This window comes from Taudactylus pleione, unplaced genomic scaffold (genome assembly GCF_031769625.1).
Source record: "Taudactylus pleione unplaced genomic scaffold, aTauple2 ptg000041l, whole genome shotgun sequence".
Taxonomy (NCBI): Eukaryota; Metazoa; Chordata; class Amphibia; order Anura; family Myobatrachidae; genus Taudactylus; species Taudactylus pleione.
This window is the reverse complement of record NW_028284443.1, coordinates 72977202-73121380: the sequence shown is the minus strand read 5'-3', so window position 1 is coordinate 73121380 and position 144179 is coordinate 72977202. Positions and strand designations below refer to the sequence as shown.

The 144179-nt window shown below is 45.8% G+C and overlaps 3 protein-coding genes across 4 annotated transcripts in view; 1 reads left to right on the top strand and 2 right to left on the bottom strand.

Annotated features, from left to right (window-relative positions):
- Positions 1–50315: 50315 nt before the first annotated feature.
- MZT1 (mitotic spindle organizing protein 1) lies at positions 50316–60080 on the bottom strand. The gene is made up of 3 exons (XM_088457334.1): positions 59963–60080; positions 54840–54985; positions 50316–51189 (listed from the first exon to the last, which is right to left on the bottom strand). The coding sequence occupies exons 1-3, from the start codon at positions 60012–60014 to the stop codon at positions 51166–51168; spliced, it is 222 nt and encodes a 73-aa protein (XP_088313460.1). The 5' UTR covers positions 60015–60080; the 3' UTR covers positions 50316–51165.
- A 233-nt stretch (positions 60081–60313) lies between these two features.
- On the top strand, positions 60314–120884 carry BORA (BORA aurora kinase A activator). The gene is made up of 13 exons (XM_088459382.1): positions 60314–60526; positions 64515–64677; positions 76336–76442; positions 77737–77782; positions 87080–87161; positions 100802–100867; positions 102092–102148; positions 102959–103188; positions 104513–104666; positions 112624–113198; positions 113970–114101; positions 119031–119196; positions 119345–120884. Exons 2-13 carry the CDS (start codon positions 64531–64533, stop codon positions 119404–119406), a joined length of 1824 nt encoding a protein of 607 aa, XP_088315508.1. The 5' UTR covers positions 60314–60526; positions 64515–64530; the 3' UTR covers positions 119407–120884.
- Positions 120885–132271: 11387 nt separating this feature from the next.
- Positions 132272–144179, bottom strand: part of DIS3 (DIS3 exosome endoribonuclease and 3'-5' exoribonuclease) — a 46914-nt gene continuing 35006 nt past the window's right edge. For both annotated transcript variants that reach the window (XM_088459339.1, XM_088459334.1), the window contains exons 20-22: positions 137648–137806; positions 133790–133912; positions 132272–132634 (exon numbers count right to left, since the gene is read on the bottom strand). In XM_088459339.1, the coding sequence (XP_088315465.1) occupies positions 132557–132634; positions 133790–133912; positions 137648–137806 (360 nt within the window). In that variant the 3' untranslated portion in view covers positions 132272–132556. The remainder of the gene's footprint in view (positions 132635–133789; positions 133913–137647; positions 137807–144179) is intronic.

Sequence of the window (144179 nt, the reverse complement as noted above, 5' to 3'; positions counted from 1 at the left end):
CAATACTTGAGGTTTGAATGTTATACTTCCTTACTTTCTTAATGTTACATATACACAAACCCCATCTTTATCATGCTTTAGCTAATGCAGTTCTAAAAGTATAAATTACTTTTAAAAATAGCAAAATGCCTGCTATAATCAGCCGAACGCCCAATTCAGATCATCTAGCTTTATAGATCCAAAGATGCTTTTTAAAGACCCATTGTAAAGTATTGGTTGGGTATGCAGTCACATTGTTGACACTAGAATGTCGAATGTTATGATGTCAACATGAATAAAATGTTTACATATGACATGTCAACATAGTGATATTGTCGACATTAGCATTAGGTTTGGCACAAAACACCTTGTCTACATCACAACATGTTGGCATTTCATCAGTGTTGATATTGATATTCTCCTGTTGATATTATGAATGTAGTCGAGATATATCGAAACTCTGGTTGTTCTCACACTGAAGCTGGACTATGCTTCTGCAGAAGTCTGCTGTCTGTTTTCCATTAAGGAAAACAATACGCCTAGGGCTTTGGGGAAATTCTTTGGACCTCACTACTTTCTCTTTTAATGGATTTATGTTGCTAACAGAGTAGATCTACACATCTACTGTATGTGAGAGGCTGTAAAACTTCTCTTGCATTCTGGGGTAATAGGAGTTACTTTTAGACACCTCTATTACATTTATGTAGAAATGTGGAAAAGGTTGAAAAGCAATCCGAAGCATACTGTAGCTTTCATACATCTCGGAAATATCTGGAAAATTAACAATTGTGCTGACTGCATTTGGTTTACTTTTTTGTGAATTTATTTAGTGCAACATAGCTATGTCCCTCTGTTACAGTCCTTTATCTGCATGCCTCATACAGTAACTACTTAGCAAGTTTACAGCCCTTAATAACTGAGGACCATAGGCTCCAAAAGAAAATAAAGCTGGGTACACATTAGACAATGTATTGGCCAATTTGGTGATTTCCGATGGATCGGAATTACAAATCGTCCACAAGGGACCACGTTTTCGAAAATGCTTCCCTCTCTCCGTCTACAAATGGCCGCAGACTGATTGTGACTTAGGTGGCACTGCGTGCAATGATCCGGAACCTGTGTGCATGCGCAGTCACCCTGCCATTGGACTTTAACGCAAACCTTCTGGTTTACGTACAAGTCTGAATTAGGCTCTATGTTACTAAGTGGCTGCAAGCAACACATAATATACCTGAACAATTAATGGAGGTGATTGTGATGTAACAGTTTATTTACCTATGTCACCTCGGCTAGAATACTGAACCAAGATTCATTGCACAGAGAAAATGACCATAGCGATCCATTTGGTGTAGAAAGAACAAGGAAGTCAGGGTCTCTTTCAGACCCGCTCGCGAGCGAAGGACGCTAGCAAGCGGGTTGATGGTACCCAAATGCGCATGCGCACGACGGAGGCTGCTCCGTCGTGTGCATGCGCGAAACCCGGCGAGCAATGGGGAAGACGTCGCTCGGGGTCTCGCACCAAAGGGGGCGTGCTGTCGATGGTGAGTGACAGCACGCCCCCTTTGGTGGGCGTGCCGGGGCGTGGCTGCCCAGATGGAGTCGTTCCCTTCTGGGTCCTGCCCCACTGACATCACTAGTGATGTCAGTGGGAGTGATTTTGGCTCTGATAGAGCCAAAATCACTCCAGGGCTTGGGGCAGCGAGACCCTACCGCAGGGTCTCGTCGCAATTCCGATGGTCGCGATGGTCTTGACCATCGCGACCATCATCATGGACGCTCGCATAAGCTGTGGGTGGTAACCCACAGCTATGCAAGCGTCCAGGAGGACGCACCAAAAAAAAATTCAGAGCCGGACGCTCGTTCAGAGCGTCCGGCTCTGAATCAGGCCCTCAGTCCACATCGGGTCTAAAAGATCCTCTATTCGAGCTCTTGTAGGTGAATCAGTTGAGGTCATTAACTGCAGCTGCAGAGTGGACACCTGCCTCTGTGAGTCTGTGAGTGTCTAGATCTGAAGCATTGCGGTTGGTTGTTCCCGAGTCTACTCCACGCTGTAATATCACGTGGTATGGAATCAAGTCTGGTACCAGCTGTCATTGAGCTGTTGGGAGTCCTGCCTGGAGAGGAGGCTGACTGAGGCTGACTGCCTGTCACAAATCCTGCCTTTATATCTTGTGGGCATTGATGGAAATAAAGTACTAAATGGACATGTCTTTCTTAAAACTTGTCCCATTGTCATGCATGTGGAGGTCCTCCACCGACCTTTTCTCAAGTGGGCTGGTAGGCTGGTCATATTCTAGCATGGGGTTCTACATGCCATTTTCAATGCCTGCAAAAAGCATAACTCCACATTATCCTGCATTTGCTTAACTCAACCAGGACCCTCCATTCCTCCTTAATACCAGTCTTTTGTCGTTGTGTTCAGCAAACAAGCTAAAAAGCTTCTGCCCATTAGATTTTGGTATTGTGCAATAGAATAGAGGTGGAAAAAGACCTCCCAGGTATACCCGTTATTCATTCCAGAAACTCAGGCTATGTCTAATTATATTAGGGGAAAACCTGGAACAAGGTTTTATCCAGTAGTCTTCTCTGGGAAAAAGACAGAGGACCTCATTCAGAGTCGGTCGAAGCGGCCGCACGGTCATACGGGAAAAGGGGCCGGATATTCAAATGATTCCCTCGCAAGTTGCGTCCCTAAGTTCGGATCGGTAGTTGGCCGACCAAGGGGAGGAATCGGTCGGAAGACAAAAAAATACGCCCCCTTCTCGTACGCATTGCACGTCATCTCCGGGCATATAAGGATTAATCGAGACCATCGGAACTGGTCATAGAGCTTAAGGTTGACCATACCCTCTCTTAAGCTCTACGATCATGTCAGTGTAAAAACCTCACATGGCACATGTGCCATGACGCTACTTTGTTAATTATGCACTCCCATAATCCGTATGCACTCCCATAAAATGCTGTTTGCATAATGAGGCACGTCTGTGTTTGGATCTCCACTCCCCGTTTTCAAGCACCTTCCCCTGTTACCACCCACAAACGCCTCCATCTGTCACTCGAACTACCGACCTGGCTGTGTTCAAGGAGAGAGAAATTTCTGATCGTTGCGGCTAGTTTGCGCACGTGCATTGCGAACTTTACGCATGCGCAGTATAGCGAACATCGGTAGCATACGACCGTGCGGCCACAACGACCGACTCTGAATGAGGTCCAGAGACCTTTTACTGATTTCCGAGGGGTCAGACCTATTACCTTCAAAAATAGATATCCAAATTATTTGACTGCTCAAAACAAGCTCATATCTTTACCAAACTAGATCTCTGTGAAGCATAAAATTTGATTCATATAAAGTCTAGAGATGATGGAATTCCCCCTTCAATACCATAGACAGGAATTTTGAATATCTGGTCATGCATTTCGGACTTGGTAATGATCCTGAGTCTTCTAAATTTTCATGGGATTTAGTTTTACAAATGTGATTGTATGTGTCCGTAATTTCTTGATTTTCTCTAAAGGTGCATACACACTAAGCGATATATCTGATAATATATCGTTCGGATCAATATATATATAAATAACATTGCTTAGTGTGTACGGGTAATTGCGTGCTCCTGTGCATCGCATATTCTGATCTGCTGTACATGCACTGCAGATCAGAAAATCCAGCTGCCAACACCGTGCATCTGGAAGTGGCTGGGAACGATGTATTGGGTGGTCATACACCAGACCGTGCAGTGTGTACAGACCGCCCGATATATCATGCCATCACATCTGCCGTCAGTGGGTATACACATCGTATCTAGTGTGTACCCAGCATTAGACTTTCTCCTCTCATCAATATCACGGGAAGATCTTTCTTGTCTCAGAAGAAATCATCTTTTCTGTAAATTGGAAAAATGCTCCTTTGAGCAATTTATCATTTCCTTCTTGGGGAATATAGTATCAGCTCAGGGGCTTTAGATGATCCAGAAAAGTAAAGGCTATACTAGATTGGAAACAACCATCTGGGTTAAAAGCTATCCATTGATCCCTAGACTTCATCAATTATTATTATAGTCAGGTCATAAAAGGATATTCCTCTGTAGTAGCACTCATCCCTGCCCTTATCCAGAAGGGAACAAACCCTAAAAATTAAAGGTTTCATCTCTGCCCCCATCTTAAACCAACCAGACACTATTAAACCACCATTATTCTTGATGTTGTCGCATCCTATTTTGGAGTTGTAGCAGTTCTTTTCCAAATGCAGGATTCAAAAAAATTTTACTTAACTTTCAACTAGCACCTTCTGGAAGATAATAGCTAGAATCTGATTGGTTGCTATTGGCAACATCTCAATTTCTAAAAACTCTCACTTTAGTAAATATACTCCTAGGTGTGTGTTGCTAGCTGTACTATTCAAAAAGGTTGTAGACCTCTCCAAGGAAAGTCCTTTGTGCTTCCAAACTTACTTGCAAAACTCTTGTTATGGGTCCACTGTCCCCATTTCTCTGATCATGCAGGAGTCAGCATAACTCTCAAGCTAGTCTCCAGAAATTTTTGGTGGCCATCTCTTAAACACGATGTCAGGGATTTTATGTCTGTATGCACCATGTGTGCACAACATTAATCTCCAACCCATAAGCTGTATGGTATGGTTCACTTTGACTTTTCCAGTAGCAGATAATCTCCATGTATTTAGTCTTCCTTCTGGGGGCTATGATACTATTTGGGTGAATGTGGATCATTTTTCAAAAATGTCTCACTTTGTACCTTTAAAGGTTTTGCCCTCTTCTACCAAACTGGCTTCATTCAGCTTGTTCTCTGACTCCATGGCAGTCATCAATAAATAATTTCTGACCAATGAACTCAATTCACATCTCTTATCTGGCAAACAGTATGCATAAAACTAGGCATTAAGTTGAGTTTTTCCACAGAATACCATCCACAGTCTAATGGTCAGTTTGAAAGAGTAAACCAGGAATTGGAGAAATTCTTCAGAATATACCTTGGCCTTTCAGGATCATTTATTCCATCTTCTACTACTGACAGAATTCTCCCATAATAATCACTATCATGAATCCTCTGATATCACTCCATTCTTCACTGTGTAGGGAACACATCACTTTTTGTGCCTTCCATTTCCCCATTCTGAATACCAGCTGCAAATTCTCATCTTGGCAATTTTATGTGCATATGGAGTCCAGTTAAGAACAACATTCTTAAAGCCTCAAGCTCATACAATGTTTCTGCAGGAAAAAAAAGAGGAGGCTGGTACCTGCTCTCAATCCTGGTGGCCAGGTTTGGCTGCCCACTTGTAACCTCTGTTTAAAAGTTCCCAGTTTGAAATTTCCTCCTCTCTTCAGTAGTCTTTTTAACATTTCTCCAGTAGCCATCGCAGTAGCATTCCAGCTAGAGTTTCCAAAATCATTACGGATTACCAACGCCTTTCATGTTTTCTTTTAAAAACTCTGTAAACCACCTGGTTTTCTTCTTTGACTTGTCCTCCTAATCCTCTTCTGGTACATGAACAGGAAGAGTTCAAAGTCAATGGAATATTGGATTCCTGAATTTCCCATGGCTTGCTATATTTCTAGGTGGATTGGAAGGGTTTCGATCATGAAGATCGTTCATGGGTGAAAATGTCAGATGTACATGCACTTTGTATTCTGGGAAAATTTTCTAATCAAATTCTTGAAAAGTTTTTCCTTGGGGGGTGTTTTGTGGCCTCCACTAAGTGGGGGTGGGGTACTGTTTAAAATTGGTAACCAGTGCTGTGCATAGCCTGTTGGGCCACTTTCATGCATAGCGGGCTGCCAGTGTCCACCTCCCCCATGTCAGCACTTGCATGCACACTTCAGCTCAACCACTTTGGTTGCTGTGTCTTGCATAGGGGTGCACGCGCTGCTCTCTTTTAACCTTTAAGGAATAGGCGCTCATTACTATGACATCATGTTGGTGCCAATTTCAAACCTGCACCCCAGAGTATTAGGTCACTTTACCTGCTCCAGCGTTTATGTGATTCTGATACCGTGTACCAGACCACTTTCTCCTGATGACAAACTTCTGCCTGTGCCCCTTTGTCTCACCATTCTGCTACTTGCTAGTGACCCTGACCTTAGATTCCCTGACCACGCTCCAGTCTACTGATTGTATAAATTATATTGTTGCACTCCAACACCATCACCTCCAGGGGTCAGCTATAGGGCCATGACCTGCAGGCTCCAGGCAGTGAAGAACACCCAAACTTGCTGCAGTTCTGGCAAAGACCAAGAGTCTGTTAGATTTCGCACTTCAATTCTGCCAACACAATTCCTGGACTGACAGCATCCAATCCACACAGAAATATGAGACTGCCCTTAGACTAGAGGTTCCGAAATGCGGTCCTCAAGACACCCCAACAGTCCAGGTTTTAGAGATATCCATGGTTGAGCATAGGTGGTTAAATTAAATTGACTGAGAGACTAATTAAGTAGCCTGTGGTCAAGCATGCATAGCCTTAAAACCTGGACTGTTAGTGTACCTTGAGGATCGAGTTTGGGAACCTCTGCCTTAGACGGATTGATTTTGTTAGGAAGTCTTTACTACTGTGAACATGAGCTCACCAATGACTCAGGTACTGATTCAGCAGCACATAAGGTGGTCAGGGACATAGTGGATTCAAACTCTGCTAATACTTTAATTATGCGTGGTCTGCTCCAGAAGAGAAAGTTTCTTATGACCAACCTATTCATATTGCATGTATACATGGAAATGTCCTTATCTGCAAGCCTCTGTGTTCCTTGATCGAACTGGCAAAAATTCTCCTCGCTTTGTAAAGAAAAGGACAGTCCACTGAGAATACCTTCTGAAACCCTTGAAGACACATTTCCCATTTCTTCTGATCTATTTTCTAACCTGCTAGCTGGAAACAAAGAAAGAAAGATCATAAGGATTGGGCCTCTAGGGAAGTGTTAATGTCAGACACTGATGTGCACAAATCTGAGGATATTTTTCTTTGGATATTAACATTGGTGTGCAGGAATCTATCTGTTATTAATGTACATGAATCTGTCAAAACTGTAATGGATACAAATGAATCTGCTGACAACAGGCCTAGTTTCAGCCTTCCCCTTGTGTATGAGCGTGCACCTGGATGTGCAACACTTTTGCCCACTTTCAGCGGTCCTGATTTAAGACACTCCATCAAGTGCACCATCAACAGTGTCTCCATCTGAACTCCTTTTAAACATGGCCTCTGTAGCTGCGACTCAACGTCTGGGAATACAGCCACTTTCACTAACATGACCATGACACTCACTTAACAAGGCCACGCAATGGAATTTTTTTGCATTTACATCAGGTCACCTCCCAGGAAAGCCCATGGTACTTCCATGCCAGTGTTATTGCAAGCGGTCCAGTATGCCACAGCTCATTTTTTTGTACACACAAGGTAACGCATGTTTCATAGGGGTTTTATTAACTTTTTGGCACATGCGCAGTAGCAAATAATCGTTCAAATACGTAAACATCGGTATTGCGTGCAGTAAGAGTCCACCGCTGAATCAGACCCACTGTTATGGATGCACATGAATCTATCCACATTTTCACTGATATCTGAATCTGCTGTTATGGTCGCTAAAATTGATTTGCATAGTGCATAGGTGTGAATTGATGTTAGGGGAAATTTGCATAATGCTAATGTGAATCTTCCTGGTAACCAAGATGATATGGGGTTAGACAGTTTTAATGAAAAAATATGGACTCTCCCTATTTCACTATTCTGTGAGCTGCTCAACAGGAATATACAGAACTCAGTTTTTGAAAATGTAGAGGCTGTTGATGGTCAATCTTTGGATAGTACAAAATAAATTAAATATCCATTTTTCTTTTACGGAATTATATTTTGTATTTGTACATAAAAGATCAATATAGACAAAAAGGTGTAATCATTTATATTTCCCATCTGTTACCGTAAGCACTTGCTGTCATTATCCCAAACAATTTGGCGCAAGACAAAACGAGAGAGAATTACGCCCAGAATATTTTGGCTGGGATTGTTAGAAGTGGCTAAACGTTATGAAGGTTGTCTTGATTGACAACAGACACGAGAAAATAGTACTTTCTTTTTATTGGGCACCCAAACTACTAATAATAGAAAAAAAAATGTTTAATAGTATAGCACTAAACATTAACCATGATGATCAAATCACATAAAATACTTTCTCCATCATCCATAGGGGACACTGTAGGCATCAAGACAGTGGGGATTAGATGGTGCTGAGTGGAGCTGGCACGTCACATTTTTTTGAAGTGTGACTAGCTCCTCCCCCTCTATACAAGCCCAGTCTAAGTTTGTGCCACGAGGGTGGCTGGATGTGTTTTTGCACTCCTCCTCAGTGGTTTAGATAATTTCATCAAAGCATTGAGGACAGACAGGCAGTAGCTGCACTGCCTGTCTGCACCATGGGAGCTGCCGGGGGGACCCACTCACAAGTGCATGCACTTCGCCTGCGGTCCTCGACTTCAGAGACCTCTGTCTCTATATAGGGGGTGCATGCTGCTGCTTGCAGCGCGCATAGCAGACCCCCAACAGTCATTAGCCGCCACCGGCAGCATAGCAGCTTCAGTAAGTATTGCCTGGCTCCCCGACTAGCGGGGTAGCCAGGCTAACCAATTACACAGGTGGTTTATATAGTAAAAGGACTGCTCTACCGGGCAGCCTTAACGGCTGTTTAGGAAGCTGGACAGTAGACAGAGCTGTCCCATTTACAGGGCAGCCAAACAATATGTGTCGGCCAGGCTGGGAGTACAAGCACGCCTGGAGTGGGGGGTGGAGCTTTGCTCCAGAACCCTGCTTCTTTCTCTCAGCAGCCCCAGCACTTCCTGAAAAGCGCGCTGGCGGCCATTACACAGACAGCGTCTACTGAATCACAGCTGCTGCACAAGACAGAAGCCTGATCCCGATCTGTAAGTAATAGTGGGGTTTAGGCTGGTCAGGAGAGCATCTAAGGCAGGTTAGTAACTACTTATTTGTCAGTGGTTATTCCTCCTATGCCTAGCGTTTTCTGGCACTGCTAGGAGCACTGTTAGGGCTGGTGTGGCTCTCTCCTGCCTCTCTGTATCCTAGTTTATTCTTCTGACCTATTTCACTACACTTTATGTTGTTTGTGTGGGGTCTGTATGTCAAAAGCATCTGAAAAGTTATTTACCTGCAAAAAGTGTGTACCTAAATTTACTCAGGGGCAGTCATCTACCTCCCGGTTGTGTGACAATTGCAATACTGAACAACAGTCTGCAGGGATGTCAGAACCAACGTCTTGGACGCAGGTTACATCCATTATGTCCTCTCTCTCTGCTGAGTTGGAGGCTTTTCACAAAGAAAGAGAGGCTTCCAGATCAGCAGCTCTAGAGGAACCAGCATGGTCCTTAGCTATATCCATGGAGGAGATTTCAAAAGCCATTACCCTTTCCCATACCACTACGGGATCCTCTACTTAGTTCTCAAAAAGAGACCCTCAGTCCTCCAATCAGATGTCTCGGAGGAGGAGGATATGCCAGATTTAGAAGAAGGTGAATATGCTCCTGATTTGCCTAAGGAACTCCAAGAGGAGTCTGAGCCGGTATCTGAGGGGATAGAGGCTTTAATTTCTGCAATAATACAGGTATTGCAAATACAAAGGAGGACACAAGTACTGCTTGACAGTCTTTCTTTCAAAAGAAACAAAGACAGGCTATTGCTTTTCCGGTCTAGGAAGAGCTAGATTCTCTTCTAACATCAGCTTGGGATAAAAAATTTCAGATGTCCCGGTGGTTATCTTTTTACCCTTTTCCGGCAGATAACAGGAAATCTTGTGAGACCCCCCCTACAGTAGATCCATCTGTTTCATGGCTATCTAAAAAGACTACGCTTCCAGTTCCTTGGGCCACATCTTTGAAAGACACATCTGACAGGAGATTGGACTTGAGAATATTTTCCATTTACACAGCTGAAGGGGTGACTGTGCGTCCAGCTATTGTAAGCTGCTGGACTAACAAAGCCATTGAGCTTTGGGCAAAACAAATGGCTGACAGAATGAGAGACCAGCTGCCGGTGGAGGACCTTATTCCGTTGGCAGAACATATCGAAGCTGCAGCTTACCTTGGAGAAGCATCCAAAGACGTTTGCAATATTGTCTCCAGAACATCAGCTCTGGCAATTTCAGCATGAAGGGCACTGTGGCTTAAACATTGGCAAGCAGATGCAGCATCAAAGAGAGCTGTGGAAGCACTTCCATTCACGGGAAGGTATAATTTGGATAAAAACTAGATAAGTGAATTTCTCAGGCTACTAGAGGTAAATCCACTTATAAGCCTTCTGCGGCTCCTCCCCCTAGAAGATCTTATTCGGGACCCACGTTTCGGTCCTTTCGTGTTCCGGGTCATTCATGTGGTTGCTTCAGAGAAGGACCATCATCTTCCCGTGGTTTCAGAGGTCTGGGCAGAGCCGCAGCAACAACAACCTCTGCTCTGCAGGAGGTTAAATCTACTACCGAGCCTAGTGCATGATGGGCTTCCTTCTCACCTGGGGAACCCCAGAGTGGGAGTGTGTCTTTGGGACTTCAGAAAAGTAAGGACGGAAACTTGTACGGACGCTTGGGTCTGGGATCTCATCATTTGGGGATACAGGCTCGACTTTCAGTTTCAACCTACACCTCGATTTTTTACCACAGGCTTATAAGTTTCCAATGACAGGAGTGTCGTTCTACAAGAAGCAATAGACAAGCTTCTATCCACGAGAGTGGTGGTCCCAGTTCCCGTACATCAGACTGGAAAGGGTTTTTACTCCAGTCTTTTCATGGTTCTGAAGCTGGACGGCACAGTCAGACCCATTCTGAACTTGAAGGATCTCAATCCATACCTAAAGATTTTCAAGTTCAAGATGGAGTCCCTTCAGTTGGTGATTGTGGGATTGGAGGAGGGCGAATTCATGGTATCTCTAGATATCAAGGACGCCTACCTTCACATCCCTATCTGGCCTCCTCACCAGGCGTTTCTGAGACTCGCAGTTCGGAATTCACATTTCCAGTTTCCAGCCCTTCCCTTTGGCTTATCATTAGCCCCCAGGGTATTCACAAAGGTCATTGCTGTGATGAAACAAGGATCACTATTATCCATTACCTGGATGAGCTACTGCTGAAGGCACATTCCAGGGACTAATTACTGCAGAACATCAGAGTGACACACAACCTTCTCATTCGTCATGGATGGATCCTGAATTTCCCCAAGTCTCATCTGCAACAGACGCAGAGGTTGCATTTTCTGGGAATGATCATGGACACATTGTCTCAGCGTGTGTTCCTCCCTCAGGAAAAGGTAACTTCCATTCAGGAGACGGTGAGGAGGGTCCTTCGTCGTCGTCAGGTTTCGGTGCATGTGTGCATCTGACTACTGGGGAAGATGGTGGTGGCCTTCGAGGCCATTCCTTACAGTCGTTTTCACTCCAGGACTTTTCAGCTAGATCTCCTCTCACAATGGATAGGATCCCATCTTATCCTTGACCATTGGGTAAGGTTAAGTCCCAGAACTTGGATATCCCTTCTCTGGTAGTTGAACTTGGTTCACCTACTGGAGGGAAAGAGATTCGGAGTGTGGGATTGGACTCTTCTCTCAACAGACACGAGACTGAGAGGCTGGGGAGTTGTGATTCAAGAACATCACTTCCAGAGCCACTGGACAACACAGGAAGCAGGTCTGCCGATAAACATATTGGAACTAAGAGGAGTCTTCTACGCTATCAAGAGAGCAGATCACCTGTTGCGGGGCCGAGCAGTCAGGGTCCAGTTGGACAACGACACGACAGTGGCATACATAAACAGACAAGGCGGCACCAGAAGTTGAGTGGCTATGAAGGAAGTAAGCTGGATTCTAATCTGGGCAGAAAAGTTTGCAAGGGCAATTTCAGCAATCTTCATTCTGGGCGTCGAAAACTGGGAGGCAGACTGCCCCATAACGATACTGGATCAGAACCTCTATACACACCTTCCTATACCTTCTAATGTCCTGCCTATACCTTCTAAGGATGACGCTAGTTTGCGTATGCAGTCACACCATAAATAAAGACTTAGACGTTGAATCTGTGGTTCCAAAGCACAAGTGATATTCAGGTAAAAGTTCAGACAGTTACACGCAATTGATCAAGACACAATTTAGGTGCAAAAGGAAATTATACAGACCGCAAATACAGTATACATACGCAGGCGCTTCCGGACCCAGAGATAGGCATCAGCAAGAGACCCCTCGTCATTCAGCATTCAGCACGAAGACTCAGAACCAGCGTTCGTGCACTCATATTTATACCCCCCAGAATATACAGGACAATAGGGAAGTCTGTTGCTGATATCATTGGTTCTCAGGGGTGAAGCATCTGTTACAGCACATTTAACAGGCTGGTTCAAACAGACTCTCCCTGCCTCTGACAGCTGGGGGTCTTCCTCTTCACGCCTCTCATAGCGTACTAACAGTTGTTTCTAAAATATACATTTTGTTGCTTGTAGGCTCTGCGATCCATAACTCGGGAATGCATGATGCGATCTCCCCACCGATAACACCGGAATACTGTAAAAAGGATACGCATCAGTACAACTCCAAACATGACTTGTTTTGCATGTATAATACCTTAGTTACCAAATATCTTTATTTCTCAGCATTTAAACTAACTGAACCAACTTAAATCATATACTTTAGAGCTTATTGAACCTTATGTGTGAATATGTAATGTGTGGGTATTCAGGGTTTGAAATAAGGACGCTAGTTAACTTGGGGCAGATGCGTGCGCATAAAGCTAATAAAACAGCGGTTTCATACAAAGTCCTATGCATTCGCTATTATGCGACTAGTTAACAGCGCAATTGTGTGTGTTAATGTGTGTATGAGAAATGGTGAAAGATGCAAATGCATGGTGCTATTAGTATTATCGCCACATGTACTAAAATGTGAGTTTATCTAAAATGGCGCTTAGGCGGCCATTCGCAAAATGGCGTCTTGCGATCTCATTTTCAAGATGGCGTCTTGCGGCCAGTCGCAAGATGGCGTCGCTGCGATTAAATTTTAAACTGAACTTGTCTCAGCCAATTATTCAGCTTCGACAGTCCACCCTTTGATAGCAAACAACATGCTATCACAATCTGCTATTAGAATTTAATTTAGGCTTACATTTACATATTATTTGGTGTTATTATGGGATGGCACAAGGTGGTTATTTATCCATCAATAATGTGTCTCTGGGTGGGGACATAAAACTACTATTATACGCACACTGCGGATCTTGGGAGATCATGTGAAAGGTGTGGGAATGCACCAGTCTTATAATATAAAGTCTCAAATTCCCCTTCAAGACTGCTATCATCTGAGGTGTTCTATGAATAACTTTTCAATAATACATTCTATGCATATCTAAATATAATACATCAAACGATTGTATTTCCTAGTTCAGGGTTGTAATGCAGTTCTATGTTTACCTCAGTATACATATTGTCATTGCTGACCACCATCATAGTTTCATTCTTTCGTTTCACTCTGTTTCTACATTTTCCACACTTCATCACAATAGGAACACACCGGACGCATATGTCAATTATTATGATGACAATCAGTATAAGGATTAAGAATTTGCCTATGCTGGCGATCACTTCCTGGACCCATTCCCCTAGACCTGAGAACCATTTTACTGGGTTCAGCCATGACCCCCATCCTTCTATCTGTTCCCCTACTTCAGCCACTGAAGCGTTATGGTTCTTGCGAAATTCCCACTTTAGCTGCAGAATTTCATCCATCTTCCGGTCTATCACCTCCTTAGGGTCGCTGGTATCATTGGTGACATAGGTGCAACATTTTACTCCAAATTGGGTGGCCAGTGTTACGCAATACCCCCCAGTAACAGCAGTTAAATAATTCAACACTAGCCTGTGTTGCACCAGTTCTTTCTTGTACGCTTACAATTCCCTGTAAACCTGAATGTGTCATCGTACATCTCGGTGATATTATCTATTAATTTAGCAAGTTCCTGGATATATCTAAAAGTTAATGTGCCCCGAGCGATCCTGGTGGGGTCCAATGCGACCAGAACTTGAAAGCCAGTTGTCTCACTGATTAACTGAGTGGCTTTATGTATATCACCAGGTACCATATTTCTTTTGCCTCTGTGTTCATATTGTGTGTGAAGATATGGTGATGGTGTGTTTTTATGTATACCCAGCATTTCAACATGTGTGAGGGTCATAACTTCTGGGACTACTCTTCCCAGGTAACGCAAACCTTCGGAACTCGGGGAGAGCCATTTATACGCTTTTCTTCCACAGATGAAATATACATTATAAGGGAGAACATAAGGAATGGTATGCATCATTATAATTAAGCACATTTCCCTTGCAAACAATCCTATTTCTGGTTCTTCCATCTGATACATGCAAGTTTCTGGCTGTATTATTTTAGCACAATAACCATTTGGAACCTAACCAATAATTTCTCTGGTGGAACTCAATGTATACCGATACCTAAAATGTTTCCCACCAGACTTAATGGAGCGAAATAAATCATGGTTTATGGACTCATTATCAGCTCTTTGTGAGAAGGTCATCGTCTGATTATTCCCCGTCACTTCCCAACTCCCGGGTTTATTGGGGTTGGTTATGTTTAAACACAAGTGATCTATCTACTTGGAATTGATAGAGTTTGAAATGAGGTGGTTTGGATGAGAGGAATTTTCCATCTTGTTTTCCCTTTCTGTAATTCTAAAATTTCCGTGATATTCAGTGGAAATGGCACCAACCCTACTTTATGCTGTCCCTGGGGCACATGTGAACACACCCAGCAATCAGTTTGATTTAACACTTTGCCTACCATGCTATGATAATCCTCTAGAGGATACCCACCCCAGTACGGATTATATTTAGGTTGCACCGTTGGATACAGTTCTCATCAACAAGGGACCCACAAAGCTCACAAATACAGGAATCTTCAGACGATAACCCTCCACACCTTCCCCGAGTATCCGGAATGACAGCTCTTTTAACAATAACAGTACTAAGATTGGAAAGACACTCCCCTGATTGGCACTGCACTCCTTCTGATTCCACTCCATCAGCACTGCCATCAGCTCCCGTTTCCTCAATCGGTCCACCATCACAGATACTGGATATCCCCGGACTGACCAGGATGGTGAACACTCTAAAAGAGAATATGAAAATGAACACAGCAGGCCCGTCCATTGTCACAACAAGACCTGCAAATTTCTCTCAGTTCAGGTATCTTACTACAACCTTTTCAATCCTCCCGGAACAAGCTCGCGAGCGACATATCCACGCTATCAGCTTTGTCTCCGACTTGTTTCTCCACCGGTTGATTGACCTTTTTGCAGTGAGTGGAATGGACCCAGGTATCTCTCTCGGCCACCTTCAAAGATGTAGTACTCATCAGCAGCAACTGGTATGGACCTTCCCACCGATCAGTCAAACAACCTGAACGCAAGAAATTTCTGATCATTACATATTCTCCTGGTTCAACATCATGACAGTTCGTTTCAGGCATATCATTAGACAACAATTTCAGTTTCTGCTGCTGTTGCTTTAACTGCTTACTCATTGATATAAGATACTTCACAGTTACCTCGTTGTTACCCTTTAGATCTTCCTGTGGACTTATAATCAAATGAGGTTGTCTACCGAACAATATTTCAAATGGGGACAGATTCAGAGGAGGTCTAGGAGTGGTCCTTATGCTATGTAGGACCAAAGTTAAAGCTTCTGGCCATCCTAGTCCAGTCTCTGCCATGATTTTACTTAGCTTATTTTTAATAGTCCCGTTCATCCTCTCTACCTTGGCACTGGCTTGCGGTCGGTAGGGGGTGTGAAGTCGGCTATTAATACCCATCAGCTTACACATATTTTGAAAAACATCACCTGTGAAATGGGTACCCCTATCACTCTCGATGATTCTAGGGATACCGTACCTGCATACAAATTCCTGAACTATTTTCTTGGCAGTAAATGCAGCAGTATTAGTGGCCACTGGGTAGGCCTCAACCCAGTTAGAAAATACGTCTGTGCACACTAATACATACTTAAGGTTCCTGCAGGGTGGTAATTGGATGAAATGAATTTGTATCACCTGGAAAGGTCCATCAGTCGGTGGAATGTGGGACGGTACGGTAGGGATCGCTTTCCCTATGTTCTTTCTCAAGCAGATCAGACAGGACATTGCTATCTTCTCTGCTTCTGAAGAAAAACCTGGTGCGCACCAGTATGCCCTCACCAACTTGCACATACCCTGTTTACCCAGATGAGTCAGACCGTGTGCTGCCTCAGCCAGGCTGGGGTAATATGCCTTGGGGGCTACTGGCTTACCATGTCCGTCCCTCCAGAGCCCAGAGGACTCTTGCCCACACTCCTTGGACTTCCAAATGGATTTTTCCTGAATTGAATACAAATTTTGCATCTCAATTAATTTCAGCATATCAATAGTTTGAAATGACATAATTGTTTCAGTTGGAGGAAACATTTTTAACCCTGCTGCCCATTTTGCAGCTTCATCAGCTCTGTTGTTGCCCAGTGACACCGGGTCATCCGCACATGTGTGGGCTTTGCATTTAATTACTGCCACTGCTTTGGGCAGTTGGATTGCTTCTAGAAGATGTTTTATGTTCTGGAATGTGCAACTGGTGTGCCTGCTGCTGTCATAAAATTTCTCAGATGCAATAGAGCCCCAAAAACGTGCACCACCCCGAACGCGTACCTCGAGTCATTGTAAATGTTAGCAGATTTGCTTGCTGCCAGTTCACATGCTCTAGTCAGTGCTACTAACTCTGCCACCTGGGCTGAGTGAGGAGGCCCGAGAGGTTTAGCTTCTATGATGTCTGTGTCATTTACGACAGCATAACCTGTACATAATTCACCTGTGTCTGTTTGTCTATGACAACTCCCATCCGTGTAAAAAGTTGCATCCACATTCTCTAAAGGTGTGTCATGTATGTCAGGTCTAGCAGTAAAGGTCTGATTCAGATATGTCATACAATCGTGCGTATCATTATGTCTGCTGAACTCACCTCCTGCCAGCAACTCCTCTCCTTCCACCCTTTGTACATCATGTTGTACATATGGTAGGTATGTTGCTGGATTCAGCGTACTGCAACGTTTAACAGTAATATTTGCAGGAGCGATTAGAGCTAGTTCCCATTTGGTGAACCTAGCCGAGGAGACGTGTCTGGTTTGAGCTGAGTTTAACAGAGCAGATACAGCATGGGGAGTGTAGACAATCATATCATGGCCCAATACTACATCCTCACTTTTACTCACCAATAAAGCGGTAGCTGCTACACTTCTCAAACAGGTGGGGAGTGATCTTGCTACCGTGTCCAATTGGGCACTGTAGTATGCTACGGGCCTACTAGCATCACCATGTTTTTGAGTAAGGACACCTGCAGCACAACCATCGGCTTCCGTACAATACAAATCAAAAGGTTTTTCATAATCAGGTATTCCCAATGCAGGAGCTCTTCTCAGACTATCCTTAAGATTAAGGAAAGCCTGTTCTGATTCCTCTGTGTGTATGACACGATCGGGTTTTGAGGAAGAGAATAATTCCTGTAAAGGTAAGGCCAAAATAGAAAAACCTGGTATCCACATTCTACAGTATCCACACATTCCCAAGAAGGTACGAATTTGCTGTTGATTCTGCGGCAGTGTCATGTTTTGTATGGCCTGGATTCTATCTGTTGTAAGGTGTCGTAACCCCTGGGTTAGGCAGTGTCCCAAATATTTTACTCTGGATTGGCACGGCTGTAGTTTGTCCTTAGCCACCTTGTGTCCGGTTTGTGAGAGATGAAGTAACAAAAGTTTAGTATCATTCAAACATGACATAAACGAGTCAGAACATAGCAATAAATTGTCTACATATTGAATTAGAACAGATCCATTGGCAGGTTGAAAAGATTGTAAACAGTCGTGCAATGCCTGGGAGAAGATACTGGGGCTGTCTATGAAACTTTGGGGTAATCGTGTCCATGTGTATTGTAAACCTCTGTATGTAAATGTGAATAGATACTGACAGTCAGGATGCAGAGGCACAGAGAAGAAAGCTGAACAGAGGTCAATGACAGTGAAATGGGTTGCATTTGGTGGGATTTGCATCAAAATGACAGCTGGATTCGGCACTACGGGGAATTGGCTCTCTACTACCTTATTAACACCTGTAAGGTCTTCTACCAGCCTATAACCCCTCCCACCACTCTTCTTCACTGGAAAGATGGGACTGTTGGCTACACTAGCTGAACGAACTAAAATTCCCTGTTGCAATAATCGCTCAATTATTGGAAAAACCCCTAAATTCTACCTCCTGTTTTAGTGGGTACTGGGGAATTTTTGGAGCTTGCCTTCCGCTTTTTAAATTTACCATTACAGTGCTTATGTTTGCCATTAATCCAGTGTCCTGTCCATCTTTAGTCCAAAGGGAATCTGGAATTAGGGACAACATTTCATCTACCTGTGAAGGAGTTTCATTTAAAACGTAGAGTGATACATTATCTTTTGTGGACTGTCTAGCATATCCCGCACCTCGTATACCATTCTCTCTGGGATATCTAAAAATACACCATCAGGGGTGCAATATATAACACATCCCATCTTACATAACAAGTCTCTGCCCAGTAGGTTAGTAGGAGCCGCAGCAGCCAGGAGAAAAGAATGCCTGGTATGCAACGGCCCAATAGTAACCTCTGTGGACTTTGTTAAAGGATAATGTTCCACTTTACCTGTTACACCCATTGTTGGTACTGTCTCGTTGGTCACCTGCAAATTAACGGGAGATTTTATCACTGACCTGGTCGCCCCTGTGTCTACAAGGAAAGGATATTCAGTACCAGCTACATCAACCATCATGACCGGTTCTTCCCTAGTACTTCCCGTTAACCTGACCATCTGTAGACTACAGGTATGACCTGACCCCTAGCGTTGGCTACCATTCTCCAATAAAGCATTTACGGCTACAATTGGAGCTGGTGCCTGCTGAACATTTGCTGGCCTCTGTGCATATCCCTTATGGGGATATCTAGGTCTTCCCTGATGTGGGATCCCTACTCCTTTTACTGTACAGTTTCTACTTAAGTGTCCTGTTTGTTTACAGTTAAAACAGGTTCGTGTTTCGGGTGAAGACATGTGGTGTTGTGAGGTTTGCGCAGAGGGTAAAGGTGGTGGATATGGGTAAGGATAGGGAGGGTAAGGGTATTGTGGAGGATAAGAAGTTGGTGGATAGCCTGGGACCTGTGGTTGCATCGGGTTAGTGGGATAGAGTTGTGTTTGTTGTTGAGTGGGGTTAGTGAGAGCACATACTTGTTCAGAAGTGAGTGTGTGTGCAAGTGCAAGTGTGTCTGTTGGCTGTGATGTTACCATCATTCCCTCCAGAGCTTGTATACTGACAGCCATTAGTTTCTCGCTCTGGGCTTCTCTCTTTTTGGAGATGTTCTTATCATGTTCAATGGCGGTTTCTATGAGGGTATCTATTGTAAGTCCCCGCCAGTCAGGCTGTGAGGTCTGAACCCGAGTTTTTAAACTCTCTTCCCCCTGTGGTGAGTGCTATCTTTAATATCCTCTATCCCAGTGTACTGGGTGATAGCCTGCAGAGCCCGATCGCAGTAATCTTCTGCAGTCTCACTCTCTTTCTGCTTAATGGTGAAAATTTTGTTCCAGTTAAATACTACTGGAAAATATATACCCAATTGAGTTACAATGCGGGAAATGTTACCTTGGTTTACTTGGTCTGTTAAGGGAACGTCACCATAAAATACACAATCCGTGATAAATTTTGTCACGTCGGTATAGCGTGGCAGACAGGCCCTTAACACCACACGCCAATCTTTATTAGTGGGTTCATGTGAACTACCCAAATTCCTCAAAAATCTTTGACATTTGGCTAATTCCTTTTTGAGATCGGGGAAATCATTTATGATGGAATTTAGTTCTGCTCTTGTCCAAGGACAATGCATTACTACTTCCCTCGTGGGCACTACACCATTCGCATCTGCATTTCCATTCGGAACAGTTATCGTCCGAATGGGATGCAGACCGGTTGCGCTGCTGGTTACCTGGCTAGGGGTTTAGTCTGCTGCTGCTGCGTATGGAATGAACAACTTCCTCTATGGGTGCAGAGGGCATTAGCACTTCCCTTGCTGTTACCGATGGAGATGGCGGCACCACTCGTGATTGTGGTGATGCAGCATCTATCATCTGCACAGCATGGGAAATGGCAGACATTACAATAGGCTCATCATCCGCATCATGAACATTTTCTTTATAATTGCTTAAGAGAGGGTACAAGTTGCTTGTTACATTTTTAAGGGTATTTTTTTTATTGACTGCACCTACACCCCCATCCGCATAGGGCGGTGGTGGTGCGCGTGAACCATCTGTACTACCTTCTGCAACGCTACCTTGCAGTGCATGCGTGCTATCAAGCGATGCGTCACCGGCGCTATTTAGCGTCACCGGCGCATTGCCCGAGACTGTGCCCACGACGCCTGTTTGCATCACGGGTACATTCTTCAGCCACATTTCCCCCTCGTGCTGCCACAGTTTTAAACATTCAAAATATTTAACCTTTTTCTCTCGGGAGCGCATCAAACTGATGTGATCCCGGACATTGTCTAAGACATTTTTATCAAAACTACCAATTCTAGGAAACGGTCTAACACTCTTTCTCGTCATATTAAACCATAAATCACAATACCTTATTGCATAAGTACCGTACTTGGTATGCATGATACGACGGGCCGATCCGATCGGTGCCTCCATTAGCAGCACATCATTGCCTAACATCTCTACTGTTTGCGTGGCTCCCATTCTGAGACAACTCCTACGCTTTTCAATAAAGATTTAAGCCGGTGAAAGACAATCAAGACACTTTCACTTACCTGTGGACGATTTAAGTCGGCGGCGGCCACACACCTGGATAAGATTTAGTAATGCAACTTCCACACCTGGATAAGATTTGAAAAAGGCAAATTCCACACCCGGATAAGATTTAGTAAGGCGACTTCCACACCTATGAGAGTTTATATGTCGGCTACTCTCACGCACCTCTCTACAACAAAGACAACATGTACACCTGCTACTGTGTATAGAATGCTTACCGAGCGGCTAGGCTGACCCTTGCACCTAGCCCTTAAGGATCATACGATATCCTTAACTTTGTTCAACAAGTATTCACTGTTACACACTTTTTTCCTGTGCAGAAAAATACACATTAACCCAGGTATTGGTAATAGAAAAAAAAAAGTAAACCTCAATGGCTTTGTTCAAACACGTGGCAGCACAACCGGAAGTACGTATACGCTATTGTGCGACCAGTCACATAGACAATAATGCGACTACCACACTACCGTATAATGGCTTTTTAACTGCGTACACAAAAGTGCGTCTTTTTTGCTATGCGCAAACCTGCGACACCCCTTTAAACGTAAGGTTCTATCAACAGAGGAAAACAAACTTTTTCCTCTCTTGTCCCTGGATTCTAGTCAGCTTCCTTGATTCACATGGAGATGGATAGCGATTTTTCAGCACAAAGCGGTTGCAGGCAAACCCTGCATGTGGCCACTCCACCCTTTGCTGAAATATCGATGACTGTATGTACCATGTGAGCAGGTAAGTGACTTCACTACGAGCCCCCAACTAACGATACTGGATCAGAACCTCTATACACACCTTCCTATACCTTCTAATGTCCTGCCTATACCTTCTAAGGATGACGCTAGTTTGCGTACGCAGTCACACCATAAATAAAGACTTAGACGTTGAATCTGTGGTTCCAAAGCACAAGTGATATTCAGGTAAAAGTTCAGACAGTTACACGCAATTGATCAAGACACAATTTAGGCGCAAAAGGAAATTATACAGACCGCAAGTACAGTATACATACGCAGGCGCTTCCGGACCCAGAGATAGGCATCAGCAAGAGACCCCTCATCATTCAGCATGAAGACTCAGAACCAGCGTTCGTGCACTCATATTTATACCCCCCCAGAATATACAGGACAATAGGGAAGTCTGTTACTGATATCATTGGTTCTCAGGGGTGAAGCATCTGTTACAGCACATTTAACAGGCTGGTTCAAACAGACTCTCCCTGCCTCTAACAGCTGGGGGTCTTCCTCTTCATGCCTCTCGCAGCATCCTAACAGTTGTTTCTAAAATATACATTTTGTTGCTTGTAGGCTCTGCGATCCATAACTCGGGAATGCATGATGCGATCTCCCCACCGATAACACCGGAATACTGTAAAAAGGATACGCATCAGTACAACTCCAAACATGACTTGTTTAGCATGTATAATACCTTAGTTATCAAATATCTTTATTTCTCAGCATTTAAACTAACTGAACCAACTTAAATCATATACTTTAGAGCTTATTGAACCTTATGTGTGAATATGTAATGTGTGGGTATTCAGGGTTTGAAATAAGGATGCTAGTTAACTTGGGGCAGATGCGTGCACATAAAGTTAATAAAACAGCAGTTTCATACAAAGTCCTATGCATTCGCTAATATGTGACTAGTTAACAGCGCAATTGTGTGTTAATGTGTGTATGAGAAATGGCGAAAGATGCAAACGCATGGTGCTATTAGTATTATTGCCACATGTACTAAAATGTGAGTTTATCTAAAATGGCGCTTAGGCGGCCATTCGCAAAATGGCGTCTTGCGATTTCATTTTTAAGATGGCGTCTTGCGGCCAGTCGCAAGATGGCGTTGCTGCGATAAAATTTTAAACTGAACTTGTCTCAGCCAATTATTCAGCTTCGACACTCAGCCGGCAGGACGTGCATCCAGGGGAATGGGCACTATATCTTCAAGTTTTTCACCAGATGTCCAACAGTGGGGTCTTCCGCAGGTCAACCTCATGGCATCCAGACAAAATCACCAACTGTCTCTCTACTGCTTTCAGATGAGAGACCCACAGGTGGTGGCAGTGGATGCACTGTCAGCACCATGGCAGTTCCATTTTGTCTATCTGTTCCCTCCATTCCCTCTTCTCCCTCGAATTCTTCAACGCATCCAGAGGGAGAAGGCCAAGGTTCTATTGATAGCTCTGGATTGGCCTCACAGAGCTTGTTATTCCAACATTCAAATTCTGCTGATCGACGATCCGTGGCCCTTACCACTGAGAGATGATTTACTACTTCAGGGTCCTTTAGTCTATCCAGACTTAAAGCGGCTACGTTTGATGGCGTGGCTGTTGAAAGGGCCATCTTAAGACGTAAAGGGATCCCATCTAGGGTAATCCCTACTATGCTCAGAGCCCAAAAGGAAGTTACTTCAAAGCATTACCACAGTATTCGCAAGGCTTATGTTTCATGGTGTGAACATAGAGGACCTTCGCCTACAGAATTCAGCCTAGTCAGATTTCTACTTTAGGATAAGACTGCAGCCATATGTAAAATGGACACTCTGTTTTATATGATGCTGCTCATCCTGGTTGGCCAGCTTCCAAACAGTCACTGGCTCGCATGACCATCAGACAGGCGTATATGGCCTTATCTAGAGAGCCTCCACCTTCCATTGCAGCACATTCCACTCACTTAGTGTTTGCCTCATGGGCGCCTGCTCGCGGAGTTTCCATGGAATCTCTTTGCCGGGTGGCCACTTGGTCGGGCCGGCATGCCTTTGTTTATTTCTACAGACTCGACACGTTCGCGGCCACAGCAGCGCAGTTTGGCAGGTCTGTTTTGCAGGGTTCTCAGCACTCTCCCATCCATGATGGCAGCTCTGGGACGTCCCCACTGGCTTGATGCCTCCAGTGTCCCCTATGGATGAAGGAGAAAACAGGATTTTGGTACTTACCGATAAAACCCTTTCTCTGATTCCATAGGGGACACTGGATGCCCACCCTATGCTGTTCCTTCCTGCCAGGCTTGTGGTCATTTTTACGCTATGACTGTTTGAGACCTGTTTGCCATCTCTTGTTGTATTCCTGTCTTTTCAACCTTTTCAATTATTTTGTGTACTTTTGCCTCCTCTTCTTCTGTTCGTCTTTTTTCTCTGCTCCCCTCGGGCACAGTTTCCTTAGACTGGGAGAGGGGGAGGAGCTAGTCACACTTCAAAAAAATATAAAGTGCCAGCTCCACTCAGCACCGTCCATACCCCACTGTCTTGATGCCTCCAGTATCCTCTATGGAATCAGAGAAAGGGATTTATTGGTAAGTACCAAAATCTTGTTTTTGCACAAATCGTAAAGAAAGACAACATATAATCTGGCCTCTATAGGTCCAGTTAGTTAAAACTGACCAGTCTAATTTTGTCGTCTAGATTGTCAGTGTAGTTTTGAAAGGTGACCTAGTCCTGCCCTGTTAGTTCCTTTGGCAATTCTAAATGCATCTTTGATATGGTGGGTCCCGTTGAACTATCTTCATAAGGATGCCAGTTTATATTGGTAGTAGATGATTACGACACTTGTTATCTAGAGGCATTTCCTTTGCATACTGCTGCTGCTGAACAGGTAGCTATGAAGTTAGTAGAGTTATTCTCTGGAGTTGGTCTTCCAAAGGTAATCCTTACAGGTCTAGGAACCAATTTAATATCTTGTTTAAATAAGGGTGTGTTAATACCTCTAAAGATTATGGCCCTCATTCAGAGGCGGTCCGAGGATGCCAAGCGGTCGCTCAGAAACTGGGCGGCCACTTGCATCCTGACCGCCCGCCTCTGTTGCGGTCGTTAGGCTGTGGGTTAACACCCACAGCTCTAACGACCGCTCCGGTGATGGTCGCGATGGTCAGAGACCATTGCGACCATCGGGGCTTACGACAAGACCCTAGGGTAGGGTCTCACTTGTCGTAAGCCCCGGAGAGCTTCTGGCTCTGTCAGAGCCGGAAGCTCTCCACTGACATCACTAGTGATGTCAGTGGGGCCACCCCCAAACGGTAGGCGTTCCCATGGGAACGCCTCCATTTGGGCTGCCACCCCACGGCCTGCCTTCCAAACGGGGCGAGCTGTCAATCAACATCGACAGCTCGCCCCCTTTGGATCGAGACCCGTTACGACCGGCGCTGTCGGTCGTAGCGGGTCTCATCGCCGTCGTGCGCATGCTCTGTGGGGGGCCATCGACCCGGTCCGAGCGCATCGGCGCTAACGACCGGGTCTGAATGACCCCCTATGTCCTTAATGACATCAGTTTATCATCCTCAAATGGATTGGTGGAGCAATTTAATTGCACATTAAAATCAAAATATTGAGATGATATTTGGAGACAGAAAGACATTGGAAAAAATTTCTTCCCTGCTTGTTGTCTGAGAGGTATACCAAGCTTCTTTTTTTAATCATATCATTTTATTGGGGTATCAATAACAGAGAAACAGGGGGAAAAAAGGACAGAAAGTCAGTCCCCGGGGGGAATTAAGGGACAAAAAAACAGTAGATGATCTTCATACAAATACGTAAATAACAACAGGTATAACAATGTAATGACATTGAAATTCAGCTTTTCTTTTTCCCTTTTTTTTTTTCATTCCTTGCCAAAATAGCAAAAAATAGAAACATAACAGATAAGGGGAAAAAATAAACAAAGAAATAAATAAGTAAATAAATAAACAAATACAAAATAAAAATTGGAGAATATGTAAAGAAAAAAATTTAGGGAGTGGAGAGGGAGAGAGCAAGCTGGGGGGGAGAGAATAAAAAAAATAGAAAACTTTATTAATATAGGAAGAGAGACTGAGGAACAGAGGGGTGAAAGGATGAGAACAGAGATCAAATAATTAGGAGAGGCCAGGAGGGGTCACACCCTGGGAACTGTACCAGTGAAACCAGATTACATTAAAATTGTCCACTGTGTTGTGTTGAAGGCTCGTGATATATTCCATTTTGGCCATTAACCAGATGCGTTTGAGAAACTGTGGATGAGTAGGAGGGAGTGGTTGTATCCAAGATCTAGCAATCTGATATTTGGCGGCACAAGAGATGTGTAGGGCCAATTTATTCTCATGGTTGGAAAGTTGACAGGCTGGGCCACACAGGAGCAACGAGGCAACAGTAATAGGGGAAGCATAAGAAATCATTTATGATATAGTAGACTGAACCATGGACCAGTAAGGGACAATGGACCTCATTCAGATCCGGTCGTTGGGGCCGCACGGTCGTACGCCACCGATGTTTGCTAAACTGCGCATGCGTAAAATTCGCAATGCGCGTGCGCAAACTAGCTATTACGATCAGAAATTGCTCTCTCCTTGAACACAGCCAGGTCGTTAGTTTGAGTGGCAGGAAGAGGCATTTGTGGGTGGTAACAGGGGAAGGTGCTTGTGAACGGGGGAGTGGAGAACTATGCAAACGGCGTTTTATGGGAGTGCATAATTAACTAAGTAGTGTCATGGTACATGTGACATGGGAGGTTTTTACACTGACTTGATCGTAGTGCTTAAGAGAGGGCATGGTCAACCTTAAGCTCTATGACCAGCTCCGATGGTTCCCGATGGTCTCGACTAATCCTTATATGCCCGGAGATGACGTGTAATGTGAACGAGAAGGGGGCGTATTTTTTGTCTTACGGCCGCATCCTCCCCTCGCTCGTCCAGCTAATGATCCCATCTTAACGACACAACTTGCGAGCACTTCATTTGCATATCCAGCCCCTTTTACCTTACGACCGTGCGGCCGCAACGACCGACTCTGAATGAGGTCCAATATGTGGACAGGACTACCAAATATGGAAAAAAGAACCGATTTGTCCACACTGTCTCCAGCAAAGGTTGGAAGAATTAGGGTATATATGGTGAAGACGCTCCGGGACAAGGTACCAGTGAGTGTATACCTTATAAGAGTTTTCCTTAATGGAGACACTAATTGAGCATTTTGATATATTAAGGCGAATAGACTCCCAAGTGTCTTCCCCTAGAGAGGTACCTAACTCCATCTCCCAACAACGCTCATGAGTCTCTAGGGGCGGGGTATCCTGATCTAGTATACAATGGTGGATCTGAGAAATTAAGCCCTTTTCCGTGGGTCTATAAATGCAAAGGTGTTCCATAGCCATGGGGTTTTGTAATGCATCTGGAGAAGAAAGGGATGAAGAGATAAAGTGACGGATCTGGAGATACTGGTAGAAACAGGACAGCGGTAAAGAGTGTATCTCCCGTAACTCTATAAAAGAATGGGGGACAAAACCGCCCAGAATGTGATGAAAGCGGGTGATGCCAGCTACCGACTATGTAGAGACCATGTGGGGTGAGTGGCCAGGGAGAAAAGAAGGGTGAAACCAAAGAGGTGTCTGAGGTGAAGGATGTGTAGACATAGTGAACTTGGTATCGAGAGAGTACGACGAGATAGAGAGGGGTCTCAGTTTTCTAGGGAGCCGCGGTAGGTTTGAAACCGAGGGGATTTAGATGAGTGCAGATTCAAGATTAACCCATCATTTGGTTCCCTTGGGAGAGTGCCATATAACTAGTTGACTAAGTCTAGAGGCTTGGTAGTATTTGGATAACGAGGGGAGACCTAGGCCGCCAGCTGAAGTGGTCTTGAAAAGGACAGCTCTACGTATGGGAGGTCTTCTGTGAGTCCAGATACATTTACCATAACTTGCCTGTAAAGAAGAAAGAACACGGGGGAGGGACTACCACAGGAAGAGAAGTTTGGGAGGACATTAATTTTTATCACGGCTATACAGCCTATCCGAAAAATAAACAGAGAGTGCCAATGAGAGAGGTCTTGTTCTATGGCTCTAAAGAGGGGAAGATAGTTTTCCTTGTAGAGACTGTGGTAAGATTTTGTCAGGTTGACACCTAGATATTTAATGGATTCTGAATGCCAGTTAAAACTGAAATTGAGATGCAGGAGATCTAGAGACGATGTCGGGATATGGAGGGGCAAAGCTACTGATTTATCGTTGTTGACTTTATAACCGGAAAATTGTCTGTATAGGGAGATTTCTTGGAACAGGTTTGGAAGGGAAAGCAAGGGGTTGCTAAGAGTAAAGAGGTCATCGTCGGCAAATAGAGAGATTTTATAAGAGGAGTCACCTACTTGAATGCCAGAAATGTCTGGATTCACTTGGATCTTACAGGCCAGGGGTTCAATACTTAGAGCAAAGATCAATGGGGAGAGAGGGCACCCCTGCCTAGTGCCATTAGAAATGGGGAAGGAGTCAGAGGGAAGACCTCCTGCAAGAACTGAGGTGGATGGATTATGATAAAGGACCCTAATGGCTTGGAAAAATCTACCATTAAAACCGAAGCTGAGGAGAGTATTAATCATAAAGGGCCAGGAGACCCTATCAAAGGCCTTTTTGGCATCAAGGGCAAGAAGGAGGGAGGGAAGATTAATAGAGTTTACATGGTGTTTAAGGTCTACTGTATGCCTAGTATTGTCAAGGGCTTGATGGGAGGGGACAAAGCCTACTTCGTTCGGATAGATAAGAGAAGAGAGAATGGGGTTTAGTCTATTTGCCAAAATTTTGGCAAAAAGTTTGAGATCTGTATTTAAAAGGGAAATTGGTCGATAGTTGGCTACCAAATGGGGACCCTTACCTGGTTTCGGAATAACCATTATTTTAGCCCTGGTAGTATCCATGGGAAAAAGTTACCTTCAAAAATTTGATTACAAGAGTTCATGAGATGGGGGATAAGAGAGCTCTGGAACGTTTTTTATAGTAAGAAAAGGGGAGAATGTCCGGACCAGGCACCTTCGAGGGTTTCTGATGTTTAAGAGCACAGGAAACCTCTTCCTCAGTTATGGAAAGGTTAAGTGATTCAGAGGTGGAGGCATCGATGTGAGGTAGATAACAAGAAGTCAGGTAGTCAGTAATGGAGATAGAGAGAGGGGGTGGAGATGGATCATGATCCGCAAGGTTATAAAGATAAGACTAATAATCTTTAAAAATAGAGTTGATTTTGGAGGGGTAGTATTAAAGAGAACCAGAATGGTCCTTAAGCACAGGAATCGCCATAGTAACCTTACGAGCCTTTAAACGGTTGGCAAGAAGAGTGTCCGCCATGTTGCTCTTTTCGTAGAATCGCTGGCTCAGCCATCTAAGAGATTTTCTATTTTTTCAGAGAGAATGGAATTAAGGGCAGATTTTGCAGAAGTGAGTTGTTTATAGAGAGCGTCAGTGGGAGAAGACACTTGTGATGTGCCCACGAAGGATGGATTTATGAGCCTCCCATACCATGGGAGAACATCCGGAGGAGGAAACATTAAGAGCAAAGTAGTCCTTTAAGAAGTCTGTAATTTTAGTTTGGAAATGAGGAAGTTTAAGAATGGTCTCATTTAACCACCAGGTGGGGCTGATGACTGGGATGTCTAAGAGATCGAGGAAGGAGGTAACGATAGAGTGATCAGACCAGGAATCAGGGATGATACTCGCATCTATAAAAGGTGTTTGGAGATGCAGAGACTGCATAAAATTAAATCAGTTCTGGAGTAAGTACGATGGGGATTAGAATTGAATGTGTAATCTTTAAAAGAGGGATTGAGGGAACGCCATGTATCAAAAAGACCAGCTGTTTTCATGTGTTTATTGAGAATTTTAGAAATAGGACAAGAAGAAGGGCGGGTCCGAAAGAGACTTATCCAGGGTCAGATCCAGAACAGAGTTAAAGCCGCCACCGAGAAGTAAGTGGCCAGTACAACGTTTGTGCAATATTTAAAAAAATTAATTATAGAAACAACACTGGCCTACATTAGGGGCATATACTGCGGCGATAGTAACCACTATGTGTCCAAGTCTGCCAGTGAGAATAACGAATCGACCATCCGCATCAATGCATACAGAGTCTTGGGAAAAAGGTAAATTATTTTTAATGAGAATGGCTACACCATTATGTTTAGACGTACTGGAGTTGTAAAACACGGTGGAGAAGTGTCTAGAGAGAAGGGTGGCTTGGTGAGCGAAAGTGAGTTTCCTGCAAAAGGACAATGTCAGCCTTTATTGATCGAACAGTGCAAAACAGGTGGGAACGCTTCTGGGGAGTATTAAGGCCGCGGACATTCTTTGAGGCTATAGTGAGAGGAATGTCAGATTAGTTTTGGGTCGGCTGAGAGATAGCAGTGGATTGGTCCCAGCTTGCGAGGGAAAATGTGGAAAAGAAAGAAAAGTGAGGGAGAGAAAAAAAACACAACAGGGACTGAGGGCCTGATTCAGACTTGGGAATAGAGTGAGATATCTCTCTCAACTGATCATCTTGGTGAAACCATGCTGCACTGCAGGTGGGGCAGATTTAAAATGTGCAGAGAGTATGAAAACGCTACCTACAAAAAAGGAGGAGATTGTAAACAGAAGGTTGGACTTAGAAGTCCAGAGATGAGCAGGCTAAGAAAGCCAAATAAACCTCTAGGGAAATAAGAACACAACAAAAATAAAAAATAATGTTGGCAGCATCACAATTAGAGAAAAGATATGTCTCCTAAAAGAGAGAAGAAGAAAGGAACAGAAAAGGATTTGTATGGGAGCAAAAGCATCCCCTGGATGCAGGAAGAAGCGGGGAGGGGAGAGAAGTAACAGATTAGTAATTATAATCACAAAAAGAGCATAATTTAGAGAGACATACAAAAAAGAAAAAAAACAGATTAATAGACAGTAATAAAGTTGTACGGTCTAATATGGGGCTACAAGGAGAAAGAAAAAAAATGGGCGGAAACATATATATGGTGAAGTTATAAATTGTAATTATAGTAAGGAGAAAAAGGCAAAAAATCGCTACTATCTCTCAATACTTTAAACTTCATAAAAAAGACATAAACAGTATATAGCATAACAGATCAGTATTAGCTAGTACCTAAACGGAGAGAACAGCAGAAAATATATGTATAGAACATAGATACATAACATAATACAGAATTGTCCATATGATAGCAACAATTGGTAACCATATCTAAGAAATAAATGAACAATCTACAGTCAGGTCCATAAATATTGGGACATTGACAGAATTTTCAGATTTTGGCCTCTATTCACCACCACAATGGTTTTGAAATGAAACAAACAAGTTGTGCTTTAACTGCAGACTTTCAGATTTAATTTGAGGGTAATTACATCCAAATCGGGTGAACGGTGTAGGAATTACAACAGTTTCAATATGTGCCTCCCACTTTTTAAAGGGGCCAAAAGTAATGGGACTATCAACTCAAAAGATATTTCATGGACAGGTGTGGACTATTCCCTCATTATTTCATTATCAATTAAGCAGGTAAAAGGTCTGGAGTTGATTCTAGGTGTGACATTTGCATTTGGAATCAGTTGCTGTCAACTCTCAATATGAGATCCAAAGAGCTGTCACTATCAGTGAAGCAAGCCATCATTAGGCTGAAAAATCAAAACACACCCATCAGAGGGATAGCAAAATGGCCAAATCAACTGTTTGGAACATTCTTAAAAAGAAAGAACGCACTGGAGAGCTCAGCAACACCAAAAGACCTGGAAGATCACGGAAAACAACTGTGGTGGATGACAAAAGAATTATTTCCCTGGTGAAGAAAAACCCCTTCACAACAGTTGGCCAAATCAAGAAAAGTCTCCAGGAGGTAGATGTATATGTGTCAAAGTCAACAATCAAGAGAAGACTGAATAGAGAAGGTTCACCACAAGATGTAAACCATTGGTGAGCCACAAAAACAAGAAGACCAGATTAGAGTGTGCCAAACAACATCTAAAAAAGCCAATACAGTTCTGTAACAACATCCTATGGACAGATGAGACAAAGATCAACTTGTACCAGAGTGATGGGAAGAGAAGAGAGGGAAAGGAACTGCTCATGATCCAAAACATACCACCTCATCAGTGAAGCATGGTAGTGGTAGTGTCATGGCGTGGGCATGTATGGCTGCCAATGGAACTGGTTCCCTTGTATTTATTGATGATGTAACTGCTGATAAAAGCAGCAGAATGAATTCTGAAGTGTTTCGGGCAATATTATATGCTCATATTCAGTCAAATGCTTCAGGACTCATTAGACGGCGCTTCACAGTGCAGATGGACAATGACCTGAAGCATACTGCAAAAGCAACTAAAGAGTTTTTTAAGGCTAGAAAGTGCAATGCTATGCAATGGCCAAGTCAATCCCCTGACCTGAATCCGATTGAGCATGCATTTCACTTGATGAAGACAAAACTGAAGGGAAAATGCCCCAAGAACAAGCAGGAACTGAAGACATTTGCAATAGAGGCCTGGCAGAGCATCACCAGGGATGAAACCCAGCGTCTGGTGATGTCTATGCGTTCCAGACTTCAGGCTGTAATTGCCTGCAAAGGATTTGCAATAAAGTATTAAAAAGTGAAAGTTAGATTTAGGATTGTTTAGTTTGTCCCATTACTTTTGGCCCCTTAAAAAGTGGGAGGCACATATAGAAACCGTTGTAATTCCTACACCGTCCACCTCATTTGGATGTAATTACCCTCAAATTAAATCTGAAAGTCTGCAGTTAAATCACATCTTGTTTGTTTCATTTCAAAATCATTGTGGTGGTGAATAGAGGCCAAAATATGAAAATTCTGTCAATGTCCCAATATTTATGGACCTGACTGTACATCTCAGCTATATACTTAAAAGAGAGACGAACGAGGAAGGGGAAAGGTAGGGGGTGGGGTAAATACAGAGAGGACACCATTAATCAGATCATGGTTGTAAACTAGGAAAAAAATCAAGAGACTTAAGTGTGGAGAATAGTAGAGCAGGTACAAGGCACAATCGTTGGTTGGTAAGGCACTCACGAAACATTGGAGTTCCCTTCCCGGGGAGTGGCCCGATTCCTCTAGATAATAGAGCAAGTCTTTACATTCACGAAAATCTCGGATGAGAACAGTCTTGCTGTTCAGGTCTACAATTAGCTTGAAGGGGAACCCTCAGTGATATGATTCTTCTATCACCGAGAGCCTCGGTTAAGTCTCGGAAGTCTCTCCTCTCGTCAGGGGTGAAAGATCCCGGTAGAATTGGAGCTTGGTTAATTCGAATAGGATGTGTGGTTTACACTTTGTAGGGTTGATAATGAGTTCTTTGTTCTTATAACTAAGGAACCTCATGATGACGTTACGGGGTGGGTCGTTATCCCTGGGTTTCGGCCGAAGAGCGCGGTGTGCCCTTCAAGTGGTAGTGAGCCAAGGTCGGGGAGTAGGAAAGAAAAGAGTCTATGTAGATAGGATTGTAGAACATCAGAGGAAACTGATTCTGGAATGTTACGGATGCGGATGTTATTCCTGCATTCCCGATTTTCCAAATCTTCGTTTTTAGAGCGAAGGTCAGAAAGTTCAGTGACAATGTGATCCAGGTCTCTGCTGGTCTCATTTAAGGCTTTCTGGAGACCGCCCTAGTGAAACTCAAATTTAGTGGTTCTTGCAGCTAGAGTTGGTTTCAACTCTAGCTGCAACTGCTTTGTCGAGTTTGGTTTCAAGAGAGTTCTTGAACTTCGTAATGAGGGAGCGAAGAGCTAGGATATCTTCTTTAGTGGACGGAGCGGGTGAGTGAGAACCATCCTTATCCATGGAAATGAGAGGGGGGGAAGAAGATTTCGTGCCACTCGTGAAGTGTTGCGAAATATCACTTCCTCCTTGCTCAGGAGTCTTGGTAGTAGATTTCTGCATATGTGGGCCACCAGTATCGAGGTCGCCGGAGAAAAACAAAAAATCCAGTGGCAATAAATTTGTCAGGGAACAAATGGGTAGAGAGAAAAAACACACACACATATATTATATATATATATATATATATATATATATATATATAAAATCCAGAAAACCCGGCACTCATAACCTGGGGTCAGGGATACTTGCTAGGGTGCCTTTCGGAAGGTGCATAACGCTTCCTCCACATAGCATAGAACAAACGGACGGCACTCCATAGACTTGGTTAAGATGAATAATAAAGGACCATTTTATTCATCTTAACCAAGTCTATGGAGTGCCGTCCGTTTGTTCTATGCTATATATATATATATATATATATATATATGGGGTTAAAGGACCCAGGGGATAGGGAGCATGCCCACTAGTGTGTCATTGTATTCAGGTAGTCAGGATTTAGGGCCTGATAACTGAGAAATGGAGAACTGTAAATAAGTTGTATAGCCCTATTCAAGTGCAGCCTGTTAGTGGATATTAGGAGCTTAGTAGAGAAGTACAGTGGGCAAGGTTATTACAGTGAGAAGCCACAAGATGGAGCCTGAGTCTCAAGAGTGGAATCTTAATTTCTCATAGAACTGTTAATCCCATAGATAGAAAGGGAGCAATATGCACAACAATAGATATTGATAAAAATAATGCCCCCTGACTCCCACACTCAGGGCAAATAATAAAACCAGACAGTTAGATTCAGATTGCGTGGGCAGGTGGAGTAGAGTGGGCTGCAATATGGAGGGAGCACACAGGGACTGGGGATGATCCAGCAGACTAATACTCACTACCTGCATGCAGGGCAGAGAGAGGAGGACAGAAGCCTCTAACAGTGCCTGGGGGCTGAGCTCCACTGAGAGTAGCAGACACGGGCCAGCCAGCAATCAACAAGCCCCAGGAGCAAACCCCGGCAGGTACACTGGAGCTGACCACAGCGGAGGGGACCAAGATGGCGGGTGGACCCCAGCTACGGAGGCCGGCTCTGGCAGTGATTGGGTCCAGGTCCCGGGACAGGAGGCAAGGTACCTAGGGGGGGGGAGATCGTGGGACTCTAATCAGGGCAGTCGCAGAGAGTAGGGCAGTCAGATAGTGCTGCACGCTCCAGCGCCGTCAACTCCGCGGTCATCAGTGGGACTTCCGGAATCGAGGTCCCGGCTTGTGGGAGGGTGGAGGGCCGCTACCCGCAGGGAAAACAGGAGATCCTCTCCCTGCTCCGCGATCACCACCACCCGATATGCACCCGGTGTAGGATACCACGGAGACACTCCAAGGGCCAAACTATGCTTGTGGAGGTACAGTAGGGCTGGCAGGAGTGGATAATTGCCTGGAGCCCTTATGATGTGCGTCCTCTCAAAATGGCTTCCAGGCCACGCCCCCGAGGTATCCCAAGCTTCTATGAGGTTTTCCACCCCTAGAGCTTCTTTATTGGTGAAAACTTCTGGTGATCCTGGATCTTTCATGAGAATCTTGGGAGGAACAGTCAGTAGGACAGAATGTCCTAAGTATGTTATGAACAAGCAAAACTGTTTAGGTTTGGTTGGTCAATTACCCATCTGTAGAGAAAGTTCTATTATTATTATTGACTACTCTACTCTACATAGCAAATTACTAGCAAAATGGCAGGATCCTTTTGTAGTAGACCTTAGAGTAGGAGATGTAAATTATGAAACATCCCAACCAGATATCCCAAGGGGAAAACAGATTTATGATGTGATTATATTGAAAAACCAGGAAACCTCTGGTGGCTGACTTATGGATGCATTTTCAAATACTCCGGGTAGAACAACTTTGATACAACATAATATTATGACCCGTCCTGGGGTGGTGGTTCACCAAAGGCCTTATAAGTTACCAGTAGGCCAGCATGAACAAGTTACTAAAGAAGTGAAAGAAATGTTAATCCAACATTGAATGATGTAGTCCCATTGTGTTGGCTGATGGGAGTATTAATTTCTGCATGAGTTTTAGAAAGGTGATTGCAGTCTCAAAGTTTGATCCGAATCTCATGCCCAGAGTGGATGAACACCATTATTGTTTATGAAATGAAATGGGGAGGGGAAAGGGGGAACGAGTTCACAGCACCGATCCTGAGTAGATCTTCATAAAAAATATGATAGATATGCTAAGGCCACCTCTGATATGAATTACAATGTTGTAATACCATTAATAACACAGGGTGGTGGTGCTACCCAGAGTAAATGTATGGGGTTAAGAAAAATGGGGGGTATCAGTTTGTGAAGAACTTCAACCGAAGAACTCTATAGGAGTGCAGACCATACTAGCAGATCTCTCACTCCATATAATCCACTTGTTTTATGGAGCATACACACGGTCAGATTTGTCAGATCTGTCAGATGACCGATTTGAACGATTTTACCAAAGATTTGAACAATTTTTAACTGCATTAAAATTAATGGAATCGTCCAAGTCTGACTGCAAACACATCAGATGTCAGATATCGTTATCTGACCATCGGGAACGCGCATCATTCAAATCGTTCATCTGACAGATATGTCAGATTTTCCTTCAGATATGAACGATTGAAGGATTTTTTAAATAGTTATCGTTCAGATCTGAAGAAAAATCTGACCGTGTGTATGCTCCATAAGTGTGAAAGGAGCAGCAGAGCCTAGTATTGAATCTGATACCCCTTACCTTTCTATATTTGTTCTGTTATGACCCTAGCTGGGCATTACTATACTAAACTATTACCTCACATTCTTCACCAAATACAAACATCTAACATCTTTTGACCTGGTGTTTTTTATTATTGTTTTACATGTTTCATGTTGTATTGGCCATTATATGTTCTTTCTATATGTCGCCTACCTTATCTGGGTTATTATAACCAAGATTTTTCTACCCACTCTTATCACTTCTTTTGTCAGATCTCTTAATATCTGTGTAAGTCTTTTTATACCTATTTGTTGCAGGTATTATTAAAAGTTATGTTTTATTGATAATTTAAGCTAACAGAGAGCACTCCTATAGAGTTCTTCAGTTGAAGTTCTTCACGAACTGATACCCCTCTTTTTTCTTAACACCATTATTGTTTAGTCAAGTATACTTCAATCCTTGATCTCACAACAGGCTATTGACCGCTGACCAAAGCATCTAAGGAAAAAAACATCATTTTCTACTTACTTAGGTTCGTTTCAATTGGTTACTATGCCTTTTTGCTTCCTGGCGTCCCTGCTTCCTTTCATTGACTTATGGATGAGGTTGTTCAGTTATTATAGTATGTATTGGAGGACACATTTAAACCATAGTTGGGATGTGCTATAGTCATTATGGAAAGCAGGTTATAAACATGAAAAATGTGCCCTTTGAAAAAAAGAGAACAAATATTTCAGTTACATGGTAGGGAATGAATGTCTTAAGCCTTTGATAAATAAGGTGCAGGCCTTGCAGATCACAGTAGTGTCCACCACAAAGAAGCAGTTGCAATGTTTTCTGGGATTGGCAGGATATTATAGGAGGTTTATTGCTAAATCTTTAACGATGACTACACCCTTGGCAGATTTATTAAAGAAATCTGCTGCAAATAATCTGTAGTGGTCTCCGGAATGTGATTTAGCTTTTAATTCTGTCAAACAATTGCTCTGTAACAGCTCACAGTTGAAAGCCCCAGATTTCTCTAAACAATTAATTGTACAAATGGATGCTTCCAAAGATGGTTTAGGGGCTGTTCTATGTCAAGAATTTGATGGGGTAGAGCATCCAAGAGTGGTATACAGAGTCAGACTCAGTCGCACACAGAAATAAAAGTGTCACATATAAAATGAATGAGTGCAGTCTCGTGAAACGGGTTGTCACATCCAAATGAGACTAACACACATTTTCGGGCAAAAAAGACACTTTGCATAAGCCAAGTTGCACAGGACCTGGCACCATGAGGAAGGCTGTTTAGCAAGGCTGAAACAAGTGTATGAGGACACATCTATAGTTTTCATATAGCATCTACTATTGCTTAGTTTGTCTTTAATTTGCTGAAATCACTGTTAATGATCTTCGTGGTCCACGTTGAGCCTGGCATCCATAATCCAGTTTATTCATAAAGTTTAATTCTAATTATATTTTTAGCTACAGTGCTCTGCAGAATTACAGGGACTATCTTAGTAGAGGTGGGTGTTCTAAACCAGTGTTTTGTTTGGAAGAGTGAAAATGGGATTTATCGGTAAGTACAAAATCCTTTTCTCTGATTTCATAGGGGACACTGGAGTGAATACACTGGATGAGAGAGTGGAGCCTGGCACTTTAAATTTCTTTAGAAGTGTAGCTGGCTCCTCCCCCTCTATACCCTGCCCAAGCTCAGTAAAGATTAACCAAGCATGAGTGGAATTGTAGAGCATAGACAGAGGAAACTGGGACAAGGAATAGGAGGAACCAACTAGAAGATCCAAGACTGAGAACAGCGAGCAATAGTGACAACAACCAATATGCCGCAGGCAACCAAGATGCAGTGAAAAACTCTCCAAGGAACACTGCAGCAAGGAACAGCACTGGGAGGGTGTCCAGTGTCCCCGATGGAATCGGAGAAAGGGATTTATCGCGTAGTAGCGAAATCCAATTTTCTCCTTCATCCACTAGATGACACTGGAGGCATCAAGCCAGTGGGGACGTCCCAGAGCTGCCATCATGGGTGGGAGGACATACTAAAGCTGACCACCCGTGCGACTAACATTAAATAGGTGTCACCAGAGAACAAATGGTAGAATAGCCAAAGATATGAACTGTGGACCAAAGAGCCGCATGGCAAAGTTGACAAGCAGAAATTCTTTACCTGACCGCCCCCGAGGACTTCATCAAAAATACAGAGTGCATAAGAGAGCACCCAAAAGAATCCATTGTAGCACGGAAGTAATTTGAACACAAGACACTAGAAAACCATAAACACCGCCGGAGACTGTGAAGATGCAGCTGCAGCTGACCAAGCAAGAACTACAAGGACGATCAACGTGGAAGGCCGATACCACTATTTGCAAAAGAGGCCATCTTTGTGCTAAGCACATCCCGATCGTAATGGGACATAAAGTAAGAAGAATGATTGGACAAAGCCCCAAGCTCAGACTCTGCTGAGCGAAGGCTAGAGCCAATCGTAGAACTGTCATCCAGATCCATACCTGAGGTCCATCTATTCTATGGGCTCAAACCCATCTGACTGTAGGAATTGAATGGGTTTGATTGTAGTAATTACCACCAGGTTGAGATCCCATAGGGCAGGAGGAGGCACACCAGTAACGAAGACGTAGTAGTGTGAGATATATCAACAAAACCTGCTGAAGAAGATCCAGCCAATGTGGTAAGAGCCACGGGCCGCCTGCAAGTACCTATGTAAAGGGCAAGTACCACACTTGGCAAGGTCGATCCAGAGTCACCAGGAGGACTGTCGTGGATTTGCGCTAGGGAGGACTAAGAGCCTGTGCCACCGAACATCTGGGAGAGGACGCAGACTAAGTGGAAGATGCCAGCTATGATCATGTGTACCAACAAAGGGAATAATGACACTTTTCCCCACAGGGAACCAAATAATGGACTAAGGAACCCATCACGGCCAAGAACAACCAGTTCCGGTGGCAATATGACATGCCCCAAGGGTGCCATGTAGAGTATGCAGAGCAGGTCAGAATGCAGCAGGAACCCAGAAGAAGCCATCATTTTAATTTTATATTGTTTATACAGATATCCCTAGACACCAAACCAGAGGGCAACTAAGGCATGGAAAGAAGACAGGATGCATTCAGTAAGTCACTAGGTAATAAACTGAATGATCCATAGAGTAATAAATACAATGTATAGCGACCCAGGAGACGTGAACTAGTATAAAAAACAAAACTCCTCCTATTCCATCCAAATAGACAAAAAAGGAACAGATATCAAAAAAACAACAGCAGCCACCCTGAAGCAGCACTGCGAGCTCACTTCACGCTGAGAAGAGAGTACTACTGCTCTTAACCATGGTTGAGTTGTCTGGACACTTTGACTATAGAATGATCCAAAAAACGCACTGTATATCAGACAATGCGTATCGCTCCAGGAAGGAGGGATAACAGTTGTAGTAGAAATATGGACACATATGTACCTTAGAGAATGTCAATCAGCCGAGAAAGAACTAAGAAGGGATATAGTCAAATAGATATCACTCTACCCGATAATGGATATAACCCCATAAGAAGATATTAGAACAAGTACAGCAACTGAAAAAAAAAAAAAACAGGATTGTCTATCCAAGGGATAGAGAAGTAGCAAAATCACTAACATATAATATCAGATGCAGTAGTTATTGTACGCCAGGTCAGGGTGAAGCATTGATGTATAAGGAAGTACAGTTGAAAATAGAAAGGGCTCTTAGGGTGTAGAGCCAAACTTACATGAAATGAGGAAACCCTATAGGGACAGATGTCTGATAGTACAGCTGTTAAGGTGCTATGGGCCTGATTCAGACCCGGACGCTAAGCTGCAATCGCTCGCTGCCAAAAGGGGCCGGGTATGCAAATTCCGCGATCGCACCGTGTGGCGTGAGGACGCCCTCTATGTTTAAGAGCGACGGCAGTGAGCGAACGCTGGTGTATAAAGACGCCCAGTTTCCTTTCTTAGCACACGTCATCTCCAGGAAGTGTATTATTAATCGGTAACATCGAGAGCCATCGAAGCTGCACGCAGCGCTTGAGATTGACCCTACCCCACCGCAAGCACTGCGATCACTGCAGACTGAAATACAACCATGTGACGTGTACAATGACACCTCCATGCTAATTATGCACGTCCTTTAAACATTATTTTGACGGCAAGACACGCCTGCGTTTGCACCACCACTCCCCCGTTCACAAGCACCTTCCGCTGTTACCACCCACGAACGGCACTATCTTTCACTCAAGGTAGCGCTCAGTCTTTGTGCTACGAGCGCAGCATTCCCGATCGCAGTGACTGGTTCATGCATGCGCACTGCGATGCAACAATTGCTCATAGCGAGCGATCGCGGCTTAGCGTCCAGGTCTGAATCAGGCCCTATGTCAGGTGTGTGTTGTAGCAGTGAACTTGTCACCCTTCTAAAGGGTTCTGAGACAAGAGTACCTGCCTAGGAATGTGGAGTAAGCCCTTTACCTGCGAGCGTCCAGGACCCACCTGGTCCCTTTGTAGATTTTTACTGACACATGGTTAATGTCGTAGTACCTCATGCAGCTAGAGTACCCAGGGCTGCCATCAGAAACGATGGGGCCCGGGACTGACAAAATAGGCAGGGCCCCTCCTCTTAGGTGGGGGGGGCAGTTTGTCAGAGGTGGGCGTTGCTGTGGATAATGTGGGCGAACAGCATGATGGTGAGGGTGTGAGCCGTGGGAGGGTGAAGGTGTGAGAGCAGGGTGAGGATGTGAGAGCAACGCGAGGGTGTGAGAGCAACGTGAGGGTGTGAGAGCAACGCGTTTCTGAGGGTGTAAGCCATGGAAGGGTAAGGGTGTGAGAGCAGGGTGAGGGTATGAGAGCAAGTTGAGGGTGTGGGAGCAGGGTGAGGGTATGAGAGCAAGTTGAGGGTGTGGGTGTGAGAGCAGGGTGAGGGTGTGAGAGCAGGGTGAGGGTGTGAGAGCAGGGTGAGGGTGTGAGAGCAGGGTGAGGGTGTGAGAGCAGGGTGAGGGTGTGAGAGCAGGGTGTGAGTGTGAGAGCAGGGTGTGAGTGTGAGAGCAGGGTGTGGGTGTGAGAGCAGGGTGAGGGTGTGAGAGCAGGGTGAGGGTATGAGAGCAAGTTGAGGGTGTGGGTGTGAGAGCAGGGTGAGGGTGTGAGAGCAGGGTGAGGGTGTGAGAGCAGGGTGAGGGTGTGAGAGCAGGGTGAGGGTGTGAGAGCAGGGTGAGGGTGTGAGAGCAGGGTGAGGGTGTGAGAGCAGGGTGTGAGTGTGAGAGCAGGGTGTGAGTGTGAGAGCAGGGTGTGAGTGTGAGAGCAGGGTGTGAGTGTGAGAGCAGGGTGTGAGTGTGAGAGCAGGGTGTGGGTGTGAGAGCAGGGTGAGGGTGTGAGAGCAGGGTGAGGGTGTGAGAGCAGGGTGAGGGTGTGAGAGCAGGGTGAGGGTGTGAGAGCAGGGTGAGGGTGTGAGAGCAGGGTGAGGGTGTGAGAGCAGGGTGAGGGTGAGGGAGCAGGGTGAGGGTGTGAGAGCAGGGTGAGGGTGTGAGAGCAGGGTGAGGGTGAGGGTGTGAGAGCAGGGTGTGAGTGTGAGAGCAGGGTGAGGGTGTGAGAGCAGGGTGAGGGTGTGAGAGCAGGGTGAGGGTGTGAGAGCAGGGTGAGGGTGTGAGAGCAGGGTGAGGGTGTGAGAGCAGGGTGAGGGTGTGAGAGCAGGGTGAGGGTGTGAGAGCAGGGTGAGGGTGTGAGAGCAGGGTGAGGGTGTGAGAGCAGGGTGAGGGTGTGAGAGCAGGGTGAGGGTGTGAGAGCAGGGTGAGGGTGTGAGAGCAGGGTGAGGGTGAGTGTGTGAGAGCAGGGTGTGGGTGTGAGAGCAGGGTGAGTGTGTGAGAACAGGGTGAGGGTGTGAGAACAGGGTGAGGGTGTGAGAGCAGGGTGAGGGTGTGAGAGCAGGGTGAGGGTGTGAGAGCAGGGTGAGGGTGTGAGAGCAGGGTGAGGGTGTGAGAGCAGGGTGAGTGTGTGAGAACAGGGTGAGTGTGTGAGAACAGGGTGTGGGTGTGAGAGCAGGGTGTGGGTGTGAGAGCAGGGTGTGGGTGTGAGAGCAGGGTGTGGGTGTGAGAGCAGGGTGTGGGTGTGAGAGCAGGGTGTGGGTGTGAGAGCAGGGTGTGGGTGTGAGAGCAGGGTGTGGGTGTGAGAGCAGGGTGAGGGTGTGAGAGCAGGGTGAGGGTGTGAGAGCAGGGTGAGGGTGTGAGAGCAGGGTGAGGGTGTGAGAGCAGGGTGAGGGTGTGAGAGCAGGGTGAGGGTGTGAGAGCAGGGTGAGGGTGTGAGAGCAGGGTGATGGTGTGAGAGCAGGGTGAGGGTGTGAGAGCAGGGTGAGGGTGTGAGAGCAGGGTGAGGGTGTGAGAGCAGGGTGAGGGTGTGAGAGCAGGGTGAGGGTGTGAGAGCAGGGTGAGGGTGTGAGAGCAGGGTGAGGGTGTGAGAGCAGGGTGAGTGTGTGAGAACAGGGTGAGTGTGTGAGAACAGGGTGAGTGTGTGAGAACAGGGTGAGGGTGAGTGTGTGAGAGCACGGTGAGGGTGTGAGGGCAGGGTGAGGGTGTGAGGGCAGGGTGAGGGTGTGAGGGCAGGGTGAGGGTGTGAGAGCAGGGTGAGGGTGTGAGAACAGGGTGAGGGTGAGTGTGTGAGAGCAGGGTGTGAGTGTGAGAGCACGGTGAGGGTGTGAGGGCAGGGTGTGAGAGCAGGGTGTGAGTGTGAGAGCAGGGTGTGAGTGTGAGAGCAGGGTGAGGGTGTGAGAGCAGGGTGAGGGTGTGAGAGCAGGGTGAGGGTGTGAGAGCAGGGTGAGGGTGTGAGAGCAGGGTGAGGGTGTGAGAGCAGGGTGAGGGTGTGAGAGCAGGGTGAGGGTGTGAGAGCAGGGTGAGGGTGTGAGAGCAGGGTGAGGGTGTGAGAGCAGGGTGAGGGTGTGAGAGCAGGGTGAGGGTGTGAGAACAGGGTGAGGGTGTGAGAACAGGGTGAGGGTGAGTGTGTGAGCAGGGTGTGAGTGTGAGAGCACGGTGAGGGTGTGAGGGCAGGGTGAGGGTGTGAGAGCAGGGTGAGGGTGTGAGAGCAGGGTGAGGGTGTGAGAGCAGGGTGAGGGTGTGAGAACAGGGTGAGGGTGAGTGTGTGAGAGCAGGGTGTGAGTGTGAGAGCACGGTGAGGGTGTGAGGGCAGGGTGTGAGTGTGAGAGCAGGGTGTGAGTGTGAGAGCAGGGTGTGAGTGTGAGAGCAGGGTGAGGGTGTGAGAGCAGGGTGAGGGTGTGAGAGCAGGGTGAGGGTGTGAGAGCAGGGTGAGGGTGTGAGAGCAGGGTGAGGGTGTGAGAGCAGGGTGAGGGTGTGAGAGCTGGAGTCTTTGTACCTGATCAGTCTCCAGCCTCTCCTCCTCCTGCCCTCCTTCCTCTGCACCACACGCAGTGGCTGTAAATAGCTTCTCCGCCCACAGCTGCTGCTCCTTCTATCCCCGGCTGCTGTCTTCCTTGCACAGCTTCTCCCTGCTGCTCCTGCTCGGCGCTCACATTTACCCGGACAGAGAAAGGGACCCGGGGGCAGGCAACGCATTTTGAATATAGCACTGGCCGCAAGCCAATCAGAGCTTGCAGACCGGCAGACCAATCAGGAGCCGCAACTGCGGCCGCTCCTGATTGGTTGCCGGTCCACAAGCTCAGATCAGCTTGCGGCCGGCTCCAAAGTGGAAATACCGCCGGCACTTGTCCACTCCGCTGCTACCCGGGCCCCCTTTCTGTCCGGGCCCGGGACTATAGTTTCGGCAGTCCCCCCCCTGATGGCGGCCCTGAGAGTACCAAAAGTTTCCGTAGGTGGTCCGAGACCCTGCACTTTACATCCTGGTCTTTTAGACTACATGTATAGCCACTGTAAGGGACCACAGTCTATGACTAACAGAATGATAATAGCGCAAAAATAACTCTTAGGGGGTAAATTTACTAAAGTGAGAGTTTTTAGAAGTGAGTTTCAAAAGTGATGTTGCCCATAGCAACCAATCAGATTCCACTTAACATTTAACTAGCACCTAGAAGATAATAGCTAGAATCTGATTGGTTGCTATGGGCAACATCACTTTTAAAACTCACTTCTAAAAACTCTCACTTTAGTAAATTTACCCGTAAAGGTGCATACACACGTAACGATTTTTTGAACGATGTCGATAACGATGTCGTTATCGTTAATTAAAATCGTTCAGTTTATGAGTTATAACGAACGATAATCACAAAAGCGCACTCCCGTTTGTAGTTATAGTTCATCGTCCATTTCAGACTGTCCAACATGACGATTTTCATTAAGGGAAGGAACATAGGGCCTGATTCAGACCCACTCGCGAGCGGCTGTACGCTCGCAAGTGGGTCGATGGTCTGCACTGAGCATGCGCACGACGGAGGGAGCTCCGTCGTGCGCATGCGCCAGACACGACGAGCGAAGGACTTTCCTTCGCTCGTTGTGTCCGATCAAAGGGGGCGTGCTGTCAATGTTGATTGACAGCACGCCCCCTTTGGTGGGCGTGCCGGGGGCGTGCCTCCCTGACGGGGGCGTTCCCACGGGAACGCCTCCCGTCAGAAGCCGGCCCACTGACATCACTAGTGATGTCAGTGGGAGTGATTTTGGCTCTGATAGAGCCAAAATCACTCTGGAGCTTGCGGTTGAAAACCTCAACCGCAGGCTCCGGCTCGCAATTTCGATGGTCGCGATGGTCACGACCATCGCGGCCATCAAAATGCACGCTCGTATAGCCTGTGGGTGGTGACCCACAGCTATACGAGCGTCCAGGAGGACGCTCCATGAAAAAGGAGCCCGGCCCTCATGCAGAGCGTGCGCTCTGCTCAGAGCGTACGGCTCTGAATGAGGGCCATTATTCGTTCAAAAAATCGTTCACTTTTTCAAGGGAAAATCTGACAGAAAATCGTTGGTTACAAAATAGTTACATGTGTATGCACCCTTATACCTCTTTTACACCGAAGCTAAAACCCGGGTTATTGCAGGGTTAACCCGGGCAGCTCCCTGGTGTAAAAGGGGTGAGGGTTGGATCGCCAGGTCGAGTGACCCGGCAATCCAACCCAGGTAAATAGCAGGGTTTAACACGGGAGTAACCTGTGAAACCCTGCTGTGTGTACGGCGCACTCCGGCGCACTCTTGATGACCTGCAGTGCGCCGCAAGCCGGCCGATTGGTCCGGCTTCAGTGGCACTTGGAGATGACGTCATCTCCAAGCGTCCACTTTCATGCCGGAAAAGCCGGGTCTATGCAGACCCGACTGCGGTGTGAGCGGCACCGACTCGGGAATATCCCGAGTCGGCGCTGGCTAAATTCCGGGTCTGATCCGGATAGGAACCCTGTATAGATGTGAGTGTGGCCTAACTATGGAGAGATAGATATATACATATATATATTTAAAGATAGATATATATATATATATATATATATATATATATACGTGCTAATGGAGATTCCCCCTCCCCCGAAGGATGGACAGAGACTTGAGCTCATACACATGTAAAGATTTTCTGTCCAACCATCCAACTAGTTGATTGGTTGGAATCTGGTTACGTATGGGAGTAACTAATGATCAGCAATTTGCTCCTAAATGCCAGAAAACAGATGAAAATGGTCGTCAGACAAGTTTGTTAAATGTTTGATCTAAACAATTTGTTCAAACAACAGTTTTTGTCCATTTTCCGGTGTTTGGGAGCAAATTGCTGATCATCATTTACTCCCATACGTTACAGATTTTCATTCCAACCAATCAGCTAGTTGGATGGTTGGACAGAAAATCTTTACGAGTGTATGCAGCATAAGATATACTATAACTAATGGTCATCATACCTTCAAAAGGGATAGGGAGCATGAACTTGTTACTCCGTGCGATAGGCAGCATATGCCTTGTATGGGAGTAGGCGTGCTTTTATAATGGCGATAAAACCTATGTTGCTGAGATAATGGATATTATTAAATTCACCTGCCGAGTAAAACACACAGCAATGCTAATGTGTTTGAATCTTGGACTTCCTATATCTCCAATATGTAGTGTAACCCTTGAATATTAAACACAGGGGTAAAACTGTCAGTTATAAAAATGAACTACTTATTATTTTGAATGTGAGTAAAATGGGAGTCAAACTCATGGAGTTTTGATCATGGGTTTTGGTTGTGCGAACTGTGAGTTGGTCCATCAATGCCTGTTCCAAGAACTTGAAGTGGTCCTGGAGAGGTGGTGGAACTAATCTCCGCCTACCCCCCCCCCCCTCCCACGCAGGGGCAGAGCTACTCCTCTCAGGGGCCAGAACAACTGTGAAAACTGACACACACACCCCCCACCCCCGCCCACCCCTTTAAAGAGCATGGCCGGGGGCTGCCTAGGCGTTAGGGTACTAAGATGTACTAAGCTCTGGAAGTGATAAATTGGTGATAAACTACCAGCCCTCAGCTCCTGTCATCTTAACTGCCCCTGAAGAAACTTTAGGGGCTAACCTTAGCCCCCCTCTAAACAGGTGCATCCGACTCCGAGCCGGGCACCAACGAAACTGAGATGCCTTGGCTCGGGGGCGGGGTATAGGAGGTATAGTGCATCCTGGGAGGCTGAAAACTTTAACTCTATGGTGCCCGATGTCATCACCTATACCCTAAGGTATCCTGTGGATACCCTATGGACCCTGATGTAGAAACAATAATTTTATCCTATCTACATAAAACCGCTTATCAGGGTTACCCCATGCCTCCTCAATAAGCTCAGTGAGCTGTTCAGACACAGGGAACTCCGTTTTGACCACCTTTCAGTGGTGATTAAACAGCGGTCATCTTACTATGAGCAGGATCACCATCCTGAATATCTAGGACTGATTTAACCACCCTCCCCAAAGAAGTAACATCCACAGTAGATAGATAATCCTCCTCCCCAGAAGTAGATCCTGGAGAGGAATCCTGTGCATCATCAGATACCTCTGTTGATACATCTGAATCCATATCTTGGGCAGACTGAGGTCAGGACAACTTGCGCCTTAGTCACTAGAATGACCATCAACATCCCTTATTGCGGAATGCATATGAGGTGAAAACATATGTGGACACCTCATCCAAGGAGGCATCGATGGAGTAGCCAAACGATCCACCTGCATCATAACCTGGGACAAAGAGGCAACCCAAGATGGCTCTTGTCCAACAACAGGTAAACCAGACTGGTAAGGTGGCACTTTATAACAGTCAACACACAAACCCTGCTTTATGTCCTGTGGAGGACACACAAACCTTACATGAAACCAGCACATGTCGCTCCCCGTCCTGTTTCCCTTTATCTTTTGACATATTCAAAGTAAAGGCACAATCGCAAAGTTATGTGACAGCCTTCACAAAATCTCAATGAATGTGAAGTACTTCAGAAAGAAATAACAGTGATATAGTTATAATTGACAGACAGAAATAAAAAAACAGTATCAGTCAGCAGCTAACAAACAGTCACATACAATGCACATGTAATATAATTACAACTGGCTCTAAATCAGCTACAGCAACACAAAGGAATGGTAGGACATAGAGCACCGTATACCTGAACCAAGGGAGAGGTATACAGGGAGACTGACCCAGACCCTCCTGAGACCAGTTACCGGGTGCACTGCGTCTCATACACGTGGAGGGTAGGCGGAGCAACCCAGATGCTTGAAACCCTTCTAGGGACTGTGTATGGGTCGGGGGAACGCCTACCTCTCCTATGATGCATTAACTAGCTGGGTACGCTGGCCTCGTGGCAGCAGATTGCATCTGCTACCGATCCCCGGCATCAAGCAACAGGGCCCCAGCTGGTGTAGTAAGGATGCGGCCAATCCCTGGTCCTTACAGCAGCGGCTTCTGGTGCGTCTCTGACACCAGAAGCAAGGACTGCCGCGCGCGATTCCCCATAAGTGAGGAATCTCTTTACCTGACATCTCTGAGCATCCGCTGCAGTCCAGGTCGTAGCCTCGCTGCTAGCTAAGCTCAGCCACGACCCACCGAAATCCCAGCACAATTACTGATGTTGCGGGCCGGCGGAGGTAGATGGGAGTCGCCGTACAGACGCCTGGTACTGCCAACTCAAAAAAAAATTAAAAAACATAAAATAAAAGCTTAGGACTGCTCTTGCAGTCCTCCTATTACAAATGTGCATCTGAGTCCTGCCGCACCACACAAAAAACTGAAGGCCTATGGCTAGGGTATATATGGAGGGTATGTGGTTATGAGAGCGGCGGACGCGTATTCGCCAGTCTCAATACCGACAGTGTAATCCCAACAATAGATCTAATGTAGGCGTCGAAATCCCGACGCCGGGCCGATCGTCCAACGCAGGGGGTAAGTATCCATGTAGCCAGGAGGAATTATCCACGTAGCTGGGTTAGGTCTAGGGACCCCCCGTGGGGACTTAGGCTAGGGGAAGTGGGGGTTAAGTTTATGCACTAAGGGGGAGGTTAGGGTTAGGCCCCCCCGACCCCCCGGGAGGGTTAGAGTGTGAGGAGCGCTTAGGTTTAGGCACTAACGGGGGGAGGTTAGGGTTAGGCACCCGTAGTGGTGGGTTGGGGGGGGGGGGGGTTTAGAGGGTTAGGAATAGTAAACTTACCTCCGCTGTCAGGATCTCTATCATAGAGCTGCCGGCGTCGGGATTTGAACCGCCGGGCTCACGTCTGACGCTCAAACATACCGATTCCATATGGAGGACCTGTGGCATTCTGGGAGCCAAAGCTTTAACTGTTTGGTGCCTGGTCTTACAACCATAATATCCCCCATGGTATCCTTATGGATCTCGAAGAAGAAATATACAAGTCAGTTACAAAATAATACAAACCCAGATCACTTCTGTTTTCAGCAAAAGTCCTTCGGTGGTGCCGCATCTGTGAATATTTTGCAACGACCATTTTTTTCAGCACGGGAATTTCCTTAGAAAAATCAGGGGTATTTTCTGTATCTTTAGAGGTGCTCACAGCCGAATTTGAAGTTAAAATGCACCTGAAAATACAACTAGAACTGAATACACCATCGTCTGAACACAGCAGTACTTTCCATAGACAAGAATACAATACAGGAATTTACAAAAAAAACGTGATTAGAATCATGGGTGTAATAAAACCAAGCACGGTGTAAAAATAGAACTTACAAATAGACCCCCTCCTGAGCAGCGTCTCTAGCAGAAACATACACAGATCAGTGTGATCCTTGTATGTTTCTGGCTTTCATTGTCAAATACCAGTGCTGGTTCCTAGAATATGGGGGAACCCTGCACGTTTTTTTCCTCTGTATTTTTAGAACCAGGACTAGGTCAGGAGCCCGGGATGGTTATGCTTCTTTTGTTTTTTTGTTTTTTGGGCGGGTGCTCACGTCTTTTTTTTTAACCCTTTATTAAATAACACTGATATGTGCAGACTGCTTGTTCGGGAGAAAACACGGGGATTAAACACGGGTAGGAACGATCACATACACCATCAGGAAACATGATCCTGACAAACACGGGACCTTGGTAAATTCCCGGTGTTATTTAAAAAAAAAAAAAAAAAAGAAAAACTCCCGATTCTGATAGTTCCTACTAGTGTTTAAAAACAGACAGACACAGGCAGGACACGATTCTTAGTAAATTTACCCTTTGGAGTGTGAAGCACAGGGAAAAATTCAAACAGCTGCTAATAGTGAGTGTACAACTCTAGCCACCAGGAACACTGTTGTTAATGCATGAAGTCTAGTTGACATATGTTTAGGTGGCTAATAAGTTAGTCTTGAAGATACATTTCTTACTCAGACTGTTTAATACATAAAGAATTATGCCAGTGCAGATTTACCTATAATATACATAGTACCAGCTTCACAGCAGTCTGCTACCTTTCAGGCCTACAAATGGGCTATATGGGTGTGGTTTACAAGGCAGCCCAAGTCCGCATGTGGCTCTGAATATGAAAGATGAGTGCATTTTCCTGCAATTCAGTGGCGTGTAAAGCAAATATCATAATGTAGAACTTGCAGCAATGAGGAAGGCTTGACGTAACCTGCAAGATTAAAAACTTATCAAAATATTAAACACATACTTTCACTCTGCTAGATACACAGTTTTGCGGTGTGTATAAGCCCTGACAATAATTGTTCTGTTTCAATCTGTTTAATGAAAGAAATATCCAGAGGAAAAAATATCAAGAGTGTCCCTTAAGGCCAGTTTGTTTTATTTGTGATGCCTGAAATCTTAGACAATAACATGTGCAGAAATGGTTAACAACTAAAGGTATAAGACCACCATGATGGCCAGTATCCATAGAAACTAAAGCATAAAAGGCTAATTTTATTCTGTACTTCAAAATAAATATCAGAGAACAATGTTGCAATATATTTACAAATATCAATATGTGATTGGTAAAACGGGGCCCATACATAATATACTGGCATGTCTGAATTTCAGTATATTTGAAATACTTTGCATTTATTGCACACAAGGATTAAATAGGCAGTCATAGTTTTCCATGGTTGTGTTTGTCAAATAATTATTAAAACATATTAGAAAACTCTGTAAATTGTAGCAAATTCAGGATAAAACAGACAAAAAAGCAGATTCAATTAGAGGCAAGGTATTGTTGCACTATAATAATGAGGGTCTTCCGGGCAGGTTAACCTCGCTTATTTTAGCTCACATGCCATTGAGGTGTGAGCAAACAGAAGTGAGGATTTCTCTTCCATAACTACCTGCATTTCTTAAATGAATCTGCCCCATTTATTTCAAAATGTATTCATCTTCATTATCCATAAATAATAAATGCTTATCTAGCAACATATTGCTCGATTCAAAGCTTGCTTCCACAATTAAAATACTTAAAATATCAAAAACAAACATAAAAAAAATATGTCACATAATATCATCATTGAATGCAAATAAACATTTTATGTGGAGTTACAAATACACTAGAGAAACAATTTCCCGAGCTTGATTTGAAAAGATATTACTCTGCATTTGCTGCTGATGATCCACCAATGAAATGTATTTCAACAAAATTAACTTGCCATGTTTTCAGATGTCTGTAAAGAACATAGAAAAATAAAAATGATTAGCTCAAAATAATTAAAAATGAATGGACTATATCGTAAAGAAAGTCTCAAAATAATATAGAAGGTTATAGAACACGTCTAGTAGAGTTTAAAATGTGTGTGCGCATATGTATATAGATATTTTATATATTTATTACACACAGTATATATACACACACCTTTTTATATTTGATGCTGTAGTATGTTCTCATCTATATCGTTAGCAGGGCCCCTGGATTGCAACCTTGGGGATGTGCTTCAAAATTTGAGAACTATAGATGTGTCCTAATTATTGTTGCAGTCGTGCCAAATATCCCCTCTCGGCACGCTAGGTCCTGTGCGACCCTGATTGCACTGTGTGTCGTCTTTGTGTTTTTCACCCAAAAATGCGTCTTGCTCACAATGCGATATGACTAATAAGCACCAGAAGACTGCACGGATTAATTTCATATGCAACACTTGTATATCTGTAAGTAACGGAGTCAGAATCCGTACATGAAGTGCTACGATGCAGCGGCCGCAGCTTTTTTCCACGCCAAGTTTGGTTGTGCCTCACATGCACACTCAGTCGCACACAGATGTGTCACATCTCAAATTAATCAGTGCAGTCTCATGGTGCGTCTTGGTCAAATCACATTGCGACTAAGATTTTTTGGAGATAAAGACTCTTGGCACATGCTCACATCTATGGGGATGGCTCAGGAAATCTCCCACCCCGCACTAGATAGTAAACTACATACACATATATACAATAACACTTTGGTTTGTTATTAAACCACCATTTTATTTCTTATTACAAAAGTGAAATGTTAGCTAGCATTAGAAAAGAATAAGTTAATATATATAATACATATTATACCACTTATTTAGAATATGAATATATTAATAACTAACAAGCTGCAAAGTAACAACATATGGTAAATGCACAGTTATTAGTGCCTATAAAATATACAGAATAACAGAAACTTTTATTATGTCAGTTAAAAACACCTATTAAACTCCAATAATCACACCCGCACATACATCCTGTAAATCCATTACATCAACACAAATATTAAAAACTTAGTTGGGTCGCTGTTGGTGACGCACTTGATGTCTCTTTCAATTAACTTGGATAATAAAAGCAATGTGAAAAAGTACTTCATAAGTAGTCATCTGAGTTGAAGTCTTACTACATATTTGCAAGAGAACGGAGCCCATGAGTATATAGGTTATAATACAGTATTCAAATGGATTCCAATCACAGATGCAGTGCTGAATAGTAGAGGTATAATAGCACTTTATAGCTTTCTTTACTCAGTCTTTGAAGGAATACGTGACTAGACTTCTCTCCTTGGTATGTTTATAAAGCTCTGTTATGAGCATCACTCCACCAAACTGCCCTCTTCACTATACACTTTACTCACAAAAACACTTGTCATGCTATGTGCTTGCTGCTATCCCTGGTAAGCGGTTATACAAATGATCTATCTATATTCATTCCGATTCTTCAAGTGCACCCATGCTAGCAATGCTGCTGATACCCCAGACAATGGCGCACACACACCTCCTACGCTTCTTCTTGTCAGCTGACAACTACTCACCAGCTTTCTCCTCTTCACCCGCCAATTGGTATACAATCGGGAAGCCGGCTGCGGGAATCCCGGAAGCCGGCTTCCCGACTGCTTTATCCTGCCGTGGGATAAATGACCGGCGTCTATATCTAGACGCCGCTCATTTCCCAAATGCCGGGAGACAGGCATCTGGCATCCCGGTGCCGGGCGCCGCGAGCGGACAGCTGCAGGGGGGGGGGGGGGGGGGGAGGGTTAGGTTTAGGGCACCCTGGGGGGACTTAGGGTTAGGCACCCCCCTGGGAGGGTTAGACTAGTTTTAGGCACCCCCCCACCACTTAGGTTTAGGCAGCGGTGAAGGGGGGGTTAGGGTTGGGCACTTAGAGGGGGGATTAGGGTGAGGCACAGGGGGGGGAGGTTAGGGTTAGGCACCCCTAAGGAGGGTTAGGGTGGTTAGGTTAGATTAGTACATACTTACCTTACCACGATCGGGATTTCCAGCGCTGTCGGGATTCGAACTCCCGACCATGCGGCAGCCGGGATATCATACCGATTCCGACCACTTATGTACAATTAGCGATCACTATCAGCTGACTTGGCTCCTGCTCTCTCTCCATATAGCTTCCTGACGGCATCCCATTTAGTAGTCCCGTCGCCTGCACTTCTGCAATGCTGCGCGGGGGGTTACATATACATCTCTAGAGATATTGCTTGCTAAACAGAAGTATTCAAGCACTTTTATGGTAATCTGGCCACTAGCATTGTATGTTTCAGATAAAAGTTACACAATGACCTGTGCATATTGATGAATAATTACAGAGAGAGAGAAGTTAAAGAGATTCCTTATTTCTAAATATTTGTGATTTAAGATATTTACTGTTTCCAGTTTTATACAGATTGGTAAATGTTACAAAGTTTTATATTTTTCAATAAATTAGATAAGGATTCATAAAGTGTGTTACTTTTCTTGCGCATAGCGATCACTGAAAGCAGTTTAAAAAAAATAAATAAAATGATTGTTTTCCTACAGCAACGCTAATGGACTGGTCTGTTATGTCTTAAGCTGCCCACACACATAGCGATCTGCACACGATCAGCCGATGTGTACGATTTCCCTTGAACTCTCCCCGGCAGTTCTGCACACAATTTGGTGTCCAATCTTCATACGATCTCTCCTGCATCCAGACTTTCACAGTGCATCGTGTCCTAGATTGTCATATCTGCCCTACTGCACGGCAGATCTGACGATGCGATGTGCGACCAACGGGGAAGCGCATCGCATCGTGAGTGGGGACTCACGATTTACTCTCAATTTGGTCATATTTTACACGATCTGTCGTTCCAATGTGTCGGAATCAGCCAGATCGGGTAAAATATCGCTGTGTGTGTGGCCAGCATTAGCTTGTTGTGGTCAAACAGGGATATCCTAAAACCAGGCCTAGTGTTACCAAGGTCAGAAAGCAACAGTTTTTAGAAGCTACAGACTAAGGGCCTGATTCAGAAATGTATGCTAATACCACTGCCGCGGCAGCTGCGCAAAAATATTCAAATGTATTTGTTTTGGAATGCCGGCCCTCGGCTTTGCAAATCTAAGCAACTGCGTACAAAAACGCAGCTCCACCGCAGATCAGTCGATTACCTGACTTCTGAGTAACCCTATGGTTGCGCAGAATGGCTGCTAGAAGACGCCAGAGCCATTTTCATATGTATGTGATAGCAAGCACATCCCGAAAACAGTCGCGACACGTCTCCCACAAATGGCCCCTGCCTTTCAGATAGTTTGCAAATAAATCCTCACTGCATGCGCAAACGATTGCTAAAAACACAACTGCGTAATCAGTGGCATTGACTTAATTTCTGCAACACAATACATTCTTTACAAATAGGGGGCGATTCTGTGTCTCTGAATAGATGCAGCGGGCATCTATTCACAGACACAGGCGAGAGGCGTGTCCATAAGTGCCGGGCATGCCCCCAAGAGAGATGAAGAGGGGGCATGTCTTAAAGACAAGCGCCTTTTTATGGCACGCACAGGAGTGCCCCCTATCTAGGTGTCAGGTGTGGACACCAATTATTTATTCTATCACTTACCTTTAACGTCTCTGTGGCTCTGCGCAGCTCTTTTATAACGGAAGACAAAGCCTCTGGATTAATTCCTTGCTCACAAAGTCTCACACATATTGACAGAGTCTCCATATCCAAACCAGTGTTCAAGAGTCTTGAAATTTCAAGTAACACTGCCAGAAAAATGGCATGATCATATTATTGATATACTAGAGAAAGATTAATAGATACTAGAGCTATTAAAATGTATGTCACGTATATAATTAGTTAGAAACAAACGAATCAGTTGCCGAGTTAAGTCATTGTTATCCAAAGACGTAGTGATCGCCAAAACCGCAAGGTGAGACTTTTCACGTTTAGGGTCATTAAATCAGGGTATCACGGGTACTCTTCAAACAATGCAAAGAGAAACTGAAAGGGGTGGCTAAGAAGAGCTATTGTGTATATTTTATTCAATGTTAGTATAAATATATTTGTTTTAACCACATGCAACCAACAGCTTGTCAGCAAGGCAGAGATATGAACACATGATTACAAGGGCTCATTCTCACTATCTATTTAACAGATGTGTCCTGATACATCTAGGGGTAAATTTACTAAGATGGGAGTTCTATTAAGAAGTGATGTTGCCCATAGCAACTAATCAGAATCTACTTCTCATTTATCTAGCACCTTCTAGAACATAATACCTGGAATCTGATTGGTTGCTATGGGCAACATCACTTCTTAATAGAACTCCCATCTTAGTAAATTTGCCCCCTAGCCTCAATACGTTATGCAGCGCGATTTGCCAGACATGAGTGAGCTGCCATGTCCCGATCTACTCTGCTAGCGTTGGGCATATTTTTTGGTGAAAATGCATCTAAGTCACAATGCAATGCAACTAGGACGCACCAGCAGACGCTGCTGATTAATTTGATATGCAACACTTATCTGTGTGCACCAGAGTCTGTATATGAACCAAAATGGAGCTTGGAGTCATAAAAGCTGAGTCCGCAGTGATCGCACCGAGTGAAAAAAAATTGTGGATCTCAGGAACTCCTCACTTTATACATTTGGGGAACTACTCCACTGTTTCTAGGTCCCATAACATATTATGGGGGTTAAGGGCAAGCAGCAGTTGGGGTAAAGCTGGGGGTAAAGGCAGGGAGAAGGTGGAGTAGAGCTGGGGGTAGAGGGGAGTAAGGCTGGGCAGTGCTGGGGGTAGGAATAGGTACGTGCAGACAGCAGTTGCGACAGTGCTGGGGGACATGGAGGGGGTAAGGGCAGGCAGTGCTGGGGTAAGGGGTGGCAAAGGTAGATAGAAGCTGGAGCAGTACTGGAGGGCAAGGAGGGGGTTAGAGGGAGGCAGTACTGGGGGTAGGGAGGAAGCAAAGGTAGATAGCAGCTGGCGCAGTACTTGGGGGCGAGGGTAGATAGCAGCTTGTGCAATACTAGGGGCAAGAAAGGTTAGGGGCAGATAGTACTGGGGTAGGGAGGGGGTAAGTGTAGAAAGCAGATAGGGCAGTACTGGGGGAAAGGAGGGGGATAGGGGCAGGCAATGCTTGGGGTAGTGAGGGGGGCAAAACTAGGCACAAGAAAGAGGTTAGGGCAGGCAGTACTGGGGTAGGGAGGTGGTAAGTGTAGATAGCAGCTAGGGCAGTACTGGGGGTAGGAAGGGGTTACGGACAGGAAATACTTGGGGCAGTGCTGGGGGTAAGGTGGGGGTCAGGATAGCAACTGGGGTAGTACTGTGGGTAGGGAAGGGGGTAAGGGTAGATAGCAGTTGGGAAAGTGGTCACCTCCTGGTGGGAGTCCCCGGCCAGGTTACTGTTGTCCACCTCCAGCTCCCTTCTTTTCCACGCAGTATCCACCTCCCTGGCCTCCTGCATGCAGAGAGCTGGATGAAGGAGTCGGGGATGGAGCGCAGGCTGCTAGAGGGGCCTGGCACCACCACTGCTGCAGCCAAGTAGGATGCCAATGGATGCAAAGTCTGGACGGAGAGCGCACGCTGGTAGGGAGGGAAGGAGGAGGCCTCCGCTGGCAATTGGATGAAATGCTGTCGGCAACGGTTGAGAGACTCTGCCAACTGCGATTGGTTGGGGAGACACTGTTGGCAGTAATTGGATGGGGAGACACAGTACACACAATGCATCCAGCAGGACCAGCTAAGTTTTAAAAACAGGGTCCCCAACTGTCTGTAGTGCGTATTTTGTGATCACTGCGCCACTACATTGTAGCACTTGGTATACAGATTCAGTCTCACACAGATATACAGGTGTCACATATCAAATTAATCAGCAGTGACTGCTGGTGAGCGGCCTAGTCAAATCGCATTTACGACTTAGGTACATACTCAATTAGTTTTGTACCCGCAATCAAGTTTCACATGCTGCACTTTTCGCCTACATCGCGTATTTTAGCGCGCGTCCCCGCTATTCACTGTGTTCAATTCCAAAAGGCGAAAAGTGGTGTCAGAATCGAGGAAATCAGCCTGAACCCCCCCAATAAGCTGCAGAAACATTGGGGATCAATGTAGTAGTGCCAGATTAGCCCTAATACAACTGTTTGGGGTACTTAAGTTCGCACAATCGCCTCTAATTAGTATATTTGCACAAGTGGTGAAGAATGCAATAAACCAGTTATTTTTTTGTGAAAATAAGTTTTCCTGACAAATTTGGGGTACCTGAAAATGGGTGCTAGAATATTTTAATGTCTCTAAAGTGCAGTTTTAATAATTGTGAATTTCCACCATCATAAAAGCACCTGCAAACCCAAAAACACTTGACCCCCTTCTTAGAGCACCTCCAGACCCTTATTTCACTAGTTTGCGAACTTGTCCCCCCACTTTGTGCTTTTTGACCCCCAAATTCTAAGCACTTTTTCAGGTGTTCTTAAGCTTTTTTAGGATTTTTTTTACACAGTTGTCCTTTGGGGGGGGCTGTCCCAAGGGTTCTGAGAGGTTCCCACCTTTGCACCCAAACAAAAATGTCGCACTTCTTTTCTCCTGCTATTCAGAGGCGAATCTTTTTCACCTATTACATTGCATTGACTTTCCGCATACGCGAAAAGCGGATGGAATTAAATACGGTGATACTTTTCCGACAGGCGAAAAGTCGCAATCGGTGATACTTTTTCGCAGATCTCGGCTTTTCATGGCTAAGTGGATACCTGGCATGCCGAGACAGGGTTTTTAGCGCAACTGCAGCAAAGATGTATAAGGACACAAATGTACATCCGTGGTACCTAACAAGACCATAAATATTTGCATTTTAGGTGTATTTAACTTGCACTGGGTCACAGTGCTTTATTATTTTTCATGCAGTTTTGATGCAATGACAGGACATTGTAAACATAAAGAGATAAGAAGGGTTTAAGTGGCTTGAACAAAATAACTACATTTTTTGTCAAAGACACGTGCAAAATATCCACAGGTTAAATGCTTATCAAATGTATAATAAATGCAATTAGGGCCTACATGCAACACAGTATATATGCATTATTACTTGTACTAGAAAACACTCTGCAGATGACTGTGTGCTGTTTGTGTGTAGCATTAGGGTGGCATGGCAAGAAATCGCTGTACACTGCACTTTTTCAGAGAAGTGAAGCATTCATAAGACCCTGTTACTCCCAGACACAGGGCGAAGGGAAGAATGTTCAAAGTATGTGATTTAGGCCATTGGGACAGGAAGCTGGAAAGTCAGGAGGTTGGCGAGACAAAAGGGGCAGGAAGCTGGAGGGGATACAAGGGGCAGGAAGCTGGAGGGGATACAAGGGGCAGGAAGCTGGAGGGGATACAAGGGGCAGGAAGCTGGAGGGGATACAAGGGGCAGGAGGCTGGAGGGGATACAAGGGGCAGGAGGCTGGAGGGGATACAAGGGGCTGGGGGCTGGAGTTGATACAAGGGGCTGGAGGGGATACAAGGGGCAGGAGGCTGGAGGGGATACAAGGAGCAGGAGTGACAAGTCTGGTTGCACCTCTGTTGTATGATGATGACATTGGTTATAGTCTTACACACACGGGTGTCTTCTAGACCAGTGTTTCCCAACCTCAGTCCTCAAGGCACTAACAGTCCAGGTTTTAATGATATCCATGCTTGAGCACAGATGGTTAAATCAAAATAACTGAGGCTCTAATTAAGACACCTGTGTTCAAGTACAGCTATCCTTAAAACGTGAACTGTTATGCTCGGCATACTCTATACAATTATCTGTCTGGTTGAAATGAAAATCTAGTAATGTATGGCAGCAAATGACAATCAATTTGCTCACAAACACTGGAAAACAGACAAAAATGGTCGTTCAGACAAATTGGTTAAAACACACAAATTTATTTGAACAATTGTTTTTTTTGTCCGTTTTCCAGTGTTTGTGTGTTTGACTGACTGTCATTTGCTCCCATACATTACCAGGTTTTCATTCCAACCAGCCAGATTGGACAGATAATTGTATAGTGGATGCCCAGCATTAGTGTGCCTTGAGGACCATGGTTGGGAACCCCTGTTCTAGATCATGTGAGAGCTACATGGATAATAAATACTAACTGCAGACAGGGAGGCTCAGTTTCTTCAGAGGTTCCCCAATGCAGAGAAAGCACCATATTGGTAAGGGGTATGTGGAATAGAATGGAGAGGAATGTGACCAGAAATGGGTGGCATGTCATGCCGTGATGTGATAGTACCGCTAGGAAAGGTTTTCTACTTGGGTATAGTGTGGCCTGGTCCTCTACTCAGGGAAATAAAATTAGATCTACTAAAAGCATGGCTCCATTTGTGCTTCACTTATGTTACAGCAGTGCTGTAAGGGGTGGAAGGTGCTAGTAGACATAGGGGTCTATTTACTAAGCAGTGTTAGGAGACAGAGTGAAAAGTGATGTCTGTGATAAGGTGCCAGCCAATCAGCTCCCAACTGTCATTTTTCAAACACAGCCTGCGAGATGACAGTTGGGAGCTGATTGGCTGGCACCTTATCACTTTTCACTCTGTCTGCTAACACCGCTTAGTAAATAGACCCTATAGTGCGGCCAGAAACGCTTTCAGCTGTAAAAAGCGCCCAGCTCGGCGCAGGTCTATGCTAGTACAGTGGCTGCTGTAGGACATCTAGGCTGTCAGCGTCAGATCCCGCTGCCAGCCTGTGACACGGATATAACAGGAGGCAGAGCGCACTCACCATCCATGGTCTCCCGCATAGCGCTCACACTGACCGGCACGCCGCTCGCCATGGTTACAGAGAGTGACCCGGAAGTGCTGCCGGGAGAGTGATGACAGTGGGAGACGTTGGGGCGGAGACAGTGGAACGTCTTGTAGGTAAAGAGGGGGCGGGAATAGCTCTGAGGACACGCCCATTTTCAAGGAAGTAGACAGAGCCTAAGCGATACTGTTTCTATGGCGACAAGGGCGGGACCGTATTCGAATTTGTGCGGCGGCTGTCTCCTCATTGGTTACTTCCAGTGTAGACGGTGCTCCGCCCCTTTCACGCTCTGTGATTTGCTGGTAGTGCAGCGCTAGGATGCTGATTGGCTGTGTACAGGGAGCTGCAGCAGCAGTATGAAAGCAGCAGCCAGCCCGGCGGTAGAGGTGTGTGGATCGGTCAGCGGCGGGGTGACCAGCGGGAGCAGGGTCTAGGACGCAGGGCTGAGACTAGGTCGCTGCTGTTAGTGAGATGCTCGTCTTTTCGCCTGGCGTCCGCCACGTATAGCAGTAGCTGCAGTACGTCTGTGCAGCGCACAGCAAGGTAATCTACTCCCTCAGCAGCCGCCTGCTGTATCTCTTTGCTGGTTTAGGTCATAGTTAGCCCCAAACAACCCGCGTGACTATTGCTGTGGTGGAACTACATGTCACATCTTAACTGACCAGTAAGTAGACTTTTTGGTGCCCTGTGCCAGAGAGAGCATTGGCGCCCCCTCATATTTTAAATAGGTACATAAGAGAGTGCAACTGAAAAAGGGCCATGGCCTTATGGGGAAGAGATAGGAGCAGTCAGGAGATGCTGGGGATAAAAGAAGAGGAAGCTACAAGTGAGAATGATAATAAACAGGAAAATTGACAGGCCCAAACCGCGCCCCCTGCCCTGTGCCATGGCACTGGTCGCACTACCCTAGTTACGGCCCTGCATCTTAACCCAGTAAAAGTTCAGAGCATACCCACACTTGGTAGGCTCGATTGGTATGATCCCTTCTCATGTTTTCTCACATATATCTTCAAATTCCCGCAAAAGAGGCATATCCTTTTGGTATTTTCTAATACTCACTGCAGAAGAACCTAATAAGATACCAGCTATTATTAAATGGGAACTCCATTTAAATATGTCTTGATCTGCATGTATGGTCCAAACTATATTTAAAATGTCTAGATGTATTTCACATATTGAAATGTATATGAAATTACTCTCGCATTTATTTGACCCCAGATAGACTACACAAAATTTGGCCTTCCCAATGTAGTTTATGTTGGCGTGCATGTGGTCAAATTGGTGAGATTTTCCATATTTTTTGGAATTGCCCTATTATACGCCCCCTCTGGTTGGAAGTAGAGGATCTAATCCGGACAGTTACTGGACTGAGGTTGTCTCTGACCCCACACACTCCTCTTTTACTTATATTCCAGGACGATGTCCCAATTAACCATAGGTATTTTATAGGCCATGTACTTATTGCTGCCAGAGCAGCCATTGCTCAGTTCTGGAAGCGGGATAAACCTCCCCCCTTTCTTTGATAAAGACTAAAATAAATTATAGTTTCCTGATGGAAACTTTAAATTGCCAGTATTCTTCCTCTGCGAACTCGCCAATGACTAAGTGGTTCAGCTGGCACAAATTTATTACAATGGGTCCATGCCTTCCAATAAAAACAAACTGATACCCCAAGGTTCTGATATGTTTTATTTTTTGGTTCATCTGTTGTAGTTGTAGAGCATCCTCTATTATGTGTATATGACGTATACTGACTGATTTGTTTTCTGTTTTCTCGATTTAATGCAATGACTTGTTTTTTCTGAATGATTTCTGCCTGTATCCCCATGTTTTTTTGTTTACCCAGGTTTTTTTGGGGGGGGGGGTTTTCTTTCCTTTTTGCTTTTCTGTTTCCCTACTTTTTTATTTGTAAAAAAACAAAAAATTCAATAAAAATTAATGTTAAAAAAAAAAAAAAGTTCAGTGCATGGGGTACACACCGGTACACAATTGTACAAGCTTACATATGTTAGGGTACCCCATTTTCTGTACTTTTCCCTGCTACAGTCAACTCTTCCTACTAGGGATTACTATATATATATTTTTTCACTATTCTGGGTAGTGCAGTGCCCCTGTGGTTTCTATTTAAACAATGTGGTCTCAAGCTGTGTTGTTGTATTTGTAAGTAATAACATGAGTGCAGACAGGTCTAACATGCTTTTGTTGCTAGCTTTTAATGTGGTAAGTGGAGCTTGCCTATTATGTGTACTTATGATCAATGCAAGAGGATAAATCAAGATGCGTTCAGAGACGCACCATGTATTTGGAGGCTGACACAACCACAAGTGGGTATGGATTTCAGATGCTTTGTACTAGGGTAAAAACATTACTGAAATGCATGTGATTAACCCCAGTGTGAATGATGCCTCAGTGAGAGCAGGGCTGAATGTGGTGCTGGTGGGCTCATATTGTGAGGAGGGAAGTTAAGGTCATCTAGATGCCAGAGACTCTGGATTAAATTTACTATACAGCTGCTAACCTTAAAGGTTTTTTGGTAATTTTGTTAGATACAAGTAGCTTATATTTGTTGCAAATTATATAGTAAAATGTTTCCTCAAAAAAGCTAAAAGGACACAGAAGTTGTCAATTATCCTAATTGACAGGTGTCGTATTTGTTAGATACAAATAGCTTATATTTGTTGTAAGTTATGACAAGAAAAGCTGCATCCACGCAACGATTTTTTGAACTATTATCGTTAAACGATATTGTTTAACGATAATCGTTTGACTCAGAAAGTGAACTATTTTTTCAAACGAACGATTATCGTTCATGCGCGTTCACGTTTGTAGTTCAGTCAGACTTGTCAACTGAACGATTTTCATTAATGGAATATGCAAAAATCGTTTGTAGTTCAAAAAAATCGTTCATTACACCTTACACATTACGTTCATTACAACGATTTTGTTCATAAAATCGTTGGTAACAAAATCGTTTTGTGTGTGTGTGTGTATGCAGCTAAACAGTTCACTTAGGGATTCTTTTCAGTATATGCACATAGTATAGTGCAGTGGTTCCCAAACTTTTTTGAATCACGGCACCCTTGAGTATCAGCATTGTTTTCACGGCAGCCCTAGGCCAAAATTATTATGTTATTGAGAAATTCAGAAAAAAATGTAGTGAAGTAAATTGTGCCTACCTGTCATCCTTAGGTTCAATTATGTGGTGGTGGACAGGTGTGTGCTTCTGTTTGCCCACATTTACATTACATTAATCATAAAGAATTTGATTTGGTGCTGGACCACCAACCTGAGGCACCCCTGCAAGTATCCCGAGGCACCCCAGGGTGCCGCGGCACACAGATTGGGAACCACTGGTATAGTGTATAATTTGGACCAGCTGTTCGTTGTGATAGCTACACAGAAATAGGTGTATAGTCCATCATACTAACCTGTAAGACCGCTTGTTTTGTGTAATCAACAGAGTGACTTAATAAGTTAATTCACCTTAGTCTTCTCTCTGTACAAGTCCAGTGTGCATATGATAGCAGTTAATTTCCTGGCAGCATCTGCCGGCGCAACCCCGAGCGCTATCAGTCGGGCTGTCCAGGCACAGCTTAGTGCAGTGTAGTATCGCGGCAGCTGCCGTCTCCGGTTTCTGTGGCTTTTAGCGGTAAGGGGCCTGTGGCGGTGCAGTACAAGTCGTAGCGGGCAGCTGACAAAACAAAACCCCACTGAAGAGAGCAGCAAGCGTTTCGGCTACCACTGTAGCCTTTTTCAAGCTGAACACATTCGAAACCTGCCAATTAGAACAATTGACAGCAACTTCTGTGTCCTTTTAGGCTTTTTTGAGGAAACGTTTTGCTATATAATTTGCAACAAATATAAGCTACTTGTATCTAACAAAATTAAAGCCTGCCAGTTAGGACAATTGCCAAAAACTCCTGTGTCCTTTCTTGGCTTGTTTGAGGAAATTCCTACTCAATATTAATTTTTCACACACTGTACGATTTTAATGAACGATATTGATCAACGGTTAATCGTTCATTTTTATGCAGCGAACGATCAACTAACGATACGTGTAACATCCCCCCCCTTGGACGATAACGATATCTTTGGTCGTCCGTTTGTATATGTGAGATACTTGGTACAATCTGTAACATCGCTGTGCCTTTATTGTTTATTGATGTAATGTTATGAATAAAATCTTTCCATTTACATTGAGTTCATTTATGTCCCAGCAAGGGTATTTTAAGTGCAGTTTTATCGTGTTTTTGATTTTTCTAGTAAGGGTGGCAAATACCTCCTTTTTGCTGCTGCACTAATACGTGTACAGGTCCCTTTCTCGGGCTAGCGCTGGATGTTTCTTTTTCTGTTTTGATGGTCCCCAATAGCCCACTATTACACTGATGCAATACATTGTGGTGCCAAGCATACCTCCTACTGTATATGAAAAAAGCTACTAAAAGCACCTGCTTTGATGTCTTATTTAATTGTGTAATCCTGTATATTTTGACCTTTCATTTGTAGGTTTTTGTTTGTGCTCAATTTACAGTTGCTCTCCATTTGTCATGGGGGATGTTCGTGCTCACCTATCGCCTGAGACTCCAGGCCGCTCTGCAATTCTGAATCCTTTTGAAAGTCCAAATGACTACAGCAGTTTGCATGAGCCGTTTGTTTCCAGTCCAACTGTGTTCAAGCCAGCAAAGTCTTCAGTGGTAGGTAATCAATGGATTGAAGTAGACAAAATGCCTTCTTTTAGACCAAAATATAAACTCCCTTGTAGAAAATAGATAGATATAACTCTATCTCTCTATCGCTGATGTACCCGTACTTCGTTATTAAGTTAGGCATCCCAGACCAAATGCCACACCTGATGTTTTCATCCAAATCCATCCAGTGGAAGGTTCAGAACAGGCTCCCCGGGTCAAAGTTCTGCCCAGCGTACACCAACGTGAGGTCCGATCGCAACCTAGCCCCATAAAACCTGGCCAGAATCCAACTGGACCACCTTGCCTTGGTTTCATCCCAATCGGTACAGGGGTGTCGAATGCATAACCAGACAGACAGACAAACAGACCAATGAATTATACAGTCGGGTGCATAAATATTGGGACATTGACAGAATTTTCATATTTTGGCCTCTATTCACAACCACAATGGCTTTGAAATGAAACAAACAAGATGTGCTTTAACTGCAGACTTTCATATTTAATTTGAGGGTAATTACATCCAAATCAGGTGAACGGTGTAGGAATTACAATGGTTTCTATATGTGCCTCCCACTTTTTAAGGGGCCAAAAGTAATGGGACTATCAACTCAAAAGCTATTTCTACTTCAGGGTCCATAGGGGTCCACAGGGTGACCTTGGGGTATAGCTGGATCCTGGATCCTCGGGCACCACGGAGTTAAAGCTTTTAGCTGCTCCCAGGATGCACTTGGGTCCAACCTCCCCTATACCCCGCCCCCGAGCCACAGGCACCTCAGTTTAAGATGGTGCCCGGCCGGAGTCGGGTCACCCTGCGGGGGGGGGGCTGCAGGAGCAGCCCCCTAAAGCTTTTTATTTAACTAGGTTAAATTTATTTTTACATTAGTTTTTTTCTCCAGAGCGGCAGCGCTGGGCTGTCTGTTTGCAAGACGCCCACGCTGCCGCTCCTTCTCCCTGCTGGCGCCGCGACGCCAGCACTGAACTGGGGATCGCGGCGGGGGAAGCCAGAGTCTGTACTAGCCGGACTCTGGCTTCCCCCGGGACTGCTGCCGGAAGACGCCGGGGAGATCAAGTAAGCCGCGCACCGCTGATTAGCGGCGGTGCGCGGGTAATGCCTTTCATATGCAGTCCCATGCCCCCGGTCTAGGGGACAGACCGGGGGCGCTAGCGGTGGCGGCGGGCCCCCCCTCCATCGGAGGCATACCCCGCCAGACCACTAGACCACCAGGGTAATTAAGCGGCAAGCGGGATGCCGCAACCTTGGGGGTTAAATATGCTAGCCAGAGGAGGAAGCCTTCCCTGTCAGCGGATCCTCCCCTCAGCTCAGCGCGCCTTTCAGCTCGGAGTCTGGCGTCGCTGAGCTGCAGATTACTCGGCCACTCCTCCTCTGAGGTCTCCAGCGGCCATTTTCTTACTGGCAGCGTGGATACTCTCAGGGAGCACGCGGACCGGTCCCCCTGTGTACCTCTCCCCCGACAAGGACAGTGTACACAGCGCTATAGCCCTCCCAGACACTGAATCTGGGAGGTTGATTGTAGTGGAAAGGTGCAGTGAGTATATCTTCCTGCATGGTATGTGACTTTTGCTAGTGCTGCCTGTCTGTGTCTTTTTTCTACTTACTGTCAGCCTGTACCTATCCCTTTCCTTCTCCTACAAGCCCTACAGGTGTGCGGGGGAAGGGTGTTTCTACTGACCTCACCTATATAGATCACGTATTTGTGAGGTCCGTCACATACAGTTGTGTGCTACACGGTGCCATATTGTGGGCTGTTGTTCAGCACACTGGTGAGTGCGCACGATTTCTTCCTAAGTCATGTCTGAGGAGGAGATTGAGCACTCCGGGGCTCCAGCATTGTTCTCCTGCAGGCGCTGTTCTGCAGGAGTGGATAGGGAGGATTTGTCACAGGACGGCCTGTGCGGACGGTGCCAGGCGGTCCCTGGTACGTCTAAACCTCCCATTTCTACTTCAGGGTCCATAGGGTATCCACAGGATACCTTGGGGTATAGGTGATGACGTCAGTCTTCAGGCACCACAGAGTTAAAGTTTTCAGCCTCCCAGGATGCATCTGGGTCCCTCTCCTATACCCCGCCCCCGGGCCAAGGCATCTCAGTTTCGTCGGTGCCTGGCCGGAGTCGGAGGCACAGTGCAGAGGGGGGCTATGAAGAGCCCCTGAAGTTTCTTTTAAAGGCAGCGCTGGCTGCACATCTGGGAGTACAGCATGGACAGTCAGTACTGACGTCCATGCCGTCTCCCCTACACCCCGCCGGTACCAGAACGCCGGTACTGCGTGGGTTAATACTCTTAACTACATCGGTTCAGCATTTGTCCGATGTTTTACAGGGGGAGTCTGTGTTGCGGCCTCATAACGGCCGGTGGCGTCTTTATCTGCTCCTTATGGGGATGACGATGAGACGTCAGATCATGGGGAGATTCTGGATCTATCTGACCAAGAACCTCTCCGTACCAAAGAGCCGGACGCTAAGTCCAAGGTGTATATCCCTGGTCTTATTCGAGCGGTCCGCTCGGCTTTAGTTATTGAGGATATTGATCCTTTGGTGGCCACATTCATATATGCCTTTTTAAGGATATTAAGGGTGAGGCTACGGTGTTCCCTCTTTCTGATCAATTAGTGGATCATTTAGAGGAGGCGTGGAAAAATCCAGGTAAACGGTTCAGCCCCAGAGACGCTTAGCCGTGGCTTATCCGTTTGCGGTCAATTATTTTTCTAAGCGGGAATCCCCTACGCAAGTGGATTCACATGTCACACGCCTAGTCAAAAGTGCCACATTGCCTATGCCTTCGATGTCATCCTTGAAGGATGTCACTGACCGCAAGGTGGAGATCTGCCTCAAAGCCGTTTATTCCCTTGCAGGGAAGCATCCAGACCGGCTCTGGCCGTGTGTTGGGTAGCCAGAGCTATGGAGCGCTGGGCGGATAATTTGGAGGCGTCTTTGGACTCTGACTGTTCGGCTGAACAGACCGAGTTGGTGGGCAATCTCCGAGACTCGGCCACTTACATTAATGAAGCGGCCTTAGATATTTGTATACTCACCTCTAGGATCTCCTCTGCAGCCGTGGCTGCTCGTCGCACCTTATGGTTGCGTTCTTGGAAAGCGGACGCGGATTCCAAAAAGGGATTAGAAGGTCTGGACAGGTACTATTTGGTCCAGATCTGGACAAAATTGTAGTTACGTTGGCAGCAGCAAAATCTGCATGTCTTCTGTCTGCTACGATTCTTTCTAGTGCTGGTGGGTCGTCCTTTTGGCCTCACAGGGCCCAAGGTAGGCCTAAAGTACAGTCCTGTCCATGGCAGGCTGGGGCCAAGAAATTGTCCAAGCCCAAGAATCAGGTCTGGAGTACCAGATGTCCGGCTCCTAGGTCAGATAACAAACCTGCGGCCTGACGGTCCAGGCCTCCTTTTGGGGGACCCCAAAGTGGGGGGCGCCTGCTTCAGTTCGCCCGGTGCTGGTCGCAGTGCATGTTCCAATTTCCCAGAGGGGCCTGGGTTTCTATTCCATTCTATTTTTGGTGCAGAAACCCAATGGGTCTTACCGTTCAATACTAAACCTAAAGGCCCTCAGCAAGTCCTTGAGGGTGCCTCTGTTTCGGATGGAGACCCTGCGGTCCATTATTCTGGGGACTACATGGTGTCATTGGACATCCAGGACGCTTACCTGCATGTCCCTATTTTTTTGCGCCATCAGCAGTTCCTCAGATTGGCAATCTGCAACGAACATTTCCAGTTCCGGGCACTGCCTTTTGGCCTGGTGACTGCTCCACGGGTATTCACCAAGGTCATGGCGGTCATGGCGGCTCTCTTGCGGACGCAGGGAGTCCGACTGTTGCCTTATCTGGACGACCTCCTGTTGATAGCGAGGTCTCCAGAGTTTCTTTTACACCATCTGGATCTGACGATTGCGGTACTGCAACGTCACGGCTGGTTGACAAACTGGCAGAGGTCCACTCTCACCCCGTCTCAGAGGATCCTGCACCTCGGGGCCTTATTGGACTCCAGGCAGCAGTGGATCTTTGTGACTGAGGAAAAGATCCTTGCTTTGTAGTTGAGGGTGCGCAGTTGTCTGCAGTGTCGTCGAGTGTCGACACACTTGGCAAAGAGATTATTGGGCTCAATGGTGTCGGTATTCGACATGGTGGAGTACGCCCAATTTCACTCCAAACCTCTGCTGCTATTGATCCGGTCCAGATGGAATGGATTGCCTCAGTGTCTCAAGTCCCAGACGTTGGGGCTCACTCCGGATGTTCGCCTGTCTCTAACCTGGTGTTTGCAGACGCCCGTTCTGGGTGGCGAACTGGGTCCTGTTAACAACGGACGCCAGTCTCCGGTGCTGGGGAGCTGTCACGGGTCCACACTTGTTTCAGGGCAGGTGGACTCGGGCGGTAGCGGAGCTTCCAATAAACATTCTGGAGCTCCATGCGGTGTCAAGAGCTCTCCAGCGGGCACAGCCGGTTCTCCAGGGTCACCCTGTGCAGGTCCCGTCGGACAACGCCACCACGGTGGCCTATTTAAACCAGCAAGGAGGAACCGGGAGAGTGGTCTTTATACCAGGACGTCTTTCGGAGTCTGGTGGACAAGTGGGGTCTTCCAGAGATAGACCTCATGGCGTCCCGGCACAACAACAAGTTGCCGGTGTACGGGTCTCGAACATGAGACGAAAAGGCGTCTCTGGTGTATGCCCTGTCCGTCTAGTAGATGTTCCAGTTTGCCTACCTTTTCCCTCCGTTTTCCCTTCTTCCGCGGGTATTACGGAAATTCAAATCAAGAAGGAGGTACGCTACTGTTGATAGCTTCCGAGTGGCCCACACGGCACTGGTTCTCCGACCTCCAGAGTCTGTCAGTAGACGTTCCTCTGAGGTTACCATTACGACCGAATCTGCTGTCATAGGGTCCTTGTCTTCACCCGGACCTGACTCGGTGTGGCTGTTGAAACGGTCATGCTAAGGTCCAGAGGGTTTTTCTAGCTCCGTGGTGCAAACCATACTAAGAGCTTGTAAACCTTCCTCGGCAAGAATCTACCATCGTGTGTGGCATACTTTCTTCCGGTGATGTAGACCTAGAGGTTATTCCCTTAGGGAGTTCCGCCTGTCTAGGGTGTTGGCTTTCCTACAGGCTGGACTGGATCATGGGCTTCGCCTGGCTTCTCTGAAAGTGCAGGTGTCTGCCCTGTCAGTCTGGTTTCATCGTAGGATTGCTGCGCTCTCTGATGTGCACACCTTTATGCGAGGTGTTCTTCGCATTCAGCCACCTTTTGTTCCACCGGTGGCGCCTTGGAATTGGGCTGTGGTCCTGAGAGTTCTCTAGGGACCGCCGTTTGAACCACTGGACTCAGTGGACTTTAAATGGCTTACAGTTGAAACCATATTCCTTCTGGCCATTGCCTCGGCCAGACGGATGTCGGATTTAGGGGTTCTCTCTTATAGACCCCCTTTTCTGAATTTTCATAGGAATAGGGCGGTGCTTCGCACTCGTCCGGGATTCCTTCCCGAAGTGGTATCCAGTTTTCACATCAATGAAGAAATTGTTGTGCCGGCTTTCAATTCACCTGGACTTTCAGTGGGTGACGCCACTTGGGATGTTGTGCGGGCATTGAGAATTTATGTTGATCGCACTTCTTCTTTTAGGAAGTCGGACGCCTTGTTTGTCCTCTATGGCTTCCGTGAAAAGGGTTGGCCTGCTTCAAAGTAGACTTTGGCAGGCTGGATTCGTATGGCAATTTCAGAAGCTTATCTTCATGAAGGTCTTCCAGTTCCCTCCTTGGTGAGGGCTCATTCCACTAGGTCTGTGGGTCCTTCGTTTGCAGCTAGACGTGGTGCCTCTGCAGTTCAGATCTGCAAGGCTGCTACGTAGTCTTCTGTCAATACCTTTGTGAGGTATTACGCTTTTGACATCTTTGCCTCTCAGGATGCTTCCTTCGGGCGGCGGATTCTCCTCTCAGCACAGGAGCGTCCCCACCCTTAAAGGATACTGCTTTGGGACATCCCCAAGGTATCCTGTGGATACCCTATGGACCCTGAAGTAGAAAATATGAGATATGGTAAGAACTTACCCTTGTTATCTCTATTTCTACGAAGTCCATAGGGTTCCACAGGACTCCCGCCCTGTCGCACCTGTACTGCAGATGGGCTTTATTCTGGTCACCGTTTTTTCCGTCTCCCTATGGTGAGAATGTGATTCTTGTGAGTGTCCAGATTTTTTTTTTCTTCTCTCTCTTTCTTCTCCTCCTCCGGCCTATTGCTTGTGACGTAACTGAGATGCCTTGGCCCGGGGGCGGGGTATAGGAGAGGGACCCAGATGCATCCTGGGAGGCTGAAAACTTTAACTCTGTGGTGCCTGAAGACTGACGTCATCACCTATACCCCAAGGTATCCTGTGGAACCCTATGGACTTCGTAGGAATAGAGATAACAAGGGTAAGTTCTTACCATATCTCATATTTTTGCAGGAGCCACCATGGGCGATGTTTTCCCAGGTGCTGGTGTCCATCGCGGACCGTCTGTCGGTCCCGACTGCCGCCCCTACTAGGGTGTTGCCCCAGCCTGCCATCCCCCATTCCCCGGGTGTCCCACAATTATTGCAGACTCCCCCGGGGTCTCAGCCTGTTGGTCCCTATGCGGGGTTGCCAATGTATATTCAGTCCACCCCTGTGGCACAGCCGGCTGTGGTGCCGTTTCAGGCTCCTGTGACAGCTCCTCCACCCTGGGTGGATGCGCTTTCCCACACTGTCCAAGATTTGGCGGCAGCATCTTCGGCTTTTCAGTCGATGTTGCGCAGTGACGTGCCCTCCAGGGCGTCTAAACGCTCAGTCATGGCACAGGCTGCGCATCTTTCGGATTCTGAGGGGTTCTCGGATGATGGTGAGGTACAGGATGACTCGGCCTCAGATGCCTCAGTCCAGGAGGTAGACACTAAGTCTTCCATCAATGTGCGGGCTCTGGTTAAGGCGGTGCGGGCTATTCTTCTGATTGAGGATGAGGCACCCGCTCCCAAGTCAAGGTATCCTAGTTTTAAAAAAGCTAAGGTTACTTCTACAGCGTTCCCCTTGTCTGATCAGTTGACTGATCACATGGCGGTGGCCTGGCAGACGCCCAGTAAGCGTTTCCTGCCACAGAAACGCTTGGCGTCCAATTATCCATTCCCGGAAGCGCATTGTAAGAAATGGGAAACTCCGCCTGCAGTCGATTCCCATGTAACACGCCTCATCAGGAGTGCTACTTTGCCATTGCCGTCTATATCCTCGCTGAAGGATCCTACGGACAGGAAGGTGGAGACTTGTCTAAAGTCTATTTATTCTCTCTCAGGGGCTGTAGCCCGGCCGTCCATGGCCATCTCCTGGGTGGCCAAGGCCATTGAGGGGTGGGCCAACGCCTTGGAGGACACGTTTACGGATGAATCTCCGGACGTCCAGAGGGCGTTGTTAGGACAGATGAGAGATGCCGCCTCCTACATTGGAGAAGCATCTTTGGATGCTAGCCTGTTGACCTCTAGGGTTTCGGCGGCAGCAGTGTCTGCTCGTAGATCCTTGTGGTTGCGGTCTTGGAGAGCAGACGCGGATTCAAAGAAAGGCTTGGAGGCCTTACCTTTTAATGGGGAATTACTATTTGGTCCGGACCTGGACAAAATAGTAGATACCCTGGCAAAATCCAAGCCAGCCTTCCTCCCTTCAGCTACTACACCTGCTAAGGTCCGGAGCTCGGCGTTTCGTTCCTTTCGGGTTCAGGGCAAGGCAAAGGGTCAGTCCTTCCCGAGGCAGTCCGCACCCAAGACCGCCTCAAAGTCAAAGAAGCAAGCCTGGAGTGCTAGGCGCCCTTCTTCCAAGCCAGAAGATAAGCCTTCTGCGTGATGGGACGGGCCTCCCTCTGGGGGACCCCAGAGTGGGAGGCCGACTTCTTCAATTCGCCCAGTGCTGGCACAATACCACCACGGATGCCTGGGTGCGAGAAGTGGTCTCCCAGGGGTACGGCCTGTCTTTTCGGCACAGGCCGCCTTGCCAGTTTTTTTGCACAAGTCCTTCTCAGGACAAAACCAAGGCCTTGCAGGTTCAGGAAGCCATAGAGGCCTTGCTGACGGCGGGGGTCATTATACCCGTACCACAGTCTCAACGTGGGATGGGGTATTACTCTACGCTGTTTCTGGTGCAGAAACCCAATGGCTCTCATCGCCCCATCCTCAATTTGAAGTCCCTGAACAGGTTTCTCAGGGTTCCCAAATTCAGGATGGAAACTTTGCGTTCCATCATACTGGCGATGGAACCGGGGGATTATATGGTCTCCCTGGATATCCAGGACGCCTACCTCCATGTGCCTATAGCAACATCGCACCAACGGTTTCTGCGGTTTGCTATTCTCCACAACCACTACCAATTCAGGGCTCTACCCTTTGGTCTCTCCACGGCACCAAGGGTATTTACCAAGGTGATGGCGGTCATGGCGGCTCACCTTCGGAGCCAGGGGATACGGTTGCTACCGTATCTAGACGACCTCCTCTTGCTGGCAAGCTCCCCGGAGGTACTGATCCAGCATCTCCACCTGACGGTCGCTTGTCTACAGGCGCACGGCTGGTTGATCAACTGGAAGAAATCGTCCCTCATCCCATCACAACGGATGGTTCATTTGGGGGCCCTGCTGGACTCTCGTCAGCAACGGATTTTTCTGACTCCAGAGAAGGTCTCCTCCTTACAGCTGCGGATTCACAGTTGTCTGAGCAGTGGCAGAGTGTCGGTGCACTCAGCGATGAGAGTTTTGGGGTCCATGGTGTCGGCATTCGACATGGTGGAGTTTGCCCAGTTCCATTCCAGGCCCCTGCAGGGGCTGATTCTTTCAGAATGGAACGGATTGCCACACAGGATCCGCTCTCAGATGCTGGTGTTGTCCTCGGAGGTGCGTCTGTCCCTAGCCTGGTGGCTGCAGACAGCGCATCTCCTGGAGGGGCGCCCCTTTTGGATCCCGGAATGGGTTCTGCTCACGACAGATGCCAGTCTCCGGGGTTGGGGGGCGGTGACAGGCTCCTTGTCACTTCAGGGTCGTTGGTCGGCGGAGGAAGCGATTCTTCCCGTCAACATCCTGGAACTGCGGGCAGTATACAGAGCCCTGCAGTCGTCCGGCACCGCTCTTCACGGAAGGGCCGTTCAGGTGCAGTCAGACAATGCCACCACGGTGGCGTACATCAATCACCAGGGAGGGACTCGCAGTTGAGCTGCGATGTCGGAGGTGTCCCGCGTCCTGGCTTGGGCGGAGCGCTATCTTCCAGCTCTCTCGGCAGTTTTCATCCCAGGAGTCCTCAATTGGGAGGCAGACTTCCTCAGCCGTTACGATGTGCATCCCGGGGAATGGTCGCTTCATCCAGAGGTATTCCAACTACTCGTGGACAAGTGGGGGCTGCCAGAGCTGGACCTGATGGCGTCCTGTTACAATCACAAGCTGCCTGTGTACGGGTCAAGGACAAGGGACGCAGGCGCAAGTCTGATAGACGCGCTGTCGGTGAAATGGCTGTTTCAACTGGCTTACTTGTTCCCTCCGATATCTCTGCTGCCTCGGATCCTGCGCAAGTTCAAACAGGACGGAGGCACACTGATCCTGGTGGCCCCAGCGTGGCCCAGAAGGCCGTGGTACTCCGATCTGCGGAGCCTGTCCATCGACGCTCCGTACCTCCTACCTCAACGGCGGGACCTGTTGTCTCAGGGGCCCTGTCTTCACCCGGATCTGGGTCGACTATCTTTGACGGCGTGGCTCTTGAGACAGCCGTCCTGAGGTCTCGGGGCTTTTCTAGCTCCGTTATTACCACCATGCTGAGGGCGCGCAAGCCTGCTTCCGCGAGGATCTATCACAGAGTGTGGCACACTTACTTTCAGTGGTGCGAGGCCAGAAACTATGATCCCCAGGTGTTCCGAGTTTCACGTATTCTGGCTTTCCTTCAGTCCGGTTTGGATTTAGGATTACGTCTTTCTTCACTGAAGGTACACGTGTCTGGTCTGTCGGTGTGGTTCCAGCGCAGGATCGCTGCTATGCCGGACGTGCACACCTTTTTCCAGGGTGTTTTGAGAATCCAGCCTCCCTTTGTGCCACCTGTGGCCCCGTGGGATTTGGCGGTGGTTCTTAGGGCCTTACAGGGTCCTCCTTTTGAGCCCTTGGAGTCAGTGGAGCTTAAGTGGCTAACTTTTAAAACTGTTTTCCTCTTGGCAATTGCTTCTGCCAGGAGGGTTTCAGATTTGGGGGCGCTTTCTTGTCGTTCCCCTTTTCTGATTTTTCAGCAGGACAGAGCGGTGCTTCGCATTCGTCCTGATTTCCTGCCTAAGGTGGTTTCCAGGTTCCACATTAATCAGGAAATTGTTGTACCAGCCTTTCAGTCACCTGATCTTTCGGCTGGGGAGACTTCCTTAGACGTTGTAAGGGCACTCCAGGTTTATGTGGACCGGACTAGTTCTGTGAGGAAGTCGGATTCTTTGTTTATCCTCTTTGGTTTTCACAAGAGGGGTTGGCCTGCCAACAAACAGACTCTAGCCCGTTGGCTTCGTTCTGTTATTATTGAGGCTTATATGCAGGAGGGTTTACCTGTTCCAGCCTCTGTTAAGGCTCATTCCACTCGGTCCGTGGGCCCTTCTTGGGCTGCTAGCCGTGGCGCCTCTGCTGTTCAGCTCTGTAAGGCGGCCACCTGGTCTTCCATTCAGACCTTTTTTGAGGTTCTATGCGTTTGACACCTTTGCCTCTCAGGATGCATCCTTTGGGCGCCGGGTTCTCCTATCAGCACAGGAGCGTCCCCGCCCTTAGTTGGACTGCTTTGGGACATCCCCAAGGTCACCCTGTGGACCCCTATGGACCCTGAAGTAGAAAACAAGAGATATGGTAAGAACTTACCTTTGTTATCTCTGTTTCTACGAAGTCCATAGAGTCCACAGGGCACCCGCCCTGACGCACCTGGCTTCATATGGGCTCTGTGACTGGTCACCGGTTTTCCGTCTCCCATTTCTGTGAGTATGGTTCTTGTGTGTTCCAGTCTTCCTTCTCTCTGTTTCGTCTCCTCCTCCGGCCTGGGCTGCTTACCAACTGAGGTGCCTGTGGCTCGGGGGCGGGGTATAGGGGAGGTTGGACCCAAGTGCATCCTGGGAGCAGCTAAAAGCTTTAACTCCGTGGTGCCCGAGGATCCAGGATCCAGCTATACCCCAAGGTCACCCTGTGGACCCTATGGACTTCGTAGAAACAGAGATAACAAAGGTAAGTTCTTACCATATCTCTTGTTTTTATGGACAGGTGTGGGCTATTCCCTCATTATTTCATTATCAATTAAGCAGGTAAAAGGTCTGGAGTTGATTCTAGGTGTGACATTTGCATTTGGAATTGCATTTGTGCTAGATTGTATGATCAGATTGCTGCATATGCCTGGTCCCCAATGCTTGAAACAGGCCTCTTGGTAAAAGGAGTGTTAACATTGCTTTTGGGGACCCCGGCAGATTTAGCATAAAAGCAATTGCATGGTACGTACAGTTGAGTTTAATTTAACTATAACATTTGCTGGCAGCTTACAAGTACAGTAAATTCGGATTGTTTTCAAAAACTTTCCTTATTGTTGGAATGTTATGTTTGCAGTAAAATTAACTGCCATCAACAAATTGACAGCTATTATCTATTTTATAGCTATTTTTATCTGTTTTCCAGACTCCGATGCAATTCAGATGGTCAATTGATCAGCTTGCTGCAATAAATCCAGTTGAAATTGACCCTGAGGATATTCATCGCCAGGCTTTATATTTAAGCCATGCCAAGTAAGTTACATTTAAAATATCACATAACTTGTAAACACATTTCATAGACTGTATAAAATGGACACATGGGGAACTTTGAAAGGGAACTTTAGATGTTGATTAATGATAAATGGAGTTGGTGTGTCATCTACTACTATTTGCCCAAAGAGCCATCTTGGGTATCCTCTTTGTCTTAGGTAATGAAGCAATTTTTGGATCGTATGGCTGCTCGCACACTGCCTCCTTGGATGGGGTGTACACTGCATGCTATGTTTGCGCCTCCTATGCATCCTTCCTGGAATGATGTTTATGGACATTTGTAGTCGGAGTATGGCATCATCTAATGTTGAAGGCAGATCGATAGTTACTAAGACGCCTAAGTGCAAGTTATCTTTTTATCAGTCTGCTCAACATATGGATTCAGACGCATCATCAGAGGAATCAGATGATGCGCAGGGTTCTTCTCCAGGGTCTAGATCGGGGGAGGAGGACCATCTATCCACAGTGAATGTTCCTCCTTTGGTGATGGCGGTTAAATCAGTCCTAGATATTCAGGATGATGAACCTGCTCATAGGAAGAAGGCAACAATGTTTAATCACGACCGGAAGGTGGTCAAGACGCAGTTTCCTGTATTTGAACAGCACACTGAGCTTATGGATGAGGCATGGTATAACCCGGATAAACTATTTTATGTGAATAAGAGAATAACATTGTTGTACCCTTTCCCAGCTTCTGTAGGTACTAAGCGGGAGGTACCTCCTACTGTGTATAGGTGCATTCTGCAGGGGCAATGGCAACTTCCTGGACATGCAGAGCATCAGCAGATTGTATATGCAAAGCAGCACAATGGTCACCCATTTGTACCTTTACCATACATTCTCTTCAGGATGCTCCATTTGGAAAGACTGTCCTTCCAACAGTTATTCAATAAAGTATTTTGTTGCAATTATTTGCACTAGTACTGTTGTTTTAATATGTAACCAACTCTCTTCTGCTATAGATGCTCGGGTACGTCCCATTTCTTATGGCTGCTATGGAATTAAAAAGGAACTGGTCAAATTTATTTTTCCTAATTTAATTTCTTTAAAATACTTCATAGCTGGTTGTTCCCACTTACTTTATTTGTTTTGGAGGGCTGCCTGCTTATATATCGCCCAGTGTTGTGTACCCGGCTTTAGTGATCTCCTGCAAATTGTTATTCACTGACTTATTGTTGCCGCAGTTATGATAAATACTTGTGCAGTTTGGAAATGCCTGAGACTTCGGTTAGACTGCAGGCAGTTCATGTTGTAACTGTTTATTATTCTTGTTCAGATTAGATAAAGAAATGGAAGAAAGAAGACAAAAGGCTATTGAAGAGGTAAGTTGTTGCTCTAAGTAAAACTAAAGATAAATGATAAAAATGCCTACTTAATTTCAGCTGTAGCTCTCACTTAATAAAGGAGCCTATCCACTAGCAGACATTAAAACTACTGCACGATTACGACATTTTAATCGTGCAGTCGTTTGTCAGTCTGTGATGTGCCTACACTGAACGAGCAGTCGTTTAGTACAGGCTCATCCGTCTGCAAACATGCTCAACCTGATGTTATCGTCAGGTTGACCAGCATGTTTGCAAGATGATGGATGTCTAAACGACCAGTGGGCACGCGCATCGCTGGCTGTTTTAGACACTTGCAAACTATTTATTAACAATAACTATATAGTTATCATTCAATCGCTCACTTAAATCATCTAGTGGATAGGCCCTTTAAGACCTTTTCTTATTTAATGATGATATGGCTGGATTTGCATAGATTTCTTTTACCAAGCAGTGACTGACTGAAAAAAAGATCCAGTTGGTGCAGCATTTTTGTTTTGATTGTATATATTTGAAAGCAGGTACTGATTACCTGAAATGTATGTCCGAACTATGGAAATGTTTAATAAGGCTGTGATTTGAAGAGACATTTAGAAAACTTCCCTCTAAAACTGGTGCTGAGTTAAGATTCTGTAATAGGGGGCTGCCTCCCTGTCATGACTTCATCCCAAAAATAAAGTAATTTTTTTTTATTTTTTAAAATATATCAAACTAACAATTCCCCTCATATAGCCTCGATCACACTTTTTTTTTTTTTTTTTTAAATGGCCACCTAATTGCGCTAGCCTCCAATTCTAAAAGAGCCAGATTGAAAAATGGAGAAGCTGTCTGATTCAGCTGTTGAAATTGCAACACAAGACGTCGCTCCAGAATATTATCTCGGAGGGGAGCTGAACCACTCTTTCAACCAGGCAGCCAACAAGTTGAAATAATCAACTATTCTATGAAAGGCGACAAAGCCGGTAAACTGTTGGCCACCAAACTCTGGGCTAAAATGTATTTTCAACTTATTGGTCATCTGTCACTATGATGGAGTCTTACCTTATGACTCCGAAGAGATTCGTTCTGAATTTCAGGATTTTTACTCCAAATAGAATAATCTCCTTCAACTATCATCTGCACTAGTCAAACAGAAACAATTGGGTGGAATTCAATTCAGCGCGATGCTGAATAACCCCAGGAGGGAGCTCCCGGAGCTATTCAAATCATTGTGCCGATAAGTCGGAGAATGACGGTTCTCCCAACTTAAGCTGGGTGTTTAGTTGCGAGAAGCGCCATTCTGCAACTAAAGTGCCGGCCGCGCGTCAGTTAGTGCCGCACTATGCCGGAAAACAGCTACGCGGCCAGCACTTTTGTCAGGTTTCTCCAGGTGGTTGCGAGAAGAAATCCTTTACCCTGACCAAACATCGCATTGAATTGAATAGCTCTGAGAGCTCACTCTGAGCATGAAGAACAATGATGGTCAAAATAATCCTGATAAATTTCTCACTTCACCATTTCAATTGTAGAGTTTATTTGCCCATCCACCACGTCAAGGTGAACCCCTGCATTGTACTACAAGTCTCAGCATGGTAGCATCTCCTATTATGTTTAAAATTAGGGTGTGCAGTCCAAGCCCCCTCCCCCTTCTCACAGAATCGCAAGTGAAATAATTAGCTCCACCTGTGGATTTTCAAAATGTGACAGTGAGTAATGAATACACCTGTGCACCTGCTGGGTGACCTGGAAATCATGACCTGTGTGGGGTCCTGAGGACAGAGTATGAGAACGACTGCCCTAGTCTATAGAATTCCTAGAGACTAGGATCTATGAGCCTGTTGCAGCACGGACCGCAATTGCAACTGTGTACACTGATCGAGTGATTGTTATCCATTGCACATGCATATAGACCACACTGCGCATGTGTGGCGATCTCACTGCGAGGATGCACATAGGAATTAATCGCAGAGAGAGACAGGCTGTGAGCGTTTGGGGTTATGACAGGGGAGTGTTCGCAGAAACAGACGTGCCTGTCCATTTTGGGCACCATTTCATGGCGTGCATAAATTAGCCACTGTGATTGCATACGCAGCTTGAGTACTCTCATGCGATGAGACTAGCAAATTCTGAGACTGGTCAGACCTGCTGTAATTGTGCGTGAGGGGCCGATGTGCTTCGATGTTACCGGTGTATACGCAGTATTACGGATGCGAGACAGCAGTAGTGGGCGTTTCTATGCAGGTATTAGCATATTTCTACTTCAGGGTCCATAGGGTATCCACAGGATACCTTGGGGTATAGGTGTGACGTCAGTCGCAGGGCACCAAAGAGTTAAGCTTTCAGCCTCCCAGGATGCACTAGGTCCCCCTCCTATACCCCGCCCCCGGGCCAAGGCACCTCAGTTTAGTTTGGTGCCCGGCCGGAGTCGGGTGCACCTGTTGGAGTGGGGGCTAGAAGAGCCCCTGAAGCTTTTTCTTCATGCAGCTGTGGCTGCACATCTGGATGAACAGCATGGACAGTCAGTCCTGACGTCCATGCTGTCTTCCCTACACCCCGCCGGTACCAGAACGCCGGTACTGATCCGGGGATGCTGGTGGGCGTCTGGGGTCACAGCTAGCGGTGACCCCAGATGCTCCGGACCATGGCCGGATTCAAGGGGGACAGAGGTAAGCAGTGGGTCCCCGCTGATCACATGGTCCTAAGTCCCCAGGCAGGGGGCTCCCTGGGGACTGGCTGCAGCGTGGAGCCAGGCGACCAACCTGCGCTTCCACTACCCCCTGGGACAGCGGACCGCAGCAGAGCGGTAGCACTGCGGCGTCCCAGGGGTTAAATGCATGCCAGGGGAGCGCGCCTTCCCTGTCTCACAGCCGGCGCCTCCCCCGCTGCACACAGCCCTCTCTGCACTGTGCTGACTGGTCCTGTGTCAGCGCTCCTCCCCCAGGCCAGCTTCTCTCTGCTCCTCGGCGGCCATCTTCTCTGCAACGCATGGTGAACGCTGCTGGAAGTCTGGAAGGAAGCATCGTGGTCTGGGTCCCCCCGCATACCTCTCCTCCGCTGTGGCTCAGGTCTGTGTATGCAGCGCTGTGTCCTACCAGGCCCTGTGTCTGTGTAGTTGAGTGATCAGCGCTGTTAGTGCAGGAATTGTTATTTCTCTGCATTGTATGTGACTGTGCTAGCGCTGCCTGTAACTTTTCTTCTCTAAACTGTCAGCTTTATTACTGTCCCTGTTCTTTCTGCTAAAGCCCTTGCGGTGCGGTGCTGCAGGGTGGTCTCTCGCCTATTTAATACTTAATTTGTGAGAGAGGTCACATACGTGGTGCCATAATGTCTGAAAGTGATTTTCCCCTCCGGCTACAGTGTACCACGTGCAAAGTACCGTTAGCGGAGGGGGAGGGTAGCGCGGAGGGCCTTTGCCGGCAGTGTTTGTCCATGGCGCGGCCTATTACGGTTACAGCACCAGTACAGGAGCCGCCCTGGGCTTGTTTCGCTCAGGCGTTAACAGCTTTAGTGGGCCAGTTAGCTCCGCAGCCCGCGTTTACTCCGATGGGTTTGTCCCAGCAGTCTGTGGTGTCGTCACCCATGCAGGGGTTCCCACGACAATTGGTGGTACCCCACAGTCTCCCTATTTCCCCGCTCCCGGGTTCTCAGGAGCCAGCGTGGGTTAACTCCCTGACGAGTTCTGTACAGCACTTGTCGGATGTGTTGCAAGGGGAGTCTGTGATGCGGCCTCATAAAAGGCCGGTGGCGTCTCTGTCCGCTCCTTATGAGGATGACGAAGGGACGTCTGATGATGGGGAGATTCTGGATCCTTACGATCAGGAACCTTTCCATACTAAGGACGCTGATGCTAAGTCCAAAGTATATATTCCTGGACTTATTCGGGCGGTCCGCACAGCCTTGGTGATTGAGGACGAAGTTCCCCCAGCGGCTAAATCTAAGTATGCCTTTTTCAAAGATGTGAAGGGCGATGCCACAGTCTTTCCTCTTTCGGGTCAGTTGGTGGACCATTTAGAGGAGGCGTGGAAACAACCTGGCAAAAGATACCAGCCGCAGAGACGCCTGGCGGTGGCTTATCCGTTCGCGGATAATTATTTTGCTAAGTGGGAATCCCCTCCACAGGTGGATTCTCACGTGACCCGTCTTGTCCGTAGTGCCACATTGCCGATGCCATCCATGTCCTCCCTTAAGGATGCTACGGACCGCAAGGTAGAAATCTGCCTGAAGTCCGCTTATTCCCTTGCAGGGGGGGCAGCACGGCCGGCTATGGCCATTTGCTGGGTTGCCAGAGCGATGGAGCGCTGGGCGGATTCATTAGAGGCTTCTTTTGAATCCGACTGTCCGGCCGAACAGGCGGAGTTGATTGGCAATCTCCGTGATTCGGCCACCTACATCAACGAGGCGGCTCTAGACATTAGTACTCTGGTGTCTAGAATTTCTTCAGCAGCGGTAGCTGCTCGTCGCACCTTGTGGCTGCGATCCTGGAAGGCGGACGCAGATCCAAGAAAGGTCTGGAAGCGTTGCCGTTTACCGGAGAAGTTCTCTTCGGTCCGGATCTGGATAAGATTGTGGCCACGCTGGCGGCAGCCAAATCTGCTTGTCTCCCGTCGGCCGCTGCTCCTTCTGGTTCTGGACCATCGTCCTTTCGGTCATCTAGGGCCCAGGGCAGGCCCAAACCACAGTCGTTTCCTCGACAGGCTGGCCCTAAGAAATCCGTCAAGCCCCGGAAACAGGCATGGAGTACCAGACGTCCGGCCCCCAAGCCAGATGACAAGCCTGCGGCCTGACGGTCCGGGTCTCCCCTTGGGGGATCCCAGGGTGGGAGGCCGCCTGCTGCAGTTCTCCCGGTGTTGGTCGTTCACTACGACAGACACTTGGGTTCTGGAGGTGGTCTCTCACGGGTACGCCCTCTCCTTCCGGCACAGACCCCCGGCTCGATTCTTCACCACGGGTCTACCATCAGACCGGAACAAGGCTACGGAGCTGCGGAAGGTATTGCACACTATGCTCCAGGCTGGAGTTATAGTGCCTGTTCCATTCTCCCAGAGGGGCCAGGGTTTCTATTCAAATCTATTTTTGGTACAGAAACCCAATGGGTCATATCGTCCGATTCTCAACCTCAAAGCACTCAACAAGTCTTTGCGGGTCCCGAAGTTTCGGATGGAGACCCTACGGTCCATCATTCTGGCGCTGGAACCTGGGGACTACATGGTGTCATTGGACATACAGGACGCTATGGCGGTCATGGCGGCTTCTCTGCGGCTGCAAGGAGTCCGCATGTTGCCGTACTTGGACGACCTGTTATTGGTGGCAGGATCTCCAGAGCTCCTGTTACACCACTTGGACCTGACCATTGCGCTGCTGCAACGGCACGGCTGGCTAATCAACTGGCAGAAGTCCACTCTAATCCCGTCTCGGAGGATTCTGCATCTTGGAGCCTTATTGGACTCGGGACAGCAAAGGATCTTCGTGACGGAGGACAAGATCTCTGCTTTACAGTCAAGGGTGCGCAGTTGTCTGCACAGCCGCCGGGTGTCCTTACACTCGGCGATGAGGTTACTGGGCTCCATGGTGTCGGTGTTCGACATGGTGGAATACGCCCAGTTTCACTCCAGACCTCTGCAGCACCTGATCCTGTCCAAGTGGAACGGGCTGCCTCAGTCTCTGAAGTTCCAGACGATTGTGCTCACCCCGGAGGTTCGCCTGTCCCTTGCGTGGTGGTTAAAGACGACCCACCTCAACAAGGGACGTCCGTTCTGGGTTCCAAATTGGGTCCTGTTGACAACGGACGCCAGTCTTCGGGGCTGGGGAGCAGTTTCGGGTCCACACTTGTTCCAGGGCAGGTGGACACCGACAGAAGCGGAGCTTCAAATAAATATCTTGGAACTCCGTGCGGTCTTCAATGCTCTCCTGCAGGCACAGCGGTTTCTCCAGGGTCACCCGGTGCAGGTCCAGTCGGACAATGCTACCACCGTGGCCTACATAAACAGGCAAGGAGGAACTCGCAGTCGGGCGGCTCTCGTAGAGGTCTCTCGGATCCTGGTTTGGGCGGAGCGCAATCTTCCGGCCATATCAGCGGTCTTCATCCCGGGAGTGCTAAATTGGGAGGCGGACTTTCTAAGTCGCCAGGACGTTCATCCAGGGGAATGGTCCCTGCACCCGGACGTTTTTCAACTACTGGTGGACAGGTGGGGTCTTCCAGAAATCGACCTCATGGCGTCCCGGCACAACAACAAGTTGCCGGTGTACGGGTCTCGCACAAGAGACGAAGGGGCGTCTCTGGTGGATGCTCTGTCCGTCCGGTGGACGTTCAGGTTCGCATACCTGTTCCCTCCGGTCTCCCTTCTTCCACGGGTAATCCGGAAATTCAAACAGGAAGGAGGGACGCTCCTGTTGATAGCTCCCGTGTGGCCCAGACGGCACTGGTTCTCAGACCTTCAGGGTCTGTCCGTGGACAGTCCTCTGCGGTTGCCGCTACGACCGGACCTTCTGTCTCAGGGTCCTTGTCTTCACCCGGACCTGACTCGGCTGTCTTTGGCGGCGTGGCTGTTGAGACGGCCATGCTGAGGTCCTGGGGGCTTTCCAGCTCTGTGGTGCGTACCATGTTACGAGCTCGGAAACCGTCTTCCGCGAGGATATACCATCGCGTGTGGCATACGTTCTTCCAGTGGTGTCGACCGAGAGGTTATGCACCGCGGGAGTTTCGTCTGTCTCGGATTCTCGCCTTCCTGCAAGCGGGACTAGATCATGGGCTTCGCCTTGCTTCTTTGAAGGTACAGGTTTCGGCCCTATCTGTCTGGTTTCACCGTAGGATTGCTACAATCCCGGATGTGCGCACCTTTATGCAAGGTGTTCTCCGTATTCAGCCACCCTTTGTTCCACCTGTGGCGCCTTGGGATTTGGCTGTGGTCCTGAGGGCTCTCCAAGGACCGCCGTTTGAACCACTGGGCTCAGTGGATATTAAATGGCTAACAGCTAAGACTGTTTTCCTTCTGGCCGTTGCTTCAGCCAGACGTGTTTCTGAGTTTGGGGCTCTTTCTTGTAGACCCCCTTTCTTGGTTTTTCATGGGAACAGGGCAGTGCTCCGCACTCGGCCCGAGTTTCTTCCCAAAGTTGTTTCCCAGTTTCATGTTAACGAGGAAATAGTTGTTCCGGCCTTTAACTCACCGGGTCTTTCCGTGGGTGAGGCCTCTTTGGATGTTGTGCGGGCCTTAAGGACTTATGTTGACCGCACTTCTTTGTTTAGGAAGTCGGACGCTTTGTTGTCCTCTATGGCTTCTGTAAAAAGGGTTGGCCTGCTTCAAAGCAAACTTTGGCAGCCTGGATCCGTATGGCTATTTCTGAAGCTTATCTTCATGAAGGCCTACCGGTCCCTCCTTCTCTGAAGGCTCATTCCACTAGGTCTGTGGGTCCTTCGTGGGCAGCTCGACGTGGTGCCTCGGCAGTTAAAACAGATCTGCAAGGCTGCTACGTGGTCTTCTGTCCATACCTTCGTGAGGTATTACAGGTTTGACACCTTCGCCTCTCAGGATGCTTCCTTCGGGCGGCGGATTCTCCTTTCTGCACAGGAGCGTCCCCACCCTTAAAGGATACTGCTTTGGGACATCCCCAAGGTATCCTGTGGATACCCTATGGACCCTGAAGTAGAAAATATGAGATATGGTAAGAACTTACCCTTGTTATCTCTATTTCTACGAAGTCCATAGGGTTCCACAGGACTCCCGCCCTGTCGCACCTGTGCTGCAGATGGGCTTTGCTCTGGTCACCGGTTTTCCGTCTCCCTCTGGTGAGAATGTGATTCTTGTATGTGTCCAGATCTTTGTTCTCTCTCTTCCTTCTCCTCCTCCGGCCTATGGCTTGGTAACTAACTGAGGTGCCTTGGCCCGGGGGCGGGGTATAGGAGGGGGACCTAGTGCATCCTGGGAGGCTGAAAGCTTAACTCTTTGGTGCCCTGCGACTGACGTCACACCTATACCCCAAGGTATCCTGTGGAACCCTATGGACTTCGTAGAAATAGAGATAACAAGGGTAAGTTCTTACCATATCTCATATTTTTTTGCAGCTGCATTGCGTGCAATTACCCAGCTGAGATTGCAATTGCGATCCGTGCTGAATCGGCCCTAAGTCATTCATGAGGAGGGCAAAAATGGCCATAGCTGTGAAGGTTGCTGTCTATCAAGCTCTATGCAAACATTCTGGCCAACAGACTTATGGGGAAATGTATCAAACCTTCTAAAGAGTGGACAAATTACCCATAGCAACCCACCAGCTTCTACTTATTATTTTAAAGACTATACTTTATAAATGTTAGTAAGAAGATGGTTTGGTTGCTATAGGCAACTTCTACACTTGTTGTCTTCTCCACCCTTTAGAACAGAATACAGCTGTCAAAATCGATAGCTGCAGTTGTCGGAATGGTCAGTGCCACTGACCCGTTCATACATTACCTTGCCACTTCGGCGCCCTATCTAGGGGTAGCGATGCCAATAATGACTGGGATGCATAGCATTACTGCGTGCAGGGAGACGGTAACTGCAATATTTAACATGCGCAGTTACCGATTTTATACACCTCGCATCATAATACATCTTCCTCCTTGAGCCCAAAAAAGATAAGCCCCTAAAAGGTTGTCCAACTTCTTATACGTTTTGAACAGAGAGTACTAGACATTTTTTCTCAGTTCGATTGTAGGTTCTGCTTTGCAGCGGACACCCTTATAAGATGTGTGCCACGTGAGTTTAAATCTTTTACAAGAAAAGGATAAATAAGTGCCCGAAGTGTTTTCCTCACCTAAACAGGCAATGTAATTTCAGCCTGCAGAACAATTTGAACCTCTGAACTGGATATTATTTATTTATTATTTTCTTTATAAATTATTAGCAAATTAGGGACCTGATTCAGAGATGTACGTAAACCTGATGGTTTACGTGGGTCTGTGTATGTGCCAAATCAGTCCTGTCTGTTAGCACGCAGAGCCCTCAAGCCTCAGCATGATTGACATGCTATGCCCGTTTGGGGGCAGGGAAGGGGTGTCGCCAGCCTGCATTCCCGGAAGCTGGGGTCCGTCACCCCCCTCCCTTTTCCGGGAGTGCTGAGTACAGTGTCAGTGTTGGAGGATGCAGATTTCCTGGCCTCACAAGCAGCAGGAGGCAGCCAGTCTGAGTAAGCTTCAGCAATTAACATTTGACCATTCAATATTTTGAGAATTTAATTCTGTTTCACAAATATACTGTAAAGTATTGTATTGTATATTTTTGAAGTCTGATATGTGAAAGGCTAAGAACATTCTGGGATTTTAATTGCTTATTTTTCTGTTTTTAGTTTTTTACAAAAAGGACAATTGTTCCATCACCTTGGACACAAAATGAAGGGAAGCAGGCTGCCCAGTTTCATTCAACAAAATGTAAGTTCCCGACATTGTACAAAAACTGGAATTTTGGCATTTTAAAATAATCCAATATGTCTCTTTATTCCTCTTCTATATCCCCGCCCTTCTTCATTGACCATCACCCGGGCTATCTGGAAACTGTAGAGGGCTGAGGAGCTGCTGTTCTTGGTACAACCTCCTAGGATGCTACAAAGCGCTTTCCTGATGTACATCTGTGCGCCTGATTGTGCAAGGACTGATACACACACTGTGTCCATGTGTGCTGAATTACCCATTATTGCTCTTTAGACACACTATCGCTCAAGATTGCATGGTGTGCGGCTTTCAATCAGGCCCCTTACAATGCATGGGTGCCATGAATACTGATACTGGCATTTTCTCCTTCATCCACTAGGGGACACTGGAGTTCAAGACAGTGGGGTATAGACGGTGGTAGAGTAGAACCTGGCACCTTAAATAATTTAGAAGTGTGACTGGCTCCTCCCCCTCTATGCCCCATCAGCCCCAGTTTTTAGAATGTGCCCGAGAGAGCCGGTCGCACATCAGGCTGTCTCCAGCCTTTTTCATATTTTTTAATTTTTATAACAGTTCAGCTGACTGAGGACAGGCAGGCTGCTTGCTGTGGCAGTCTGCCTGCTACGTGGGAGCCGCCGGGAAGGGCACCACACTGCTACTGCAGCCTGTGTCCGGTGACCCTGAGGAGGGGGCACACACAAAGGAGTCATCGGACCCCGAGAATACCCGCCACTGCTGACACCGGCATGTGTCCGGGTTCCTCTCCGCCCCCTCAGCCCAGCATCCCGGCCGCAGCAGCTGTAAGTATGACCACTGCTCCTGATTAGCAGGAGCAGTGGAAGTATAGCTGGGCTCAGTGACACTGTCACTGTTAGGAGGGCCCGACTTTCCCCTGCCCCCGCACCACCCTCTCCCCGACTTCGGATACCAGGTCAAGGGGGTCACCAGGTGCTGTAGTCACGAGGGCGCAAATTACAGCCCCGGTCGTCGCTGGGGCTGCTGGAGGCACGTCATGCAATCTAGCGGCGCCTATTATAGTCGGGCTTCCTCCTCACTGCCGCGCTGTGTGCACCACGCGGCTGTCGGCGCTGCTGCATAGGAGAGCTCGTTAGCAGCGCCGATCGCGCTTGCCCTCCTCACACAAGGCGGGCTGCTGTGGCTACTAAGTCCCGCTGTCTTAATCAGCGCACGGACCCGGCGTCGAGACCCGCCCTAAACAAACACTTATGGCGCCTCCTGCAACAGCGGCGCCATTTGTCTCCCCCTTATTGCTCCGCAGCAGCAATAGCCGTCAAGCACAGTGCTGAGTCATTTCACTGGAGCAGTGGACATCAGCTGAGGCTCTCCTCTCCTGCTTAGCAGGAGAGGTGTCCTTTTAAGAGTATGCAGCGCGGACCAGCGCCGGCAAGGGAGCGCGCTTCCCTCTTAAGGAGAGGGGACAGCTGACAATATAAACACTCCCCCTTTTATTAAGAGGGTCCGTTGTGTAGCACAGCGCTGACTCACTCCTGCTCGGGGAAGAAAAGGGTCCCGCCGCCGGCTGAGTCCGGGTCTCCTGCCCCTCCCTCCACAAGGGGGAGATGTGTATTGAAGCTCCGTTAACTGTAGGTCAGGTAAGTGACAGACAGCTGACTGCTCTATCACTTACAAAAAGCGCTGGAGCTCTCACTGTAGGTACAGCGCCAGTCGCACTGAGGCAGCCTGTATATATTTAACAGGGCAGCACAGACTGTGTAATGGTTAGCATTGCCACCTCACAGCACTGAGGTCATGGGTTTGTTTCCCACTATGACCCTGTGTGGAGTTTGTATATTCTCCCTGTGCTTGTGTGTGTTTTATAACAGCGTAGCTGTTAGTCTGCTGAGGCGGTGCTTTAATGTATAAGCTCCGGCGCTAGCTACTTCGGGGCACTTGTGTTTAAGCTGCTTCGGCGCCCTCCACAGCAGTATAGCTCATTGCCCTAACACCTGCTGCTCTGATGGATATGTCTAGCCTTTTGCTGCCCCTCCCTCAACCTTGCGCTTAGCAGGTGCACTATGACTCCGCTTTATGCGGTTCTGTTGAGGGGACAGCTTATGTTAGCCGGGACTCTTCCAGGCTAGCATGGACATTTTGCGCACACAGCGCGGTATAACTTTACCCTAGCGCAGTGTAAGAGTCATCTCTGTCACTTCTGCAGATCGCTCCCCGTGTCCCGGTGCCTACAATGTACGTGTTGTGTGTGTGTGTGTGTGTGTGTATGTAGATGTATATGTAATCCCATATAGGTATGTATGTGTGTGTGTGTGTGTGTGTGTGTATATATGTGTGTGTATATATATATAACACACACACACACACACATGTGTGTGTGTATATATATATATATATATATATATATATATATATGTATGTGTGTGTATACCTTTTTTCTACTCTGCTAATCGGGTGGTCTATGGACAAGCCTTATTCCAGAGAGGTTAATTCGCACACTGCGCAAGGTTGACAATGTTCCAGTGCACGCTTTGGCAGCACATATACAAAAATATTGAAACGATATCTGTGGGTGAGGAGAACTCTCCATTGGGTTGGGTCTCAACCCAGCGTTGGCTGAGGGGGCAGGCCTTGGGTCAGGTCCTCCCGAATCATCCATTCTCGGGAACGAGAATCCCATATTGGGCTTACCATCCCTGTGGCCCAGCATTAGAGGCCGGGACGGCCACTTCTTTAGCTGTGTTAATAACAACAGCAGGCCTTTATCCCCTGTTTAGATTGGGGGATTGCGCTGTGGTTTTTCCCAAGGGACAGGTCTCCCTTTTAATATGTTGGGAAGGCTCTGTTAGAATACAGCTCACTTTTTGAGGACAGTAATCCCTTAAATTTGTGGATTGTTACTCTTCTGCACACATATATAGCTCAACTGATTAAGGCGAGCACTCCAGTAACAGAAGGGTCCCAGGTTCCATACCAGTCTGGGACAGCACGCTGATAAAATATCCTGGCCATTACACCGTAGCAGGCTGATGGCTACACGCAACACTTGAGCAGTCTCCCTGCGTTGAGGTAAGCCACATGTATTTATACTAAGCCCTGCTATAGAACATATACGTGTATTGCTCGTGTTCTAATTTTAAATATTATCGCACCTACTAATCTTGTATGTAGGTATGCATATGTGGAGATATATATATCGCTTCTTATCCTTATAAGGCAGAGGTAGGATCTGTTATCAGTTTTATGTCTGGTACTTAGCTTATTTAAAAGAAGGATTCTGCGATTTAAGTCTAGACTCTCCTCATCCAGTAGTTGGTACAATAACTCCGCTTTACACCATCTCTCCCTAAGGATTTGTATGTGGGTGTGTGTACGTACCTATATTTCCACGGATGGGAAGCCGCCTGCGATTACCAAAGCTGTCAGCTTATCTGTATATGTGTGTGTGTGTTATATATATATATATATATATATATTAAATGGTGGCTCTGTAGACTATAGTCATGTTCTGCAGCTTACATAGTGATAGACATTGCTTATATTATGAACCCTATACATGACTGGGGCCTTCTTGTATATAAAGATAAGTACTTCCATCCTCCTGGGGTTATAGTTCCTTCTTGTTAGTCCCTATCTATGGCGCCCCCCTTTAGGGTGATCTATGATTATTTTAACTTTGCACTTGGTAGCAAACTTATAAGACACTGAGAATGCAGGATATAGCAGGACATATATAAATATAGCATGCTGATCTCCCGATGCAGGAGTTTGACAAGTTAACTTGCTATGTTGGCACTACTCTTCCTTTCAAAGAGATGGCCTTCTTATGCAACTATGTTTATCTATATGTACGGGTGTATATATACTGATATATTCCCATTACTTGTATGCATATTTTCTAATAATTGGCAAAACCTGGTTTTTAACCCTATTGGTTATCACTACAGATATGTCCCTTCCTTTCTCGGGATAACTAATGCACTCTGTCTATGTACAGGTACCCTTCTCAGTATAGATTCCGGTACTCCATATTATTGTCTTGTCACATAGCTCAATAACATGAGTCTCTAAAGGGCCCCTAGGTACATTCTATCTGTACATAGAGAATCCAGGTTCTATTCTGTAATCAGGGATTCATTTGTTAAATTACATGAAGGCCTAGGGCCCCCGCCGATATAGGCAGGGTCAGGCCTGGATTTTATTAGATTGATGGGCGTAATACACACTTCTCCATTATAAGTGTTAATGTACTGATACTTAAACTAGTAGACCGTTTTGTGGTATAGGTATAATGTCTATATGGATACACATACCTAATATAACAAGCTCAGGTATAGAGTCCTGTTGAACGACCTTCCTGCCTCCACTAACATTTTGCTAGTTTATACAGTGTTTTCTACTGCAACATCTCCAGACTGAAGTCCGTGCTGTAGAGCATTGGGTCTTAGCCCACTGAAGCTATTCCCTATACCTGACGGGGCAGGTTGCTGTGAGATGAAAAAGGTCAGTGACATTCTACATAGCGTCCAGAGGGCTTTTGGCCGCTGACAGGTAAGCGGGCTTACCCCACTAATGCTCAACCTGTCATTGCATAGCCGCTTTCTCCCTTAGGCACCCTAGCTGCGGTCCTAGCAGCCATCTGCTTTTTTAATCAGTTGGCTCTACACTTTAGAGCTTCCCTGGTGCATAGTTTCAACATTGAGATTAGTGACACTCTTCTACTAGATCTGTTGGGATTATGGACTGAAGCGCTTTGAGGGTCTAGTGCACATCTTTACATTAAAGTGTGACAGTCAATATGTCCTACGCAGGGGGCCTGGTGGATTTCCTGTTCAATCTCTGTGGATGTTTTCATCACATTGACGGGTACCTGACTGGTACCTTCAGGGTTGTCCTAGTGCTCTAGCCTTGTGGTATGGAATGCTTCCCTATATTGGTAGCTTCCTGCGTGGCTGTTGCATCCGTGCTCTATAACAACTAGGGTATCCTGGTTGTTCACCCTATGTTCAGGCCAGCGGTTGGTACTGCCTACGCACTTCCATCATGTTGGAAGTTGTCTGTTGTTTTGAAGTTAGTGGCTGTGATTTGCTTTTCGACTGCAGGTGTTCAGTCGCTGTTTTCTACTCTGTTTTCAGAATGGGTTGTTCTACTGTCTGACCCTCTGACAGGTATTGTAATCTCAATCCTCTCGAAGCTGCCTCGGCCTCATTCCCAGTGTGATCTCCACTCGTTGGAGACTTCTATGGTCTCTCCCTTCCGCTGGTTTACAACTTTGTAGTAGTTGGACTTCCAGAATGGTTCATGGTGACTGTTCGGCCTTGTCTTTTACCTCTGCATACTCTGTTAGGAGTCTGTGGACAGGATCAGCTCTGTTTCTGTAGATTGGTATCGTTATACTTGTATCTTTATGACTATGTCCAACAGTGCTGGTATTCTGCTATCTGCGACTGTTGCAGCTTTCTGTTTCTGAATCTGGTACGGTTTTCTCGAGTTTTGTTCTCGGGTTACTGCCTTTCTCATATGGATTCAGGTTGGAGTTCTCTGCTCCCAACAGTCCGGCTTGGTCTGTTTTCAGCTGAGCTTACAGCGTTAGGATGCTTCTCACCTGAGGGTGTTTTCTCACTAGCCGCTTATTCCATTCTATTTACGCTGTAAGTTGTGATATTTCTCCTTCATCCACTAGGGGACACTGGAGCTTCATGACAGTGGGGTATAGACGGTGGGTTGAGTTGAGCCTGGCACTTTAAAAATCTACAAGTGTGACTTGCTCCTCCCCCTCTATGCCCCATCAACCCCAGTTTTTAGAATGTGCCCGAGTAGAGCCGGTGCACAGGGGCTGTCTCCAGCCCTTATATTTATTTTATATAGAAAAGAATCAAAGTCACAAGAGGACAGGTAGACTGTTAGCTGTGACAGTCTGCCTGCATCGTGGGAGCCGCCAGAGAGGGGACCACACGGCTACTGCAGCCTGTGTCCGGTCACCCTATGGAGGGGAGGCTGCTTTAGGCAGTTAGGAGTCATCAGACTCAGCGGGGCCCGCCACAGCTACCACTGGCTTGTGTCCGGGTCCCCGCTCTCCCCTCACTGCCCAGCGCTCTGGCCGCAGCAGCCCGGTGAGTAGCACACCTCTCCTGACTAGCAGGAGAGGTGAAAATAACTGCTGGGTCTGAAACGCGCGGCTGTCAGCCCCCGCTGTCAGTTGCCACGCTGGTGTTGTGATAGAACACCAGCGCTGGCTGTTAGGTAGGCGCGCTCACAGCGGTCCTGCCTCTGCGTGCCGGTGCTTGTGTAAAAGGCACCGGCACGGTTATCACTGGCGGCGGTCGTGCCGCTGGCCCCCGCTGTCAGTGCGGGGACAGAGAGTGAGAACGTCCCACTGTATAAGTGTATGCCGCGCGCATACAAAGCGGCGGCCATTAGGAGGAGGAGCTTATGGGTCCCTCCTCCTCTTCCTCCTTCACTGCCTGGGCTAGTTTGGCGCGCTCTGAACGGGAGTGGCGCCTCAGACTGCAGGCACTGAGCGGAGGGGGAGAGGAGCAGATCAAAGACTGAGAGCATCTACAGGGGGTCTGTAAATACAGAGGGTGGTTTTAACTACTTTCTGGTCCTATTGATTGCTCCTCCCTTATATGCCTGTCTGCCCCTGTTACTGAGTTGCATTATTCTTGAAATTCTGCTCCTCCTATACTGCTCTGCATGCAATTTGAGTAGCATTATTATTGAAATTCTGCTCCTCCCTTATTGCTCTGTCTGCTCCCATACTTGAGTAGCATTATTATTGTAATTCTGCTTCTCCCTATACTTCTTCTGCATTCCTGAATTGTATGTGGTGCTTGTCTGTGAGTACATGATGACATCCAGGACAGAAAAAACTGCATCACAAAAGCTGTTTGCCTGCACTAAGTGCAGGAAGAAGTTTACCCATGCTCGCTCCGAAGGGTCTTCCCTGTGCGAGACATGTGAAGCAGACAGTGCTAACACGCAGTCTGTCACTCCCTCCTTCATAAATAGTTTGGCCGGGGTCATGGCGGACCTTTCTTCTGAATTAGCCGCTTCCCGTAGGGAACGGGAGTCTGCCAGAGATCTACCTGGCACATCTCACCCTTCTTTTCTAGCAGAACCAGCGTGGGCTCAGAATTTAGTCCGCTCGCTGAATAGCCTTGCTCAAGCGATGGGTTCTGCGTCTAAAGCTCCTGAAGCTACGGTAAGTCGCTCATCTAAAAAGAGGGCTCTTCCGGCGGTTCTCCAGTCGGATGAGGATTCGGCAGCGGATCACTCGTCTCAGGAGGAAGGGGAGATGCTGGACGAATCAGACGTAGAGACTTACTCACAAGAACCTGAGGCATTGCAAGGTATTGACGCACTCATTCTAGCGGTAAGGGAAGTTCTTAAGATTTCTGGCCAGGAAGCTCCAGAATCGTTAGAAGACTCCTTATTTGCCAGGTCACATTCCCTGTTTCTCCAGTTGGATGAACAGATGACGGCAGCCTGGCAGAATCCGGACCGTAAATTCCAGATTCCTAAGCGTTTCTTCTCTCTTTACCCATTTCCTGCGGAAAATAGGAAGAGGTGGGAAACCCCTCCACCTGTGGATTCTTCGGTTTCTCGGTTGTCAAACAAGACCACGTTACCTGTTCCAGGAGCTACTACATTGAAGGAAACCTCAGAGCGGAGATTAGAAACCACTTTGAAATCCATTTATACGGCCGCAGGTGCACTTCTCCGGCCGGCCTTGGTAGGATCTTGGGTCAACAAGGCTGTGGAAAAGTGGGCGGAACAATTGACTGAGGGTCTTAGATCCAGCACTCCGCGGGCAGATCTGATTACCTTGGCAGAACATATTCAGGAGTCTGCTGTATACTTAAAAGACGCCTCCAGAGATATCGGCCAGGTAGGCGCTAGGATTTCTGCTTCGGCGGTCTCTGCTCGCCGGGCACTTTGGCTTCGTGCCTGGCAAGCGGATGCGGAGTCAAAAAGAGCAGTGGAAGCTCTTCCTTTCACAGGCGATATTTTATTTGGTCCAGAGCTGGACAAATGGATCTCGCTGGCCACTGGAGGTAAGAGTACTTTTCTACCTTCATCAGCACCTCCGCGTCGCTCGTTTAGGGGACCTTCCTTTCGTTCCTTTCGAGCATCGGCAAGATTTCAGGGACGATCGCGAGGTTCGTCTTCAGCGGGGCGAGGAGGCCGTACTAGAGGACGTCAAGCAAATATTGGCCGCCGTCCAGATCCCAAGCCAGCAGACAAGCCTGTGGCATGACGGGCTCCCATCCCATCTCGGAAATCCGAAGGTGGGGGCACGCCTCCAGCGTTTCTCGGAGGTTCGGAGACGGACTTCTCCAGACACTTGGGTTCGAAATCTGGTATCTCAGGGGTACAAGATCGAGTTCGCTTTCACTCCTCCTCGGCGTTATTTTACAACAGGTTTGCCCGTCGATCCCTTGAAGCAACTAATTTTGCGTCAAGCGATCGAGAAACTTTTGCTGGCCGAGGTCCTTGTGGCGGTTCCCACTGCACAAAGGCAACAAGGGTTTTACTCAAACCTTTTTGTGGTTCCGAAACCAGATGGGTCAGTCAGACCCATTCTGAATCTGAAATCATTGAACCAGTATCTTTCATTTCACAGGTTCAAGATGGAATCTCTCCATTCTGTCATTGCGGGACTAGAGGCAGAAGAGTTTCTGGTGTCGATAGATATCAAGGACGCCTATCTGCATGTCCCAATTTGGGTTCCTCACCAGGCTTTCCTCAGATTTGCCATCAGGGAAGCTCATTTCCAGTTTCAGGCCCTGCCATTCGGTCTCTCGTCAGCTCCCAGGGTATTCACCAAAGTGATGGCCGTCATGGTGTCTCACTTGCGCTCTCGGGGGGTGACGATAGTTCCGTACCTAGACGATTTACTCATCAAGGCTCCGACGGCAGAAGTCCTTTTACACCAAGTGTCCCTTACACATCAGATTCTCATTCAACATGGATGGATTGTGAACTTCCAGAAGTCTCAGTTGATGCCGTCCCAGAGACTTCAGTTCCTAGGAATGATTCTAGACACTGTTCTGCTTCATATATTCTTGCCAAGGGACAAGGCCATAGCCATACAGGAGCTGGTTCGTCTAGTGCTCAGACCCAGGAAAGTATCTTTGCATCCGTCTCCTGGGGAAAATGGTGGCTTCCTTCGAGGCCATCCAATTCGGCAGGTTTCACTCCAGAATATTTCAACTGGATCTTCTGTCTCAGTGGTCCGGGTCCCACCTACAGATGCATCGGCTGGTGCGTCTGTCTCCCCGGACCCGCATATCCTTGCTCTGGTGGCTTCGGACGGAGCATCTGTTAGCGGGTCGCCGCTTCGGAATTTGGAATTGGACCTTGGTCACCACGGACGCCAGCCTCCGCGGATGGGGAGCGGTGGTTCTGGACAATCACTTCCAGGGGCTTTGGTCGCAGCAGGAGTCCCTCTTAACAATCAATGTTCTCGAACTGCGGGCAGTCTACAGAGCTTTGATACAGGCTGCTCCTCTGTTACGAGGACTTCCGGTTCGGATACAATCCGACAACGCCACGGCAGTGGCATACATAAATCGCCAAGGGGGAACCCGCAGTCGGATGGCAATGAGAGAAGCCAGTCGCATCCTTCTGTGGGCAGAAAGACACGTAGAGGTCATTTCCGCAGTGTTTATTCCGGGGGTCGACAACTGGGAAGCGGACTACCTCAGTCGTCAGGATCTTCATCCCGGGGAGTGGTCCCTTCATCCCGAGGTCTTTCATCAACTGGTTTGCAGATGGGTAAGCCACCGATAGACCTGATGGCATCTCGGATAAATCATCAACTACCCCTTTACTGCTCCAGGACCATGGATCCGGCAGCGGTGGGAGCGGATGCTTTACTGATCCCTTGGCCGTACAGCCTTGTGTACCTGTTCCCACCATTTCCGCTCCTCCCTCGGATTCTCAAGCGGATCAAACGAGAGTCGTCCACCGTCATCCTAGTGGCTCCGGATTGGCCTCGTCTGGTTTGGTACTCCGATCTTTTATTCCTTCTGGCAGACGAACCTTGGCCTCTTCCGCTACGATCGGACCTTCTACAACAGGGTCCATGTGTGTACCCGGATTTACGGCGGCTTCGTTTAACGGCATGGCTATTGAGACCGCCATCCTAAGAAGCCATGGAGTTCCTAGGTCGGTCATTCCTACCATGCTTAGGGCTAGAAAACCGGTAACATCAGCGCATTATCATTGCATTTGGAGGGCTTATATCTCCTGGTGTGAAGGTCGTGGATCCTCCACTTCCTCTTTTCATTTACCACGTCTTCTTCTTTTTCTTCAAAAAGGCCTCGATGCGGGGTTACGCTTGGGATCGCTTAAAGTGCAGATTTCTGCTCTTTCTATTTTTTTCCAGCGTCGCCTAGCTCTGATTCCGGAGGTTCAGACCTTTTTTCAAGGGGTTCTTAGAATTCAGCCCTCCTTTGTGCCACCCACGGCTCCTTGGGACCTGAATCTTGTTTTATCTTTTCTTCAGTCATCCACCTTTGAGCCTTTGCAGGAGGTGGAATTGAAGTATTTGACTTGGAAGATGATCCTTTTATTGGCCCTGGCTTCGGCCAGACGTGTGTCTGAACTTGGAGCCTTGTCCTGCCGTTCCCCTTACTTGATTTTTCACGAAGATCGGGCGGAACTTCGTACCCGGCCTTCCTTTTTGCCCAAGGTGGTCTCGGGTTTTCATCTGAATCAGCCGATTGTAGTGCCAGCGTTGTCGGACTCTTCTGGGGATTCTCACTCCTTGGATGTGGTTTGGGCACTTCGCATTTATGTGTCCCGTACTGAGGGGCTACGTAAATCAGAGGCTCTATTCGTCCTTTATGATGCTAATCGGCGTGGCTGGCCTGCGTCTAAACAAACTTTGGCCAGGTGGATTCGTCTGACTATTCGTCAGGCATATGTTGCTTCTGCTCGACCACCGCTGGTATCCATTTCTGCGCATTCTACGCGCTCTGTGGGTACTTCTTGGGCGGCACGTAGAGGTGTCTCGGCTTCACAGCTTTGTAGGGCAGCGACGTGGTCTTCGGTTCATACTTTTGTACGTTTCTACAGATTTGACACTTTTGCGGCTTCTGCTTCAAATTTTGGTCGTAGTGTCTTGCAGGGCGTTCAGCACTCTCCCCCCCAGGAGGGTAGCTTTGGGACGTCCCCACTGTCATGAAGCTCCAGTGTCCCCTAGTGGATGAAGGAGAAAACAGGATTTTGGTACTTACCGTTAAATCCATTTCTCCGATTCCACAGGGGACACTGGACGCCCACCCAGTGCTTCTTGCCTGTTCTCAGTTGCTTGTTCTGCTTCAGTTCTGTTGCAGTTTTGTCTGTTTTTATTGTGTGACTGTTTATCACTGCAGCCTGCTGTGTTCTTGCAGTGTGTCAGTATGTTGGATGTTTCTTTTCCTGTTCTCCTTCTCTGTTCTTCAGTCTGTTCTCCGTCTCCTCTCGGGCTCAGTTCTTTAAAACTGGGGTTGATGGGGCATAGAGGGGGAGGAGCCAGTCACACTTGTAGATTTTTAAAGTGCCAGGCTCAACTCAACCCACCGTCTATACCCCACTGTCATGAAGCTTCAGTGTCCCCTGTGGAATCGGAGAAATGGATTTAACGGTAAGTACCAAAATCCTGTTTTCTGTGTCTGTTCCGCAGGGAGTTCTGATTGTCTCCTGGCTCACGACATTTGATCCTCAGCTCTTGCCTTTCCGTTGAACCTCTGGTTCTTGGCGGTCCCTGTTCGGTTGGCCAAAGGGTTGGCATGTTCTCAGCGCTTCCCACCCAGGAGGTTGGCTTTGGGACGTCCCCACTGTCTTGAACTCCAGTGTCCCCTAGTGGATGAAGGAGAAAACAGGATTTTGGTACTTACCGATAAATCCCTTTCTCCGATTCCACAGGGGACACTGGACGCCCGCCCAGCGCTGCATACCTGCCAGTTGTTTCGTTCCTTCTATGGTTGTGTGACTGCATGATTCCCTGCAGTGGTTTCCTCTGTTCTCCTTCAGTCGGTCTTGTTCCGTTCTGTGGTCTTCTCCTTCTCCTCGTTTTCCTGTTGTCCTCCGTCTCTTCTTGGGCTCAGTTCTTAAACTGGGGCTGATGGGGCATAGAGGGGGAGGAGCCAGTCACACTTCTAAATTATTTAAGGTGCCAGGCTCTACTCTACCACCGTCTATACCCCACTGTCTTGAACTCCAGTGTCCCCTGTGGAATCGGAGAAAGGGATTTATCGGTAAGTACCAAAATCCTGTTTTCATGTAGCTTCTCTGTACGAATCATTCAATAATCTGGGTAAAAAGTCAAAAGACAGAGGTCAGATACGAGTGGCCCATGCTTTGCGCCATGCAGCGATAAGCTTAATCTGCGACTTTAGAAATTACGGCTGTTGGTGCGGCATGCGCAACACTTCAAGAAAGCGAGGGGTCAGCGTCGCCTGGTAATATGTTAAAAAAAGAATCGGCAGTTATTTCCCCACCACCACCTTATCCACAATTAGACAATTTGTATATGAGCCATGGACTGAAGCAGATTGAAAGTTTTAGATTCCGCAAAATAGAGGAAAACAAGATTGATCAGCCTTCATATAAACAGTCTGCATAACAAGGAATCTTCCCACCCGGTTCTGACTGTATCAGGAGCCCGACTTCTGCTCTAGTGGATTCAGTGGTTTGACTCAACTTGAGGTTCTTAGGTGAGGGGGAATCATGGATCCAGAGATATACTGTTCAAACCTGGTTTTTGGTCCAAAAATCAAACTGCTGTTTGGCTACTTTCTACTTCAATCACCTCAACATCTATGTTCGATTGGACAGGCTCATGATTGAATCGTTTAGGTCTGTTATGGATGTCAAGGATGCTTGTTACCATCAGGGATGTTTTCCAGGTGCATTACCGAGAAGCAACACAAATGTTGGAGTCCCTTGGTTGTATTAACTAGACTTGTCTTCCTTGTTCTGCTGTTTGACACTTTGCAGAAGAGGATTTTTTTTTCTTCAGGGGAACAAGGTAGACTGAGGGAGGAGCAGAAAACGCAGTGATTCCCAAACTTGCTTCTCATGGCACCAGATCAGTCCAGGTTTCAAGGCTATCCATGCTTCTGCACAAATTACTTTAATTAGTACCGCATTCATTTTTATTAAACAATCTGTGTGCAACCATGGATATCCTTTAAAACCTGGACTATTTAGGTGCCTTGAGGACAGAGTTTGGGAACCACTGTCCTAAAGGATGCTCTATACTCATGTGTCCCCCAATAGATTCAGATACAAATATTTAACTTGTGTATTTATGTATTGATCTGTAAATGGCCTTTTTGCTATATTCACATTATTGTAGCAGGAAAGATGGGAGCTGACTATATTGGACCTCAAATTACATGCCAGCTTCCTTGGCTCACAACCGGTCACGTGCTGTTCATTTTTGAAAACGATGGACAAAAAACCCAGCAATTCACATTTAATGCAGGAGTGTAAAACAACTTTAATTTCTTTGGTTTAAGAGCTACATCAAGTTATACGGTGATTCAACATGCTTGGCATTGTTTTATGGTCCTTTTTTGTGTTTTAGTGTATGGTTGGAAGTATACAATATTTTGGTCATTAATGTGATTTTGAAAATTTGATAAAGACCAAAACTAATGCCTTTTTGGTAGGTGTTGACCTTATTGATGTATCGCCTCTTGGGAGAGAACAAGCCATAACACCTGGAAAGAGCACAGGTAGCCATCACCTTTAAAACTTCACAAAATAAGCAATTATTATTTTTATTTCCTACAACCTAGTGCATAAAGTTGTTTCTTGAATTATCAAGCCCATTGTTTTTTGGGTTAGATTTATCTTGCATGAACAAACTGTAATGGAGTATACATATTTACTAAAGTTCAGTTCTTTGGAAAGTAAATTCCTCACAATGGTTTTACTCCTTTTCTTGCATATTCCATATTGTGCAATCTAAAGGGTGGTTACACACTATGCCAGAGGTTCCCAAGCTCCGCCATTACAGTCCAGGTTTTAAGGTTCTACATGCTTAAGCACAGGTGACTTAATTCGTACCTTAGTCCAGTGGTTCCCAAACTTTTTTGAATCACTGCGCCCCAGAGTATCGGAATTTATTTATATATTTTTTTTCATGGCACCACTTGGCCAAAAGTTCTAATTGAGAATGCAGAATACATACTAAATTAAGTAAATTGTGCTTACCTGTCCTCCTTTTGGTGCAGTTTTGTGGTAGTGTACAGGGTTGTGCTTGTGTTTGCCCTTGTATTTTATGATAGGTGAAACCAGTGCTCGTAGCTGCCAATCACTTTCACCATAAATAATTTGATTTTGGTCCTGAACCATAAACCCGTGGCACCCCTGAAAGTGCCCTGAGGCACCACAGGGTGCCACGGCACACAGTTTGGAAACCACTGCCTTAGTCAATTTGATTTAACCATCTGGACTCGAGCATGGCTATCCTTTAAAACTTGAACTGTAATGTCAAGAAACTATATTGGGAACCTCTGCACTACACGATGTATCGTTCTGATGTGGATCAGAACGATGTATATCGTATGGCACGTATAGTGTGCACACCTCATTGCGTGTTCATGAGGGTCGTTCATCAAATTGTCCCATCTGATGTGCTGCACAGTGGACGATGCAGTGAATGAAGCTGTGCTGTTAAATGCAACATGTAACTACACATTGTGTCGCCATACAATGGATAGCACAGTGTGCGCGTGCTGTATCGTTACATCGCGTTGTTCTGTCGCTGGGAACAAAGATCTTATAGTGTGTGTGTACCCAGCTTAACCGTATTGATTATTACTTTGAAAGTCCAATACAACCAAGGAAATCTCCAAAACATGACCTGTGCGAGTGTTTAGATTTTTATTTTTCACCCTATATTTTATTGTGTGTTTTAGTCTAACTTCTGGTGTACATTTTTATGTTTTTTGCAGTTGCATGCCAAACACAGTTGTCATTACCAGTTGACTTCAATTTAGAGAGAGTACTAGGTGAGTGAACCAGTAATGTGATAGGTGTGTGAATATACTGTATGTATACTCCGGTATTTCAGATTTGTCGTTTCTTTCACTTTGCGTTGAAAGTTCCATTTAATTTTGTGCTGAAACTGCTTTTGTCTGTAGATTTTTAAATTGTATTACAAGGTCTGTTTGGCACTTATTTTTAATATAAAGGTAGTTTGCAGCACTTGGCTTTGATAGTTGAAAGCAAGACATTCTAGATGTCAGACGGCCTGATTCATTACCGATTGCAATTACGCACGCAATCGGCCGATTGTTGTGTTCTGCGCATGCATCACAGTGCGTGAATCGGCCACTGCGATGGGGACTGCGATCGCAGCAGCTACCCAGACCCATCGCAGACTGATTGAAAGGAAGTGCCGTTTGAGGTTGGTAACGGGAGGTTGGTCTGACGAACGCAGGCGTACCAGTACGTTCGCAAGCCGTTGCAGGGGCGTGCATAAATTATCCACTGCAATCGCATACACAGTGTGAGGTCTCATAGCGCGTGTGGTTGTTAGCAATTCCTGAGTAAGATCAGGGCTTGTGAAGTGTGCGTGAGGCTGCAATGTTACTCGATTGTACCGATGGCTTCGCTATTCTGCTAAACATTACGGATGTGTGTAAGGTAAAGTGGGCGTCCTTATGTTGTGCGGGTTATGTTGTGTGGGTTAGCTTGCTATCGCAGTTGAACTGCGTGCGTACGCAATATTTAGATCCGTAAGTAATCTGGCCCAGAGTTGCTAACAAGCAAATGCAAACGTTTTATAGTAATCTCTGTTTTGTTCATTTTGGCCAAAGGTGAATATTTTAGGGCAGAAGAAAATGCTGATCAATCTCAGGAAAACTTGAGCTCTTTATCGTTACGAAGAAAGCTGTTTTTGGATGGGCAAGCCAATGGATCAGCGTGTTCATCGCCAAGTTCTCCCAAATCAGGACCATGTGATGCTCCACCAGCCTCTCTTGGTGTCCTTTGCTCAATTGATCTTTCTCCTGTTCGCTGCAGAAGTCCTATGCAGACTCCCAGTTCGGTAATGATCTGTACATATAATGGAAGTTTAATTGCATTTTAGAATAATTAAAACTATTTCAAGTGAAATAATGTTGACTAAAAGAAACTAAAATATGTAGATAGAGGATAATAGGACTTTTCAATCTGTTTTGTACCTTATGCACGAAGACCTTTGATCATATGATAAAATGATCAATGTACCTACTTAAATTAAAACTAGATCTTCATTTGATAAATTACATTTATGTATACTGTGACCTAATTATTTTGCTCTGTTACGGCCTCATTTATCAACGAGTTTATAACTCAAAACTAGTAATACATTTCACTTTTTATGATAAATGGTGCTTCAACCAATCTGCTCCCAACTATCATTTTTCTAACAGATGACAGTTAGGAGCTGATTGGCTGGAGCACAATTATCATACACAACAAGTTGTAAAACTTGTTACGTATGATAAAACTTGTTGATAAATGGGCCCCATAGTGCCGAAGTTGTAGAGCAGTGATTCCCAACCTTGGTCCTCAAGGCACACTAACAGTCTGGTTTTAGTGATTGTTCACAGATGGTTAAATCAAAATAACTGAGGTACTAATTAAGTCACTTGTGCTCAAGTATGGCTATCCCTAAAACCTGGACTGTTAGTATGCCTTGAGGACAGTGGTTGGGAACCCCTGATGTAGAGCATCACTGGCTGTACAAGTAGATACGTGTGGATTTTCTAGCATTGCATAGAAACCACAGCCGTTCTGATTGCAAATAAGATGCAGGGAAAGATTGCAAACTTGACTTACAGCACAGCCAGGACATCAAAGCTATATGATCCCTACTTAGTATCTGAAAAATATTACACATTGCTGACTCTGGAAACACTTTGGGTCATCACAGCTTCTGTGTCCCTTACCATAGAAGGAGAAAAGGGTATAATTGTACTTGTCAATAAATTCCTTTCTCCAAGTCTAATGATTTATACTCAGTCCAGGATTGTGTGCTCTATTTGACCCATATTGTCTACTTGCTGGGGATGAGCAAGGAAATGTGGATGTCATTGAGAGTAGTTGGTTATGTTTACATAGCTTCTGAGCAATGGGTTTAACAGAAATGAGACTGTTCTGCATGTTCTCCTATAATCTCAGTGTAAAACACAGCACAGCCTATTTTGAGATTAAAGTTGTCACATGCTTAGTTTGTATTTTTTGTTTTACCTTTATATGTGCATAAAAGGATTACTAAGCTACATAATTACTAAAGTACCTGTCTTTATAACTTTGATATATTTAAATAAGTGGTTATTATGGTGAATTATTAAATATTATTTTATATTCTCTTTCTGCCACTACAGGGTCAGTTTTCTTCAAGTCCAATTCAGGGTGGACGAAGAGCATATAGTCTTGGTAGTATAGCAAGTCCTACGTTCTTTGAACATTCGCCTCTCAGAACCACGTCTCCAGCGTTTTCCCCCATATCTTCTTTATTGGGAAAAACACCAATGGCAGGTGAGTGTGTAGACCTTTCGGCTAAAGGTTTATCTGCACAGGTTCTTCTTAAAGTAACCTGTAGCTGAATTTTCCTTCTAATTTTGTCAGTCAGCTCCTTTTTGGGCGAATTGTGAGGAATGCACGGATGTATTAGCTTTTTTTGCTGCAGAAGAAGGGATTATTAAAGGCAAATAAGTGATTGGAACCACAACGATCAAGTCAAACAAAGTACAAAAACTATTTATTAAGCTGCTAGGGGGTCACATACTAAAAGCAAATAATTTTTATAGAGAATAATCCGATGCATGAAAAACGAACAGAACAAAATATCGCCAGGACTAGCATGCACGGCTAGCCTACCACAGGACCGTCTCTGGGATATTCTGCCGTTCAGCAGGTCAGAGAAGTACACTCTATAAACGGATATGATCATAAATTATATCAATGCAAACACCAGGTTTCAAGTTCACAGGTCAATTTCCTATAGGTTAGGGGGTCACGACCTTCCGAGGTTAATGGCTATTTAATTGATGGCTAGAGTCTCTCAACATTGGATTGTTTAGTAAACAATTCCCAACAAAGTATTTAGAATAGTGAGCGGCAATAAACAAAGTTCATGATATCCCAAGATGATAACGAATCTGGATAAATGAATATTTGTACAGCTAAAGTATGTCTTATGTTAGTATTACATTAATATTGAGTGAAACCGCTTCCAAAGGTGACTCTCATTGTCCTCTGACCTCTTTGAGTATATTGTACAATGAGTCTCCCCAGAATAAATCACTGTGCTGGCGCGATCATTAGCTGTGCACTTCTACCTTTTGAATGCAACATCAGGCTGCCATAAAAAGGCAAAACTTCCTCACCAGGGAGGCGGGTTTTCAGTCTGCAAGCCCCAGCAGAGGTAAATTGAGGCAGTACTTCATTATGTATCATTGTGATATGCAGTGATGCATAATAGTTACCGCCACCCACCAATGGTAAATAGATCCCGTGCAGCCTTAATCTACTAATTTAAGTCATTATATGTTGGCTATAAAAATGAACACACTAATCCTTTTTATTGAAAGCATATAGAGAAGGATATTAACCTAAACATTTGATTTAAGAGGCATCTGACAGTCTTGTTCTTGCTCAACTGTTGACTTAGTGTGTATGCTATGTCAAATGGTTATACAAATTAAAATCTGAAGGCTCCAATCCAACTGTGTTTGCCTGTAACACTGTGCCCCACCTATTCTGGATTATTTGTTTAACTCAAAACTCTATTGAAAAACTTTAAAAGATTTTGTGCACAGTGACGTAGGTTTAGTCTTCACTAACCTGTCTATCTATTTATTTTTTATTTGCAACATTCAAACCCACATGTGTCCTGCTAATCTGATAATAAATAAAGCCTTAAAAAAAAAAAAAACTTATCACAGGTCCGTTGTACCTTGGAAAAATCTTTTCCCTAAATGACGAAGAAGGTAATTAAAGCTCCCATGTTGTTGCTATCATAGCTACTACCATGTTAGCAACTGCGATAACACTGTTTTCTACTTCAGGGTCCACAGGGTTGACCTTGGGGTATAGGTTGGGAACCAAATCCGGGCACCACGCAGTTAAAGCTTTTAGCTCCCAGGATGCACTTGGGTCCACTCTCCCTACAACCCCGCCCCCCAGCCAGAGGCACCTCAGTTTAAGTTGGTGCCCGGCCGGAGTCGGGTCACCGTTAGGTGCTGCTAATCAGCTCCCCACTGCACTAAGATTAAAATTTATTTTAAAAAAGAGTTTTATTATTTTTTACTACTCTTCAGAGCGGCAGCGTCAGAATGTCCAATGGATGTCTAAGCTGCCGCTCCTACACCCCGCCGGCGCTGCGACGCCAGTACAGATCTGGGGATCGCAGCGGGACCCCAGAGCCTGTACTAGCCGGACTCTGGAGGAATCCCTAGGCTGCTGCCGGATCGACGGGGACAGGTAAGTCGCGTGGTCACCGCTTGCGGTGATCCACGTATGTATGCAGCCTTATGCCTCCGGTCTCTGGGGACAGACCAGAGGCGCTAGCGGTGGCGGCGGGCTCCCCCTCCATGGAGGCATACCCCGCGTGTCCACTAGCCCACCAGGGATTATAACGGCAGCGGGAGCCGGCATCCCGGGGGGTTAATTGCTAGCCAGGGGAGGAAGCCTTCCCTGTCTAGCGGCTCCTCCCCTCAGCTCAGCGCGCCTTTCAACACGCAGTCTGGCGTCGCTGAGCTGCTTCCTCCGCGGGCCACGCTTCTTCTGAGGTCTCCAGCGGCCATTATCTCTCGGTGGTGCTGCAGAGCTCCTAGGATGACAGTGAGCCCAGTCTCCCTGCTTACCTGGCCATTTTGGGTGAGTGTACACAGCGCTATAGCCTTCCCAGACACTGAATCTGGGCAGTTGAATGTAGCGACATTGTGCAGTATATTATATGTCATGCAAATGTATGTATGTATATATATATATTTTTCTGCATTGTATGTGACTTATGCTAGTGCTGACTGTCTGCTTTTCTCACCTGGTCAGTGTATATCTATCCCTTTTCTTTATCTGCCCTAATACCGGTGTACCTAGGGTGGTTCTGAGACCTCACATATATATATACTTGTTAATATTTGTGAGGTTTGTCACATACTGTTGCGTGCTGCACGTTGCCATATTTTAGATGGAACTGTGTGTTGCATACTCTGATAATGGGTCCCTGCAGCTAATCTTAGCGTCAGTCAGGACCGGTATGGCGCTGCTTAATATTTCCGTCAGGATAGTCAAATATATCTGACCAGGAGATTGCGCACGATACTGCACCCATTATTGCTATCCTGCAAGCCATGTGCTGCAGGAATTAATGCGGAGGATTTGACTCAGAAAGGTTTTGTATGCGGCGCCATCTGGTGCCGGGCCCCTTGCACGACCCCTTTGGGCGGTTTATTTCTCAGGATCCTCTCCTTTGAGGATCGCCGGGCGGGCCCCATTGTCGTAACTCGCTTGTGGTTACTTCACCATACTGCCCTTTTCAACTCTGGGTATCTCGCAATTTCTTGCACTTTACTCCTGTGTCACAGACTATCGCTCCCTGCCGGGGTTTATCACAGTACATGAATTACCTCCGGTACCGCATCGGTCTGTCATTCCCCTTGCAGGGATTACCACAACGGCCACCCTGGTGGATGTCGTTTTCTACGAAATACTAAATGGCGTGATATACGCCCTGTGGTTACTTCCCAGTGGCTCTGCCGTGAACTGGAGGGTGTATTCGGCTCTTTCCCCCTCACATGGGGGGAGCCGATTTTCAAGTATTATTATCCCTGCTTTGGGGCTGGTAGCCAGGTTCATTCTGGATATAGAGAATGTCGATCCTCGTTTCTGCCAAGCGGGTGGATCTCATGGCGGGAGTCTGGCTGTCGCCAGATACGAGGAGTCACAAAGGCCTCCTGTTTCCCATTCCCTGAGGGTCCTCACAAGTAATAGAAATCTCCTTCTGGGGTGGATTTGTATGTTAATCGTCGGGTTACAGGCATTAATATGCCTCCCATCCCGGCCTGGATGGATTTTACGGATCCGTAGGTGGTAACTTTACCTGAAATCAATGTACTCGTTTTCAGGGCCTGTTGCCCGTCCTACCATGGCCATCGCGTGGTTGGTTAATACTGTTGCATACTGGGGTGATGCATTTGTAACGTTTTTCCCCTACAACACGTCTGGGATTCAAATGTCTTTTGCCGCTCACATAAAATATGCAGTTGTCATATGTGGGATTACCTACATTGGATGCCGGTCTTCTAACTTTCAGGGTTTCGGCTGCGTCTGTATCCGCCGCAATACCCTATGGCTACGTTATGGGAAAGCAGAGGTGCAGTCTCCTACCATGGGGAAGATCTTGTTTGGTCCGGCCTTGACAAGATTGTTGCATCATTGGCAGTATCACTAATGGAGAGATGCCGTCTTTAGCTACTCCCACTACATTCGGACTAACTCTGTTAAGTCTTTTTGTCCTCAGGGTCAGCCTAAAGGCCTGTTTTTTCCTAGGCTGTTGGCCTCCACGGGGGCCACCATATCTAGTACCCAGTTGTCCTGGACTTCTGGACGGCCCTGCTTCTACGCCGGAGGATAAACCTTCAGCCTGACGGGGCAGGTCTACATCTGGGGGATTCCAGAGTGAGATACTGATACTCAACAGCCTCTCATTGCTCAGGCGGCCTCTTCACAGGCGTTGTTACACGGGCCCTTCTTCCAATCAGGGCCTTACAAACCCAGAAAGCTATACAGCCTTTGCGGTAAGCAGAGCTATTTCGGCCAGCCTCACTATCTCAGCGAGGGACTGGTTGTTCTTTTTTCTTTCTGGGGCAATGACTGACTGGTCCTTCATTTGCCTACACTCTGTCTCAAATCCCTGAATCAGATTCCAAGGGTGTCTGGACTCAGGTGGAATCCTCCTTGCTCCATCATCCGACGTTTGGAGCCTGGGGACTTTATGGTATATCTGAGTATTCAGGATACGTACCTACGGGTACATACAGAGCCCTCTCATCGGCAGGGGTTCAGGTTTGCTGTGCCACAGCAAAACTTGTAAGTTTCGGGCTCTGCCTTTTGGGACTGTCCTTAACTCCACCGGGGTTTACCAGCTTTACGGATTTTCTGACGGTTCACCTGTTCAGTGTATCCGAATGCTCCTTTCTCTGGACGCCCTCCTGCTTTTAGCAGGATCACCGAGGTACTTTACCGCCGGGTCAGGATAACCGTGGCTTTTTCTCGGCACAGATAATTAGTCACCGGAGAAAAAGTCCTCCCTGCATCCCTCACAGGGTATTCTTCATCTGGGAGCACTGCTGGATTCTCAGGAATCTGAGACTTTTTCTGGCGTAAGACAAGCTCTCCGCTCTTCAACTTGGAGTGTGCGGATGTCTACGCGGTCGACATATGTCATTACTCTTGGTGATGCGTGGTCTCCCAGAGTGTCTACCTTTTGGGAGGGGGGAATGTGATCAGTTCCATTCCAGGCCTTGCCATAATTGACTCTTCTCCAGATGGATCGAGTTTTTTCCATCGGATCGCTGTTCGGACGATGATGCTCTCTCCGGAGGCGAGTCGGTCTCTGTCCGGGTGGCTATGGCCATCTCGTCCAGGGTATTCTTTGCTGCAGACAGTGTCTGGTCCGCATTCATTTCGGGGTAGCTGGACGTCTGTCGCTTCCGCCCTGCCACTTGTTGGAACTTTCGGCTGTCTTGGGCCTTCACTCTGGCCTAACCCTTATGTCACGGTAAACCTGCATAGGTTCAGTCCAACAGTGTCACAACAGTGGCTTCCAACTAGGCAACACTGGTAGTTCGGTGGCAATGACAGGAATGTCATACATTCTGACATAGTCCAAGGGTCTTCTCCTGGCCAACTCTGCAGTGTTCATTCCCGGAGCTCTCCATTGGGAAGCGGGCTTCCTCAGCCGTCACGACATGCATCCCAGGGACTAGTCTCTTCTCCAAGAGAGGTTTCAACTCCTGGTGAGCAGAGGGGGCCTCCCTGAGGTGTTTGGTCCTCATGGCCTTCTGACTCTATCACACACTACCGGTGTTACAGTCCAGCTCTAGGAGTACTGAAGCTACCTTCAGTGACTGTCAGTGAAGTGGTCCTTCCACTTTGTGTACCTGTGTCCTCCGGTCTCCCTTCTTCCTCGAGGTCTTCGGAAGTTTAATTCGAGACGGAGGGGCTTTCCTTCTGGGGGCTCCAGTTCATCCCAGACGTCACTGGTACTAGGATTTTCGGAGTCTCCTCATCGATGCTCCGTTCCTACTGCTTCACTATCTGGACCTGTTGTCTCAGGGTCCTTGTTTTTCCCTGGACCTGGATCGTTTGTCTATGACTGCGCCCCTGCTGTGGTCCTAGGGCTTCCCTGGCTCTGTCTTCATTGAGATGTTTAGAGCAGACAGGCCAGACTTTGCTGGGATCTGCCACAGACTGTGGCATACGTAATTCTTACAGTATCGTACCTGTCGATATGATCCTCCGGTGTCCAGGATTTCCAGATATTCTGGCATTCCTGCCGGCTGGCTTGGGTTTCACCCTCTGCCTGGCCTTCCTGACAGTGCGGATCTCTACACTGTCGGTATGGTTAGGATATGGAATTGCTCCACTCTGGTATCCAGTTCATCCTTTGGTGTGTTTTCTGGCTTATGCCTCCATTTGTCCTCCCTAGGGACTCCTTGGGAGTTAGTAGTGGTTCTTCGTTCCCTCCGGGGACAGTCGATGGAACCGCTGGTTGTCATAGCCATTACATGGTCTATTGCTTAGGCTCTCTCGCTTTCTCTCAGGGTGCTTATATTAACCAGGAGAGTGTCTGACTTGGGAGCATTCTCATGTGGCTCCCTCTTCTGGAGGGCATCATGTCAGGGTGTGAGTTGCTCTCGCCCTGTGTTTCTTCTTAATGTGGTTTTTAGGTTCCATATTATTCTGGAACTTATGGTACAGCCATTCAGCCCCCAGTCCTCTCGGCTGGTGTGGCCTCATTGACTGTGGTCCGGCCTTTTTGGATTTATGTGATCCGTTCACGCTCCTTACGGAAATCGGACTCCTTATTGGTGGTCTGAGATTTCTAGTTTTCACAGGAAAGGATGGTCGGCCTATAACTAAATGTTGGCTGGATGGCCTCGTATGTCTTCCTCAGGGGCTTACCCAGGGGTAGGCCTTTCTGTTGTTGATGCTTGTTTTTTTTTCTCGGGCCATGTAACCCTTGTGGGCGGCTCGTTGTGGCGCCTCGGCTGTTTTGCCTTACTAGGTGTCCACGTGGTCTTCTGGCCATACCTTTTTAAGGTTCTAGGCATTGGTTTCCTTTGCCTCTCAGGATGCTTCCTTTTTGGCGACTGATTCTCCTCTCAGCACAGGAGCGTCCCCACCCTTGGTTGAACTGCTTTGGGACATCCCCAAGGTCAACCCTGTGGACCCCCTATGGACCCTGAAGTAGAAAACAAGAGATATGGTAAGAACTTCCCTTTGTTATCTCTCTTTCTACGAAGTCCATAGGGTCCACAGGGCGCCCGCCCTGACGCACCTGGCTTCACATGGGCTGTGTTACTGGTCACCGGTTTCCCGTCTCCTTTTTCTGTGAGTATGGTTCTAGAGTGTTCCAGTTTTCTCTCTTTTTCTCTCCTCCTCCGGCTACTTACAAACTGAGGTGCCTCTGGCTGGGGGGCGGGGTTATAGGGAGAGTGGACCCAAGTGCATCCTGGGAGCTAAAAGCTTTAACTGCGTGGTGCCCGGATTTGGTTCCCAACCTTTACCCCAAGGTCAACCCTGTGGACCCTATGGACTTCGTAGAAACAGAGATAACAAAGGTAAGTTCTTACCATATCTCTTGTTATGTTAATGCAGCAGGAAGCGTTACGCCTCCTGCATGCATTACTGTTCCGAGCTGCCACCATGGACGCACCAACTGGAACATCTACCTGATCCTGAGCCGGCTGAGTGACCATGGGGTCACTCAAGCCCAGCGATCGCAGTTACTCAAGAGGCCAGGAAATCTCCATCAGCCGACGGAGATCCTGGCCTCTTCTCTCCTCCCCTCAACGGTGGCGACATGCCACAGTTTGGAGAGATGGAGGCCATCGCAGCCTCCTCTCTGCCCAGAAACGGCAGCAGACTGTCAATCACTGACCATTTGCTGCCGCTCTGCCTGCGGGATCGCAGACTTGTACTGCACATGTGCAGTAAGGATCTTGTATCGGCTACGGATACAATCGGAGGTGTGCGCTAACCATCGGGTTAGCGTACATCTTTGAACTATCATCGAAGTAGGGAGGTCTCTTCTGTTGAGAAGCAATATACAATAAATATTTAGCAAAAAAAATGGTACTTTTAAACTTTTTCCCACAACCTTGTTCCACTAAATTTTAAGTGTGTGTTATCCCATTAGTAAACATGCCATTTGTATTCCAAGATATCAATAAATCTAACCAACTGTATTACATTTTACGTACAGAACAGAAAAAGCTAACATTCCTTTCACCGGAAACCACTTCTGATTCAAAGTCAATGGATAACTCCTGTGCCAAAAGTCCTTTAATCGAAGGCTGTTCTCCAATCAAAAGTATTTTTGAAATTAAAGCGAAATCTTGCAGAGAAAATGCACAGTATCGAACATCTCTTTTCCAAATACCATTCCCCATTGAACACTTAGAGGAGGAGAAAGAGATCTCTCCACATGCAGCAAAGTTGTCACCGGAAGGCAGTATTGTAATACAGCTCCATAACATGGATACTTTTTCTCCTGATAGTCAAGCAGTGGACTCAATGGGCACTCTACCATCAAAAGTATACACACAGCAAGGGACTGTAAATGCCACAGATGAACTGAAAGACAATGACACTGTAGAAATGGTGGATCCTGGAGAAATTGAAGATGATCACATTTGGGTTAAGGATGCAGTAGTGTCTGATAACACGCCAATGACTAGTTTCATGACCTGCAATACATTTAGTGTGGAGACTTCTCACATGTGCATGTCTCCCCTAGCTGAGAGCAGTGTTATTCCTTATGACAACAGCAGCATCCAGGTAAGACTCTACACTCTTATTGTATCTATAGATAGTTGGTAATTAATGGTAACTGATACTGCTGTGAGTGTACTCAGAATTTCTCACCTCGGAGTGGGTCCTGCTACCAATGACAATGCTGTGGTGGGAGCAGGGGGCTTTGGTAGGGTAAATGACTAAACAATTTTGTACAATTTTCTACCTTTTTCTGGAACTTGCAACCTCTCCTCCCAACAGTCTGAGATCTGAATTGTAATTGGCTGTATGGGACATTTAAATAATGCGAACACACAGATGTGTCCTCACACATCTTTGCTGCAGTCACGCCAAATAGCCTTCCTCTGCGCACCCGGTCCCGTGAGACTGCTAGAGCTGGGTTTTCACTGAAAATGCGTTTGTCGCACTTAGACGACTGTGCTGATTAATTTAATATGTGACATTTGTATATCTGTGTGCAACTGAGTCTCTCTATCAGCATGCTAAGTGCGATGATGCAGTGGCCGCAGCTTTTTTCCATGCCAAGTTCCGTTTACACACTCAGTCGCACACAGATATACGAGTGTCGCGTATTAATTTAATTAGCACAGTCTCCTGGTGCGTCTTAGTCACATCTCATTGCAACTGAGACGCTTTTTCGGCAAAAAGACTCCAAAGCTAGGAACCTGCCGACTCAATCGCACCAGGCATGTTCTGCGTGGCATATTGAGGATAGATGTAGGAGGACACATCTGTATAAGAAACTTGTTTCCAGTGACTGTGCTTGTTTTTCCATAACTTCCTATGTGTTTACAGGTGGACAGTGGCTACACTACACAAACATGTGGCTCCAGCATAATGGATGGAATTGGTACAGAGGGAGTTTACAAAGAAAATGATACACAGATTTGTGAAAGTCAGAATGGATCTCAAAATTTCAAGGCAAAGGTATATATGTTTTTTGATTTGTCAATAACTAGCTTCTACTGTTGCTTTACAGCAGGGATGGAGAACCTCAGGCCCGGGGGCCGTATAAGACCCTCTGAGCTTTTTTCTGCTAGCCTCATCCGGCTAGCATGGTACCTAGAATGGCACCCTGCAGCCAGAATATATGCAGCAGTGCCGCCTGGAGCGTTCTTAGGATGCTTCAGACTGTCACGACGCTGCCCTAACAGCTCCCCGGAGCATCCTCAGGATGCTCCAGGCATTGCTGTAATCACTGGTGATTGTGGCCCCGCACCTGTGTGATGGCACATGGAGGGTCGTGGTCTGCATATATATCAAAATGGCCCTCGGCAGAAAAAAGGTTCCCCACCACTGCTTTACAGTCATTGCAGGGGTATAGATTTATATATTATAACCAATACTTGGGTTTAATCATTTTTATTTGGTTGATTTTTTTTTTCCTTCCTATATATGTTTCCCTAGTTTATGTAGAAAAATCACTTACCATTTGTTTGTATGTATCAAAACTATTCATTTTGACAGTAATTAGAAATCTTTATCTTTTACAGTACTTGAAAATGTTTCTATGTTTATTACATACCATTTATCAACACGGATCAGATGGCCTATCGTCCACATCAAGCAGTGTGTACCGGCTATGTTTCTGCCGATGTGCGCTCCCGCACATTGTCAGCGACATCGCCTGTTGGACCTGCATGTACTTGCTGATGCGGCACCCCGCCGGGTCCCGTAGTCAATGAGGTCGATACACACTAGTCTAGTGTGTGCCGCCCTTTACTTGTATATGCTTGTTATGGGTATTCTCAAACATATGCCAGTTTTATTCAGCAGAGATGGCATTGTATGAGATGGCATTGTACGAATACCTTGCCACAGTGTGTACTTTTAACTGGATTGCTTGTTTTGTAATGTCAAGTCAAGAACTGTGCTATCATTACTGACTCTTCTCATCATCCCTGACATATCTTCCTTTGAATTTTGGATCCAGGAAATTGCAAATGCATATATTGACTTGCAATAACATTTGAAATTAATTGTGTTTTTAACTTATTTCCTTATGAACTTAGTAAATTGAGATGCAGGTAGCAGTGATCTCGCTGAGTGACAAAATATGTGGGTCCCAGGGACCATCCACCTTGAAGAAAATGGGGTGCTACATGACCAGTTCTGGGTCACTTCATAATTTGCTTAAGAGCTTCCCATATTCCCCTCAGATTTCTCCACACATCGCCACATACCCCTAGAATGCCCATCTGAAACCCCCAACAGCATCAGACCTCCCCACATGCCCCTTGTATGCATATTTAATGCCGCCTTGATCCTACATGTGATACGACGTGTCTGTACACAAAACCCATAGTGAATAAGGCATTAGGTAATAAGAGGCATATTTATCAAAGAATATGTGCGGTATATCCCAGAAAACATTTTTGGTGGATGTTGCGTAAATATGAAAAACTGCCATGCTGTATGTACAGGGGACCACAGCAGATAATGAGATATCCGCTGCAATCCCCCATTTTCAATCTCAAAAGTAGCCCTCATGTTGAATTTAATTCCGGTACGTGGCCCCCGTAGCTAACGACATCTTCAGATGATGTCAAACATTATAGGCTATGGGTTACACTTCGCACATTTACTGGGAGAGGGATCCATACGATCCCTCCTCTGCATTGGCTGCTCTGTATTAAAATACACACAACGGAGCTCATTCTGTAGGGGACTCGTACATGTGCCATAGTCAGACGTTTGATGTTTGGTTCTGTTAGGTAAAGCAAGCACTTAATTGGTGTAGGTCACACATAATGGGGGCTATTCAGTTCAGCGGGAGTTGAATAGCGCCGGGAAGTTGATCCCAGAGCTGTTCAATTCAGAGCGCTGTTTAGTCCGACACTTACAAGTTAAGCTGCAGAATGCCGGCCCTCGCAACTTAACCTGTGTGTTTAGTCGTGAGAACCGGCATTCTCTGACTAAAGTGCCGGCTGCGAGGTGGTTAGTGCCGCACTAAGCCTGCAAACAGCCTCGCAGTCGGCACTTTAGTCTGATTTCTCCTCTCACCCTCAGGAGGGTGCAAGAAGAAACTGTTTAGTCGATCTAACTGCGCTTGAATAGTTCCGGGAGCTCTGTTCTTGGTGGAACAAGATAAGATTCTTGGATATAAAGTTGTTAATCAAGCCACATAAACAAATATCAGTTAAAAAGACATTTATTACAAAGTAAAAAGTCTTAGAAAAGCTGCATACACACACAATGATTTTTTTAATGATTATCGTTTAACGATATTCGTTTGCAAAAATCGTTCACTTTCTGAGTCAAACTATGAACGATTATCGTTCATGCGCGTTCACGTTTGTAGTTCAGTCAGACTTGTCAACTCAACGATTTTCATTAAGGGAATATGCAAAGATCGTTTGTAGTTCATAAAAATCGTTCATTACACATTAAAAATCTGACAGATAATCTGACAGAAAATCGTTGGTAACAAAATCGTTGTGTGTGTATGCAGCTAAAGACTTAACTTGCTTAGCAGCTCATCTACTTAGGACATCATAAATGGTTCATTTCCAGGAGCCCCCTCCAACACCTTGGAGCTGGAATTTTGCACATCGAGAGAATGGCAAAGGCTGATGGCTCTCCTTTGTCCTGTACTTTAGAACAGCCTGCCAGTGAGCTGTGAACACAGCTTACAAATATGGGTATAAATCTGTTTCAAGCTACTCTATTGGTTAAATACTCATAAGAAAGGTGTACCAAACTACGTATGCGTAGAAACCTAAAGACAACGCCTTGAGGATTTATGGCGTGTCTAGTTTCCACATTCCTGTACCACCTAATGCAATGCCTGACCACCACCTAATGCCTGACACATTCATAAAAGCTTCATGGATAGAAAACTACCAATCTCCTGGAGCTAATTGTAAATAAATTAAATTGGCTATAAATTACCAGCAGCAAGTACGCAAAGTTTGTGCAATGCTACAGAGACTGTACACACGGGGATTGCCAGGGTTGGGGAGTGTATCACAATTCACAGCAGATTTACATGCTGGACACTGATTAATTTAACTGTGCTGGGACGCCAACACCGAGTTTAATTATATATAACACAGGAACTTGGATTTTTTTACATTCTGGATGAGCGATTTTAATGTGCATAAAAGGATAGACTATTTTTTATAATATGCGTGAATCCAATACTGCTTTTCTGAGCAATCGATCTTTCCAATTTTAAATTACAATAGTATCGTTTTATATGTATCTTTTCTCTGGTTTATCTTCTTTTCTCTTTACACCTGTCTGGGGAAAGTAATTTTTTTCCATGTGCAAAGTGTTAAATATACTAATATTTGTATCTAATGCAATCTATATATGAAAGTATTTTACTTATTACTATTTCGCTATAGTTTCATGTTTTCTCTATTGAGATACAGTACTAAGTTTACTTGGCATTGTATTCTATTACACTGTATGTTATTATACATGTAGGCTAGGACCTAGCGCAGTACTTTCTTCCTCCTTTATATTCATAAAAGCTTCCCACACAACATGGCTTTCAGCAGGCATTATGCTCTCCCATTAGAAGCTTCTTCCTGGCGCTATGAACAGCGCGCTGAATTGAACCGATCCCAAAGAAGAGGGAAGGCACTTTCCCAATTGACCAAGCCCTAGCTTAGCAGTTTTACAACTGATATACTCTGCAATAGGTTATCTCCTGTCCTCAGCTAGTCTTACAGAAGCACTGAGGGGTTTATCAGTTTTCGATTGATTTTCTCCTGCACGTTTGTCCTTGCAGCTGTACGTACTGCGAGATCCAGTGCTTCCTTTTTGTGTTTATGTACGGTTTGCCTTCCGCTTTTATATTCTGACTCTAAAGAAGGGTTTCTCAAAGAATATTTCCTGGACAATCTGTATGAAGGTCTTTTGAATTTACATCTTGGGCAGACGCATGGACATTACTAAGCCTCTGTGTACCAGACAGACTACATTGCTCACAAGGGCTTGGTCAAATTTTGTTTTCTTCTTTTCCCTTAGTATTTTGCTTGCAGTATTTGGTTACTTGAAACTCGTTGAGCAACCTCTTGCAATTCAGTCTTTAGAATGGCGATAAGTTTTGGAAAAAGCTACTTTAATCTTCATAATCTTATGAATATCCATCTTCCACCAATAAAGGATGATTTTTACTTATACACGTTTCTGAGGTTTCTTTCTCAGCACTTGCTCTGAGGAAATTCCTTCATATTCTAGAATGTAGGAGCACCATGAATGCAATAGCTAAATGTACTATATAAACAGTAACCTACAACATAGGCACACTTTTTAATGGATGCAGAGTAGAAGTTGCAACTGAGTTATTGGTGAGTCATTCTATTCCTCCACCTACTGCTAGGGTTTGTTGATTTCTCCCAAAATATCAGTTTTTAGGAATTAAATAATTATATTACAATATTTATATTAATGCAGCTAAAATGATAGCTTATTATACTGAATTCATATAAAGTATACTCTTATATTGAATGGGAAGCTTACTTTTCTATCGGCTCCTTTGTCCTACTTTAAACTCCCAAGGCCACAAAGGTCCAGTTTTCTCTCTAAAGCCTTTTGGGCTAGTTCTTTGCCCGTGATTTTGAACAAGCAGCATTGTCCACTCATTTGTATCTCGGAAATAAAATGACAATGAGAAGGGGTGTTTGTTTGCTCCTGGCTTTCATATCCCTTGTCATAACCCACAAATGTGGGGACTAATGTCCAGTAACTGTTCCTTATCCTCTTTGGTTTCTTTTTAAATTAATAATCTAAAGAGGACACTGTGTGGATAAGGCACAATTTCTATACAAGTTTGCTTATTTTAATATCTCTTTTCATTATGGCTATATTTTTATTTATGTTATGAATCCTACTCTTCCAATTAAGGAGTTTTCAGCATTAGAAGTTAAAGGTTATAGACTGCAAGAAGCAGAGTCTCCAGAATGTGAACACCAGACTCGTAAAACAAGCCATAAATCGCATCACCCTGCACTACACTCCGGGACTTGGAAGCTCAGCAGTGACCCTCTATTTAACCGACTAAATAAAAATGGTATGTTTACACTTGTTTTTTTTGTTGTTTTTTTTTTTATAGAAACCTGTTCAATTTTAAGCAACGGTTTTAGAAAACTAAGGGAGAGGGTGGTTCTAGATGAATAACTAAACCTTTATTAACATTGTAATCCTTTAATTGTTTTTAGCACGGCTTCAGAGCCCACAACAAACCATGGATGGAAAACCGGTGTTTCATTACTTGCAATAGCTTACTTCTGACAAGATAATGGTTCGTCTTCCTGACCTGTGAGCTCTGATACACTTGATGTACCTCGAACCAATGAATGTGAAGATGTGGTTTTAAGCCACTAGCCTAACGCATATTTATTCATTTAGAGACATAACTCTGAAGAATCTGTGGGTGGCTCCACCCCAAAAGTTTTTTTTTTTTTTTTTAAGGACTATTCAAAGATGTGGAATAAAATGAACGATTAGAGTACCCTGTTTCTGAAAAGTGAACTGTTGTATTTTTCTACATGTTATGATATTGTCATTTAATGTACATTTTTTTTTTTTTGTTTGTTTTTCATTTTATCCCACTGACTGCTTGGCAAACTGTATTTTTCTTTGTAGTTCCAAGGAGAGCAGTAGACTGTCTAAAATTGCTAAGTAAGCCTATTTCAGAGTGATGTATACACTCTAGTAAAAAAAAAAAAAAAAAAAAGTTACTGTAAACAATGACTGCCCATTATTGTATAGTTAATTGTGCAGTCCTTCGTCATCGCCTTACAATGCAGTACAAATATAAGCCTCTATCAAGGCAACCTTATTTTGTGCTCATTACTGATGTCCAGTTTCTGGAAACACACTAGATAGATCTATCTCTCCTTGGTTTTGTTTCTATAGTTTTCTAGTTTTGTCCTTATTACCATGCAAGGCTAATTTTATGTTTTTACCTTTTTTTTTTTTTTTACAAGTGCGTATATATACACGGAAATACAAAAGACAGAATAATTATGTATATGGTGAGTTTCCGGCTCTTGTTTCAATTGAGCTCTGAAGCTGCGTTCTGTGGAAACAAATAATCCACTTGATTTATCCAGAATCAGTTTTAACAGTTCATATTATGTTGTCTTTTAATTTTGCCTGCCATTTCTTACATCATACTGCTGTGGTAGACTGTTTTCTCTAGTAAGATTAATGGTATTTTGCAAATTCAGTGTTAATGGTACAGCACGGTCTGCACATGAGAATGGATACATCATATATGGGAGTGATGGTATGTCTATTGGTAGTTTTTAAATCTACTTCTTGGAGGGGGGGGGGTGATTCCTATATTATCAATGGTGTTACTAATTTTGCCCCAAATTGTGTGCTACAGTCCATATTAGCTAGACAGACTAGCAATTTGCATAAAAGAGACTTAAGTAATTGTATATGGTTATGTTCAACTGTCAGGGGGCTGTTAATAATGAATAATTGCTGCTGGGGTGTAACATAAAAGGTAATCTATGTGGTCATCGATGCAGGAATTTTGCACATTACCTTCTGAGAACCATGGTTCATTGATTTTGTGCAACTTTTAATATTGTGGTTCCAGAGTTTTGCTGCTTATCTCATAGGAGGGACCTTACCTTTTTATAAATTAATAAATAATGGTTTGGAGGAAGTGTTGACTATAATTTAGGGATTATTGTAAAAACCATGTCAAATTATCTTCTAGAATAAATGTTATTTTTATTTTGAGTCGTGCTTTTTTTTTTTTTTAATTTTGTGTTTTTCTATTTTGTTTTACCACAAGTGTAAAATTGTGAAAAAGTGTGTGCAAAATCGAAAACTCTGCTCATTTTGATTTTCCATTCAATGAAATGGCAATTGCCTTTCCAACATTTTATTGAGCCCATAATTGCCTACTGTTCCATAATGTCTGGGATACCCCCAGAATATTGGGAGATCTCCTTGAAAGATCAGCTATCCTCAATCTTCGCTGTGCTTCCCATACTACAAGAAAATGCCTACTTCTCTCATAAATGGGGATAGTTGATATTGCACATTATTATATAATATTTTTCCTCTAGATAACATACCTCTTAGCTTGTCCTTCATTTACAGTAGATATTCAGTAATCGCTTTAGCCGGAAGGGGATGTAGATCAGTCAGAATCCTGGCAAGATCTGTACTACAAATAAAATGGCCAGCATTCTCCAGCATGGAGTAGTTACCCACTCTTCTCTCCAGTATTTCATTAGTATTACTGGCTAGTGAGATTCTGCTGCACACAAAATTTAAAGGTAAGATTCTGCTCTAGTTCTACTGTACTTGTTTACTTTTTAATTATTCTGAAGTCTTTATCAGGAAGAGGTGCTCTAAAAGAAAACTGATGTTGCCCTCACCTTATTTATACTAGCCTGGAATACTGGCAGGCTATCCTCACTGTGTTGAACTAGCCAGTGCTTCTATACAAGACAGTATATTTTCATTCTTTTAGGTTTTTTTTTTGTTTTAATTTATTAGGAGCCTGAAATGTATTTGATTTAAGGCGCACATCCACTAAGCGATTTTATTGAGCAGCTGAACGATATAGTTATCGTTCCTAAATAGTTTGCAAAAATGTCTTAAACGACCAGTGATGCACGCTCCCGCTGGTACTTTAGACATCTATCATCGTGCAAAAATTCTGTGCACCCTGATATCGTCAGGTTCAGCATGTTTCCAGGTGATTGATGTGCCTACTCCTTCAGTGTAGGCACATCAGACTGACAAACGACTGCACGTTTACAATGTCGTAATCATGCAAACTACTGCACATCTTCTAATGGATGCGTGCCTTTAGTCTGATAGAGAGGGAGATAGATATAGATAAAAAAAAATTAATTCTGAGAAATGTAGGGTTCTATCAATATGATAAAATGTTATTCACAGCAATAATACTTTTCTAAATTATTATTGTTTATTTGCTGTTATTAGAAGGGATTGATGGTTCTAGATTTGGGGAGGACTATAAGCGGCCCGCCAGCTGTTGTAGAACTACACATCCCCGCATGCCCTGCCACAGTTTTGCTATTTAGCAATGATAGGCGTGCTGGGATTTGTACTTCTACAGCTGGAGGGCCACTTATTGCCCCCCTGGTCAAGATGGCACACTTTACTATTTGTCAAAGTGCTTTACAAATCAGTGGAGCTTCAAAATTGTAGTCATAACTTTTACAGTAAAATAATGATCTTTCCTTTAGCTATGCGGCACCATATACAACCACTGGTGGCTTTCAGCGGCCTCCTGCACACTTTATTATAGGTTTCACCAGATGGACTTGCTATAGGGTGGCACTGAATATTCAAATATGTCCATGGGTGGAGGTATTTTTGTTCCACCCACTTTAGTTACTTTTATAATGAGTCTTTTATACCAATTTTGACATTGTGAGGATAGAACAACCAGTAGCCAACCACAAGTTCGATGGCTCCATGTGCCAGAACATAGCTATGTAACAAATGGAAATGAGGCCAGCAGAAGCCACAAACTTGCTTTAATTGTGGATTGAGCAGATTTCTCCAGCAGCAGAATAGTGGTTATATATGTAACCATTTGTAATGCAACTTGTCTGAGGTATACAGAATTGTATACAAATAATACAATACAGATTGTGTTTATAATTTGAGTGACATTGTAAAGAAGTCCAACTTGAACAGAGTAGCATTGATACGATTTTTTTTTTTTTTTTTTAAAGAGCCCTTTTTAAAACCCTCTCTAAAACTGGAAAGCATTGGAGAAATGCATACATAGCTTGATTTGCATTACATTATATTTGATGTGAATAATCCATCAGAGACAAGTAAGAGGGAGACCATCTGAGAAAGTTAAAATACTAACATAATTCTAAAGAAATCATCCCTAATTACACATGGTGCTCAGATTTCTTTTTTGTCATCGTATTGTGTAGGAGGTCCAATTTTTCAACTTTGAACCTCCATGGCAGCCATCCTATGAGTTAGTAACCCATTGCCTCAGGACAGAGAGAAGGAAATGATCTGGATTGCCCACTTCCTTTATATAGTATAATTCTTCTTGTCTTCTTCCTGTTTCTTAGAGATAGATGTAAGTTATTTTTCATCAAGGCTTGCTTAGCGATGCTGTCCTGCAGGTGATACACCTCATTGTAGCCACAAGTTGTGGCAGTGTGGGGTGGCTCCCCAGGGATCTCTAGTTGCGGGTTGGGGGATAAAGCAAATATGAAGGCTCTTCTAAGCTGTGCTGGATGTGGCCATTAGGTGTTTGCTAAAAGAGTGGCAGAATCTGCATAAGTATTAAGGTAGTTTGTTTAGAATAGGGTGTATGTATCCGGATGATGAATTATTAACATGTTGTGAAGTGGCTAAAGTAGATGCAGCTGTTGTGGGATTGATTTCTAGACCCAACATTGTGCTGGAAGATGGAGCCTAGATCCTTTGAATAAAAAGTCAGTCTTTGTTTTAAGAAACCACTTCTACAATAATCAGATCAGGCATGGCAATAGCACCAGCTTCTAGGATGTGGCATTCTAACCTTCATGCTGACATTGGGAAAAAAATAGTATCATCTTAAAAATTTGGAGATCATGCAAAAGGTTGAATACTTGTGAGAGGAGTCCTTTGGCTGCAGGTGTGCAGTCTAAACACAGACAGGCTATACTGCCGTTTCAAGAGTCTCCTGTTTCGCAACAAATTGGAGTCTATGATTTGAAAAATTATTGTCAGAAGGCTAAATAGATTATATCGCAGGACACTAAAATTAGATCCCCTTTCCTCATCAGCAAAAGCAATACAGGACAGCTAAGTGCTATAGACCTAGCTGTTTTTATGTAGACCGTATTATACTGGTACACTGAAGTGCTAAAAGCTATGGGTAATATGTAGGCGGTGACACCGTACTGTGACAACTTGGAAATGCCCAGACCAAGCATCAATTGTAATCTGATCGTGTGACCGCTGAATAGGCTGCTAATCACTTGGTGGTGTGAATTATTAAAGTTTGAATGGAGCACTATAGTGGGTGCCTGACAGATGGAACATTCCATTTCTGAAGTTGTGTGGACATTCAACATTTCGTGATCTATGGTGTCATGTGTATACCAGGAATACCTCATGGAAGGCATTACAACCCACTGTGGACAGCGCAGTGGCTGTCTCTGGGACCGGATATCAAACCTCGTTCAGAGTTGTTGAACCACGTACCTGGTAATGTTGCATGTGTTGTGACCACAGTCAGCAGTACTTGAGCTGGCAAGGTTGCAGTGAATAGTCCCGCACCACCCCGCTGTGTCCCCCGGCTTTAGTAGAGGACTTTAGGGGCTCATGCACCAGGGATCAATGTGCGAGGAGGGGGAACTTAGCTGCAAGTGCAGAGATCAGCTGCAGTAGGGGGAACTGATCATCAGTACCCCCTGAACACGCTCTGCATATGGAGGGAAGGGGAGGCATGATATAAAGAAACAAAAGGCTGGAGGAAAGGTAAAATAATAAAAAAAATACATTGGTTACAGGATCTGAGGAGCAAAAACATGCGTGTGGAGGGGGGTTGTATTAAGAGTTTTTTTCTTTTTTTCACTACTAAGGTGGTTGTGTTTGGGGTGGTACTAATACCCTGTGTAACACATTTTTTGTTCTTGGGCAGTGAGTGTGTTTTTTTTTTCTTAATGGCTTATGTTCAAAAGTACAGAAAATGGTATTTATTTCCCTCAAGTTTGCTTTTGTGACCAGGACATTTATACTATTTCAGGTGAGAAAAGGGTGAATTTGCATTTTCTTTTACACAATGTGAGAAAAAAAAAAATCAACATATGTATGAAAATTAACAAAATTTTACAAACATGACCACAAAATAATTATATGTGAGTAGCTTTTCGAGATTTACTATTATACAGTACATCACTTTCACGAATCAGCCCTCAGATGTAATCTCCTATCATGTTCTCGTTATCCTGTCCTTGGTAACAGTGTTCAAACTCCAGTACATCCTGGTGGAAGCGCTTGCCTTGCTCCTTCGAGTACACTCCCATATTCACCTTGAACCTCCCAAGATAAGGATCAATAATATTGACTTTGAGGGACATCCTGCACACCATTGTGCTGAAGTTCTTCACGAGTCTCAACCAACTCCACATAGTTTTTGGCCTTGTGATTGCCCAGGAAGTACCGAACCACTGCGATACAGCTGGTCCAAGCAGCTTCCATCTTCTGAGCAAGTATCTTTGGGATTTTCTTGCACTGCAGGATCTGCTTAATCTGTGGTCCCGCAACAACATTGGCTTTGACATTAGCTTCATACAGCTAAGGGAAGAAGGCTTGAAGGCTGAAAAATTCTTATCTAGAACTCTTAATTGTTTTAGAAGGCCCAACTTGATATGTAATGGAGGCATAAGCACCTTCCTTGCGTCCACTTGCAGTTATTCATCCCCACATAAAACTCTGGGCCCGCTTCAGCAAGAAACGGACGGATGCAGACGCACGCATGAGTATATGCTAATGAATGCATATGCATTGCAATCGCAGCAGAATAATTAGACGCCCAGCACTACATAATACCACCCACTTCCCTTTACTTGTCCTTTATACCTGGCAAGACAGTGGAAACATCGAGAACCATCAGACCCATACGCACATGAGTGGTTGACCTGACCCTCCCGCAGACATGGCGAGACTTTCTGTGTGCAACTAGACCTCAGGCTGCTTCGCCGCCACAATTATGCATGCTCCTGAAACGCCGTCCAAACGCACAGGTACGCCCAACGACTCCACCCACAAACGGCATTTCCTGTCAATCACTTGTCCCTGGGGCTGCGGACTCCCTTGCTTACTCAGGCTCTCTGTCCGCTGTGGCCAGTGAAGTCTGTTTTAGTGCACCTTGGTGTTCCTGCTATCCCAAAGGCAAAGAAAGCAGGGAAACTTGGTAGGGATGCGGCTGAATGCTATGTCCCGGCAGTGACTGTTATACACACAGTTGATCCTTGGGGAGCTTACATTTCCTGCAGACTCCCGGCAATATGAAACAGCATTTGGGAGGTACAGTCAGTGTTACTGGACTCCCCTCTGGCAGAGTTGGACTGTGCAACCCCAGCGTTGCAACCACACTGTGTATCAGAGATGTCCTGGAAAATAAGGACATTTCAAAATATATCTGACCAGGTCACAAAAAGCATAGTTTGTAGGGAATAATTACCGTTTTCTATACTCTTGGGGCATAGGCAATTAGGAAATAACACTTCAAACACAAAGTCAAACAATAAATTTAATTTGTTACATAGTGTTATTAGTATGTATGACCACTGAGGGAGATCTATTGCCAATGAGTGGTGGGAAGTTATTTTATAATGGGGGCATGTGGATACGGGGGGATTGGGGGGTGCAAAACACCCTGTAGATATATTTTTAAAATAAAATATTTAAATATATTAAACTTAAAAGAAACAAAAACAATTTCTGAGCGGTTTTCTGGGGAAAAATCATCAGTTACAGTGCCTTGCAAAAGTGTTCACCCCTTTGCTTTTTACCTTTTTTGTTACATTACAACCTGTAATTATTATAATTTTTTTTAGTAAATCTGAATTTTATGTGATGGGTCTGCACAAAATAGTCTAATTTGTGAAGTGAAATGAGAAAAATATATATAAAAAAGAATCTTTATAAATAAAATTCTGAAAATTGGCATGTGCATATGTAATCACCCCCTTTGCTATGAAGCCCCTCAAAAGTTCTGGTGCAACCAATTACCTTCAGAAGTCACATAATTAGTGAAATGAAGTCCACCTATGTGAAATCTAAGTGTCACATGATCTGTCAGTATAAACACACCTTTTCTGAAAGACCCCAGAGACTGCAACACCACTAAGCAAGAGGCATCACATCATGAAGACCAAGGAGCTCTCCAAACAAGACAGGGACAAAGTTGTTGAGAAGTACAATTCTGGGTTGGGTTATAAAAAAATATCCAAATCTTTGATGATCCGCTGGAGCACCAGCAAATCCATCATCATCAAATGGAAAGAACATGGTACCACAACAAACCTGCCAAGAGAGGGCCACCCACCAAAACGCGCAGACCAGGCAAGGAGGGCATTAATCAGAGAGGCAGCACAGAGACCAAAGGTAACCTTGAAGGAGCTGCAGAGTTCCACAGCAGAGACTGGTGTATCCCACAATTTCATTATCTATTGATGGCACAACTATCTCCTCTAGCCCCAAAGTGCGCTGTCTTGGAGTTATCTTAGACTCCTCCCTCTCCTTTAAACAGCACATTTACCACCTCTCGCAGTCCTGCCGTTTTCACCTAAAAAATATCTCCAGGATTAGACCCTTCCTCACCCTGGATGCCACTAAAACCCTCATCCACTTACTGGTCATATCCAGATTGGACTCCTGTAACCTTCTTCTAGCTGGCCTCCCAGTCTCTCACCTCTCTCCACTACAATCAGTTCTCAATGCTGCTGCTCAGCTCATCTTCTTCTCCAGACGTTCTACATCTGCTTCCCCTCTCCTTCAAGCCCTACACTGGCTCCCCTTCAGATGCCAATTCAAGGTTCTTACATTCGCCTACAAAGCCCCCACCAAATCCTCTCCCGCATACATTTCTGACCTTCTCTCCCTTCACACTCCTGCCCGTCCACTTCGCTCAACTAATGCATGCCGCCTCTCTTGCCAACTGATTACTTCCTCCCACTCCCGCATCCAAGATTTTGCCCGTGCTGCTCCCTACCTTTGGAATGCTCTCCCTCTCCCTATCAGACTCTCTACAAATCTTCAAACGGGCTCTCAAGACCCACTACTTCATCAAGGCCTTTCAGCACTCATCCTAACCCACCTCATGCTCTTTCCTTCCCATCTTCCCCTTCTGTGTCACGCCTGTCTGTCTGCCCCTCCCCTTAGAATGTAAGCTCTCATTAGCAGGGACCTCTTCCCTCATGTGCTTCTCTTTACATTTTCTTCTACTCTCTACTCCCCATTAGGGCACCTAACACGGGACTGCCAACTCCTGGCAGCTTTTTGTGAGTGCTTTAATCACTATTTCAGCAATGTATATATATGTCGTGTCCTTGTCCTGCACTGTAATGTACTGTAAGTTACTTGTTTCTTGTTCACCTATTAGTTCTATGTAAGGCGCTGTGGAACACTTGTGGCGCCATATAAATAAAGGATAATAATAATCTGTGCATGTGACCACAATAAGCCGTACACTCCATACTGGGCTTTACGGAAGAGTGGCCAGAAAAAAGGCATTAGTTAGTGATAAAAATAAGAAGACACTATTTGAGTTTGCCAAAAGTCATGTGGGCGACTCCCCAAATGTATGGAAGAAGGTGCTCTGGTCAGATGAGACTAAAATTGAACTTTTCGGCCACCAATGAAAACGCTATGTCTGGCGCAAACCCAACACATCCCATCACCCCAAGAACACCATCCCCACAGTGAAACGTGGTGGCAGCATCATGCCGTGGGGATGTTTTTCAACAGCAGAGACTGGGAAACTGATTTGAATCGAGGGAAAGATGGATGGTGCTAAATACAGGGATATTCTTGAGCAAAACCTGCTTCGGTCTGCCTGTGATTTGAGACTGGGACGGAGGTTCACCTTCCAGCAGGACAATGACCCAAAGCATACTGCTAAAGCAACACTTGAGTGGTTTAAGGGGAAATATTTAAATGTGTTGGAATGGCCTAGTCAAAGCCCAGATCTCAATCCAATTGAGAATCTGTGGTCAGACTTGAAGATTGCTGTTCACAAGCGGAAACCATCCAACATGAAGGAGCTGGAGCAGTTTTGCCTTGAGGAATGGACAAAAATTCCAGGGGCAAGTTGTGGCAAACTCATAGAGACATATCCAAAGCGACTTACAGCTGTAATTGCCACAAAAGGTGTCTTGACAAAGTACTGACTTTAGGGGCGGTGGATAGTTATGCACGCTGAAGTTTTCTGTTATGTTGTCCTAAATGTTGTTTGATTCACACATAAAAAAAAACAAACACAACTTCGCAGTTGTAGGCATGTTCTGTGAATTAATTTATGCACACCTTCAAACAATCCATTTTAATTCCAGGTTGTGAGGCAACAAAACCTGAAAAAAAATGCAAATGGGTGTGAATAATTTTGCAAGGCACTGTAAGTGGTTAAATCGTAATACAGATTGCAGAGATTTTTGCAGGGGTATGGTGGCACGTACTGGAAATGGAAGCGGCCGTTAGATATTATGGCATGTGTGTGTATATTCATATTATAAGAAACATAAGATTCAATTAAAAAGTTATTGGAAACAGAGACAAGCATTAATTAATTTTGCTTTTCTATGACCTCATCAGCATAGGACAATAGAACGTATTTATAGTAGGGTGCATGTAAGTAGGTATTGTTTTATAGAGTTTTTAGATTACTTTATTGTCACCGGATTCCTAGTAGCACTAGTCAAGAATTACATATAATTTAAATAAAGCTGTAATTTGTGGGAGAAAACTGTGGATTGTCAACTTTGTGGCCACTTTATGATTAGTTACATCATAAAGTTGTCCCCCTCCCTATATACCTTCCAAATTGACTGAGCTGATCAGGGCATGGGCTCAATCAGACCTGTAACTGTGGCTCATGTCGCCCGGTGCAGGTCACGCTCCCTCCATATGTCGTCACACGGAGGGGGCAGGGCTACAAACAGTGAGAATTATAGCAATGCCCGGAGCATCCTCAGAATGCTCTGGGGGGGGCTGTAAGGGCATCGGTGTGCACATCTGAAGCGTCCTAAGAGAGCTCCAGGCTGCACTGCTTGCAGAGATTCTGGCTGCAGGGTACTGTTCCAAGCACCCTGCTAGTCAGATGCAGGAGCCATGGGTGAGTGTCAGTGCCACCCACAGAGCTCTACGCGGCTAAACCACTCGCACACCCCTAGTCATAGCCCTGGACTCAATGCAGTGTTTAAACATGGATACTGGTACACGTCACCACCAATCTGTCCCATAGTCGCATGGAGAACACATCCCATACACAATTGAATGGATTGAAATCGGGTGATTGGGAGAACACCATATTAAACTGAAGTCATGTTCATGTAACAATTACAGGATCTTGTAGTAAAGCCCGTTTTAAGGGGTCAATCGTGGCTAATTGGATTGAGCCCCAAGATTGTACTTCCCATTCTTGCAGCAGAATACAAATCAGGTGCATAAATATTGGGACATTGACAGAATTTTCATATTTTGGCCTCATTTCAAAACCATTGTGGTGAATAGAGACAAACAAGATGTGCTTTAACTGCAGACTTTCAGATTTAATTTGAGGGTAATTACATCCAAATCAGGTGAACGATGTAGGAATTACAACGGTTTCTATATGTGCCTCCCACTTTTTAAGGGGCCAAAAGTAATGGGACAAACTAAACAATCCTAAATCTAACTTTCCCTTTTTAATACTTTTTGCAAATCCTTTGCAGGCAATTACAGCCTGAAGTCTGGAACGCATAGACATCACCAGACGTTGGGTTTCATCCCTGGTGATGCTCTGCCAGGCCTCTACTGCAAATGTCTTCAGTTCCTGCTTGTTCTTGGGGCATTTTCCCTTCATCAAGTGAAATGCATGCTCAATCGGATTCAGGTCAGGGGATTGACTTGGCCATTGCATAACATTCCACTTTTTAGCCTTAAAAAACTATTTGGTTGCTTTTGCAGTATGCTTCGGGTCATTGTCCATCTGCACTGTGAAGCGTCGTCCAATGAGTTCTGAAGCATTTGACTGAATATGAGCATATAATATTGCCCGAAACACTTCAGAATTAATTCTGCTGCTTTTGTTAGCAGTCACATCATCAATAAATACAAGGGAACCAGTTCCATTGGCAGCCATACATGCCCACACCATGACACTACCACCACGTTTCACTGATGAGGTGGTATGTTTTGGATCATGATCAATTCCTTTCCTTCTCCATACTCTTCTCTTCCCATCATTCTGGTATAAGTTGATCTTTGTCTCATCTGTCCATAGTATGTTGTTCCAGAACTGTAATGGCATTTTTAGATGTTGTTTGGCAAACTCTAATCTGGTCTTCCTGTTTTTGTGACTCACCAATGGTTTACATCTTGTGGTGAACCCTCTATATTCACTCTTGTGAAGTCTTTTCTTGTTTGCTGACTTTGACACAAATACACCTACCTCCTGGAGAGTGTTCTTGATTTGGCCAAATGTTGTGAAGGGGTTTTTCTTCACCAGGGAAATAATTCTTCTGTCATCCACTACAGTTGTTTTCCATGGTCTTCCGGGTCTTTTGGTGTTGCTGAGCTCTCCGATGCGTTTTTTCTTTTTAAGAATGTTCCAAACAGTTAATTTGGCCACACCTAATGTTTTTGCGATCTGATGGGTTTGTTTTGATTTTTCAGCCTAATGATGGCTTGCTTCACTGATAGTGACAGCTCATTGGATCTCATATTGAGAGTCGACAGCAACTGATTCCAAATGCAAATGTCACACCTAGAATCAACTCCAGACCTTTTACCTGCTTAATTGATAATGAAATAACGAGGGAATAGACCACACCTGTCCATGAAATAGCTTTTGAGTTGATAGTCCCATTACTTTTGGTCTCTTAAAAAGTGGGAGGCACATATAGAAACCGTTGTAATTCCTACACCATTCCCCTGATTTGGATGTAATTACCCTCAAATTAAATCTGAAAGTCTGCAGTTAAAGCACATCTTGTTTGTTTCATTTCAAAGCCATTGTGATGGTGAATAGAGGCAAAAATATGAAAATTCTGTCAATGTCCCAATATTTATGCACCTGACTGTAATTGTCAATATTACGGTTAGCCTGTGGAACCAAAAATGTTCAGCTCAGTACAATATAGTATACCTATTGTGTGCCACGGAATTACACCTCATACAATAAAATCATCACCACCAGTGTCCATTGATGCCACCTGTTAGCCTTCCATCAGTATTATATATCGGGAACCATGTAAGACTATGCTTTTCCAATCCCCTAGTGTCCTGTCCAAGTGCAACCACATCTTGATTTTACTGTACTCTCCTCTATGGTTACTGGGAAATTGACATACTGGAGACTTGTCTGGGATGTTAATACATAACAGTGGTAAAAATAACACCTAAAAACGCATGCTCTGTTCAAAAGCATCTTTATGTACTACAAAATATGTTTGTCACTTAGAATCCATTTAAAATGACAAGTATATCACTTGTTTATGCTCAAATTGACAAAATATCAAAAACATACTAACAAGAGAGTAGCAAATAAATGTGCTAAATTTCCCAGAAAAGACATTTGTAGAGGATGACAGAGGCCACATTCAAATGGATTAAAAAACAAAATTATATAAAAACCACAAGAATAAAACTACGTAAAATGTCCTAGCTCTGTAAAATACAATGTTGCAAATGAAATAATTTTATTTTCAGAACTTGCTCTTCTTGGATATTGGTTCACCATTTGCTTTTCTTTGGTCATTCTCATTTGATGTAACACCTGGTATCTATAACAAGAAAAGAGTTTAATGAAAACATTTTTTTTTTTTTTTTTTACATCTGCAATTAATTGGGGCAATTCTGTAGATCTGGATCAGGGGGATCGTGAAAACCCAGCATGTTGGACAATCTCGAGTCGCCAATTTTGACCCAAAAATGATTGGAAAACAGCAAATCTGGGAGTTTTAAGATGTTGTATTTTACCAATCTCTGCGAGAAATAGCCGATGTTCAGAGTCTGCTGATAGGCGAATCAGATCGCCGATTATGCACAGTAAATAAAAAAAAACTACACTAAGGTTTTGTTAGGGTTTGAACGGAGGACTTCTGCGTCTGCGCTATTGGATCAGGGGCTCTGGTAGTTTTAACTCCAATTGGTTGTCTGTTCTGTGCCATTTATCAACTGCATCAACTGTCTTCTGCATTTACTAGGTCTGCTGCACAAAATAAGCAGCAATTTGAAAATGTAATATATATATATATATATATATATATATATATTTATTCAGTCTTGATCTTGTTCGACATGGTTTATTGTGCCTATGACCTGTTTAGTTTTTAATTTTACTTCTGCTATTGACCCCTGCATGGAGTATTACATGACTCTTAGGCCAAGGTGAGAAATCTGCATCAGGCAGTGTTAGTTCTAACTACTTATTGCGACTCCTATACAGGGCCGTAACTAGTAGAGCGCAAGCATTGCCGCCACCCAGGTTGCAAGGTCAGCACCGTTGCTGCTACAGGGCACCAATTTTTTTACTTGGAACGGCATCCTGTAGATCCGCCAGAGAGCCGATTTGCATGTCCTTAAGCGCCTCCTTCTTCATGAGGTCACATGCAGAATACGGGGCAGGTCCAGTCTTACCATGTCCTTAATTCATAAATCCACAACTAGTCATTTATGTTAGTTCCTGCCCTAGGATTCCATTCAGTTCCTCAGTTATGGATAATACTATGCAGATTTACAAAAACATGTAGATACATTAACCAGTATGCTTTTGTGCACTAGCCACTAGGGGGTTATTTAAAAAAAAATAATTATTATATATATATATATATATATATATATTTATTTATTTATTATCTCTTTAACCTCTGACTAAAACAAACAAACATAAAAAATTTTTTTTTTTATAAAAATAAAATATTTAGGTGATCACTGACCTCAGGCTCTACCAGCGCCATCCGTATTTTCTGGTGCTGGATGTTTGATGCATCCAAAGTAATTTTTACTTTAACTTTGTCAAACATGTTGAAAGTTGTATTCTCCACTTTTAAAGATGGAAACTTAAAAAAAAAAAAAAAATTGTAACTGTAAACTCTTAAATTGGTCAAACATCAGGTATACATGTATAATACGGTGGTATATATCACCGAGGTGGTAGGTCACATGTTTATTTCGTTATATAAAGCTGATGTACTCTTCCTGAGTGAATAGACATTTGATATTCCTCATATTTTTGATACATGTTTATTTCTCCTTCCAGAGTGAATAGGCATTTAGTCTGCATCATCAATAGGATTCAGGGTTGCATAAAGCTTATGATTAAGTATGGTATATGGATTCTAGGTTTATATAACACAGATGATGTACTATCCCTCTCCCTGAGTAGTTACACATTATCCTGGTTCTAGGCTTTTAAGTTACTGTAGAATTCTGAAGCAGAATTACACCAGGGGCCCTGCAATCGGGAAGCCGACTGCCTAAATACCGGCAGCCGGCTTCCCGACTGTCATATCCCGGCAAGGGTGAAATGCCGGGCGTCTAGATGTAGACGCCCGCATTTCCCCGACACCGGGAGACCGGCGCCCGGCATCCCGATCGTAGTGATGCCGGGCGCCGCGAACGGACAGCCGCGGGGGGGAGGGTTAGGTTTATGGCTCCCGGGGGGGACTTAGGGTTAGGCACCCCCCCGGGAGTGTTAGGGTTAGGCACCCCCGGGGGGGGACTTAGGGTTAGGCACCCCCCCAGGGGACTTAGGTTTAGGCAGCGGGGAAGGGGGTGGTTAGGGTTAGGCACCCCTGAGGAGGGTTAGGATTAGGGGGGTTAGGTTAGTAGATACTCACCTATCCACGATCGGGATTTCCAGCGCTGTCGGGCTTCCACTGCTCGAAACTCTGCTGATGTCGGCCTGCCGCTGACGGGAATCGAACCCAATTTCATACCCATTCCCTCCAGAGCGACTAACAGTTCACAGGTGTATTCATTACTCACTGACACATTTGAAAAGATCCACAGGTGGAGCCAATTCTTTCACTTGTGATTCTGTGAGGAGACCTGGAAAATATGTACTGGCTACCCCTGTCTTACACTGTAAGGGCCTGTCTCTATATCATGGTTTAATGATTCTACAAACCTGAGTGTAAATTATCTGTAGCTGTGAAGAACCAGATGACCAGAGTGCAGTTTGTGTGGGTGATCGCAATTTCCGCATGTCTGGAGCGTATATGGCTAGGGCAGCTTCTGCATGACACTGCAAAAGGTCAGAGTGGAGCTTACCTAGGTGACAACAAGTTGGACATCTGAGTTCCTTTAGGGTGTCCTCTCTTGCAGATAGCCTCTCACGTCTGTTATGTAGGTTGAGGTGGAGTTTTCGAACCTGGTAGAGGGGCCAGTATGTTTGGGCCATTACTGGACACTGGAGATGTTCAAAAGGTTTTCTTTTCGTCATCTGTTTTTAGTGTACACGAAATGGTGTCATACTGTCTGTAAAGGACACAAGCAGTGGGGGTTTTCCCCACTTATAATTTGCATCTGTCCTATCCTTCAGTCCGTGTCCTAAAAGGTTTCAGTTGCAATGTAAGTGTCTCTCAGGGCTCACGGCTCCTTCCCAGTTCCTGATGCTGAGTTTGTCACTTGGGTTATGACTGTTCGGGTCAGTAATTGGCTGAAAGTACTACTTTGCCACTGGTATGGCACATTTCTTCCCTGGCTGCAGGTGGTCGAAGTCCTTCACCCTGGCCGTTTCTGGGCCTTAAGTGATGGTGCAGTTGCCCGCTCCACCCTCTGATGACTCAGAAGGGACATAATTAAATTTTCACTGGTCCTCTACAGAAAGGGTGCTTAGGTTCCACACTGTACTCAGAGTAGTTGTCTACTTCCTGTACTAGACACTATATGGTGGGGTCATTTACCTTGTCTATCAGTCCCTTTGGAGAACTCCAGAAGGTGCAGGTTCTATTCGATCTTCCATTAGGATGATGGCCTAACCTTACTGTTGATGCATCCCCACTTTCTCATAGGATCTTTTAGAGGCGTCAATTAGGCGGACATTGATAGGGAAGGTTCTCACATCTGGGGATGTCAACTTCAACCCTATTCACTGATTTTATGGACTATATTTCTGCACTGCTTGAATTTGTTGCAAGTTCCCTTAGAGTTCTGTGCCTTCTGTTGATTTCTCTGCAGTTTCCTGTTTTCATGGCTTCTTTGATGCCTATCTGCAGTTGCCAGGTTGTCACAGTTCTCCCCAGTGGGGCTGTTCTTCTTAATCAGGCTGTTTTGAGTCACTACTCAGGTGGCTTTTTGCTACGATTGTTCCTAGTTAAAATCCCACATCTTTGTGGTATCCCTTTTAAAGCCTGCACTGGTTCCAGTGTCTGGTTTCCTTAGGACTTCAGGTCAGATATTGGGTCTGGTTGGTGATCTTTGTCTGTACCAGTTCTGCCACCATAAAAGCTTTTTTTTTTTTTTCTGGGGTGGGATTTCAGATGCGCTTGCATTGGAGCTAGTCTGGTTGGAAGGATTAATGAAGCCCGAGTGGCCTTTTTCCTAGAGGTTCAGATTTCTGTCCATTGTTTGGCGGGTAGTCAGCTGCATCTTCTGCATACACCCTTGTCTGCCCCTGAAGTATATTATTGTCCTGTCCGTTCCTGGTGTGCAGGGTTGCTCTTTGGGGTCTTGGTTAAGCCTCCCTGAGGTCGTGGTCTCATGGAGCTTTTTCTATGACGGGACTAGTTCTGTTTCCCAACTGCCTGGATCGGGTTGACTGATGGAGCTCTTAAGGCCCAGCCTCTTTCAGGTTGTGGTCTTATTGGACCAGGGTCAATTTACTGTTTCAAGCTACTGCCCACTTTTCTTTTGGATTGCCGATTACCAAGATTCCTTTTCTGTTGCGCTTGACTTTGGATCCCTTGCCTGTCCCATTCCTGGACAGACTGGCCCGGTTTCCTGATGGGCAGTCCATCAAGTACTGTGTGGGACATTATTCAGCACTTGTTCCTTCTTGAGCCTTGACTTGGTTTTGAAACTTTTCCAAGGGGATTAGATTTAGTTTCTTCAGTCAGTGAAACACTGTTCCTTTATGGCCAGCGTCCATGTGCTGCATAGCATTATGACTTGCTGCTGTTTTTTTTCCCGGTAAGCTTCACTCCTTTCACTAGGCCCTGTTCGTTCCATTAGGGCTCAATCTGGAATAGTGCGGGTTCTTGGGTGGCAAGGCATGGTGCTTTAGTCGGATAGTGGTGGAGGGCTGTCACCTGGTCGTTGGTACACACTTTTACCTAACCTTTATGTCTTGGAGTACATGGTTCCTGAACCGTGGTGCAGTTTTAAGAGTGGCACCTCCAAGCTGAAGTCCCTTCCCCTCCCCTCCCTTTTAGGCTTGCTTTGGGGCATTCCACTCTAGCAGTGCCACGCTAATTGGATGGTTAGAGGAAAGTGTATTTTTGTACTCACCATAAAAAACTATTGATCGCAGTCCATAGCTATAGGGAGTGACACTGTGTTCCCTCCATATAGCTTATTCTGTATTGGATAGGCTTTTCTTCTCCTCCATATGGCTTTGTTGAAGAGGTCTGAGCTCTGATGAGGTAGAAGGGCTTAGAGGGGGGTGTGGCATGGTTCTAGTTTGTTAACTATTTAGCGCCTGCACCTTATACCAATTCTTCTGAGTCTAGCAGAGTTCCCCAGTTGGATTATGAGGAATGGATTTTACGTTGAGTACAGAAATCCTCTTTTTAATGAATCTCCAATTTAATATACAAATAGTGGAGTATATGAAACCATAGCGTGCAACTTACCTCATCATTGTAAACCAGTCTAGGTTTTACTTTGTCCTTCTCCTCAAAGAATACAGTGCCTTCTAATCCAAACTTGGGGATCAGCACAACAATTGCATTTTTCCTGACAAATAAGATGTATCCTTCTTCATTCAGAATTCCTTTGGTTTTAAAGAACAGCTTTTAAAGAAATAAAGCATATATGTTACAGGAAATACATACCACGAACAATACATCAAAAACTTAAGTAGTAAGGATTGGTCAAGTACCTTCCCATCAATCCCACACAAACCCACAATACAGGAAAATTAATTTAGTAAGAGCAGTCTCTGGAATGGAAACCATACCAAAGTCACCAAATCAGTCTGCCAAGACAAACAGAGTTACATCTCGCTATTCCTCCTTTTGGACCTCTGCAACTTTTGACACTATGGACCACCCTTTTCACCTCCTGCACATCCTTCACGCTATTGGCCTTTGCGACAATGTCCCCTGCTGGTTTACCTCCCCACAAAATTGACCACAGTGTGTTTGTGTGTGAGTATGTGGTAGGGACTACAGATTGTAAGCTCCACTGGGCAGGGAAAGATGCGAATGGTAAGATATTCTCTGTAAAAGCGCTGCGGAATATGTGTGCGCTATATAAATAACGGGTAATAATAAATACTTTCTAACTGCTCTTTCTCAGTTTCTGCATGAGTCCTTAACCTATTGGGGAGTTACAATGGTCACACATTGGTTCTCTTCTCAATAGGGTACATTACAATCTTCTTTTGCCTACAGTACTGTCTATGTGGATGACACATATTTAACACTCCTCATCTGACCTCTCCCCTTCCCCTCTTCTCTTATCCAGGTGTCTGTATGCCATCTCTTTATAGATGTCCCAGTGCTTTATCAAACTCAACATGTCCAAAACGGAACTGATCATCTTTCCTCCCTCTACCTCCCACAGCAGTATGCGTTCCTCTTATGTCTTTTCCTCATTGCCGACACCACCAAAACTCATATCCACTCCCCGATTACTGAATCCTCCTCGTCTGTCCTCCATCACACTCGCTCTTTCCCCCACTTCAATATATCCTCATAGCTGCTGCTAGACAATTTGTTTCTACCATCTCTGCCAATCTTACACTGGTTCGTTACCCACTGAAACACCTCTACCTCAATGAGCACAGCCCATGTCACCCCTTCCCCTGTATCTTATAACTCAAACTTTGTGCCCTGCAATAAATGCTACCTTGACTCCCCAGTCATGCACACTTCACACTCATGATTACTACACGTCTATAGAAAGCTGACATCCAGGCTATTTGCTAGCCTCCAGTGCTTTAAATGTTAAGAAAAAAATAAAAAACTGTTGAAATCCACTGACCCTCCATCCCTACACCTAACTCTGTCAGCCCCTCTCCTTTAGATTATAAGATCACCAGAGCAATGCCCTCCTTCCTCGTTTTCTCGCCTGCACCCATCTGGTCCCTTACCTCCTGCATATTCTCTTTGTTTTACATTTTTATGTCTTATGCATTGTTGTGTTTATACTCCAGCTCTTAGTTGTCTTTTGCTTTATGCTTTATTGATCTTCTACCCATAGTACAACATTGCAGAAGTATACGATTTCTTATAAAACAATAATAAAAATACTATTAAAGCCCTTTGGTTCAAAGCTTTTATATTCCTTATATTCCAACTCTAGAAGGTGGGATAAGGGAAAAACCTGACTCCACTCCTTTAGCACTGTGACACTCCTGGAACTTTAGCACAACAAGGACTGACTTGTGGCCACCCAGCTGCTGTGGAACTACATATCCCAGCATGCCCTGCCACAGTTTTAGCATGCCCTAATAGCAAAACTGGCAGTGCATGCTGGGATGTGTAGTTACGCTGCAGCTTGAGGGCCGCAAGTTTGACACCACTGTGCTAAACAAAAGAAGCACATGCATGGACAAAGAGCCTGCATTCATTGGTGGGCTGGTATGTGTCATGCATGCGCATTTTTTATTACACTTTTCTACTTAGCACAAACGTTTTTCTTTTACTTAATTACCGGTCCGATAAGCAGGACTGTGGTTAGCAATGCCAGGGGAAAAGGAACTGTCTGACTGTGGAGGCTGTCACTCAATATCTCCTAGCACACAGAGTCCCCCATCATTCACTAGTGCTGGTCAGTGGGAGATCGCTACTTTGCACGAAGCAGACAACATGTGTTGCCTGTGGATCAACCCTGGTTCGCTCGCTCACATGCAGCACTTCTACTTTCTTAAATGCCAAACATCCAGCTGTAGCTCAGTCTGCTCTACCCCAGAGCCTGAATGAGTTCGCCAGGCAGAGAGCCAGAACCATCAACCAGAGTCAGGTAAAGACTGTGCCCCATCATGTGATGGAGTCACACGTCATATTTGGTCTGGTAGGTGATTGGGGATGTAGGAGGGTAGGGCTCACGCCTTAGCCCATATTGCCTTCATCCTCACTTCTGTACCTATGGCAGCTCCTGCTGAGCCCAACACACAGAACATTCCATCCCAGGAATACTGACAGAAGGGCTTGGAGTGTTAGCTATTTCTTGATGGATCATTCAGGTATTTCCCAACTTGTGGGGTCGTAGTCACGGTGGATATGCTGTTAACACAGTGCACACGGGAAATGAACTAGATAGCTCAGATGGTGGCAGCCCTCTTCCTGCAGAACTGCACTTGTATTACAGTTTTCATTACACGTCCGATTGAAAGTAACTGTCAGAGAGGTTGACTAGAATGACTTAACTAGACCAGCTGGACCAATTTAGAACGCAGATCCAGCCATAGTTTTTACAAAATGGACCTTTCCTAAAAAAATTAGACTTGTGTCTTACCTGTTAAGTCTTTTTCTTCGACTCCATAGGGGGCACAAGGACAACGCTGGGTATAGCCTGGAGAGGAGAGTCTGGGCACCAAACGGTTAAATACAAATACCCACAAGGCCCAGGCTCCTCTCCTCTATATCCCGCCGCCAGGCAGAGGACCTTCAGTTTTTAGTTAGCAAGCCCAAGGCAGGAGCGAGGCAGAGGAGAAGAGAAGAAGGCCGGCATACATACAGAACCATCCATATTATGGCGAGTACAGCCGGACCGGTCACCAAGGAAATACCCCCAGCAGACAGGTGCGTCAGTGTGAGTGCCCTGTGCCCCCTATGAAGTCGAAGAAAAATGAACAGGTAAGACATAAGTCATTTTCTTCTTCCTCCACTAGGGGGCTCAGGGACAATGCTGGGACGTCCCAAAGTGAGTACAGAACGGCCGAAGGCAGCGTCCGAGGACACAAAATTGTCAAATGCATAAAACCTGATGAAAGTATGAGCAGACTACCATGTTGCAGACCTGCAGAGCTGTTCAGCAGAAACCCCACAGTGTGCTGCCCAAGAAGACCCAACTGACCGCGTGGAATGTGCCGTCACCACGGCAGGGGCAGGACGGTTCGCCAGGGAGTAAGCATGGCGAATGAAGAGGCGGAGCCACCTGACCAAGGTGTGCTTAGAAGCCGGCCAGCCCCTCATAAATACATCATACAACACAAAGAGAGAGTCTCACTTGCGTATCTCCTCGGTCCACCGGACATAAATCCGGAGAGCCCTGACCACATCCAGCGAAGCTACCTGTGGAGAAGAATCCGTAGGCAGGAATGCCGAAATCACAATTTCCTGATTAATGTGGAAATGGGAGACCACTTTAGGAAGGTAGAACAGGCGCGTCCGTAGCACAGCCCTGTCAGGATGGAAAATCAAAAATGGGGAGCAACAACAAAGAGCGCTCAAATCAGACACCCGCCTGGCAGATGCGATGTCCAGTAGAAAAACAGTTTTCCACGTGAGCCAGCGCAAATCCACTGACTGTAATGGCTCAAAGGAGAGGCCCAGGAGATCTGCGTACCACACTAGTCAAGGCCAATCCGGAGCCACTATGATCAGAGTGCCTCCTCCCCGCTTGAATTTGCAGAGGACCCGAGGAATCATTGAGATCGGGGGGGAAAAACATAAATCAGGGGAAAGGACCAGGGAACCGTCAGCGCATCCACCAGGAGAGCATTCGGATCTCTGGTGCAGGAGCAGTCCGAGGAAGTTGATGGTTGTAACAAGTTGCCATCATGTCGATGTCTGGTAGGCCCCAGCGATGGACCAATAGCTGGAGACGTCCAGATGCAGCGCCCACTTGCCTGTATGAACATCCTGCCGACTTAGAAAGTCTGCTTCCAAATTTTATATGCCCGGGATAAATACGGCAGACAGTGCAGGAAGATGATGCGTTGCCCAATGAAGAATTCGGTTGACTTCCTTTATGGCTCCCGGACTTCGATTGCCGCCCTGGTGGTTTATGTAGGCCACCGCAATGGCATTGTCTGACTGAACCTTCACCGGAAGTCCCCGAAGGAGGTGTTGTGCCTGACACAGGGCTCTGTACACAGCACGACATTCCAGAATGTTGACAGACAGCTGACTCTTGACACATCAAACGTCCTTGAAATGTTAGGTGACAAGTGACCGCTCCCCACCCTCGATGGATGTGTTCTTCCAGTACTGTCAGAGATTGCGCCAGTAGCAATAAGTCGTCCAGGTATGGCAGAATTCGAACGCCATGTCGGCGCAAAATGTGCAGCCATCACTGCCATGACCTTCGTGAAAACACGAGGGGCTGTGGACAGACCAAAGGGCAACACTTGAAACTGGTAGTGACTGGTTTAAATAGATAACCTGAGAAATTGGTGGTAATTGGCTTGTATAGGGATATGCAAATATGCATCCTGTATATCCAACGATGCCATCAAGTCCCCCGTTTCCAATACTAGAATGATGGACCGAAGTGATTCTCTGGGAATCCAAAGAAACATGTTTGGATGCTTCAATTTGAGGATGGGTCAAAAAGGAGCCATTGGCATAAAAGCCTACCCCTCTCTGGGAAGGAGAACCAGAATGATGACTTGAGGCCAAGAGAGTGAACTGACGCTTCAAGAGCTTCTGCTTTTTCTGGCTGTGTAGGCAGGACGGTGGAAGAGAACCGAGAAGGTGGACGCTGACGAAAGGTGAGAGCGTAGCCTTGAGACACGACGCTTCTGACCCAAACATCTGTTGTGGTCTGCATCCACACCGCTGAAAAACGAAGAAGCCGGCCTCCCACTCCGAGGTCCCCCCCGGAAGGAGGCCCGCCCCGTCATGCGGCAGGTTTGTCTGCCTGCTTGGCAGCTGGACGTCTAGTGGACCATGGTAGTTTACCACTGGGTTTGGAGCTTTTAGAAGCTGAAACCTGGTTTTTGGGAAAGGGCTGACCTCTGGCCTTGCCTTGAGGAAGAAAGGAACGAGATGTAGAAGTTATGGATCTCGGGGTAGTAACCGATGCCAAGAAACCAGATCTAGAAGCTGCTAGCGTAGTCACTATCTTGTCCAATTCTGGACCGAACAAAACGTCACAAGAATAGGGGTGGGCTTCCAGGGCCTTCTTAGATTCTGTGTACACCTTCCAGGGACACAACCAGAGTGCTCTCCTTGATGCAACCACTGAAGCAGAAATTTTTAGACGTTATAACCCCCGAATCTATGGCTGCTTCGGAGAGAAAAGAAGCTGCCTCTCTCACGTGTGTAACCATAGAAACTAATTCACTTCGGTGAGCACCCAAGGTAAGACCTTCCTCCAAAGCATCTGCCCAGCGGCCAACAGCTTTAGCCACCCAAGCTGAGGCAAGGGCTGGACGAGCCAGAGCACCTGTGTTAACATAAATTGTCTTTAGGAAATTTTCCATCTTCCTGTCCGTGGGATCTTTAAGAGATGCTGTGTTAGGAATAGGTAGGAGTGATGATATAATCAGCCGAGTGATGTGGGCATCCACCGGGGGAAGGAGACTCCCACTTTGCCCTATCCGCTGCAGGGAGAGGTTAAAAGGTAGCAATACGCTTGGAAACTTGAAAGCGCCTGCTAGGGTGAGTCCACGCCTCTGCTAGGTCTTCTAGCTGTGTTGACTATGGAAATTCTGGCATGGTCTTCTTTAGTCTTTTAAAGACAGGTGCCGTGGATTTGGGAGGATGCTCAGAGTCCTCTACCAGAAGGATAGCTTTAACAGCTCTAATAAGAGCCTCTACGTCTACTGGAGACATTGCTTCCTCAGGTACAGAAAATGTTTCCACATCGGAAGTAATAGAAGCACACTAGCCTCGCCATCAGAAGAGACTTCTGACTCCGAAACTCCGCCTGATACTGGAGTGGGGCTTTCGCACGGGGCAGGCCTAGGGGCTGAATCCTTATCAAACATCTGTTGAAAGGATGTGGATACCTGAGCCAACCCATGTAGTGATTGGATGCAAACTTTTGCACAGGGTGGCTCAGCTATGGGCAGCTGTGGCATAGGGACTGGCGCGATGCCACAGCTAAAAAGCAGGAAGGAGCAGAACAAAGCACAGCTGCAGGGAGCAGGCTATAAAGGAGACTGGAGCCCAAGCTTCTCATTCCAGTGCTGAGGCAGGCATGCAGTAAAATGGCTGCCTAGCGTCTAGGAGGGGGAGGAGAGAAGCGAGGAGACAACTGAAGCTTACT

Bases quoted from the DNA above. Each gene is read 5' to 3' on its own strand.
- MZT1 (XM_088457334.1), bottom strand. From the start codon at position 60,014: ATGGCGAGCGGCGTGCCGGTCAGTGTGAGCGCTATGCGGGAGACCATG. The intron at 54,986-59,962 runs GTGAGTGCGCTC...TTTTTCTGGCAG, and splicing joins TATGCGGGAGACCATGGATG to TGTTACTTGAAATTTCAAGA. The intron at 51,190-54,839 runs GTAAGTGATAGA...TGTTCTTTACAG, and splicing joins GAGCCACAGAGACGTTAAAG to ACATCTGAAAACATGGCAAG.
- BORA (XM_088459382.1), top strand. From the start codon at position 64,531: ATGGGGGATGTTCGTGCTCACCTATCGCCTGAGACTCCAGGCCGCTCT. The intron at 64,678-76,335 runs GTAGGTAATCAA...TCTGTTTTCCAG, and splicing joins AGCCAGCAAAGTCTTCAGTG to ACTCCGATGCAATTCAGATG. The intron at 119,197-119,344 runs GTATGTTTACAC...AATTGTTTTTAG, and splicing joins TAACCGACTAAATAAAAATG to CACGGCTTCAGAGCCCACAA.